A 144,179-nucleotide genomic window follows, 5' to 3' on the forward strand; every position below is an offset into this window, starting at 1 on the left:
GATGGTCTAGTGGTTAAGCGTTGGGCTTGAGACCACAGGATCCTCAGTTCAAATCCCAGCCTGACCGGAAAATCACTAAGGGCCCTTGGGCAAGGCCCTTAATCCCCTAGTTGCTCCCGGTGTGTAGTGACCATCTTGCATGCCAGCATTGATGTGTAAAGCACTTTGAGCGTCTGATGCAGATGGAAAAGCGCTATATAAATGCAGCCCATTTGAAGGGCCTTAATCAGGGATAAAGACGGGTATTGATAAGATTTTATCGATTTGGCTTATCGATCCAATTCCTTATCGATACCCCCTGTGAATTTTCTGTGTACTAAAAGTAGGCTTCACAGGTTTTCTATGTCAACATTTTATTGAGTCTTAAAGTAAATAAATATGAAATTGATCACTGGATCCTTGATCTGTGGACATAAATAGAAATCAACAAAATCTGTAGTTTTTAATCAAAAACATTTCCTTTCAGACATTAATGGCATGAAAGTCTCTCCATACATCTGAGCTGAACTCAGGCGCCTGTGGAAGTCTGCAGGTCTGCAGCCATACAGTCTTGGGCTGCTATACTTCAGCACAGGACATCTAATTTTCGGAGGAACAAAACATTTTTGAGGATCTGAAAATGGCTGTGCACTGACACTCCCCATCCAACCTGATGGAGATTGAAAGATGTTGTAAAGAGGAATGGACAAAACTGCTTGTATCATATTCAAGAAGACTTGAGGCTTTTGCTGCTAAAGGTGCATCAACAAAGTATTGAGCAAAGGGTACATTGTTTTTTAATTTTTAATAAATTTACAAAAATAATATGTTGTCATTATGGGGTGTTGTGAGTAGAATTTTGAGGGGGGGAAATGAATTTAGAATTTTGAGGGGGAAAAATGAATTTACTCCATTTTTTGTTAGGCTGTAACAACAAAATGTAGAAAAAGTGCTGTGAATACTTTCCAGATTCACAGCCCTTCACTTTTTCCAGTGACACACCTTAATAATCAGTCATGCAAATGATTCTTCTTGTGACTGCTCCTTTTAGACACGAAAGCAGATCAACCATCTCCATTTGTCACACCAATCACTTGCATGTCCTTCCTCGCCGCACCCAAAACAATTTGATCGTATGGTCAGACTGAATGGTTTTGCTTGGAAACATGGAAGTCCGGTGCTCAGATTTCTCCAACTTGACGTCATAACAACCTAAATCTTGGATTCAGTAACTGCTTAAAACACACCAACTCATTGGTTCACATAAAAGCACATTAATGAACAGCTGGCTATGAGTGCTATATTCCTTTTTGGCTCATCAATTTACTTAAGGAATTACTCCTTAAGTAAATTGACGTATTTTATTGATAAATTACAAACTAGATGATCAAATTTGAGGTGACAATATTTAAATCAATCTTGCAATCAGTTCATTTATTTCTTCTTCTTCTTCTGGACTGTGTTTGTTCTGAGTTTGGTTCAGTTCCATTACTTCCCTAATTATACAATAGTACGTTTTTAATGAACAAAACAGTCAAATAATTAACTTCACTGCAGTAAACACCATTAGCAATCATTTATTCAAACGCAATGAACACAATATAATACATTTTAATATAAAACCCATGTGTCAAACCAACATCCATAAGTCTATAAAAACCTAAAGGAACAAAACACAGAATTCAAGATAATAATTACAAAAGAAATATAACACTGCTCCAAATATATATAACATACAGTATAGAAATATTACCACTTGTGCAGGAAGACGTAACAAGCCCAAATGAATACAGAAGAAAAAACAACATAATTTCACATGCATCTTTGATTACAAATAATGACTGGTATAAATCAAACGCTCAATGAAAATACTTTGCATTAGTAATGGCATGTCAATGCTGCCACCTAATGGACAATGCTGAAATGGAAAAACCTGTTTTACAAACCAGTAATAATCGGAGACGTTAAAAAAAATTAGGTTTATGAGATGGTGGGAAAACGAGTGACTCAATTATGCAAACAAAAGCTCAACAACCCATTTTGGTACTTTTCCATTCAAGTGTTAACTAGTAATTACAAGTTGACTAACAAAATGTGATAACGTGTCGTATTTCACTCTAAGCTTTGATTCCATTTGTATTACTTTAGACACAATGAAACCTCCCTACACAAGTGTACACCCTTAAAAATAGGTTTTTAATTATTAAATGTCGTAAAGAGAGCATCGGGTGCTTTTCTCCTCGTGTCAGTTCGCAGACACTGACAGGCACGCGACTGACGCTGGAGCAGCCAAAACACAACGCTTCATCATGGTCTTTTTTACAGACGCTGAGCAAACGACGCCGTCAGCAAAGCTGCATCAAGAAGAAGGGAACGACTCTGCAGACAAAAAACATGGATTAGCAACTGCAAGGTCTCAACATGTGCACATTTTACTAGAGCCTGACCGATACATCGGGTGACTGATAGTATCAGCCGATATTGGGATCAATGATATTTTTCCCAATATGAAAAAATTTTATTTTAACGAACAAACAATGCAGAAAACACTGGCTGTTGGAAATGGTATCATTACATAGTTCATCCAACAGAGGGCATGCTACCAGCATAGGATCTCCCACCCCCCTCCAAATCACATTTGATCACATTAGCTATAAGAGACAGAGGCAAAGCGACCAGCTGCCACTCATTTTCTATCAGAATGGGTCACTAACTAGGCAGGGCCAAAATAGACCAGAAGTCCACTTTATACAAATGCTGAGTGATGCATCACACAGACATCAAATCCGAGTCAAGGCAGTGTAATGTACATTCTTTGTTTGGTTGTTACATTTATAATAAAAATTCATGTTTAAACTGAAAAAAACAAACAAACAAACAAACAAAAAAAAAAACACATTAAGCCTCCGTTACATTTCTTTTTCATAAGGGGTTGACAAAAAATGTGAGGAATCTGCCTTTTTTTTTTAGATTTATATACTGGTAGATATATTTGTATCGTAAATTTTTTACTCCTTTATATTAGTATCATTATATATCATATATCACTTTTTTTATTCGGCACACAAAATATTCAAATAGAAAAAATGAACAATTCCACAAACTCATAAACAAAACTAGTGAGTCTGAAAGGGTGTGGGCTGAAGCAAAGCTTATCAGCGCCCACCCCTGCTAGTACAAGTCCATCAATTCTAATCAGTCATATTTACATAAATACAAATTCACTACTACATGTCAACACACAGACATACACATCAATATACTATTCACTTATAATTATATTTATATAGTACCAGATCACAAGAAAGTCAACTCAAGGCACTTTACGCAAGTAAGGACTAACTTTACCAACCCCCAGAGCAAGCACTAGGCAACTGTGGTGAGGAAAAACTCTGTATAAGGAAGAAACCTTAAGCAGACCAGGCTCTTGGGGGTGACCCTCTGCTTGGGCCATGCCATATATACCTATATACATACATACTAAATATATACATACATATACACGGTCACTTATATACATATACACCTTACATACATATACACATATACATTAACACATACACACACATATACATACATACGCATGCACATACCCACACATTCAAATATACAATAAGTCCCACTTATAAATTGAACATTCCCTATAAATCAAATTATATTTGCTTCTTTATGATACCTAGAAACTACCTACCTTAGTTTCTTAAATCTTACTAAGGTACCACTCATTCTAACCTCTGTTGAACATTCGTTTCATTTCTTCACGCCAACCACAGACACACAAAAACCCTTTACATTTGTTCTTACTGGTGCTTTCATAAAAATTGCACAACCTCTTAAACTATAACTGGATTCCCTCAATCTGAACAGACTCTGGACATGTCTTGGTAAGGCTTGGTTTTTCGCTCGAAACAAAGTTTGAATTGTAATGTAATGTAATTACCCCCCCCCCCCCAAAAAAAAAAAAACAAAACAAAAAAAAAACAAACAAAACAAAATCAGTGCGGCTCTATATTTTAGTTTATTCAAAGAACTATATATTGCAGCACACTACCTCTTGCTGTAGGTGGCGCTCGAGGAGGTTTGAATGTACTTCCTTGTGCCAAAGTATCTACAATCCAGCTGAGAGCACTTGTGCAATACTCCATCTAAGAACAAGGACAAAAAGTTGTACCATTCACCAGCACATATACTGTACATTTATAAAAACCTTTTTCCCCCATGGGGGAACTGATCACATTCATACAAAAACAGTCTGTCTAGCAACTTTAAACATGATATTTCCACTAGTTTTCATCATATAGCTTTTTTGTATTAACGCTTCAGATAGTCTACCAAATACTGTGAGCGGTATAACGCAACATGACACTGGAAGTGAGAGAGAGAGAGAGAGAGAGAGAGAGAAAAAAAAAACACTGCAAAGACATAAATCTACAACTAAATGACCACAGTGGGACAGATAAACAGATTTGTCCTTTTTTTTTTGTATGTGTGCCATCAATCCCACATTTCCGTGAGGATGTCACCACATCCATCAAGACATTGGCAGGATGGAAAACCTGTGATGATTACGCGTTATTCATCCAATGTGGTACGACAGGACAGATTAATACAGCGGTGTCACATCACTTTCTGTGTATTTAATCACATGGTAATGCAAAAAGCTCCAGAAATCACCCAACACTATTTTCCGCAGTTGAGTCATGGTGTAAGAAAATAACCACGTGTGATATAAGGCTGCAAAGGGACAGAAACACGGTGCAACCTTTGTGCTTTTGTCAAAGAGAGCAGCATTTTTCCCCCCCACATACAAGTAATATCAGAATGGATCATCTCGAAAGCTTTCAGTACAAATCGGAAAGACGCTAAGCAGGGGTTGGATGAAACATAAATCTCCTCCCAAAGGTTTCTTTTGTCATAGTATTTATGAAATGAGAGATGATAAACAAAATATACTTGATCACAGCCAAAGACAAAGAGCATGTGGTTAGATGCTTTTGTTTTACCTCACTCTCCAAAGCCCTCAGCCTGTGCTCCAAGTCTTGGCCTTTGGTTACCTGTTTAAGGACACTGTCCACTCTGCCAAAGAAGACATTCATCTCAAAGTGTTAGCACATTTCCTTTCTTTGTACATTACAGCTGCATAAACGCCTTTGAAGGTCAGCTCACTTGACAGACATCCGTTTAAGCCTCTCAGAGTCGCTGCTTTTCTGGATCTTGTTCTGCATGGTCAGGAAGTCCTCCTTCTGAATGGTTTCCCACGTCATCAGCCTGTTAGCCGCTTTCCCTCTCAACTCCAACACTAACAAAGGGAAAAGGGTTTTGGAATTTGTTTCATGTAGCCATTACATTTTAATTTGTGGCTCGATTTGAGTCTTCATTTTCACAATTACATTTAGACAAAATGCACTGGACGCATATAGACAGACTTGGACATACTGACCAAAGTGGTGGATCTTTATAGAGGGCACCTTGCGGATGATCCTCTTGATGAAGAGGTTGATGTGAGACAGGATGATGAAAGGCGGGGCTAGGGACGGACGGGAGTGGTACTGAACAATCAGGTTGTAGCGCTGGAATTTCCAGTGGACATCGCTGTGTGCTTGCACTTCAGAGAAGGTGTAGCTGGACGAATATGAAAATCGATAAGTCATCGGACACTAGCATGACCCCCTCCACACACACACAGGATATGAAAACGTGCTGGAATCAACTTTACCTAAACATAGCAATGAGCAGATTGAAGAGCAGAATGTTGGTGACCAGCAGATAAATGACCATCAGAATTACAACCAGCCAGTTGCTGTACTGACTTCTGCAGGGCTCCTCACCGCCCTGAATCAGGGTCACATTTTCAGTGCACTCCTTGTCCCAATCCTCCCCCACTGGGATTGACAATACAGGAAAGTACTGATCATTTAGATGCAGTGAACTCCAATTTCTGAACAATACTGCAATTTTTAACCATTTTCAAAATATACTACGCATCAAACAATTTTACCATCTATCTCTTCGACGGGGATCTGTCCAAAGATGTGCAAGTACGGTCTGTAGAATACCCGGCGGAAGATTCGATCTGGGTGGGGATCATAGGAGTACAGCAAGGCTTGATTGGCTATGCCATATGCCATAAGCCACACCCCCAGGAAGAAGAGGAAGAAAAAGACATCCTTCACCTGCACGGGGTTAAACAATCATTTTATACTGCAGAGTACCAATGAGGTACCAATGCGGTACCAATGCCATCTTACAGCCATCGTTTCATTTATCGCACCATCTTCCCGACAATGATGATTTTTGGTCCCAGCTGTTTGTGAACAGCGAAGATGTGAATGAGCCGGAGGGTGAAGACCATGTAGTCCACGCACAGGACGGCTCGGCCAAACCCATACGACTGCTTAAACATCCTGACACACACACCAGAGCAAATAAGCCACACTTTAGAAACACTGCCACCTAGTGGTTAAGATGCAAGAGTAACTGCAGCATTTTTTAAGTAGGGGTGTTTCCAAGAATCCAAGTAATAAAGATTTGGAATCACTGGTGTAGGGTTTCCATTTTTAAGTCTTCCACATTAGTGTTGCTATGGAAAAAAAAAAAAAATCTAATTCCATCCTGTATTCATGTCTGGTTTAGTTGATTTTCTCTTAGGCTTTGGAGAACGCTACCATTCAAAGTCCAGTGTAGAACAAACAAGTGCTTCAAGGCCTTGAATTGGGTTAAAGTACTGTATGGCTTTATGTGCCTTCCAGGTTTGATGTATTCCAGCTTTCAGCTTTGGGAATTTAGGAAATCATTTTAGTCTGAACTCATGATTCATTTGGTGTTCATGTTCACCCTGTACCAAGGTGAAAGCCCAATCACAAACCAATACAACAGCATCAGTTAATAGTTCTGCTCCCAACATTCCAAGTTCCTCTCGGATTTGGACCGCAAACAGAGTTTGGGCTAAATACTGAAAGTACAGAATTGGCTGAATGTTGGCCGTAAGCACGGATATATCCTTCAAAGTGCACGACTTTAATACAAACACATCCAGCTGTCAAATAATCTGCATTTTGAATTGTCCATATTATCGTTATCATCATCTGGACCTGCAAATGAGCCCGATGATGAACAGGATGATGGCAGCGAGGTTACACTTGTTCCACACGTTCTGCATGTACACCCGCAATCTCTGATGCAAAGTCACTGACCCCACGAAGAACGTCTAGCAGGGAGGAAGGAAAAAATAAATAAACAGATGGGATACAATTCAAACTGTGCATCTACAAATACACAACATTGTGCACAGCACAGAGTAAAGGCAAGACCACGCTTGTCATCATAAATGGATGCATCTCGCACTGACCTCTCGGATCTCCTCGCACACGATGGTGAACACCCAAAAGTACATCACGTACTCCGTGAAGGCCGGACCATTGGGAGGCGGCGGCTTGAAATCCACCAACAGCACGTAGGCAAAAAGTAAAAGGAAGGTGAAATACATCAGCACATTGCCCAAAAATGACGTGACTGGTGCGAACCAGAACTGGCGCCATCGTGATACTATGAACGGTCGCTTGGGTGGTCTGGAAGGCTGGGATACGCCTGTGAGGGGAATATAAATAAATATATATAATCAATGGACCTGGATTAGAAAATTATCACAACAAGAATCTTTTCTCTGCAGCCTGATATGCAGATTATTTTAATAGCGATCACCTGTCAGAGTTGGTGTCCTGGGACTGATACGACCTTGTGCATCATCATCACTGTTCAATGGCATATGAGTTGATACACAATAAATTCAGGGAGTTGTTCAATAAATCACATAAAAACAATGTAACATGAAGCAAAAAATATTATCTTTCAAACTATCTGTGACTCGCATGTGTAGGAGTACTACGGTACATGTGCTTGATGTCTGAGAAGGAGAACACCGTGGTCCCGTAGAGGCTGTTCTTTCTGTCTGCTACATCAGTCTGCCCCTCCTCCTGCTCTTCTTCTTCTTTCCTGCGAGTTTGAAAATGTGTTGCAGTTCATCATACACCTTTTATACATCTTTCAACAGGCCACCACCCCTACTGTAGGCTTTGGAAATGACAGAAACATACAAAATGTCAAAATCAGGCAGTGTCTGCTTCAGTTACATTCACGCAAAATCCTTTCTGCAGGGTTGTGTGGATGTGCGACCATGATATTTGAGCTTTTGAATGTTACCACTGTGAAGCAATCAGCAAGTAATTGCTTACTTTGTTGATTTTGTACATTTTTCTGACGAAACTCATTGTGTGCTTAGCCTATAATGTAATATTCTCTGGATACATCTGCCACCTGCTGGATAAATTGTGGTATGATTGATTTGGCACAGGATTGGTTGTCACTGTTTTGGCAGATCTGATGCATCAAAGTTCACCAGATTTGAAAGCATTTATATGCCCTTTTAATTTGGTTATCGTGTTAACTCATAATAATGTTAGACATTATTTATAACAGATACAGAAATGAATGCAAATGTAAAACATATTAACAGGGATAATTGTTCATGATAATCGAGTGTTGTTTAAGTGAGAAAAGGACTGCAGTGGTTTAGTGGGGAATGAACACTAAGTAACACCCTTATTCCACAGGGTGTCATTCTGCTACAAAATGAAATGATAATTTATGTTTTTTCAACAACATACCACTGCTTATTTTTGATGCCTTTTTTCTAGATATCCTGTTTTTTTTATATTTGAAATAAACTAAAATTAAACTGGAGGTGATGTCTCATCCATTTGTTCACTTGATGCATTTTAGAAGGTGCACACCTATGTACAGCCCTACATAGACTCTATACATTTTACAATGGAACTGTAATTACCAAGAAGTCTGAAATCTAGAGCTTTTAAACACTTTTTAAATTAATTTAATAGGGAATAGAAACTGGAATAAAACAAGCAGTAATATGAAAAATATGTCCACTTCACCTGAAGGAGATGAAGTTGGTATAGCAGAGCACGGGGCAGAAGAAGGTGAGGATATGCTTCCACACCTCTGTGTTCCTCTTCATGTCACCCCACCAGATCTGAGACAACAGAGACTGGGGGAGAAGAGACTAAAGTTCAACAATGGTGTAACTTGTGGTTGCACACCTCCCAGGTTTTGTAGTTTCTGCTGCACATTGTTACAGCACACTGATGTCATTACAAAACTACATTTGAACAGTAAAAGTAGCTTTAATACATGATACACCAGATCAGCTTTTAACGTGATCAGCTGAGATAATTTACTTGTGGCGTTCTGATTTAACAGGGCAGAGTGGTGCTTACTATACTTATTATACCTGCACGTAACAGTCGCACATGCAAGGGTATTGAATATGAAGCCATATATGACCTCTCACTCATCACATGAGCTAAGACCATTTACCAGTTTGATTCCAATATGGGTTAATTTCAATTTCAATTTATTTCATTTATATAGCGCCAAATCACAACAATGTTGCCTCAAGGTGCTTCACACAAGTAAGGTCTAACCTTACCAACCCCCAGAGCAAGCACACAGGTGACAGTGGTAAGGAAAAACTCCCTCTGAGGAAGAAACCTCAAGCAGACCAGACTCAAAGGGGTGACCCTCTGCTTGGGCCATGCTATCGACACAATTTACACAACAATTCACAAAAGAAATATACAGAAAATGTTGCCGGAGCACAGGACAGGAGGGTTTCAGAAACAGACACCACACCCATCTCTGGACAGAGCCTCACCTCAAACAGAGAGAGAGAGAGAGAGAGAAAAAAAAAAAAAAAAAAACAGAATCAGGCATCAGAACAAATACAGTATAATTTATCAGCATTAAGCAACAATAAGAACAAAAGAAATACTAAAGTGATCACCGGCCAATAGCCCTAAGCTCCACTAAAAGACCCAGAATTTAGATAAAGTTGAGGTCGCGGCCTGCTCTCTTTACTAATAAATTAATTTAAAGAGTAAAAAGCATAGTAACATACTATGCCAGTACGCTAGCCATACGAAACGGAAAATAAGTGCATCTTAAGTCTGAACTTGACTTGAACTGTTTTACTGATGTAGGGCGATCATTCCACAGGACAGGGGCATGATAAGAGAAAGCTCTGTGACCCGCAGACTTTTTATTCATCCTAGGGACACAAAGTAGTCCTGCACCCTGAGAACACAAAGCCCGGGCCGGTACGTAAGGTTTAATTAGGTCAGGTAAGTAGGGAGGTGCCAATCCGTGAACAATTTTATAGGCTAGTAGCGGAACCTTAAAATCTGATCCCACAGGAACAGTAAGCCAGTGAAGAGATGCCAAAATGGATGTAATGTGGGTTAAACACGGCGAAAAGTTTGCGTGTTTATCGAGGCAACACAGAATCACCTTATACTCCTTATCAGATTCTCCCCAAGTAACCACTCGCTTGACAACCCAGAGATACCCAAGGATCCTCCAAATATAGTGCACAGTACCAGTGACATCCATTTGTTGTATTAGGTTGCTGGTGCCAATGGTGGGTCTAAGACAGGAGGATCTCATGTGCACAAGTTTGAGATGTAGCAACACAATATTAAAGTAAATTTAGGGGAAAACAAACCATCCCCAGCTGAGGTGATTCTGTTGTCTTAGAGCAGGGGTGGCCAAGTTTGGTCCTCGAGAGCCACCTTCCTGACATTCTTACTTGTCTCCCTGCTCCAACACACCTGAATCCATTGAAAGACTCGTTAGCAGACTTTTAATGAGCCTTTCATTGGATTCAGGTGTGTTAGAGCAGGGAGACAAGTAAGAATGTCAGGAAGGTGGCTCTCGAGGACCAAACTTGGCCACCCCTGTCTTAGAGCAATGTGGCATACCTGCACTCCATCATGGCTGAAGAAAAGCCTTGAATCAGCAGCCATGCCCATCTGCAGACAGGTGGTACCACCCCAAACTGGAGATTTTCTAATCAACAGGGTGAAAGATCGACTCTCGCTGCTCCGATAACAAGAACCAAACACACCTGGAAGGACAAGAAAATATTCACAGACATAAACAAGAGATTTAGCTTCTTTTTTTTAGTTGTTTATACTAAACCTTAGTGGACGATTGATTCAACACGTCACCATTTGCCAGGTCCTCAAATCTCTGGGCCAGCTCTTTCATAGAGAGTTTGGTCTCAGTCTCACCCTCCATCTTGGAAAGTTCCCTCAGTATTTTACAGCCACCAAGAGCACTCAACACTGACTCTCCTGCCTAAAACAGACAGAGGGGCTCTGGTTAGGAAATAAGATAAAACGGTATTTGGAAATAAACACAATTGTAAGAAAAACTTGAGAAATTGTGTCCCGCAAAGAAAACAGAACCAAAACAACTACTGTATTCATTTGTCTTCTGTGAATGTCTTGTACCATCTCCCAGAATAAGACGGCCATCTCGCTGCGGTTCTGTAGGACCGCCCAGATGAAGAGCGAAGCCCAGGGGAAGAGACAACGGCTTTCTCGGTACAAGCAGTCTCCACGTAACAGCTTACTGACCCGCTAGAGTGGAAAGAAAACGAAGCAGGGAGTGGGTATCAGGAAAAGATTGGGTAATGGGGCTTTGAAAGAATTTAGGATTTGAAGTAATAACTGACGTGGCATCATTACAGTTACTGACTTACTTGCAATCTATTTTACTTTGATTAACTGGGACTCTAAACTTTACTTCATTACTGTCTTTTTAACTATGCCTTCAATGTGGACTATTTTCATTTCATTCCATTTATATAGCACCAAATCACAACAAAGTCACCTCAAGGCGCTTCACACAAGTAAGGTCTAATCTTACCAACCACTAGAGCAAGCACACAGGCAACAGTGGTAAGGAAAAACTCCCTCCGATGACCTGAGAAAGAAACCTCAAACAGACCAGACTCAAAGGGGTGACCCTCTGCTTGGGCCATGCTACCGAAGCAATTGACAAAACGAATATACAGGAAATTTTGGGAGCCTATGCCAGTGCACAGGACAGGAGGCTTGCAGAAGACACCCACTCTGGTCTCTGGATGGAGCTGTACTTCAAACGGAGAGAAAAACTACATACGGTATCACTCTTAGCTGCAACATTTCTGCCAGTCTTGTGCTTTTTGTTGCATCTTGTTTGAAGGACCATAGCAGATGGTCACTCCGGTGAGCCTAGTCTACAAAAAATGCTGAGGGAGTTTTTTCCCCCCTTACTGCTTGCTCATGGGGGTAAGGTGTTGATTTTACTCATGTATAGCACCTAGATAAAGCTTGTGTAATGATTTGGCGCTGTATAAACAGACTGAACTCAGACTGTGAGGATGCAAAAGAATCAGGTCACGTGACTTATTCTTGTTAGCTAAAGCAGTCATTGGTAGCTTGAATACAGAATGCAAAAACGAGATTACCCTAAGAGCCCTTCTTTTAGATGTGATTTCTTGTAAGCCCAAAGCATCATAGTAGAACGGCTGGCATATGTCACCCATTAACAATTCCAGGACTCCTGACACCTGATATTGGGAGTAGACAAAACAAAAAGGGTGAACATAAATATTATTTACATATCAATATAAACGAGAGGCTTTCCATCATTCCTGTCGGTAAGACCCACTTCAAACAGGGTCAGATCTTTCGCTGGGCTGTATTCTGTGTTTCGCGCCATCACTTTGGAAGTTGAATCCTGCGCGTTACCAGAGGGCGAAGTTCCTAGACGTTCCACTAGGCATCGCTGTAGCAGCTGGTAGAGGAGCGTGCCATCAGCCACTGAGCGGTACAGGCTTTCCAACCTGCCATAGGTCAGATACTCAATGATGTTGAGGCCATTCTCGGTGAAGAGGCGAACAAACTGGGGCTTGTCATTGACGAGGGCATCCGTCAAGGAGTTCACCAAGTCTTCATACTAGTCAGACAAATCATTAGTAAGTACAGTAAAATACACTTTCACACTCCATCTTTGTTGCAATATCTCTCTTACTGGAATAGCCAAAGCCCCCCTGCTCCCAACCCACCCTCCACTGGATGTCTCCGTTAAAGAGTTCGCTCTTGGCGATGTCCACCCTGTTCCAAGTCACTGCTAGATTCAGCTCTTCATTGTAAGGGCTGGCATCAGTGGACACGCGCTGTTTACTTGCTGGGGAAAGGGGGGGGGGGGGGGGGGGAGAAGAGAATTTTGACACAAAGCAGAACAATAAGGACATGCTGCCACCTGACAAGTGCAAACTTTTCAAAAAGGTTTAGTGGTCTGTACCTCCCACTAAGGCTTTGAGCAAGACTGTATCAAAGTCATTTGGCCCCTCCTGCTCTCCATGATAAACCGTAACAAAGTCTCTGTTCTGGTAGATGCTTAGAGTCTAGACACCAGAAAAGAACAGAAATAAGAGATACAAAATTTTATAACACTGAAAAGTCATTTTATGCACAGACAACCTTATATTTGTAGTATTTTCCAGAGTATAAGCTTTTTGCTCTCTCTCTCTTTTTTTTATAAAACTAGTAAGGGAGGTCGGGCAGCACGGCGGTTTAGTGGTTACTAATAATTAAACAAACCTAAACAAAGAAGGCGTTTTGAATCAATCATGAGTTCAGCTGATGGTAAAACATATTATAAAAACGCAGGAAAAGCCCCATTATGGAGATCAAATATCTGTCCCATGATCTCAATCGCAAACAAAACTCAGCCAACTCTTCCTTGACCCACCTCTCGACCGAATTTCATTGAATTCCATTCATGTCCTTTCGCAATATCCTGCTTACCAACTAATGACCAAACTGATAAATAATAATGAAGACATAACATCCTCTGCAGAGGTAATTATGTGGACTTTCAAGCACTGATTGTGTTACCGTCCTAATGGACATTAAGATGACATGTGACAGACATTTTCTCCAAACTATATATATTATATATATATATATATATATATATATATATATATATATGAAAATAACATTCAGATATTTGTGGAAGAAGTTACTCGGGGGGAATCTGTCTGGTGTCACATTTTTAAAAGATGATTTTTTTTGTCAACCATAAATTGCAGAGAGTGAATGAATCCATGAGTCAATCCACTTCAGTCTGTTAACACAAAACAACCAGAGCACCACACTCAGAGCTCAAACCTCCGCCAACACTAGTTAACAATTCCCCAAAATTTTACCTTGCAAAAAAATTTTAAAGGTCAAAGTCCGTTAGAAATGGCTTTTTGTAAGCTAAATTACAATGTGATGAAATGTCAGGAGTATATATTTAGTTCATGCACTTGAATTGAAGTATTTGTGTGGTGTTGTCAGGTGTTTTTTTCCCAACTTTTTTCAGTTTCTGAATTCTTTTTCAGATTCATTTAAATGGCAACAAAATCTGTAATCTGGATCAGATCTGGATCAAACTTTGTCAGTCAATAAAGGGTACCATCCTACATAATACTCTAAAAAATAAAATAAAATAAAATCAAGCTTTTTTGACAGAGTTATGAATTTTCCAAGATTTTTCCTGACTTTGCCATTTGACCTTGAAAACTGAATCAGTTTTTGTCTATCGGGATATGAATCTTCCATAAAAATTTCATAATGTTATATGAAAAACTGTGGCCTCCAGGTTGTTCACAAACGGGGCGATAACATAAATAATAAACACCGTCATCTTTTATGCCTCCATATTAAAAGGGCACATCATGTAAAATGAGGGAAAAACTGATTAAAATTTTATTTTAAACAGACCCATTCAAAAATATATTTATGCCCTAAATATTTTCAGATTCTGGACTTTAACAAAACAAAACACATAGGTTGAACATCTCAACTAGACCTCTGCAAAATGGTAATAAGCACTTTGAACCATCTTCTGAGATTATCGAAACCAAGTCTTTACCACCAAAGTTTTGAAACCTAACGTCTACAGAGCGAGGGGGTTTCTACCCTCCTCTGTCTGTTTATAGCAGGGGTGGGCAAGAATGTGCCATGAAGCTGCCAAACCAGCTCAGGTTTTCCATTCTACCGATCACCTCAGCACATGGAGGAGCTCATCAGTAAAACCACCTGAAGACTCCAGAAAAACCTGTAATGTCTTCGCCATTGTTGTCCAACTCTGGCTTATAATCAGCCATGGCCAAGATTTTACTCACAAAAAAATAAAAATAAAATAACAAAACAGGGGGGCGGGGGCACTTCTCAAATTCGGACTTGAAAATGTTACTTTAAACCAGTGGGTGGCAGTAGAGGAAAGCCCACAGAAGCAACGTGAATGTACAAGAATGAATTCCAAGAGCCTTTCTTGCTCTATTCAGTTTGCAACAATTTCAAAAAAAATTTTTTTTTTTTTTTTTATAAAAGTCTTCACAACTGTCACAGCTAATGAAGAGTTTTGGGAGGAAAAAAGTGATGTCTGTGGCTTGTAAAAAGGTGCGTGACAAAGTTTAGGCACTACTGCAGGAGACAATAAGTGAACATCTGAACTGACCCTACTTGTGATTTACAACACCTGCTGCAATCGGTCAAATTGACAGGAAACGCCAGGTTCTATAGCGCGCGCAGTCTTGCTGTTCCAGTTTTCTGCCAGCACGCTTACCTGTTCAACTACTTTCTCTGTGTCCACTTCAGCAGGAAAGTACTTCCTAACCCGTTCTGCAACTTTGTCTTTCAGATCAACATTTGCACTCATGTCGGCGTCTCCCTCGGAGGGTTGGATGGGAACAGACGACACGTTCTCCAGGACGTCGCCCAAGAAGTCGGCCACGCCCCCTGAACCGGCCAGCACCAGCCAGGGCATGGAGTTTTTCAGCGAGAGATCCATTCTCTGACAAAAAAAAAAAAAGACAAAATGACAGCTCATTGTAGAATATCTGATCTTATCAAAACTCACCAACATGTTAACAGAAATCTGTACCTCCAGTATGGCTGCATTTCCTGATATCAGCATGCAAAGTACAGGAATATCAATGCTGCCGCTGCCTGCAAAAATAGCAGACATTTAATTAAAGTTATTCCCAGGGAACTTTTTTAATAACTTCATTTTTGACGCAGGCATTCCAGATTACTTGCAGACTCACAACTGTCTACATTCTTTTTATAAACACAGGCCCAGACACTCACGGACAAAACCTCTGCTTGACAAAACATGTTGCAAAGCCATGTGAAGGATTCCAGCAGTGGCATGCATTGGATGTGCACCAGCGGATACCGATGCACCGTCACATAGATTACCATGCAGTAACAAATATCCCCACAAGGTGATAAAATACCAAAGCACATGTTCATGGCTGGACATGTTTGTTGCATTGTTAAACATTGTTTTCTTGATGTTCTCTGAGTAGCTGCTTCTGCTGAATCCTGGAAGACGCACAGGTTCAGCAAACAAGACCTTATTGTGGTGAAACAGCACAGCTACGTTTGCTTTCTTAAGGGCCCCTCCAAACATAGTGCGAATCTGGTCGAAGTGCGCATGAAGCAGGAATCATATGCAAAACATGTAAATTCGTAGCTGCCTCGAAAGCCTCATACACCTGTTGCTACATTTATTTGCACACACCAGCGGCTAAAAGACAGAGTGTGCACTGTGTGAGCTCATCAAACCCTCTCGTGCAGAGGTGTCAAGTAACAAAGTACAAATACTTCGTTACTGTACTTAAGTACACTTTTTAGGTATCTATACTTTACTCCATTACTTATTTTTCTGCCTACTTCTGACTTCTACTGATTACATTTTCACACAAGTATCTGTACTCTCTAGTCCTTACATTTTTAAAACAGCATCGTTATTCTTGGCTTCAGCGCCGGTGGATGTGCGCTGCTGAGGTGTCAGCGCACATCCACCGGCCCGGCTCCACCTGAAGCCCGAGGCGCCACCGCAGTTCCACCAGCACGGCTTTACCGAGGTGCCAGCGCGGATTTATCTGACCATGGGTCCGAAGAAGGCACTGACGGCGGAGGAGGGAGATGATATCAAGAAGTCCCTGGACTTTTTGTCTGAGGAAATCTCTGTTGTTAAAATGCAGCAGAAATCCATTATGGAGCTGGTGGAAGAAGTGAAGGCTCTCCGGATCCAGAATGCTGAGAAAGACCGGCGTCTGGTGCACCTGGAGAACCGTGTTGCAGAGTTGGAACAGTACACAAGGATGAACGATGTTATTATTACAGGAATTCATATTAAACCTCGATCCTACACACGGGCGGTGTTAGAAGACAGCGGAGGGGAGGCCAGTGAACAGGAGGCCAGCTCAGTGGAACAACAGGTGGCTGACTTCCTGCAATCTAAAGGTATTCAAATGGACTGTAATAACATTGAAGCGTGCCACCCCCTGCCCAGGAGAGAGGATGGAGACAAGCGAGCAGTTATAATGAGGTTTGTCAACAGAAAACATAAAATGGCATTGTTAAAACAGACGGAAACTCAAAGGAACAAACGTATTCATCAATGAACATCTGACCAAAAGAAACACAGACATCGCCAGGAAAGCTTGTCTTTTAAAAAAGCAGGGAAAAATTCAACAGACATGGACATCCAACTGCAAAACATTCATCAAACTGAACGGAACACCAGAACAAGCGAAGGTTATGGTAATCAGGAACATCAAGGATCTGGACAAATACGACCAATAAGGTATGAGGACACAAACACATCACAACACCATGACACAGACCAGAGGAACCTATTCATCTACTACATCATCTACATCTGGAGACAAGAAGGATATAACTCAAATGATTGCTGATCATGGAAAACTAGAACTGAGAACATTTAAATACACAGACCACAATGTACTGGACTTGGAGCACGATATAGACCCGGGCAATAATTTCTTCTCAAATATCAATGACAGTTGTTGCTATTATACAGATGAACAGTTTAATCGGATCATTAAAACGGATAACAAATTATCAATAATCCATTTCAACAGCAGAAGTCTATATGCAAACTTTAACAACATTAAAGAATATTTAAGTCAATTTAAAAAATATTTAACATAATTGCTATATCAGAAACATGGATCAATGAAGATAAAGGAATGGATTTTGAACCAATCGAAGCAGTGGTTCGCAGATTGAAGCAATGCTTCGACCTATTGTTTCATTTATTCTTTCTTTCTTTCGCTTAATTTTCCCCCGCTAAAACCCTAAAGAGCATACTTCTGTGAGTATTATTTACCTTTTCTATGTTAAACTGACCTGTTATGGTCTTCTGAAACAGTTGATAGATGTATTTTATAACTTAAAAACGGGAGCGATGCTAACGTGTTAGCATGTCTATGGCATTTTCAATGTTAAAAGTTAGCATGAAGCAGTTCCAGCTGTCTTCACGTTCGGGTGCATTTGTTTTCAAATTGTAATATTTTTTTAATTTATTTTTGTTTATATGTTAATAATCTAATGATTATGATACAATTTCAGAGAAAGAGACAAAAAGAACCTGAATAGAAACACAACGGAAAATAAAATATAAAAGCAACTAACAATGAACATACATAAATAAATACATAAATAAATAAGTGTTTCCTGTGAACACTAGTGACTCTTACACCTCCATTTCATCCCTGTTTTATTTAAGTTTAATGACAGTTTGTTTCGGTCAAACCATATTGTCAATGTGTTAATTTCTTCAGTGATTTCCTCCAGAACTATCTGCCAAACTAGAAAACTGCTGCATCCTAGTAAGAGCAGAATACTACTGGAATGAATTTGAATAAGGAAAGTTGTTGTTGTTTTTTTTTCTCACTAAATGGATGCCGCACTCACTCCAGTTTATCGTCTGGAATAGTCCCAGATTGCATTTCAGAGCTTCTAGAATTGAAACATTTTCATGCAGGTGGTGTTGGGGGGTAATTTGGGGTTTCGGGTCTTGGGCCACATGTAGAATGAATCAGTTATTAAATTAAGCTTTCAATTCATATAGTGGCATCTATCTTTTTTTTTTTTTTTTTTTTTTTAAAGGTTACTTTATACTTTTATACTTTAAGTAGGTTTTGGAGCACATACTTTTTCACTTTTACTTGAGTAAAGAGGTCAAGTTGATACTTCAACTTTTACCAGAGTGTTTTTAAACTGCAGTATCTGTACTTCTACTTAAGTAACAAATGTGTGTACTTTTGACACCACTGCTCTCGTGGCAGGTGTTGGCCAAATTCCAGCTGACACACACAAACATCTAACACCGCTCATTTGGCACTTAGAAAATGTGTGGCCATTAGCACTGTCATCACGAAAACAGTTAGCAGAGGATTGCTGTCGAGCTGGATGTGAAATATGTCTAAGTGCCCCCACGACTGTGGAGTTTCCGAGTGCACATGAGACGTGCCAGAGTGTCAGTTCCCCCCACAACATGTGTGCGTGTGTTATGTGTTATGATTTTAACCATTTCATGCTCCTATTATGAGACAGCAATTGTGGCACAGAGGTAAAGTTTCTGTCTGGTAATCAGAGCATGTGGTTCAAATCCCGTGAGTGGCATTTTTTTTTTTTTATTTAACCACAGGGTTCTGTATTGCGTCCCCTTTTATGTATTATTTCTATCAACCCAGTGATATTCCCTAATTATACAGCTGGTTTTTATTTTATTTTCCTCTACATCAGCAGCGCGATGTGGTGCAGCTCATCCCACAATGCAAGCAGCTGCAGCAGCTCGCACTGTGTTCCTGCTCGAAAGACACCGTCGTGTGCATGAACCATCGCACAGGGATCGTGCACGCCTGCCCGTCAGCATGATGTTTTATTGTACGCTAATTTGAACTGTTTTGCACCGTTGCAATGTAATTATGTAATTCAACCAAATTCCCACTATGTGTGAAGGGGCCCCAAGCTTTGCCAAACTCTTCCCTCAGTCCTTTTGCACTTGCAGCTCATATGCTTACAGCAGCATTTTCTCATAAATCTGCAAAAGTGTATGCCGTCTCTTACCCCAGATTCCCGTGCGCTGGTGAGAGATGTAGTCCTCTAGTTTGGCCCTGAAGCCCTTCTCACCTCCTCTGCGGCCTACACTCCCGTCATCCACCAGCAGAAAGGCCTGGTAGTTGTTATCTAGGTAACATGTGTCCCCAGTGGTGTTATGGACGTGGTATTTGGCAGGAAAGCTGCCCTGTGTGGTGATACATTCAGGAATCATTTGTAACGGGGATCCTGGAATGTCGAAGACTACTGGTTTTGGTCAGTTGTCAAACACGCAAAAATGCTCTTCACAAAAATATGTGTGCCTGAAAGATGGAAAGTAAAAAGGCTGAAGCTGAACTAAGCCTGTATTACACATATCAACTGCAAAAGCATCATCACGTACATTAAAGCTACAGTGTGTAGGATTTAGATGTGTTTATTAGCATCAATGCAACACAGTGCTAATCTGCATTAGTGCATTAGTGTACAATTACCTCAATAACGAATCGATTTGTTTTCATAAGATCAAAATGAGCCCTTCATATCTGAGGGGCGATTGAGAAGCTTTGAGCCCAGCCCAGAAAAAGTAGGGCGTGGTTCTCCACATATTGTATTCTGCGAAAAAAACATTTCTCAACACTGCACCCAGTGAGTCAAAACTTCACAAATTCTCGAGAGATGTCGATTTCTCAAAATGCAAAAGGAGAACCACATCCTACACTGAAAAAACAGAACAGTTGAACCAACTAAAACCAGAATGAATTAAGTTGTTTGAACTTAAGTTTGTAAGTTACAAACTTAAGTTACCCAGCATGTACAAGATCTGGGAAGAGCTGGGCTTTGAATCAAAGACCTTTTTGATGTCATAAAAATCAGTGCTAACTACAGTACCGCCCATGCTACCCCAAGTCAGAAGAATAAACTATTTGTATTTAGCAATGATCACACAAGAAATGCAGCTCAACTCTTTTAGTCATTAGAACACTTATAAGTGACACCATTCAAATGATATGTTTCCAATTTTAGAAATTAGAAAAATAAACAAATTCTAATCCCCAACAGAGAAATAATTCCCTGAGCATTTTACATTATGAGTTAGATTGTTTAAATTTAGAAAGAATAAAAAGGATAAAATGATACAACAGTGATCAAAATTTTGAAGGAATTTCCAGATTTCCACTATAAGAACCGAACACAGTGATGAATCTCTTAAAGAAAATGCCTAAGTGGTCACGCCAGCTGCAGTTGACAAACCGCATTTAACACCAACCAAGGAATTTCCAATGTGCGTCGTGGTACATGCCATATTTGGAAACCCATCAATTCCCTGAAAACCTTCACCGACTGTGCTGGATATGAATTTTGGCATGACATGAGTGTAACAGAACAAGATGCGTACCAAAGAGTTTTCTTCATACTCAAGTGTATGTGTGCTTTTAATAACCTGAGGGTTGACCAGCTGCTCTCGGTTATACACCAGTCCCCACGGTGCTATACCCAGCGCCACCACTTTGTTGAGGGAAACCGCAGAAGCCGCAGTGGCGTGATCCCTCACCGCCTCTCCGACACACCTGCCGACACCCTCACGCAAGCCTGTCGTCAATATCCACGCACCTGATTGGGTGACCCCATGTGAAACAAACAGAGGTTGTGATGAAAACAGAAGATTTGTGTGAGCATTCAATGTCTGAGAATTAACAAGACTGTAAAACATCTCAGAGTGTTTTGACAAGTGCCAGTTCATAGTGATTATGCCTAAAAATTTACCTCAAACAACTTAGTGATTTCAAAAACTTCCATATCCATGTAATGGTTTTACTAGCTGAAGAAGTTCAGTTTAGGAGAAATTCTGCAGAAGCTCCCTGTGGTGTTTGTGTGAATCAGCGTGTGCGTGCAACTTATTGTTTTTGAGTTGGGGCCTCGGTTAGATGGCGTGACCCCAGGGTGCAGCAGATTTGTATGAGTATGCCACCTGGACTTGACACAGTAGCAAACAGGAAATGGCAATTGTGATCAAACTCGCATCAGACCCATAAGGAGTTACAAACTGTAACATAACAGTGTCAGACTACACATGAATCCACGAGGTGTTTCCCCACTATGACCACAAACAGTAGGTTTCAATTATTTCAAGAAACCAGTGATTCAACATTCATTACTTTGGAAGTGTTTGCCGTTATTGGTGGCAGGAGATTTCTTTTTAAACCTTCCTACACAACTGTCAAAAAAAACCCCACATACAACCCCAATTCACGTAAAAACAGAATACAGTGATTTACAAATCCTCTTCAACCTATATTCAATTGAATACACCACAAAGACAAGATATTTAATGTTCAAACTGATGGAGTTCACCTCTTTCCAAAATACAGAAATACAGTAATACAGAAAATAAACTACAATTGACTAAAATGTTTTTTCTTCCCTAAATGAGACGTGCTGCATTCTTTATGAATTAAACTGATGCTGATGTGCAGCACAGCTGGCTGCAGTGCTCAGCTCAGATGTATGGAAAGACATTCATGCCAATAAAGTCTGAAAGGAAATGATTTTGACAAAAACTACAGATTTTGTTTATTTCTATTTATCTCCAGAGATCAAGGAGCCACCATGTAGAGTTTAAGGATCCAGTGACCAATTTCATATTTATTTACTTTAAGACTCAATAAAATGTTGTTGACATAGAAAACCTGTAAAACCTACTTTTAGTACACAGAAAATTCACAAGTGCTATCAATAAGGGAATCGATAAGGAATCGGATCGATAAGCAGAATCAATAGATAAAATCTTATCAATACCCATCCCTATGCTCCCGCAGAATCTCGCACACATTTAAATGCATGTTGTGAATGCATGGAGCGTGCGTTCGGCCATTTCCGTCACCGATCTTCGGCAACGTTCATTATCATCTTTAAATGCGCGGGAAGCTGCAGGAAACGAAGACGAACAGGACGCAAATCTAACAGAACGCTTTGAAATTGGAATTGAAATATATTTAAACTACAACCACCCAAACCCAGACAACAACCACGAAAAGAGTTTTGCTAAAGGAATTGGCCAAAAGAGGAAGCTTAGTGATGTTGAGTTAAGGGAGAGAGACAGGCTATATGAAAGAAACAAGAGGAAGAGAGGTTTTGTCCTGACCTAGCCACAGAAATGGCCGTGGCTTGGTCACGACCAAGAGAAGAATGAGATTTCCTGCCAAATCTGCAGGGCCTGTCTGTCATATGCTGACAAGTAAGTAACGTATATGCTTGGTCCTTGCTGTACTGAAGCTAGTTTAAAAGTCTGACCAGCTTGCCTTTGTGGAAACCCCACGGTGACAACATTAGCAAAAGAGCCAAGCATATTTTTTTTTATTTTTAGATCGATAACTCCAATCCAGACAAGGCATACTTTTTAGTTTTTATATGGACCTACATCTGTATGTTACATTTCTGACTATGAGCTAACCAAATCTGAGGGTTGCTAAAAAATGCCCTCTAAATTTTATGGGAGTCACTTTATTTTTTTAACACTTGAGAATGCCCTCTGATAAATTCTTTTTTTTTTTTTTTAAACTTCATGGTCTGTAGACTATTTTATGTGCTATGTGCTTTGCTATGTGAAACCTGGCTTAAACCTACAGCTGTCCTCCCCTTAAATGAGGTCTGCCCACCAGCATATACATTTAGTCACGTCCCTCGTGATGCGAAGCAAGCCGGGGGTGTTACTTTTATTTATAAATCTAGGTTTAGCTTATTAGCTGTTGGGGGTTACAAATATAACTCGTTTCAGCATCTTATTCTCCGCTCTGCTCAGGATATTACACATTGCCAAGGTCAGAAGAATAAGAATAAAAATCAGACGTATTACTTTGTCACTGTATATAGGCCTCCTGGCCCATATTCTGAATTCTTAGATTAATTTGGTGCGTTCATCTCTAACTTGTCAACTAGTGCAGATAACATTTTGATCATTGGTGACTTTAACATTCATATAAATAAGCCTTCTGATCCCCTCTGCAAATCATTTATGGAAATTGTGGATGCATTAGGATTTCGGCAATGCATTCGGGATTCGATGCACATTAGTGGAAATACCCTGGATCTGGTTCTCGCACGTGGTATTGCTGTCATGAATACTGACATCATGCCTCTTACATCAGTGATATCTGATCACTCACTTATTAAGTTTACAGTTTCGCTGCCGTGTTTAGTGGAACAACAACCTTATATATCTTTACGGCGATGCATCAACTCCTCAACTAAGACTGAACTCGAAACTAGACTGCCTAGTGTCTTAGCTTCACATGTGACAAATACACAGTCAGTAGACAGACTTGTGGATAGTTTAAACTCGGTGCTCAAAACTACACTCGACATGATTTCACCACCTGTGTTAAAACCGCGCTCCCCCAAATCACAGTCACCTTGGTTCAATGGTTATCTGCGTGACCTTAAGCATAAAGCAAGAGGTCTAGAATGGAAATGGCGTCGTTCAAAATTAGAAGTATTTCACCTTGCGTGGCGTGATGCTATCTTAGACTATAAGCATGCATTACTGGCTACAAAGCGGACCTACTACTCTGATTTGATCAACAAAAACAAGCATAACTCAAAGTTCTTGTTTGACACGGTGGCAACACTTATGCATGGACAACCACCTGTAGTTCGCTCTCTTTTTACAGCACAGATTTCCTGAATTATTTTGGGAAGAAAATAGAGGACACGTTAAACATATCTTGGCATGCCTTAACCCAGCCACTACACCCTGCTATTGTGGTGGGCACCACTACTGAGGTATTACCTAGATTTACAGAATTTGATAGCATCTCACTAGGCATGCTGACAAAACTCGTAATGTCAACAAAAAGCACAACCGGTTTATTTGATCCTATACCAACAAAACTGTTTAAGGACCTGTGGCCCACTCTTGGGCCGACTGTGCTGGAAATGATTAATCTTTCTTTAACTTCTGGATCTGTTCCTAAATGTTTTAAATCTGCAGTGATTAAACCATTACTTAAGAAACGTAATCTTGACCCTAGTGTATTGAAAAACTATCAGCCGATATCAAATCTATCATTTTTCTCTAAAATTCTGGAAAAAGTGGTGTCACGGCATCTCGTAGACTATCTTACTGAGAATAATCTCTTTAAGCCACTGCAGTCTGCCCTTAGAAAATATCATTCCACAGAGACGGCTCTCACTAAAGTGGTGAACGATCTTCTGCTTACAATGGATTCAGACACCACTATGGTTCTGCTGCTGTTAGAGCTCAGTGCTGCATTTGATACAGTGGATCATCATATTCTACTTGACAGGCTGGAAAATCATTTTGGGATTACTGGGAGTGCCCTTGCACGGCTAACGTCATACTTAACCAGTCGTTCTCACTGTGTTTTGTACAGTAACACTACCTCTAACCTTAGTGACATGAAATTTGGGGTTCCACAGGGGTCTGGCTTAGGCCCCCTGCTTTTCTCCCTTTACACAGCACCCCTTGGGCACATATTGCGGCGTTTTGGGAATACCTTTCACTGCTATGCAGATGACACTCAGTTATACATGCCGATAACTGCTGGTAATCTCGTTCACATAAAATCCTTAGAAGATTGCCTTGCAGCAGTGAGGAGTTGGATGTCTAGAAACGTCCTACTTTTAAACTCTGATAAGACTGAAATGATGGTTCTTGGTCCAGTAAGACATCGGCATCAATTTGACCAGTTAACGCTCAGCATGGGCTCGTGTGTCATACATCACACTGACAAAGTGAGGAACCTTGGGGTAATTTTTGATCCTTCGTTGTCCTTTGGCCTCCACATTAGAAATATTACTAGGACTGCTTTCTTCCACCTGCGAAATATAGCGAAGATTCATCCCATCCTGTCTATGGCTGATGCCGAGACCTTGATCCATGCATTTATCTCTTCTAGATTGGACTACTGCAATGTTCTATTTTCTGGTTTACCGCAGTCTAGCATTAGGGGTCTCCAATTGGTTCAAAATGCTGCAGCCAGACTTTTGACACGAAGCAGAAAGTACAACCACATTACACCCATTTTGGCATCCCTTCACTGGCTTCCTGTCCCAGTGAGATCAGATTTTAAGGTTCTGCTACTAACCTATAAAATTATTCATGGACTGGCACCTCCCTACCTAGCTGACCTAATTAAACATTACGTACCGGCCCAGGCTTTACGTTCTCAGGGTGCAGGACTACTTTGTGTCCCTAAGGTGAATAAGAACTCTGTGGGTCACAGAGCTTTCTCTTATCGTGCCCCTGTTCTGTGGAATGATCTCCCTGCGTCAATAAAACAGTCAGATTCTGTGGAGATTTTCAAGTCCAGACTTAAGATGCACCTATTTTCCCTTTCATATGGCTAGCATACTGGTACAGTTTTGTTTTATGCTTTTTACTCTTTTAATTAATTTATTAGTAAGTGGAGCGGGCTGCGGCCTCAACTTTACCTAAATTCTGGGTCTTTTAGTGACGTTTAGGGCTAGTGGCCGACGATCACCTTAGTATTTCTTCTGTTTTTCTTGTTGTTTAATGCTGGCAAATTATACAGTATTTTTTGTCTTTCTGATGCCTGATTCTGTTTTTTCTCTCTGTTTAAGGTGCAGCTCCATCCAGAGATGGGAGTGGCATTTGTGTTGGCGACCCTCCTGTCCTGTGCGCCAATAGCATTTCTTGTATATTCATCCGTGAATTGTTCTGTAATTTATGTTTGTAGCATGGCCCAAGCAGAGGGTCACCCCTTTGAGTCTGGTCTGCTTGAGGTTTCTTCCTCAGAGGGAGTTTTTCCTTACCACTGTTGCTCTGGGGGTTGGTAAGGTTAGACCTTACCTGTGTGAAGCGCTTTGAGGCAACTCTGTTGTGATTTGGCGCTATATAAATGAAAATAAATTGATGTTTTTTTCTGGATTGGTTTATATTATATAGTCAGTTTTATTTGCAGGATTTCAGGGTGGAATATCATGAACTCTTGTGCGCAAAACCATGGGCCAGTGCTCGCACACTGTGGGCCACTAACTTCTAAATTCTACTGGCTCTGTGGGCCAGTGGGACAAATTGGTTCATGTCAAGCCCTGAGCAGATCTGTATCAGTATGCCACCCGGATGTAGCACAGTAGCAAACAGGAAATGGCAAATGTGATCAAACTCGCATTAGACCCATAAGGAGTTACAAACTGTAGCATAACAGTGTCAGACTACACATGTATCCATGAGGTGTTTCCCCACTATGACCACAAATGGTAGGTTTCAATTCTTTCAAAAAAACAGTGATTCAACATTCATTACTTTGGAAATGTTTGCCGTTATTGGTGGCAGTACATTTCTTTTTAAGCCTTCCTACACAACTGTCAAAAAAAAAAAAACACATACATGCACACACTGTATATTACTACCATCTAACCTAAGTATTAGTTTTTAAGTACCTTAATCTGTATCTGATTTGGTTCAAATACCAAATGTGAAGGATTTTTTGAACAGGAAAACCTATTTTTATTCTCTTTCTTATGGTTTTTCATTTTTATTTGTTTTATTCTTTTACTTCTGTTTTTATTTATGTATTTGAAATTTTTTATTCAATTTTAATTATTTATTAAATTTTATGTTGACGTCTTTTATGTAAGGTGCCTTGAGACGGCTTTTGCTGTGATTTGGTGCATTATAAGTTAATTAAATGAAATTAAACAGGCTTCATGGCAAACTGTAGCTTAAAATTCACATATTTTTGAGAAAATACTTCTCTGTTCCACTCCAACAACAAACTGTATAACTGGTAGGGGTGGAATGACACATTGCGTATTGTGATATCCACATCGAATGGTATCTTTTTTGTTGTTGTTTTTTTTTTTTTTTTTAATGGAGCATCATGATGCCATGAAAAGTCAACTACTGCATGGGAGAGATAATGAGTTCTTGTAGAAGAATCATAAATGATTTATAAGGCATACAAATCAAATCGCAGTAAGTGTATCTTTACAAATATGTTATTGTTCTGCCCCTAATAACTGGTGATGCTTGCTTGCCTCTACTGGTGGTTGGCTCTCACTGCGGTATTGTATCACTTCCTGTTCCGGAGCACAGCGGTGTTTTTCTGTATCTGTTAGCTGTTTAATCTGCACAGTTAGATTGATCTAGTTATCTAGATTACGATTTGTTTCCCAGTGTAATCTTTACGTGCCTTAACTAAAGCACTCCTTCTGCTGAATCACCTGTAAATTATTTACACATTATTCACTTTGCGTGTTTTTAGGAATCCGCTAGCTTAGCGTAGCTACTAGCTCTTAGCCGATTTAGCATGGCGGCTTCTCCTGTCTCTCCCGCACTTTTCTGCTCTGGGTGTGAAATGTTTAGTTATTCCTCGGCCTCCTTTAGCAGTAACGGTACTTGTAATAAGTGTAGCTTATTCGTAGCTTTGGAGGCCAGGCTGGGCGAATTGGAGACTCGGCTCCGCACCGTGGAAAATTCTACAGCTAGCCAGGCCCCTGTAGTCGGTGCGGACCAAGGTAGCTTAGCCGCCGTTAGTTACCCCCTGGCAGATCCCGAGCAGCCGGGAAAACAGGCTGACTGGGTGACTGTGAGGAGGAAGCGTAGCCCTAAACAGAAGCCCCGTGTACACCGCCAACCCGTTCACATCTCTAACCGTTTTTCCCCACTCGACGACACACCCGCCGAGGATCAAACTCTGGTTATTGGCGACTCTGTTTTGCGAAATGTGAAGTTAGCGACACCAGCAACCATAGTCAATTGTCTTCCGGGGGCCAGAGCAGGCGACACTGAAGGAAATTTGAAACTGCTGGCTAAGGCTAAGCGTAAATTTGGTAAGATTGTAATTCACGTCGGCAGTAATGACACCCGGTTACGCCAATCAGAGGTCACTAAAATTAACATTAAATCGGTGTGTAACTTTGCAAAAACAATGTCGGACTCTGTAGTTTTCTGTGGGCCCCTCCCCAATCAGACCGGGAGTGACATGTTTAGCCGCATGTTCTCCTTGAATTGCTGGCTGTCTGAGTGGTGTCCAAAAAATGAGGTGGGCTTCATAGATAATTGGCAAAGCTTCTGGGGGAAACCTGGTCTTGTTAGGAGAGACGGCATCCATCCCACTTTGGATGGCGCAGCTCTCATTTCTAGAAATCTGGCCAATTTTCTTAAATCCTCCAAACCGTGACTATCCAGGGTTGGGACCAGGAAGCAGAGTTGTAGTCTTACACACCTCTCTGCAGCTTCTCTCCCCCTGCCATCCCCTCATTACCCCATCCCCGTAGAAATGGTGCCTGCTCCCAGACCACCAATAACCAGCAAAAATCTATTTAAGCATAAAAATTCAAAAAGAAAAACTAATATAGCACCTTCAACTGCACCACAGACTAAAACAGTTAAATGTGGTCTATTAAACATTAGGTCTCTCTCTTCTAAGTCCCTGTTGGTAAATGATATAATAATTGATCAACATATTGATTTATTCTGCCTTACAGAAACCTGGTTACAGCAGGATGAATATGTTAGTTTAAATGAGTCAACACCCCCGAGTCACACTAACTGTCAGAATGCTCGTAGCACGGGCCGGGGCGGAGGATTAGCAGCAATCTTCCATTCCAGCTTATTAATTAATCAAAAACCCAGACAGAGCTTTAATTCATTTGAAAGCTTGACTCTTAGTCTGTCCATCCAAATTGGAAGTCCCAAAAACCAGTTTTATTTGTTATTATCTATCGTCCACCTGGTCGTTACTGTGAGTTTCTCTGTGAATTTTCAGACCTTTTGTCTGACTTAGTGCTTAGCTCAGATAAGATAATTATAGTGGGCGATTTTAACATCCACACAGATGCTGAGAATGACAGCCTCAACACTGCATTTAATCTATTATTAGACTCGATTGGCTTTGCTCAAAAAGTAAATGAGTCCACCCACCACTTTAATCATATCTTAGATCTTGTTCTGCCTTATGGTATGGAAATAGAAGACTTAACAGTATTCCCTGAAAACTCCCTTCTGTCTGATCATTTCTTAATAACATTTACATTTACTCTGATGGACTACCCAGCAGTGGGGAATAAGTTTCATTACACTAGAAGTCTTTCAGAAAGCGCTGTAACTAGGTTTAAGGATATGATTCCTTCTTTATGTTCTCTAATGCCATATACCAACACAGTGCAGAGTAGCTACCTAAACTCTGTAAGTGAGATAGAGTATCTCGTCAATAGTTTTACATCCTCATTGAAGACAACTTTGGATGCTGTAGCTCCTCTAAAAAAGAGAGCTTTAAATCAGAAGTGCCTGACTCCGTGGTATAACTCACAAACTCGTAGCTTAAAGCAGATAACCCGTAAGTTGGAGAGGAAATGGGGTCTCACTAATTTAGAAGATCTTCACTTAGCCTGGAAAAAGAGTCTGTTGCTCTATAAAAAAGCCCTCCGTAAAGCTAGGACATCTTTCTACTCATCACTAATTGAAGAAAATAAGAACAACCCCAGGTTTCTTTTCAGCACTGTAGCCAGGCTGACAAAGAGTCAGAGCTCTATTGAGCTGAGTATTCCATTAACTTTAACTAGTAATGACTTCATGACTTTCTTTGCTAACAAAATTTTAACTATTAGAGAACAAAATTACTCATAACCATCACAAAGACGTATCGTTATCTTTGGCTGCTTTCAGTGATGCCGGTATTTGGTTAGACTCTTTCTCTCCGATTGTTCTGAGTTATTTTCATTAGTTACTTCATCCAAACCATCAACATGTTTATTAGACCCCATTCCTACCAGGCTGCTCAAGGAAGCCCTACCATTATTTAATGCTTCGATCTTAAATATGATCAATCTATCTTTGTTAGTTGGCTATGTACCACAGGCTTTTAAGGTGGCAGTAATTAAACCATTACTTAAAAAGCCATCACTTGACCCAGCTATCTTAGCTAATTATAGGCCAATCTCCAACCTTCCTTTTCTCTCAAAAATTCTTGAAAGGGTAGTTGTAAAACAGCTAACTGATCATCTGCAGAGGAATGGTCTATTTGAAGAGTTTCAGTTAGGTTTTAGAATTCATCATAGTACAGAAACAGCATTAGTGAAGGTTACAAATGATCTTCTTATGGCCTCGGACAGTTGACTCATCTCTGTGCTTGTTCTGTTAGACCTCAGTGCTGCTTTTGATACTGTTGACCATAAAATTTTATTACAGAGATTAGAGCATGCCATAGGTATTAAAGGCACTGCGCTGCGGTGGTTTGAATCATATTTGTCTAATAGATTACAGTTTGTTCATGTAAATGGGGAATCTTCTTCACAGACTAAAGTTAATTATGGAGTTCCACAAGGTTCTGTGCTAGGACCAATTTTATTCACTTTATACATGCTTCCCTTAGGCAGTATTATTAGACGGTATTGCTTAAATTTTCATTGTTACGCAGATGATACCCAGCTTTATCTATCCATGAAGCCAGAGGACACACACCAATTAGCTAAACTGCAGGATTGTCTTACAGACATAAAGACATGGATGACCTCTAATTTCCTGCTTTTAAACTCAGATAAAACTGAAGTTATTGTACTTGGCCCCACAAATCTTAGAAACATGGTGTCTAACCAGATCCTTACTCTAGATGGCATTACCCTGACCTCTAGTAATACTGTGAGAAATCTTGGAGTCATTTTTGATCAGGATATGTCATTCAAAGCGCATATTAAACAAATATGTAGGACTGCTTTTTTGCATTTACGCAATATCTCTAAAATCAGAAAGGTCTTGTCTCAGAGTGATGCTGAAAAACTAATTCATGCATTTATTTCCTCTAGGCTGGACTATTGTAATTCATTATTATCAGGTTGTCCTAAAAGTTCCCTAAAAAGCCTTCAGTTAATTCAAAATGCTGCAGCTAGAGTACTGACTGGGGACTAGAAGGAGAGAGCATATCTCACCCATATTGGCCTCTCTTCATTGGCTTCCTGTTAATTCTAGAATAGAATTTAAAATTCTTCTTCTTACTTATAAGGTTTTGAATAATCAGGTCCCATCTTATCTTAGGGACCTCGTAGTCCCTAATAGAGCGCTTCGCTCTCAGACTGCAGGCTTACTTGTAGTTCCTAGGGTTTGTAAGAGTAGAATGGGAGGCAGAGCCTTCAGCTTTCAGGCTCCTCTCCTGTGGAACCAGCTCCCAATTCAGATCAGGGAGACAGACACCCTCTCTACTTTTAAGATTAGGCTTAAAACTTTCCTTTTTGCTAAAGCTTATAGTTAGGGCTGGATCAGGTGACCCTGAACCATCCCTTAGTTATGCTGCTATAGACGTAGACTGCTGGGGGGTTCCCATGATGCACTGTTTCTTTCTCTTTTTGCTCTGTATGCACCACTCTGCATTTAATCATTAGTGATTGATCTCTGCTCCCCTCCACAGCATGTCTTTTTCCTGGTTCTCTCCCTCAGCCCCAACCAGTCCCAGCAGAAGACTGCCCCTCCCTCAGCCTGGTTCTGCTGGAGGTTTCTTCCTGTTAAAAGGGAGTTTTTCCTTCCCACTGTAGCCAAGTGCTTGCTCACAGGGGGTCGTTTTGACCGTTGGGGTTTTACATAATTATTGTATGGCCTTGCCTTACAATATAAGGCGCCTTGGGGCAACTGTTTGTTGTGATTTGGCGCTATATAAAAAAATTGATTGATTGATTGATTGATTGATTGATTGATTGATTGATTGATGCAACAGAGAAAAAACTGCAAAATGCACTGATTATCCAGTCACAGCCACAGAAGCCTAGAAATACTTCACAGTTGTCTGGGTACCTTGGTGGCTTCCCTCACTTGTAAATGGAGGGACCATATAAAAAGGTCTATAATTCCTAAATGGCAAATATGATACTTTTGCCAAACCTCTTGAATTAAAGTGGAATTCCTACACTGCAAGCACATATTTATTCATTTCAACTCCATTGTGGTGGCAGACAGATGCAAAAACCAGAAACCGTGTATGTCCAAATACCTATGGACCTGACTTCAGCCAAAATACCAGCAAACAATGCATTTTAACCTATAAGAGTAATCCCAATATGAAAGCAAAGTGAACAAATTATTATGAGTAAATGTGAGCAAAACCAACACAGTGTACCCACAAAACATGAAAAACTACTTCAGTGGCATGCAAACTAACAACCTGCATTTGCATAACATTTGCAGTGATAATAATTGCTTTTAGGTATATTTACACTTTATGTCAAGCTCAGTAACTCCTCTATATCACCTTTAAAAAACACACACACACACACACACACACACACACACACACACACACACACACACACACACACACACACACACACACACACACACACACACACACACACACACACACACACACACACACACACACACACAAATCGAGCCAAGTTGGCCACATCCAGCACTCCTTCACAGTTGGGGACAACAGCCTGTTTGCTTGTGCCACACCCACCAGTGCTTTGTGACGCTTTCACCAGCCCCTGCCTCAGGACCTCCCGTACCCAGGTCTTGACCTTCGCCCTGCCTTCTCCGCCTACCACAGACACCACCAGGTTGGGCAAAGGCAGACCCCAGTGTGCAGTCATCAAGGTGTAGACCATGGGTGGGGGTGTGTCCCACGAAAGACGCAGGAACTACCAAAATAATATTAAAAAGTATGAAACATACAAATCAATCTAGTGTTAGACAAACTTCGGATTATTCCGTGGCACCCACATAGCTCTGCCTTTTACTGGATCCTGCGAACTGCAGCTCTCCAAAGGCATCAGTTGGGTATTCAGAGGAGTGCTGGGCAGTGTCCCAGTGGTTGACGATCGCTCTGCTGAAATAGTCGCCCAGAGCGATCGAGTCGTGGGCATCTCTCGCACCGCCACACTGGCACAACCTGGCATTACTGGAAGAAGAAGAAAAATAAAACATCAGACATCAATTGCTGTACCTCCCCCCATCTTTACATGAAAATTCAATAAGGTATGTCTTCTATAATACATTCCAATTCTAAGGTAGAACTCTACTAGTGTATACTAGGTATATCTAAAAAATGAAGAAGAGTAGAATAGAGTAGAGTAGAGCCACTTAGGTGCCTGGTCTTGAAAACCAGGGATGGTAGGTTGAAAAGCTTTTTTATCCAATGGGAACTCTCCCTACCCACCCAAGCGGCTCAAGGAAATTGGACAACATGCATATAAGTGATATTTACACAATAAGGGTAATAAACAACATATACAAGAAATATGTCTCACTACAAGAAAGAAACAAGTCAATAACCGAAATAAAGATCTACAGGTTTCAGTGTACCTGAAAGAATCTTCCACAAAGGTGGTGCACACTCTTTTATTGATGATTTTGGGGATCCAGCTCTGGAAAACACATTCGTCAGAGGTCAATGAACCTGATTTATATATAAGCGGCTTCAGCGCAATTTTATGCGTCTCAGTTAAAAGGTCTCATGTGGCTGCAGAATGCATGAAACCCTGATCAAATGCAAAATATTCACTTTAGTTCAGAGAAATAGCAAAATGATGGCCTGGTGAGAGGCTCTGTGCCGACAAAACACTTGACTGTGACTTCTGGCAGGGTGCTGTAGCTTCAGGTTGAGATTAGACATGTGACGGGAGAGACACAAGATTCACTACACCTCCAGCACCATAATCTTAGAAGGCCCTAAAGAAAGACAAAACTGACATAAAAGGGCCCTGGTTGCTTAAAATTTCAGCTGAAAGAATGTGGCGGCACCACCTTTTTTCGAAAACCATGATACCACTACAAGCGCGGGTGGTGTAACAGCAAAAAACACAATCGGTAATTTGCCTACGGTACAAAACATTAGCATGCTAACTTGTCTAATGCCGATCGTTATTACAGTGTAATAAAATGAGTGAAGGGTAATAAACTCCTTTCAGCATGTTACTTTTTATTTTAATATGAAAGAAACAAAAATAAATGACACTAATGTAATAATTATTACAACAGCAGACAAGAACACACAGCTGAATCAGCCACTATTGCAATAAATGTGAATCATGTCACTAATGACTCTATCCGTGAATGCATGAATGTGATTATAGATCCTTCATCAGATAATCACTTCCTTAATTATTACAATAGATGGCAAAATTGTCGGGAAACAGTCACAAGCGGGCATTGACCAGTGAGCCAGCAGATGCTTTAATCATCTTTATAAGTCATCGGAGCCAAAAGGGCCAGATCTGTGAAATGAACAGGATTTACCATTACTTCCTTTCACTGAAACCAACCACACTCACCACTCCATCGGGTGACAGTAACAAGCATGTTTGATCATCTTTCATCATTTTAGCATGTTTGATATAATTAGCAACAAGACCAATATTGTTATCCATAGATTAATTCCTTCAAAACCACTTTTTTTTGTTGTATTTTGTACACAGGTATACCAACCTACAAAGATGTACGGCAGACATTTCTGTTTGCACATGTCTCAGCATTCAACAATGTTTAATAGTAGCTGTATATTACAAATCTGATGTGCTGTTAGATGGAATACAGACTCAATAAGTATCGAACATACGTATCCAAATCATTTATATAAGAGTTGTTTGGTTGTTTGTTTATTGTAGTCAATAAATGTGTACAGGAATACGGTCTTGCCTAGAGATGGGTATCGAGAACCGGTTCCTTTCGGGTATCGTTAAGAAATGATTCGATCCACCGACATCAATAAGCTTTTTGCTTAACGATTCCGTTATCGGTCCTTTAGAGTGGCCGTTGTTTTTGGGGGTGTTTGTCAGGAAAATGATAATTTCTCTACATTCATTACAGACCTGCAGCAGGTCTGTAATCAACTTTTCTGCAGCGCGGCTTTGCTTTGAACCTTGAACCAATCAAAGCAGTGCTTCGCAGATTGAAGCAGTGCTTCGATCTATTGCTTCGTTTATTCATTTCTTTCCTTTCGCTTTATCTTAATTTTCCCCCGCTAAAACCCTAAAGAGCATGTGAGTACTATTTACCTTTTTTATGTTAAACCGACCTGTTATGGTCTTCTGAAACAGTTGACAGATGTATTTTATAACTTAAAAACGGGAGCGATGCTAACGCATTAGCATGTCTATGGCATTTTCAATGTTAAATGTTAGCATTAAGCAGTTGCAGCTGTCATCACGTTCGGGTGCATTTGTTTTCTGTATAATAAGCGTTTTTTGTCGTAAAAGAGTCAAATGTATTACAAATTGTAATATTTTTTAAATTTATTTTTGTTTATATATTAATAATCTAATGATTAGTTACTCGGGAGGAGCTTGGAGTCGAGCCGCTGGCTCGGGCATCTTTTCCAGATGCCCCCTGGACGCCTCGCTGGAGAGGTGTTCCGGGCACGTCCCATTGGGAGGAGGCCCCGGGAAAGACCCAGGACACGCTGGAGGGACTACATCTCTCGGCTGGCTTGGGAACGCCTTGGGGTTCCCCCGAAGGAGCTGGGGGAGGTGTGTGTGGATCGGAAGGTCTGTGCGGCTTTGCTTGAGCTGCTGCCCCCGCGACCCGACTCCGGATAAAGCGGAAGAAAATGGATGGATGATTAGTTATTATATACAATTTTAGAGAAAGAGACAAAAAGAACCTGAATAGAAACACAACAGAAAATATAAAACCAACTAACAATGAACATACATAAATAAATAAATACATACATACAGAAATAAATGTTTCCTGTGAACATCTAGTGACTCTCACACCTCCATTTCATCCCTGTCTTATTTAAGTTTAATGACAGTTTGTTTCGGTCAAACCATATTTTCAATGCGTTAATTTTTTCAGTGATTTCCTCCAGAACTATCTGCCAAGCTAGAAAACTGCTGCATCCTAGTCAGAGCAGAATACTACTGGAATGAATCTGAATAAGGAAAGTTGGGTTTTTTTTTCCCCTCACTAAATGGATGCTGCACTCACTGCAGTTTATTGTCTGGAATAGTTCCAGATTGCATTTCAGAGCTTCTAGAATTCAAACATTTTCGTGCAGGTGGTATTTGGGGGGGTAATTTTGGGTTTCAGCTTTTTTTTTGTTTTTCACCACTTTCATCCCTGAATATGTGAAATCGTGAGTCACTTTTGTGCGGATTAAAGTTACTAACTGGGCCTCCTGTCTTGTTGCGAGAAAGAAACAAGAATCGTCCTCCGTTCTGTTCACACAGCTCCAAACGCTGCGCGGCTCTCTGACGAGTCAAGTTAGAACGATAGAGTCCAGTCTGAATTAATAACTTCAAAGAGAAACACCATTTTGTTTATTTTTATTTATGTCAAGAGATCAAGGATACAGTGACCAATTTCATGTTTATTTACTTTAAGACTCAATGAAATACATAGAAAACCTGTAAAGCCTACTTTTAGTACAAAATTCACAAGAGGTATTGATAAGGGAATCGATAAGGAATCGATCGATAAGCAGAATCGATAAAATCTTATCAATACCCATCCCTAGTCTTGCCCCATGTGAAGGAGTTCAAGTACCTTGGGGTCTTGTTCACAAGTGAGGGGACGATGAAGCATGAGATTGGCCGGAGAATCGGCGCAGCAGGGGCGGTATTGCATTCGCTCTACCGTACTGTTGTGACGAAAAGGGAGCTGAGCCAAAAGGTGAAGCTCTCGATCTACTGGTCAATCTTCGTTCCTACTCTTACCTATAGTCATGAGGTTTGGGTCATGACCGAAAGAACTAGATTGCGGGTACAAGTGACCGAATTGGGCTTCCTCAGGAGGGTGGCTGGTGTCTAGGGTGAGAAGTTCAGTCATCCATGGGGAGCTCGGCATAGAGTCGCTGCTCCTTTGCGTTGAAAGGAGCCAGATGAGGTGGTTTGGGCATCTGGTAAGGATGCTTCCTGAGCGCCTGCCTAGGGAGGTGTTCCAGGCACATCCATCTGGGAGGAGACCCCGGGGAAGACCCAGGACTAGGTGGAGAGATTATATCTCCACACTGCCCTGGGAATGCCTTGGGATCCCCTAGTCAGAGGTAGTCAATGTGGCATGGGAAAGAGAAGTCTGGGGTCCCCTGCTGGAGCTGTTGCCCCCACAACCCGGTTGAAAAGCGGTTGCTGTTGAAGATAATAATAATAATAATAAGAAGAAGAAGTAGTCTATCTTTTCTTCGTTGTAAATGTTAGAACTATGTACAGTGACCTGAAAGAGACAGGAGCATGTAGTGTACACACTGCATTTGAAAATGAAAAGAATGCATTTTTTTTTGTTCATGGAAATATCAGTTTTTTTTAGTTTTGTTCAAAATAAAACCATTGAATCATTAAGCCCAACAATTGTTCTGTAAATAATACTATATATGCACATTTAAAAAAATGATTTCACTTTCTTTAATATCAATTTTTTATGACGTACTTATGTGTGATAACTAGACTTGCTGCTAATACGTCCCAATTTTAAGTACCCTCCAGTATCTAAAGTACTATAGAGGGGTTTCATGTGAGGTATTGGTCACGTCATTTTGTGTCCCGTGGCCATTCTGGATTACGATGCGGTGGCCGCTGTGATACGCTACGTGCATTTGGCGAACAATTGCAGAAGCTTCAACGTCGGTGTGAAGAAGTCTCATGGCACCGGCACGGGGAGGGGAGAGAGAGAGACAGACAGACAGGAGAGAGAGAGAGGGAGGGGAGAGAGAGAGAGGGGAGAGAGAGAGAGGGGAGAGAGGGGGGGGGGAGGAGAGAATTTTTTTGAATTTTAAAACAGCTTTATTCACAATTGAGTTACATCACTTCCATCGTAATTTTTTTTTTTTTTGACAGGCATCAGAAATGGAGCACCAAGCTCCAATTTTGCACAGACGAGAGAACATCATTTATGCACCATGTGTCTCTGAAGGTGTCCATGATATCAGTTAGAGCATAAAACTGGAAGTCCACTCTGATGCGGGTTGCCAGGAGTCCCTTCAGCATAAACTCAGGGTCCACTGACCCCTGAGCTAAAACACAGTTTTTCCGAGTCTTCCAGATGGCCAACTTGGCAAGTCCACAAAGCAGGTTAATTAACACATGCAACCGCCTGGAATGCAGTGCTGTGTTCAAAAGATCGATCCACGATCCGATATCGATTCACGCTCAAAAAATACGATATCGATCCAAAAATATGTGGATCGATCTTTTCCAGGTGGCTATAGGGACTATTTTCTTTGACGCGGAAGGAGCAAAATAAAAAGTGGGTGCCGGCTAAACGAAACCGAAACTTAAGAAAGCAAGATGGCCGAAGCTGCAGAGCTAAAATCACAGCCTGGAATGAAAGCTGATGTTTGGCAATACTTCGGATTCAAACGTTACGAGGACAAAGACGAACTAGACAGAACAAAAGCAGTGTGCAAACTGTGCCAAATAGAGGTAAAATATAGTGGCAATACCACCAATCTCCGCAACCACTTATCCAGGCACCACGCCGACACAGCTAAACCTGTCGCGAACCAAACAGCACTGGAAAAGGCATTTGGTGTTAAATTTCCCTCGAATTCTAAGCGTGCCTTGAGCATAACCGAGGGTCTCGGAATATTTATTAGTAAAGACCTACGACCCTACAGTGTGGTAGAAAATGCTGGATTCAAACTACTGATCAAGAGACTAGAACCATTCCTGTCTGGTGAGGCACGTGATGGTGTCTTCTTGAAATTGACCTCTGAAGCTGCTCATCTGAACCCATCAACTGATGTAAGTTTGCAGATTATATAGTGTGCACATTTGAATATATTTAGACTAGTTTTTTTAATTGGGCAGCAAAAGACTGAATTCAGGTTAATTTGTGTATTATTTTGTAATATTTTTCTGCATCAGGAAACTACACCAGAGCAAGAAGACACCTCCCATGGTTCAACTGATGTGGCTGTGCCTGCACCAACTCAACCAAAGAGGGAAAAAGACTCATCTGCTCTGATGGCTTTACTGGGGTCAGCCTACACACCACCAGAAACTCCACTACAAAGGAAAACTACTCCCACTGAAAGGGCTGAGGAAGAGGTCGCCACCTACAGGAAAGTACCATTTATTCCTCTTTCTCAAAATCCACTGACATGGTGGCAGGTGCATGCAGGGGATTTTCCTCTTCTGGCAGGCCTAGTAAAGCAGTACCTTTGCATACCCGGGACCAGTGTCCCATCTGAGCGAGTCTTCTCAACCGCTGGAGACATTGTTAGTGCTCAAAGGAGCTGCCTCACTCCACAGCACGCAGACCAGCTCCTTTTTCTCCAGAAAAATTATAGAATTCCTGAAGACTAGGACTCTTATCAGTCAATCATAATTTCTTACATAATTTGCTATTGTTGCTGAGCTACTGTTTTTTTTTTTTTTTTTTTTTTTTGTGGTCATGGTTGGTTAGTTCTGGTTATATTGTTTTACTCCTGCCATGGGTATGTTACTCAACCAAAAGAGGGCCACCAACTTTTATGGTTAGATTTGGAGACAGTCAAGCATCATTTCTTAAATAATTGACCTACTGAGCTACAGTTGCTGCTGAGCTACTGTTTTTTTTATTTATTTAAAATTTCTTTGTGGTCATTGTTGTTCTGGTCATTGTTTTAATCCTGCCATGGGTATGTTATTCAACCAAGAGATGGCCACCAAGTTGACAGTTGGTGGCACCAACTGTCAAGGTTACACTCTGACAGTTTCATTTCTTACACAATTGCTGTGGCTGCTGAACTACTTTTTTTTTCTTTGTGGTCAGAAACCCTGCCATGGGTATGTTATTCAACTAAAAGAGGGCCACCAAATGTCATGGTTTTGATTTAAATTTCAAATAAAACTTGGGTTTTTTTTCATTCCAAAATAATTACTTTAAATTCTTGACTCTTCTCTCTGTGTGTCCCTCTTACACTAAGCAGAGAGTACCAGGGGAGAAGATTGGTGAAAACCTGGCAAAACAAGGCCAGACAGCCTGGCTCTAAGGTGACACAAGAGTGGCTCAATGGCTAAAGAGTACAGCTGACCTGAGATGGAGCAGCCCTGTCTTATACCCCGTGTCACAGGGACTGGGCAGCTCAACCCTCCCCCAACCTTAACCAAACATGAAGCCCCATTATACAATACCCCAACAAATGAAATAAACCCCTCACCAAAGCCAAACGCCCTCAAAGTGGAAAACAAAAACCCATGATTAACCTGATCACATGCCTTCTCCTGATCAAGTGACACAAACCCGCAAACCAAATCCCCAGTATTGCACAGATCAAACAAATCCCTCATCAAAAAAAGATTGTCCATAATATTTCTATTTGGCACACAATAAGACTGGTCTTTATGAACAATAAAATCCAGGACATCCTTCAACCTGTTCACCAGCACCTTAGAAAAAAGTTTATAATCTGCATAGGTAAGTGCAACCGGTCTCCAGTTCTGCAACAGGGTAAGATCTCCTTTCTTAGGCAGGAGGGACAAAATAGCACGGCGACAAGACGTGGGCAAGCACCCAGCCGCAATGCTCTCCCGCAACATCTCCAGAAGATCAGCACCAAGAACGCCCCAGAAGTGTTTATAAAAATCCAACGGAAGTCCGCCGATCCCAGGAGCTTTCCCGGATGCCATCTGCCGCACCGCCATTGTCAGTTCATCCAGCGTGATGGGGGAGTTCAAGACCTCTCGCTCCGAGACCACCAGCTGGGGGAGATCTCTCAGATCACTCGTCACCCGTCCGTCAGGAAGGAGAAGACAGGTCATCACCTTCTGATGAGAGGTCTTCTTCTCCAGGTTGAACAAGAAGGAACTGGGTGCATCCATGTCCCTGATGTTCGCAAAGCAAGCCCTCACCATCGCCCCTTTCACCCTCTCATGCAACAGGGCACCCAGCTCCGCCCTCTTCCCCTGCAGCAGGCTGTGCTGGTCAGGAGCCCCAGCTGCATGTAGGTTAGCCTGAATGTTCATAATGTCCTTCTCCAGTGTTGCCATGGCTACCTTGACCCTAGCTGTGGAATAGGAAGTGTACTGTTGACACAAAACCCGAACCTGAGTTTTGCCAGCCTCCCACCACTGACTCACTGTCCCAAATGTCTCCTTCCGTCCCCTCCAGAAACCCCAAAAACATTCAAATAAACTACAAAACGCCCTGTCGTGCAAAAGTTTGGTGTTGAATTTCCAGTAAGTGTTGAACATCTGAGTGTGTGAATGGAAAATTTCTGTGGTGATGAAATGAAGATCTGAAAAACCAACTGACTGAATGAAACTCTTGCGTAAACTGTTCCGGAATGAGTGTGACATATAAAACCGGTCCAGCCTGGCTGCAGACACCACCCCATCTGAAACCCAAACCCATGTGTACTGTCTGTCCTGTGGGTGTGTGACCCTCCATGTGCTCAATAAATCCACTTCACGTAAAAAAACCAGCCAGTGAGGAAACCGACTGCAAATGTGGCTCCTCACCAACCCGATCCAGTGATATATCCACAGTACAGTTGAAGTCACCCCACAAGCACCAGTCACCAGGATCCTGCTGAACCAAAATGTCCCTCAACCGTTTGAACAACCCCACCCGCTCCGAGCCCTCATTGTGTGCGTAAATATTTGTAAACACCATGGTCAACCCCTCGACCTGAGAGGGAGGAGAGAGAGAGAGAGACAGACAGGAGAGAGAGAGAGACAGACTGGAGAGAGAGAGAGAGAGACAGGAGAGAGAGAGAGAGAGAGACAGACAGACAGACAGGAGAGAGAGGGAGGGAGAAGAGAGAGAGACAGACAGACAGGAGAGAGAGGGAGGGAGAAGAGAGAGAGACAGACAGGAGAGAGAGAGAGGGAGGAGAGAGAGGGAGAGAGGGAGGAGAGAGAGAGACAGACAGGAGAGAGAGGGAGAGAGGGAGGAGAGAGAGGGAGAGAGGGAGGAGGGAGAGAGAGAGAGAGAGAGGGAGACAGACAGACAGGAGAGAGAGAGAAGGAGAGACAGGAGAGGGAGAGAGGGAGGAGAGAGAGACAGACAGACAGGAGAGAAAGAGAGAGAGACAGAAGAGAGAGTGAGGGAGGGGAGAGAGAGACAGACAGGAGAGAGAGTGAGGGAGAGAGAGAGAGAGAGAGAGGAGAGAGAGAGAGAGAGAGTGAGGAGAGAGAGAGAGAGAGTGAGGAGAGAGTGAGAGAGAGAGTGAGGGAGAGAGAGAGGAGAGAGAGAGTGAGGAGAGGAGAGAGTGAGGAGAGAGTGAGAGAGAGCTGAGGGAGAGAAGAGAGAGAGAGAGAGAGAGAGAGTGAGGGAGAGAGAGAGAGACAGGGAGAGAAAGAGAGAGAGAGACAGACAGGAGAGAGAGTGAGGGAGGGGAGAGAGAGAGAGAGAGACAGGGGAGAGAAAGTGAGAGAGGGGAGAGAGAGAGACAGGAGAGAGAGGGAGAGAAAGTGAGAGAGGGGAGAGAGAGAGACAGGAGAGAGAGGGAGAGAAAGTGAGAGAGGGGAGAGAGAGAGACAGGAGAGAGAGGGAGAGAGGGAGGAGAGAGAGGGAGACAGGAGAGAGAGAGAGAGAGAGACAGGGGAGAGAGAGAGAGAGACAGGAGAGAGAGTGAGGGAGGGGAGAGAGAGACAGACAGGAGAGAGAGTGAGGGAGAGAGAGAGAGAGAGTGAGGAGAGAGTGAGAGAGAGTGAGGGAGAGAGAGAGAGACAGGAGAGAAAGACAGACAGGAGAGAGAGTGAGGGAGGGGAGAGAGAGAGAGAGAGACAGGGGAGAGAAAGTGAGAGAGGGGAGAGAGAGAGAGACAGGAGAGAGAGGGAGGAGAGAGAGAGAGAGAGGGAGAGAGAGAGACAGGGGAGAGAGAGAGAGAGAGACAGGGGAGAGAGAGAGACAGGAGAGAGAGAGAGACAGACAGGAGAGAGAGAGCGACAGGAGAGAGAGAGCGACAGGAGAGAGAGTGAGGAGGAGAGAGAGAGAGAGAGAGAGAGACAGATGCACTATGCACTAATGACACCAGATCAAATTACTTGTATGTGAGAACTTACTTGGCAATAAATTTCAAATTTATTAATTTATATAGGGCCAATTCACGATGAAATCATCTCAAGGCGCTTCACACAACATAAAACAACAAAAAAAAAACTGAATTAAAAATTTAAAACACAATAAGACGACAACCATAAAAGAATACAAGAATAAAAACACAAAACTAATGATAAAACAAGGAAAACAAATGAGTCTTTAAACGTGACTTAAAAGTCGCCACAGTATCAGACTGCCGAATGTGTGCCGGGAGATCGTTCCACAGAGCTGGGGCACGGTAGGAGAAAGCTCTGTGACCGGCAGACTTTTTATTCACCCTGGGAACACACAGAAGTCCTGCACCCTGAGAACGCAAGCCCAGAGCCGGTACATAGGGGCTTACCAGGTCAGCCAGATAGGGAGGTGCAAGTCCAGTTTAGTTTTATAAACTAATAACAGTACTTTAAAATCTGATCTTGCAGCAACTAGAAGCCAGTGCAGGGACGCCAAAACGGGCGTAATGTGGTCAAACTTTCTGCTTTGTGTCAAAAGTCTGGCAGCAGCGTTTTGAACCAGCTGAAGACCCCTAATCCTGGACTGCAGTAAGCCAGAAAATAGAGCATTACAATAGTCCAATCTAGAAGAGATGGGGCAGCCCTGTCTTATACCAGCAAAGTCTCAGCATCAGCCATAGACAGGATGGGACGAATCTTCACTATATTTCGCAAATGGAAGAAAGCAGTCCTCGTAATGTCTCTAATGTGGAGATCAAAGGACAACGTAGGATCAAAAATTACTCCAAGGTTCCTCACTTTATCCGTATGATGTATAACACACGAACCTAAGCTAAGTGCTAGCTGATCAAATTGATGCCGATACCACGCTGGACCAAGAACCATAACTTCAGTCTTATCAGAATTTAAAAGTAGGAAGTTACTAGACATCCAACTTCTTACTGATGCAAGGCAATCTTCCAAAGATTTTATGTGAATGAGATTACCAGCAGTTATTGGCATGTACAATTGAGTGTCATCAGCATAGCAATGATAGGGAATCCCAAAGCGCCACAGTATATTCCCAAGGGGTGCTACATAAAGGGGAGAAAGCAGTGGGCCTAAAATGGATCCCTGCGGAACCCCAAACTTCATGTCCCTACGATCAGAGGAGGTGCCATTACACAATACACAGTAAGAACGACTGGACAGGTATGACGTCAACCATGCAAGAGCAGTTCCAGTAATCCCAAAGTGATTCTCCAGCCTACTGAGTAAAATGTGATGATCCACAGTATCAAACGCAGCACTAAGATCCAACAGCACCAAGACTGTAGTGGTATCTGAGTCCATTGCTCGCAAAAGGTCATTAACTTCTTTAGTAAGTGCTGTCTCTGTGGAGTGATATTTTCTAAAAGCAGACTGCAGTGGCTCAAAAAGATTATTCTCAGTGAGGTAGTCCACGAGCTGTCACGAAACCACTTTTTCCCAGGATTTTAGAACAAAATGATAGATCTGATATCGGTCTATAATTTTTCAATACACTAGGGTCGAGATTGGATTTCTTAAGTAATGGTTTAATCACTGCAAATTTGATTCTGATTTGACAATCAAATCAGTCCAGATTTAGACAATTAGGGGTTATATAGTTTTTTTTTTAAAATAAGTATATAATTCCACTCAAAAATGTTGGGAAAAAAAAGCTAAACTGTCAACATGACAGAAAAAGCTCTTACTGGATTAAAGGTACAGTGTGTCATTTTTAAAGAGAGCAAATGTTATGTCCATCAAATAATGTGTTTTTTAACTTTTCAATGTCATTTATTTTCATAACAGACAGAAAAATACAAAAAAGAACTTTGACATTACAACATAAGTGTGTTTTTTTGTCTATTATTCTTGCTTTCAATGCATCTAAAACCAGTCAAAATGACTCGCAACACACGTCGTCTCGGGCGATAATTGCCAACAGCACCGCTATACTAAAAATTTCTGGGGAGAACCCTCTATCATGTGTGCACGAGACCACTGTATGGAGTGTGCGTTCGTAGCATCTTCTTGCAAGATGCTGTGGCGGGAAACATTAGATAACGAACATCACATCGATTAACACGCCTTTTGAAGAATATATTGAACAGAATGTCTTTTCTAAAACCTCAGATACCAGGGAAAACAGCTGTCAAACACAAAGCATCAACCCCTGCAAGTGTAGAACCTTCAAAAAAGAGGTATGAAGAGAAAGGAAGAGAGAGGAAGTTTGTGAGTAGCTGGACACAGGATTATCCGTGGCTGGGGCACAAGGAAGAGGACAACACAATATACTGCCATGTCTGTCGGGATTTTCCTTCAATTGCGGACCAGTAAGTCATTTTTAAATGTTGAAATAAAAGAATTTGATTTGCTTTATCAAAAAACATACTGACAAATGATCATGCATTGAACAGTGATGAATTCAGAAAACACAGGAGAGAAGGAGATGCATACTGGCATTTACCAATTATTTAAATTTTTTCCCCAATTATGAACAATCGCAGGAGAGAAACATTATGAGCTATGTCTTGGTTAACAGATTAAAAGGCCAGAGGCTATGCATGCAATATGTAAAAAAATTTATTTTTTGGAAATTCAATTTTACCACCCACACAGGAGAGAAGCAATTTATGAAAACGTATGATGTCAGTACTTCCATAGTAGCATGCCCCCAGACACCCCTAGGTGACACACGCCATTGGCGTATGTATCGCGTGCCTAACGCTTCACGCGACTCGCGCCTGTGGCGCTCGCTTGTTTGGACAACCAGCTTTTCCTATAGGAGAAGTAAACCGCCAGAGTTACTTGTCCTATGGACAAGTACACTAAAAAGCTTAATGTCAATGGCTGTACATCATTTTTCTACTCGTTCCAAAACCACACTTCCTGAAACTCTTCACAATAAAACTATATTACGTTTCTAGCAATGGAAAGGATTTTACTCTGAAGCCCACCAATGCTGTCGATGCCAGACAGACCTAACGAGCTACCAAACACTACACGTTTATGGTTCTACACTTCTGCTAATTGAGCCTTGGCTGAGATATGCACTCTCGCGTACTTTTCTAGGAAATTGCTCCTGCATTCGCCGGTGTCGTGCCAACGTGCGTATCCCCGTCAGAATTTGTATCCCCTGGCGCGGGAGCGCGCACTCACTCAGTGCAGCGCTTCCAGATTTTCTGCAGCTCTTTAAACGATCTCCCGTTGCTCCTAGACAAAAATAATAGCATGTTGGTTGTTCAATACATGACATTAAAAAATAAGTTTCATAATCTTTGACGACGTTTAATGCATGCGTGTCTTCACGTCGATTACACGCACAGACACAGAAACGTTGTCCAACATAAAAAAAAAATGCTGAAGACGTTTAAAAAAAAAGAAAACGCTGTAAGACGTTTATTTAAAAAAGAAAACGCTGTAACCCGTTTATATATGTAAAAACAAACAAACACGCTGTAAGACGTTTATGATCGCACCACCGTCAAGATAATTCAATGATTTTCACTCTTCAGTTCGTTCAATCAAGATTAAAATATGAACAGTTATAAACTGTACACTCTTGTACTTGTCTGTGACTTTTTGTTTTAAATAAAAGATAAGCAGACAAACGTGATGTCGGTGATGGTTGTTCTGGTTTACAAGAAATAAAATTCAGCTTTTACACTGTAAAAAAAAAAAAAAATTCAGTCGTTTTTACAGAAAAATTCTGGCAGCTGTGGTTGCCGCAGAGGAATTCTGTCAAAATTACAATGAATATGTAAATGGTTTTACACATACATATCTATGTAAATGTTACAGTTCAAACCTGTAATTAAAATATATTAATCTGTAATTTTGGCGGTCTTTTTCGTGTTGAACTGGCATGGCCATGCTGATATTACACTTTTTTTTTTTTTTGGAAAATTTACAAATATATTAAGTCCCTTTGGCTGCTCCCATGATTTTACTCAGGGTCACCACAGCAGATGCAAGGAGGGTCTGCATGTTCATTTGGCACAAGCTGTACACCAGATGCCCTTCCTGCTGCAACATCATGTTGCAGTGAAATGTGGCAGGGGTGGGGTTCGAACCAGGAACCTTTGTTACTGAAACCAAGTGCACTAAACACTTGGCCACCACCCTTGATATCTGTCTGTATCTTATAGATTAATAAGCACCCTAGCTTTGTGGTTAGCGCATGTTGCCTCAGAGCAAGTATCAGAATCACCTTTATTGTCATTGTAATTTGCACTGCAATGAGATTTGAGTGCAACTCCAAAAAGGTGCTTTCCATGGTGCGCGTGATTTTTAGCCAATATAAAAGATAGTGAAATTTAACGGTAATTTTTTCACAGTATATGTACAATTAATATAAACATAAGGTAAAATAAAATAAAATAAAATGTGGACCAAGTAAAATGTAAAACGAGAATTATATACAACTGTGGAATCATATTGCACGGGAAAATTGCACATGGTTTACAGATATTGCACAAGAAACTTGAAAGGTGCAGATTAGAGTGATTTGTTATTGTTCAGTGCAGTGATCGCTCTGGGGAGAAAGCTGTCCCTGAGTCTGTTTGTCCTAGTTTTGATTGACCTATACCGTCGGCCGGAGGGTAGTAGGTCAAACAGGTGGTTGCTGGGGTGGGATGTGTCTTTGCTGATGCTGGCAGCTCTGCTGAGGTAGCGAGAGCTGGCAATGTCTTCCAGGCTGGGCAGAGAGCAACCACTGATCCCCTGGGCTGTTTTGATCACCCTCTGCAGCGCTCTCCTGTCTGCTGCTGTGCATCCCCCATACCATGCTGTGATGCAGTACGCCAGGATGCTCTCGATGGTGGCTCTGCAGAACAACACCAGCAGCTTCTCCTCCAAATTGTTTCTCCTGAGCACCCTCAGGAAGTGGAGTCGCTGCTGGGCTTTCTTCACCACCACTGTGGTGTTGGCAGTCCAGGAGAGGCTGTCAGAGAGCTGCACTCCCAGGAACCTGATGGAGCTGACCCTTTCCACACAGTCCCCTTGGATGTAGAGCAGGGCTGGGTCAGCCCTGTTCTTCCTGAAGTCCAGGATTATTTCTTTTGTTTTTGTGGTGTTCAGCAGCAGGTTGTTAGCTGAACACCACGCTGTCAGTCGCCGTCAGTTGCTTCGATTCCCACCTGTGGCCTTTCTGTGTGGAGTTTGCATGTTCTCCCCATGTTTGTGTGGGTTTCCTCCGGGTGCTTCAATTTCCTCCCACATTTAAAGACATATAAGTTAGGTGAGTTGGAAACTTTATACATGTTCAGGTCTCCTCTGCAAAAGAGATCTTGATGTCAATGGGACTAACCTGGTTAAATTAAAATTACACCCTACCATCAGATATTTCAACTTCATATATACTTTAGCTCATCCACAGTTACTACAGTAAATTTGAGGAAGTTTTGTCTTTATTTAGTAGAGCTGCATAGGGGATACATTTTCTGTCAGCCACCATCTGTCAGCCTGCCAGAATTTGTATCCCCTATCTTTTTTTTTTCAAAACTTTATTTCAACAAATACAATAACAAACGAACAAAACACAAGGGCAAAGAGATATACAAGAAAAATAAAAATATTATATATTATATTAACGATAAACACACAAAGTACAAAGGTATGCCAGGGGTCAACGAAATAAAGAAAAACATAAAATAAATAAATATAAAAAGATAACCTGTCAGCACTTAAAATATTTTAGAGTATCAAGAGTCTTCACAGCTTTGGGGTTGAGACTTTGTAATGTTGTAATTCAAGCAAGTATAGTTTGAAGAATTTCCTGAAAGCAACATCATGTGATGACTGACTGCTCTCCTGTCACTCACAATTCCACGCCCCTCTCAATCGAAGCCACGCCCTCCCACATCAGAACGGGGCCAAAAGTTTGAAACTGAAAAAATAAGATCTGAAAGTGCAAAAAGATATATGAATGAAAATAAATTATTTGATCAAAAAAAAAAAAATACAGAGCTGAATCAAACATTTATTTAAACTGAAAAAATGTATATTTTACACTTTATTTTGATAATACTTTTTAAATTATTATAAAATTCAAGAACAAACATTGAATTTTAAGTTTCAGTTTCAAAAAAAAAATTTTTTCAATCTTTTTTATTTTCAGATTACAAAACTTTTGGCCTTGATTTAGCTCCATAGCACGACACCGGTAGCTCATGCGGCGCTTCCATTAGCGCGTCGTCGAATTTAACCTCCACGTAGCTTAAAGAATGCTTTTTTTCCCCTCTCAGTCTGTCATCAGCAGTGTGACAATACATTCTCGAACTTTGTTCAACCAGTGACAACACTGTGAGGGGGGGGAGGGGAGGGAAAGACAGCCGCCTTCGCTAAATGCGACACCGAGTTAGTGAGTTTGAATTACGTTGCGGGAATGAGTGAGTGAGAAAAAGCGCGCACACCACAGACACCGGGACGATTCGAATCCTCTGCTGATCACAAGGATGGCTGGATCAGGCGTTGAGCTTGTGTTCGTTCGTAGACAAAGCACCAGTCTTTCCACTGGTACCAAGTATTAGCTTATTCACGCCGATTATGAGAAACGGCGGCGCAAATACTACAGCAGTGATGCGGAACTGGGCAAGTGACTGTATCAGGAAGAAGACGGAGCCCAAAACATTGTTAGTCAAACAAAACTTATTGTGAATCAAGCAGTAACACCGTCTAACTGCAGAAGTTCCTGGTTCTGTCTTTTTTTTTTATGTTTATGCAACAGCAGGAACCGTCTGTGATGTGTGCATTTAGCTGGTACTCACCTGGTCCTTCTCAGATTTATAGATTTTACCGCTACCGTCTCCTTCGTCTCCCATCTTCTTTTTCCCTCCCTTATCGGACTTAAAAAGATCAGGAAGAAAACTTCAGCATGTTTCCTTTTGGTGGTTATTATCCAGTGCGGAGAAACATTGCAGGAACTCCATTTACTTGTAAGTATAGAAAAAGGTTGTGGGATGACGTTTCCAGCAAATAGAGAAACCACACAGGTGAGGGTGTGGTTTTTGTTGTTGTTTGTTTGTTTGTTTTTTTAATTCAAGAAGAGGCTTGAAAATCCTCCAAAAAAATAAAAATAAATAAATTAATTAAAAAGGGGGCGGGGCCATTCACAAACACAACCCTCTGGGAAAAAAATGTTCAAATATGTCAGTGAATGTTCCATTATTGATAATAAAACTGAATATTAAATATGTTTAGTGAATTAAATGGACACTTAATATAATAAAGTATTAACAGAAAATATTGTACTTTAATCTACACTATTTTAATGTTGCTGTGGGACAACTTACTTTTGTTAAATGTTCAAATATGTTGTCGTCGTCCACCCCACCCCTTTAATGAACTTTAAATTCAACTGTGTGTTAGATTATTTATAATAAAACTCAATATTAAATGTTTAATTAAATAAATGGACACTTAATAGAATCAATTATTAAAAGTAAACATTGTACACTAATCTACATTATTTTATTGTTGCCGTGGGACAATGTTGTGAGGCAACACCCATCAAATTTCATTTATTAGTCTAGATATTATCATTGCTATGTTTATAATAGTAGAACAATCAAACATAATACATATTTTACAACGTTTGACATTTATTGCACCTCAGCAGGCCACAACAGGCAATGAAAGAAATCTAAAAATTAATTTATGCTCGTTCACATGTACATTCTTGCTCGGTCGTTGGTGTGAGTGAACACGTGTGTGTGTGTGTGTGTGTGTGTGTTTGTATTTGTCCGTGAACTCCTGCCCACCGCTGCCTCTGGTTGTCTTACCATGACATTTTACCTCCCCTCTCACCACAGAAGAAGAAAAACAAAAAACTTTGCAGCTGAGAGAAGAAAACAGCTTAGTAACATGCTGCATTTCATTGTCAGTAACGATGATGGCGTTATAACGATGGAAACAGTAACGTTATTGCCATCAGTGATACTGACTTAATATTACCCTTTAATACACGTAATTCAGTCCTTGTCTGGTTGCTGTACTTTAACTCCACACATACTTTGTTCATTAAATATTTATTGAAAAATTAATTTAAATACTGACAATATTATATCCAGAAAAAGTGATAGTAGGCATAACACTGCATCCAAACACCCACAATCTATGTGGGTACAGAGCACAATTCACTGAGTACCAGTCAGCCAATATGCAGAAATATTAGGCATTAAATAAATGAAGAGATTGAGATCTTCCACCTCTTCAGTCCATATTAATTCCATTTGCTCTATCTGCCGAATCCCTGTGGGTCTCTGACATTCTGTGATTCTTCCTTTCCGCTGGTTTTGCTGATTTGATACAAAGTGTCGGCCAGGTTGTGAACCTGACACGTGCCGAGCTGGCATCCACGTCGCGGACGAGACTTCGCTGGCATCCTGCCCGCAGTAAAGAAGAGAGGGCGGGGTGCCAAATGAGTCTTGATCAAGCAGGTTTTATGATTAACCGTTATGAGTAAAATTGAAATAAACATTTCAACTATTTGCAACTAATGGCAGCACATTTACAGCCATCAAGTTATGATTTTTGACACTGTTTTGTACCTGTGTTTCAGTGCATCCATGTCAGGATATTTGCCTTCTGAAGTAAAAGGGATGATCTTCAGTCCTGGAACGTGTTGCTGCTGTATGTCTTCTGACCTTTTCACCCCGAACACCTGGACCTCTGCCCCTTTGGACAAAGCGTCTAACTCTGACCTATGGATCCAAACAGGACAAGGTGATTTTAATAGCTGTTTTTAAGCCACCTGGTGACCCCTATTAGCTTTAAATGGTCATTGCGTGTATACACACTGATTTTTATTTATTTATTTATGGTTTTTTTTTTTTTTTTACTGACCTGTGTGTTTGTTGAAGTGGCAAGGCAGCAGCCAGACATACACCCAGTAGAATCAGGATAGCTGTCTCCATGCTGCTCCGACCTACAGCAGAGAAAAAAACAACAGTGATGCAGATCATGAGACGTGTTACAAATAAACATATTAGCTGTAATTATAATAACAACAGCAGGTTTGAGAGTTCACGCATAAATGTTCAGTAGAGCATTAACATGAAACCAAGTTTAAATTTACCAGCAAGAAGAAAATAAATGCCGCTGTTCTTTCTTGAGTAAACCATCAATCCAGATTGTTGTGTCGGCCGCTTCGATTGCTGGTTGCTCAGCTCTATCATCCCTCTCCATCTCTCCTCCTTTATTTTATACAGTGGTGGGCAGGGTGAGGGGGCGTGTCTGTAACTCAGCCAATTCTCACAGTGGCAATTTACTTCCCTTTGGACAAAAGCCGCATTTAGCAGCCTTGACAACAATAGCCGAATTGCCAACACAACTTTGCCTTTAAACTCAATCTGACCTTGTACTTTGTATGATGTTTACAATGACCTTATGCTCAGATGAGTCTTTGTGCCACCAAACTCTCCCCCCCCCCCCCCAACGCTATCCCAACACAATCCACCTCACAACATCCTCGTCTGTCCCTATCCTCCTTCATTGCACTTGCTGTTGAGCAATTGTTCCACCACCTGCAGGAAACCCACCAAGACCAAAATAAACCCAATTCTGCTGCAAGGTTTTCTTTATCGCACCGCTTTTCCTGTGCCCTTCCGCTTTGAGTCACTCCAGCCGTCACCTTGTTTATTCCTGAGATGTCCTTCATTCACCCCCCCCCCCCCCCCCCCCCCCCCACCCACCCACCCTGCACATACACATTTAGATCAAAACAATTTTTCGGCTTTAAAGTGCATCGAATGTTATAGATAATATGTTTGAGTAACTTTGTCTCGTTTGTTATTCCACTTTTTACACACAAAAAAAATAATAAAGCACATTTTAACCATAACCTAGCATAATTTCAAGTTTTGCAGACAGCCTTATACTAACATCTCTTCAGGAAATTCTACCATCTATATTATAATAGCCAAGTGGCCTCTGTGTGCGTGTGTATGGCTTTGATCACGCAAAAACCAGGGAGACCTGACATTTGCCGTTTGGCATGCTTATGTATTTTGGGTTAAGGATGAATGTTACAAAACGGAAAGTTGATTGGACTAATTTTTTGGAGAAATTAGCAATTTTAACAAACCAATAAACAATGGATGTTGTGCTGCAATGCACCATGGGAGTTTGGGGTTTTAAATGTTGTTCTTGTGGTTTATGTTAGTTTAACAGTGTTGTTATTGTTATTGATTTATTGTGATTTTTAGGGCTGAAACAATTAGTCCAGTAACTCAAATAATTCGATTACAAAAAATATTTGAGGCAAATTCTGTGCCTCGAAGCTTCGTTTAACGTTGTAGTACATATGCCAGGCCCGTGTGTGGCGCTGTAACATCCCCAGAAAAAACAAAATGAAGAAGAGTAGAGCAAGCGCAAATGCTGTGAAAACGCTAATGAATTTAGTGCGAAAGGCTACAGCTTTCCAATGCGACACACAGTAAAATAAAACCTTTTAAGAGAAAGACAGTCTACACTGATCATCTGAAATAGCTTACTGCACATTTAAAGCATAGCAGTGTGTTTATCTGTTTTTAAAAAAACACACGGTCCGCTCTACGTGGAGAGTGACTATACACCTGGCGGCCAGCTGCTGTCTCTCTTTGCCCGGTGTGAGCAGCTTAGCACTCCCACTCACACCGGTCAAATCACAGCTCCATCCCCGGGCACACTGACAAACACTTTCTGAAAGAAAATCATCTCGGCAAAAGTCCACTCTTTCTTCTGTGTTTTGCTCAGACTCGCAAAGTGTTTTGCTTTTTAATTTTCGCTTTTTGGGCAACACAGAACGCTTCACAAACACTGTAACTTAAATAAAATAATAACCAAAAAAACTGACTTTGAGGCTTGCATGTTCAACCTCCAGCGGTTGAATCACAGAGAAAGAGAGCTTTAAAAAAATCATGCAAGAACCCAGTCCACCAACCTTAAAACAAAAAAAAACTTAAAAATGTTTAAAAGCAAAACAGAAAGGCACATCCCATTGCCATTTCAGCAAAATGTCAAGACTTTGGCTCAACGACATTGTGCCATTGCTTATGAAGCAGCAGGACCTTCGTGGCTGGGACAACGGTGGGGATTGAACCCACGCGACTTGCACAAAAGACCGTTCCTCTACCAGGTCAGCCAAAGGGGAACTCCCCGTTAGCCAAGCTAGCGGGAACGTCTTTTCAATTGGGACCCGGGACTTTCATCCCGCTACACATCTCTCCACCATTTTTGACTTCGTCCCGAAGTCACAGGTGCATGTTAGCATACTCTGTGACCCACATCCTATTCATGACGCCAGATTGAAGCAGCAGGACCTTCATGGCCGGGACGACGGTGGGGATCGAACCCACGCGGCTCGCACAAAAGACCGTTCCTCTACCAGGTCAGCCAAATCATCCCGCTGCACTTAGTAGGAAGAACCCTGGACTATTGATGATGTTTAAAAACGCAAAAGTACATTTTATTTTAATCACCAGAATAATTGATAGAATACTCGATTACTAAAATAATCGATAGCTGCAGCCCTAGTGATTTTGTAGTTCAGTTGGTTTAGTCAATTTAGTTAAGTTATGTTGCTGACACCATGAGTGACGTGTATTGTGTTTGATCTCCACCCTGTTTGTGTCTAAAATTAGAAGCACCTGCATGTGGTAAAGACAAACACCTGTGCATGCATGCATGTGTGCAACTTCGATCCAGGACAAGCAGAGCACAGCTGACATTTGTCGTTTAGTATGCTTATGTTTTTTGGGTCAAGGATGAACGCCACTAAAACGGAACGCTGATAGGACTAATAGTTTTGGAGAAGCTATGAGTATTAGCTAATGTTGCTAATTACATTTTGGACTCACACACCTTTCCAGCAGGGGGCAGTAAATCATTGTTATATTGAAAGCATGAGTGCGTGATTTTATTTCGTAAGTTCATTGTAAGTGCATATAATTGTAAGTATGTGAATACATGGATGACACAAGAAAATGAAAACACTTATTTCCAATGTGGTCCATTTAAAGATCAAAGGACAAAATAGAAGTAATTATATAAATTACAGAATCAACAGGAAATAAAAGGGTTGAGTTCCTCTTCTAAAATTTTCAAGGTCAAAGGTTCTAAAAACATTCTGGACTGACACGCCATTCCAACTCATTGCTTAATTTATTACCACCCTTGAAAAATGTCAGCTATCTATTTTATTAACACTACCCAATCTAGAGCCCGTGGATCCTCATGGGCAACATGCTAGTAGTATTTAATAGTTGGATAAGCCGCTGTCACGTTTTCCAGAAATGTTCTCACAGCATTTCTCCTGCTCTCTAAATCACCATTTCCTCTCTTAGAACTTCCTGTAATGAACATCCGGCCATCTCGTATTGTTACAAGTCATGACCGAGTCACTGTTTGTGATCAAGCATTAATGGTCCACGTAAAACAGTCTACTTCCAAACACCATTGAAAATATTCAAGTGTTCTGGGAAACACTTGGAAAAGATATATAACTCATATAGAGTCATGAATGACTGTTTGCTAAAGTAAGGCCTCGTTGTTAATTATTTCCTGTGCACCTGCAGCTTAGCCTCGGGTAAAATGATGACAGTATTAGGGATATTAAAAAACAGTAACACTAAAATTCCAGGTATAGTAAAGTTAAATTGAACAGAAACCGCAGATACTCTGCACAACATTGGTCAGATAGTATCCAACAACTCTCGACATTTGAGGTCATCTTGGTCATACGCTTTCTGCTCAAGCTGGCTCCAGATGTACCCCATTCTTTTTATGTCACCTTCAGGATATCGGTGCCATGTGTTACTCAGCCATCCTCTGTGCCTCTTGCCAAGGTTAGTCTAGATGAGCGTTTGTTTGGTAATGGTAGAGAATATCTTGCAAAGTGTGTGGTCAGTCCACCTTCAGCACCATCTCAGGTTCTAATCTTCTGCAGGAACCTGGTTGATTCTCTGCCAAAGGTTGTGGTTGTGGTGTTCAGCCAGTGCATATGGAGGATCCTCCACAGACTGGTGTTGGTGAAGGTTTGCACTTTCTTCATTGCTGTCTTCATGGTCCCCCAGATTTCTGCTCCATGTAGACAAACCGACTTTTTGTTTGGGGGGGTTTGGCAATGCTGATATCTTTGTCATCCTGATGCTTCCTGTTTTACTGTGTGGTTGTGAGACTTGGATGCTAATCAGTGACTTTTCGGCAACAATTCATTGTCTTTTGTACTCAGTGTCTTGGGTGAATCCTTGGGTACTGCTTGTGTCAAACAAGCTAGCAGTTACTTAGGGAGACTCAGATGGATCACTTGCACCACGAAGGACTGTCAGCCACAATATTTGTCATGTGGTGTGTTTCTCTGGGAGTGATCCAGCGTGCGGGTCCCTGAGTGTTGAGAACCCCAGTAGCTGGAAAAGGCCAAGTGGTCATCCACGTTTCATCTGGATGAAGCAGACAGATGACTACTTTCAAAAAGTGAATATGTCTAAAACTCAGATTGGTCTCACTATGTGGTGGATGCGGTGAATCATGCAATTATGCTTCCACACCTGATCTGGTGCGTATCTGTTTCTGTAGAAGTAATTATAAAATGCTGGTGCAATATATATGATATTTGAATGAGTGTGCGTTTAGCATGTTGCTTATTTGTTCATTTTGTCAGAGACAGAGTTGTGTAGTTAAGGCACCACAAACTTTGGACATGGGTGGCCATTGGCCAATAAATGAAATTTTTATTTGCTGGGCCTTTCCAGATGTTAAAAGGGATATTAAAGTGAAATACAACAGAAAATATGCAAATATAGTAAATATACGAGGTCTATTAGAAAACTAACCGCCAGTTTTATAAAAAAAAAAAAAACTATATGGATTTGAATTACGTGCGATTACACCAATCATGCTTGAACCCTCGTGCGCATGCGCGAGTTTTTTCACGCGTGTCGGTGACGTCATTCGCCTGTGGGCAGGCTTTGAGTGAGCACTGGTCCAGCCCTCTCGGCTGAAATCCTTTGTCTGAGACGCTGCTGGAGACGGCGCGCGTTGCTTTATCAAAATTTTTTCAGGACCTGTGAAGGATATCCGAGTGGACACTATTCGAGAAATTCAGCTGGTTCTCGGTGAAAAGTTTAACGGCTGATGAGAGATTGTGGAGTTTCTTTCGCTTTAAGGACAGCTCACAAAGCGGATCGGCACGGCGCGGTCGGAGGTGGTGTCCGTCTGGCTGTTTCGAGCTGAAAACATCCTAATTTAAGGCTCTGTTCACCCAGGACGTCGTCAGAGAACAGAGAAGCTTCAGAAGAAGTCGGCATGAGGAGTTTATGCGGACATTCCACTGTTAAAGGAGATTTTGTAATGAAAGAACGTGCGGTCAAATTCGCCGAGTCGTTTCCGTGACGACGACGCAAATCCTTCTGCGCCGCGACAGGAAAAACACAAGCCATTTGTAATATTCAGGCGGCTTTTGATGGCTTTCAACAAGTGAGTATCTGAGAAATTGTTTAACAGCTGGGCATGTTCCATCTTATCCGTTAAGATTTCCAACGGAGTTGTTTTTCCTGTCGCGACCCTCCGCGGTCGGGTCCGGCCCAACATGCGAATCTGCCCGCACGTTCTTTCATTACAAAATCTCCTTTAACAGTGGAATGTCCACATAAACTCCTCATGCCGACTTCTTCTGAAAGTTCTCTGTTCTCTGACGACAACCTGGGTCAACAGAGCCTGAAATGTGGAAGTTTTCAACTTGAAACGGTGAGACGCTGCCGCCTCGGAGCGCAGATCGCCGTCAGGCACCGTGGGCCGTCCTTAAAGCGACACTAACAGACCAAAATCTCTCATCAGCCATTAAAATTTTCACCGAAAACCAGCTGAATTTATCGAATGGTGTCCACTCAGTTGTGCCTTACAGTTTTTGAAAATTTTTTTATCAAACAAAGCAGCAGTCTCTGAGCCATTCCTAAACAATGAAAAAATCGACGAGAGGGTGGGCGACTCCTCACTCAAAGACTGCCCACAGGCGAATGACGTAACCGACAGGCGTGAAAAAACTCTCGCATGCCCACGAGGGTTCAAGCATGTCTGATGTAATCACACGTGATTCAAATCCATATGGTTTTTGAAAATAATAAGGTCGGTTACTTTTCTAACAGACCTCGTATTTAGTACAAAACCATCACATAAAGAAAAGCCCACCTCTTAAAAGTATACACAGACACACAAAAAAAGGACATTGAAATGTTGAGTGACACTAGGAAGATAGAGGGAATTCAGCATACCTCAAGTGTGATGGCATTGTGGTAATCTCCATCATTCCATCCATTCATCATTTAACCTAATGTGCATGTTTTTGGCTTGTTTGGGAACCAGAGGATCTGGAGAATCATGCAGTTCCATACAGAAAGACCTCAGAGTGGACTCAACCCAGAACCTTTTTGTTTGAGGTCATGTAAATCCACTGTGCAATGCATCCACACTGTTTGTTTTTTTTTTTTTTTTTTTTTTTTTTTTGTTGCTCCTGTTGGTTTAAGGTCATTTGCACTCCAAAATCTCTTGAAACTGTGACTTGTTGATGTGCTCTGTCTCAAGAGTCCATGTCTTGAATGATGCATTTACTAGAGAGGACTCTGTGAAGAGTCCGTTGACTTTTCTCACGCTATCATTGACATACTGCACATCCTGTTGTTGTAAGTTCTCTAGCCACCAGCCGACCACTTTAGGCCTCCCTGCTTCCTGTGCCCACAGGGCACAAGAGTGTGCATCCTGCACAGAAAGAGTGTCAGTCCCTCACATAAGTAAATAAATTACTTCAGCTTCTCCCGTTTTTCATTTGAGGGCTGCCACAGCAGATCCAAGATGGATGTGCATGTTGATTTTACGCCTGATGCCCTTCCTGTTGCAACGCCACATTATATGGGAAATGGGCCGAAAACAAGCACACTAAAGGCTTGCCCACTACTCTCATATATCATCTGCTCACATATTTCACCTTTCTACAATCCCAGGATAGACAACCTTAAGAATGGCTTTCAGGGCACAGACAAAAAGTGCAATAATTCTGTAAACACCTGTTTTGGTTGAGCAATACATTGATCATGAGACCTGATTGCTGTAAAAATAATGTAAACAATAGCTTTGTATACACACATGCATACACACACACATATATATATATATATTAGGGCCTAAAGAGAAATGGCACAACATTTTGTATACAGATTATATATGTGGACAGATTAAAGTCACAGTACACTGTGACAACAGTGAAGCACGGTGGCATAAACATCATGATATGGGGATATTTCTCATACTATGGTGTCGGGCCAATTTATTGCATACCAGGGATCATGGATCAGTTGGAATACATTAGAATACTTGAAGAGGTGATATTGCCTTATGCCAAAGAGGAAATGCCCTTGAAATGGGTGTTTCAACAAGACAACATCCCCAAACACACCAGCACATGAGCAGCATCTTGGTTCCAGACCAACAAGATTAGTTATGGAGTGGCCAGCCCAATCTTGGGACCTTAATCCAATAGAAACATGTTGGGTGAGATCAAAAATGTTGTTTCCAAGGCAAAACCGAGAAATTCCAGGGAATTGTGGACTGTAGTCCAGTCATCTTGGGCTGGAATACCTGTTCACAGTTGCCAGAAGTTGGTCAACTCCATGCAACACAGATGTGAAGCAGTTCTCAGAAACAGCGGTTATACAACTAAATATTACTCGTAGTTCAGTGATTCACAGGAAAGCATTTTTCAACATATAAAGTAAATGTTAAGTTTGTAAATAAAATTGCAGACAGCTATTTTTTTCTTTTTGAACAGCCCAATATTCCTTTTTCTTCACTTTCTGTAAATTAATAACATATTTGATACCTTTTTGTTTACATTTTGATTTGAACTAGAATGTACAGTGTTCCCAATACATTTGTGTGTATGGATATAAAAGCAATTGTAACAATTTTGGGCTTTATTCAGTTTTTAAACACACTAGGCTAACCAAAAATACCACTAATTCCCTCAAGCTTCAGTTCAGTTTAATTTCAATTTATTTCATTTGTACAGCGCCAAATCACAACAAAGCTGCCTCAAGGGTTTACACAAGTAAGATCTAACCATACCAACCCCTAGTGCAAGCTTCTACAACACTGAATTACTTTGGAACCACTTTGGAGCTATACAGCACCAAAGTGGTTCCCCTATGATTATGAGCCAAAGAGACACTTTTAGTGCTATTTAGTACCATCTTTGTTTTGTGTGTAGTCTGCAATGAAATAGAGTTCCAAGTAAATGTAAGAATTGTTGTTGTTTGGCTGTTTTTTGTTGTTGTTGTTGTTGTTGTTTTTCTGTTTTATGGATTTGCAATTCCATTGCAACTGTTTTGGAGGGTTGCAACAAAGTACAGTAGTTACTTAAAAATATTAAGTTTACTATAGCCAATCTGCAGCAACATTTTTCTTAACAGTAGCTTCATTGTCGTTATGCAGCTGAACAGCTGGTGATTTAAACCAACCCTTTGTGCTTACTCTGGTTAAAGGTATTAAAAGGGGTCATATTGTGCAAATTTTAAGGAAGCTAATAAATGTTGTCTTGTTTGCCTTAAGAACAATTTTTTTAAAGCTTTGGAAAAGTCTAGGCATGTACAATATGATGCAATGAGTTAAAGAGTTCGTCTCCACCAGTTTAACACAACTTAAAAACAGTGAATGTTATTATCTTTATACTAACAAATTAAAAGGACATATAATGAGAATTGAGAATGGACTCATTTAAGTTTGGTGAACTTTACTGCCACCTGCTGGACATGTGTATGCAGTTTCCCCAGGGATTAACAGAGTATTCAGATTTGAGCTTCATTTTCATTAATTTTCTATACCTGGTTATTCCAGTTACGCCTATCCTTGGACCCTGGCTACTCTAGGTTGGCAGTCTACAGCAGGACCACCTGTAATTGGTATTTTAGAGTTTGTAATCCACCTACCATGCATGTCTTTTGAAATGGATGGAAGCCCGGAGCATCCAAAATCAAGCCCATGTAAACACTGAGAGAACACGTCAACTCCACACAGAATGACCAGGTGGGAAGAGATCCCTTCTGGCCGTGATGCAGCAGTGCTAACCACTAAGCAGCAGTGTCACGTCTGAGCGTCACCAGTGATTCACGGATTATCACCTCGTTTCTGCTTAATACTGCACTCCAGTCATCATCTATATCAGCGACATATATCTTTTGTACAACAATCATTTCCACATAAATTCAGCATTATTTCATCATAAAAGACGGCGGACTGATCAGAGCACACAGCAGCTGCTGCAGCTCCTACGTCATTTCAGAGCGTCAGTAACGACTCACCAGTTATCACCTCTTTTCTGGTTAAAACAGCCTTGTTTCTGCTTAAAACTGACTTTAGAATGATTTAAGAGGTTTTACTTTGTCATCTGATGGTTAATAATCACATTAATCCATTTTATCGCTTTGGGTGTAGAGAGTTCGTCTCAGACGTGCTGATTTGGTCCCAAATGATTTAGGGGGGACCGTTCGGTCTGTGACACCAGCCTTAGATGAGGAAGTAACCTAAGCAGGGCTGAGGAGGTGTAGACTTTCAAAACTGCAGCCATCAATGTGCCTCAGGGCCCATATAGGTTTGATGGCCACCAAGGTCACTCCTACTTAAAGTTTTAGGCAAAAATGCCGCATAATTATCTTTCGGTGTCTCACAAACACAAAAATTGAAGGGAGTCCGATTATTAGTGATGGGGGACTGCATTTATATAGCACTTTTCCATCTGATCTGCATCAGACGCTCAAAGCACTTTACAATTATGCCTCACATTCACCCCGATGTCAGGGTGCTGCCATACAAGGTGCTCACTACACACCGGGAGCAATAGGGGATTAAAGGCCTTGCCCAAGGGCCCTTAGTGATTTTCCAGTCAGTTGGGGATTTGAACCGGCAGTTGTGTTGAAATTGTTCAGTGTTTCGAAGCATCTGACACAATTAAATATGGCGACATCTGCTGGCCAATCTTCAACACAGCACTTGCAGGGAACAATAAAGGGCAAGGTGTCATGAAACAGTCAGGCCCTGTTATGCATGTTACACATCTTGAAATTTTTGACTATATTTTTGTTTAAAGACATTAATAATGTACTTGTGTTATAGTGTGATTGCGCCATCATAAAATACTGTATGCAATAGAGATATGAATTGAGAAATGCTTGTGCAACTAAGGACTGTTATGACCATAGTTGTACAAAATGAAGGGGATTTGGACGCTTCAAGTGTTTTTATTTAAAAACTTGGGCTTGAGTCTGTTCTTCTTCTTTGTTACTACCTCTCCAGTTTTGGAGACAGACTCTCTCACACGGCACAGAAGTTGCCGGCATATAAGATTGGCAGCTTGTAAGGAGTTGGATAAGCAGCTGCCTCCGTCCTTCCTATCTCTCCTTTCCACTCACTTTACACTTATCCACTAACTAACCTATTAATCTTTCTCTGTGTGTGTGCTTAATATGTGTAAGTGTGTAAATCAGTGTGTATACTGTCTGAATGTCTGTGTGCCAATGTGAGTGTATAAATGCATGATGGTTTATCTAACCGAAATCTCTCTCTCTCTGGTTATCAATCAATGAACCTATGGTATTAATGCTTGCAAAAAAACTCTCCTCCTCTAAAAACACCCACTATGTATAGAGGGATTGTGTCTGTTTATAAGCACTACGAGAGTTTGATAACTCCCGTCCTTAATTTGAATCGTTATGACACGTCGCCGATACGCATGCGATGTAATGAAGCTACACGCGGGGAGTCACGTCATTTTTCGTAGGGTGAAGCGAGGCATCGAAACATCTTGCAGAGACACTTCAGCATTGAAAGATCGATACTGTATCAAGCCGTCTGCTTTGAGCAAGACATCACTACCGATTGTTGCTTTCGAACAATACGCAAGTCGCCGTTCTGAGAGATAAGTTGCAGAACTCTAAAATGAGCTGTTCCAGGCCTAAAATTGTAAAGAAAGAGTTCCTACATAGTCCATGGGCCAAGCAGGTTTTCTGTACCACTGAAGGTGACCACACAACACTTAGAATCCATCCTTAATGTACCATGGCCTACACAAAAATGTATGATAACCATCCCAGGGTGGTGGCTGTAGCCTGGTAGGGGTCAGTGAAGAATTACACAGAAGTTAAAATCTAAAAATGCTCCAGTCATGTTGAAAACTATACCACATTATTTGTCTGATCATAGCGATTCCAAAAAGGTATAGTTTGGACTATCTGTGTCTGAATGTTCTGAAGTTATGGGTTAAAACAGCAAAAAATGGCGACAAAGGTCAGTTTCAGTTTGTACAGGGGTCAAAAGTTAAAGTTGCTCCAATTTCAGTAAAAAACTATTCAAATTATTGTTTGGGTTGATAGTGTTTTAATAAGCAGTGTTGCCACAATTACTTTGAAAAAGTAATCCAATTACTGATTACTCCTTGAAAAAGTAACTTAGTTACTTTACTGATTACTCAATTGTAAAAGTAACTAAGTTAGATTACTAGTTACTTTCCCCAGCTGTCGACAACAACCCTCTGCCACCACAACATGATAATGATACGTTTTGCCAAAACTCGCTTTATAGTCACCCTTTCTTGACTTCAATGAAAATAAATACTTGTTTTATAAAAAGTAAAATAAAGACCTCTTTCTTGACCTCATATTTAACTGTTGACAGCACTGTAACAGTAAAACTTGCAATTTCTAGCCTACATTGTTTATAAATGTAACTATTAAATTCTTTCTAACATTTTTCTAACATTTAAATTCTCTCTAAACATTTTACTTGTCGAAATTATTATTATTTTAAGTAGTATTAGTAGTTGTAGTAAAAAAAGGCTTCAAAACTGGACCTTTAATCTAGGGGTGTTGTGGGGGGGCACATCCCTGCCCCACGCCCCTATTCCATCTGGATTCGCCCCTGCTTTGGTGGTTGAGCACAAAGAATGGATAACATTTATTTATGCAGAAAACAGGACCAGATTTACAGGTAAGAAAGTTTTATTGCGTTTTCACATCATGTGGTCCTCAGAAAGAGAGTTTAGGTGCATTTGAGTGGAAAATAGTGTTAGTTGTTGACGCGTCGCGGAGGATCAGCTGTTTTTAACGAGCAGATACGGAGTGGCTCAGCCCAGAATTCTAAATAAAGGAGGAAAAAAGTATAAAAATGTCTTTGTAAAGCTCAGTGCAGGTGTGCTGTTGTCACCGTGCTTTAAGAAGTGAGGACGAGCTGCTGCAGAAAACCGCGGATGAAAAGCTCACAGCTCGCTGAAAGTGGGCAGTTCAGTCGAACACCGACCCCCTGCCCACAGACCAAGTTTAATGCTGCTATTGACCCACAATGCAAAAATAATAGTAACGCACAGTGACATGGAGAAGTAACTTTAATCTGATTACTGATTTGGAAAGATTAACGCGTTAGATTACTCGTTACTAAAAAAAAAGTGGTCAGATTAGAGTACTAACGCGTTACCGGCATCACTGGTAATAAGGAATAGTTTGCACCATCTGTCATGCTTAGTTATCACATTACAGGGTAACATATACCACCTGTCATTGAATTCAATGGATGTCGACCTTGTTTGACCTTTACTTTGGAGACCAAACATTCAACACAGTCAAAACTATTCCATTTATTAATCCTTTTATTTCAACCAATAATTTGCATCATTTTTTAATGAAATTCGAGCAACTTTAACTTTTGACCCCTGTACAAACTGAAACTGACCTTTGTCACCATTTTTGCTGTTTTTACCCCATAACTCCAGAACATTCCATCACAGATAGTCCAAACTATACCTTTTTGGATTCATTATGATTAGACAAATAATGTGATATAGTTTTCAACATGATTGAAGCATTTTTACATTTTGACCTCTGTGTCATTTTTTTAGTTTAGTTTAAAATCCAGCATCAGTGTATCATACCTAGGCCATGATACACTGAGGCTGGATTCTAAGTGTGGTTTTGTCACCTACAGTGGTACCAATCAGGTCAAAATTGATGACTGGCTCCTGGACTAACATGCACAGGCTCAGATTTTCTAAACTTTTAAAATATGTAATAAGAAAAACCCCACCTATATTTAAGTGTAAGCGGCAGATAAAAACACATGTTGCAAAACAGGGCCTTTTTAAGAGATTTTAATAAAGAGTGAGACAGAAAGCTATGCAGTGTAAGTCTGGAAACCCTGTAAAAGGTTAGAGGGTCACCACTGAGCGATATAATCTTGGAGTCCATTAGTGGATTATAATCATAACAACTCTCCCGCATCACTGCTGGATTAGAGAGAGAGAGAGAGAGAGAAAGAACGTGGGAGAGACCATCAGTAGAGAGGTGCCGAACACACGTCACTGATTTGGACAAATTCAGAAGGCGAGTGAGTGTGCATACCTGGACAAAGAAAGTATAAGAAGCCCAGCTGGAAGAGCGACAGATTAAGTCAATAGAATTAAAGTGACTGTGGCTGATAAAGCGAGCTGCACCAGGTAAGAGTAAACCTAACGCTGTGTACAGAGCATGAGCGAGTGTGCACACAGTTCCTATCTGTTTGCCGTCTTGTCATGCCAGTAGCGCCCACTGTGTGGGATTAGAACTGCATTTCATTAAAACGTGCAGCTCAGACGTGCAGTTTTCTCCTGTTTTATCAGGCATTTAATCCGTTTGATCAAAGTGACTTAAAATTGCAAAGATGCTGCTTTAGCTGCACATTTAAAGAGGAAATCTTTCCCAGTTTGTTGGATGACTTTACTTGTGTTCATGTGGGAATGTTTCCCTGCCTTTGTGTGTTCATTGAAGCATGGAGATGAACGTGGAAGGGATTATCCAGTGCATCATTCAGGGCGATGAAAGCGGCGTGCAGACGCAGCTGCAGGAGTTCAACAAAGAGGTGATATCACGCCTAAACGTGCACCTCTTCATGCCTGTTTCCTCACACTTATGTAACATGTTTGCATAGTATGTTTTTTTTTTTTGTTTTTTTTTGCATTTTCTCCTCTGCAGTATGCACAGTGCTTCTTCTTTGATGCAGAGGAGAGGGACAGACGAAAAGTAAGTTGGTTTCTGTTAGTACAGTCACTTATTTCTGGCATTCTCGCTTTCTCTCGTCTTTATCTCCTGGCTCTCGTCCCTCCACCCCCTCCCAGCCTGACTCCACAGGCTGGCTGTGATTAGTGCCGTAATTCTGCTGTATCAGTTGTCCCTGATCCCCTCTGCATTTATGCTCAGGCAGATTGAGCCTATAGGCGAAGCAGTTGAATAACGCGCATGCTAATCTTTTCAGGACTCTCAGCTCTGTCATTTTCTGTCACCAAGCACCTTTGCAGGGCGTTATGCCATCATGTTTGCAGCACTTCATACCCACATCACTGGTATCTCCTGCAGAATAGATGAGCTGGTATAAGGAGTGTGTGTGCGCGTGTATTTTCATATGACTGAAATGTATCTGATTTTTCTTGTGAACACAGTCACACAGAATACATGGTAGACACTTCATACCTACACCTTTGGTACTTCCTGCAGAATAGATGAGCTGATATAAGGGGTTTGTGTGTGCGTGTGTGTGTGTGTATATTTTCATATGACTGAAATGTACCTGATTTTTCTTTTGAACACAGTCACACATAAAATGGTATGACACTTCATACAACTGCAGATACTTCATACTTACACCATTGGTACTTCCTGCAGAATAGATGAGCTGATATAAAGGGCGTGTGTGTGTGTACACATGATTTTTCTTGTGAACACAGTCACACATAATACATGGTAGACACTTCATACCTACACCATTGGTACTCCCTGAAGAATAGATGAGCTGATTATATTTTAGGGTTGTTTGTGTATTTGCAGAGGGGTGGTGGCCAAGTGGTTAATGCACTTGGTTTCAGTGCAGAAGGTTCCGGGTTCAAATCCCACCCCTGCCACATTTCTCCATGTAATGTGGAGTTGCATCACGAAGGGCATCCAGCGTAAAACCTGTGCCAATTCAACATGCAGATCCACCTTGGATTTGCTGTGGTGACCCCGAATGCAAACAAGGGAGCAGCCAAAGGGACTTACTTTTGTGTAGTGGCAGATTAATGAGGATGAAGTGATTTCATTCTGGTAAACACAAGAATTGAGTAAAAATAGACATTGAAAACTTGAAACTTACACCATCAGTACGCTCTGTGGAGAAGGTGAGCTGAGTACATTTTGGGGTTGTTCAGTGGATGTATTTGCATATTATTAGGGAGGAAGTGATCCCCCTCCTCGACCCACCCCTCCCCTGACATCACAGTGTTGATTGCGAAACAGCACATTGGGACATGAAGCTGTTAGAGTACGTGTTGATTGGTTGTGTTTTACTTGTAGGTATATTCTCATAATGTTTTCTCTCTCTTTACTGCTCACTGAAAATGAATCTCCACCTTCTGTAGAAAAGGAGGCTTGAAGAGGTACAGAGTTGATGCATCTTAAAACGTACAAACAGTGATTGGATTACACACGAGGATGATGTACACTAAACAAATCCATAATCTTTCTTAAAGGGTGAAGGGTTGTGGTCTGAGTCTTTGTGTTTGTGTACCAGTTTAGGAAGAATAAAGTGAGGGAGTGCACGGATTCTGACTCGGACTACGACCAGTACAGCAAAGAGGATCGCAGCATCCTCCTCAGACAGGTAACTGTCCGTAGATGGTAAATTAAAGTTCAAACACGTTCTCGGTGGGCAGAAACGTGGGATTCAGTCTGTGTGATTTGTCTTTCTGCTTCTCTCTTCAGAACTTAGCTGTTGTTCTCGTGAGGTTCATAAGAACGGTATCCAAATGTCGTCTGTTGAGAGTATGTCTGCGCACTTTACGGATCCTCTCCAGGGACAAAAAGGTCCTGGGCCCCTTGGTGACCGACAGCGCCCTCCTAACTCTGGCCAAACTGGCAGGGCTGACCACAAGCGACTCCAGCGAAGACACCAGCGACCCCGACTCCGACTTCTATGACAGCATCATCACCTCCCTCGTCAAGACCAAAGTGTTGCACTGCGCCAACGAGGACGAAGGTGACAGTGACGCCCGTTACCAAGATGACGAAGGCTCCGCGTTCGATGACGACAGCATCAGCAACACCACCAGCGCCGATCTGGACAGCATCAGCGGGTTAGGGAGCCACAGGACCAGCATCAACGAAATGCACCGAGGTGGCATCCACCACAAGGTGCTGGAGCGAGGGCGGAAAGACCGCCGTGAGAGCAAGCTGGATGGTGAGGAGGAGGAGGAGGAGGGAGAGCTGGGAGAGGAGGCCCAGAGAAAAGAGGCCATGAAGGTGTTGTGTAATGTGGTGTATAACAGCACCTGGGCACAGGAGAGGTTCAGTGCTCTCAGGTGGGCTCCTCAGAGACACACACACACACAAAATTCTCTTTGTTATGATCGAACACTGGCGTTGCCTCTGTGGCGGCATTGTTGTAATGGAAGCTGGAGGCATAAATCTCTCCAAGAGCAAGAACTGCTTTAAGGATTTTGAAAGCAAAGTCAAATTCCTTGTATTCTGTGGATACTTGGCAAATAAAAAGCTATTCTGATCCCGATTCTTTAATTTCTGCAGCAACTTTCACGTGAATCTCACTAGAAAACTTGTGCACCACAATCTTAGAGCGCTAATCTCCGCCAACGCTAGTTTTCATAATAAATTTTAATATTTACCTTGGAAAAAATTTTCAAGGTCAAAGTCTAGTTAGAAGTGGCTTTTCATAAGTTAAAATATAATACAAAATATAGATCAAAAGGGCTTTTCATTGTGAAAATCAAATATCCGTTAAATCCGCAATACAGATCAGATGCGGATCAAACTTAGTCTATTCATTCAGAGTGCAAGTTTGCACCTCATTGTCACAAATGAGAGTGATTGAGGCACTTTTGATTGAGATATAATGCAAAATGTACAACAAATGGGCTTTTCGATATTAAATTCAAATGTCCACAAAATCTACAATCTGGATCAGATCCGGATCAAACTTTGTCAGGTGATAGTGAGTGGCAGTCTGCACCTCATTTTTAAATATGAGAGTGACTGGGGCACATTTGATTTAGATATAATGTAGGAGGTGGTGGGGGGAGGTGATGGTCTAGTGGTTAAGGTGTTGGGCTTGAGACCAGAAGATCCTCGGTTCAAGTCCCCGCCTGACTGGAAAATCACTAAGGGCCCTTGGGCAAGGTCCTTAATCCCCTATTGCTCTCGGTGTGTAGCGAGCGCCTGACATCGGGGTGAATGTGAAGCATAATTGTAAAGCACTTTGAGCATCTGATGCAGATGGAAAAGCACTATATAAATGCAGTCCATTTATGTAAAAAAAAATCATTAAAAGGGGTTTTCCATGTTAAAATTAAATGGTTACAAAATCTGTCATCTGGATCAGATCTGGATCAAACTGTCAGTGGATAAAGGATGCCATCCTGCATAACGCTCCCAAATATGAAAGAAATTTGATCTTTTTTGAATTATGAATTTTTGAACATTCGTTCAATGTTAAAGACAGGGATTTTTCCTGACCTTTGACTTATGATCTTGAAAAATGAATCAGATTTTGTCTATCGGGATATGACTCTTTGGTAAAAATGTCATAACTATATATGAAAAATTGTGGGTTACAGACTGTTCACAAGCAAACTAATAAATGGGTGAAAACAATTAAAAAAATAAAATTAAAATAAAAAAACATTGAAGTATTTAGTTACCTGACTAAATGCATGCCAATAAAAACAATTTTTGTTTGAAATCAACATGTTAATACTTGTTCTTTGGGGGTTTTATGAAGCTCATTGTTTTGTTGATGCTATTATTTATACTGTGAATTTTTATACAGTGATGTGTGTAAATACTTGGACAGTGTTCATTTTCATCTTTAATTCAAAGTGTTCAACAAAAATATTGCATTAAACATTAGGATTTACAGCAATTTTTATACACACTCTGTTCATTTTTAGAGGCTGTAAGTAATTGGACAAACTAAATATGAGGATTATTGTTCATACAAATCACTTTTCCAGCCAGTTTTCCTTAAACAGTTTTCCTTAGACAAGCGAATATGTCTTGAGCAATAATCCTTATATTTAGTTTGTCCAATTCACTTTGGCCTTTGAAAATAGCAGGACTATATATGGAAATGTGGCTATAATTCCAAAGTGGTTAGTGTGATATTCTTGTTTAAACACCTTGAATTAAAGGCGAAAGTCAGCACACAAAATTACTAAATAAATAAATAAATTTCACTCTCCAAATATGTGTGTGCCTGACTGTAATTTTGGCAAAAAAAAAAAAAAAATTGCATAAATCATTGTTTCGCTTGATGCTAATCCTCTTGTTATTTTTCCGTCAGGCTCATGTGTGGTCTGATCCAGCGTCTTTCTTCAAGCCTTAGCTGCTCGTCTCCCTCCAGTGTTCAGTTCTACGAACTACGTCTCATGTTCCTCATTACCGCGCTTCGCCCAGAGCTCAGCGCTCAGCTTCTGCAGGTAAAGCTAACCCTAACCCAAAAAAGGGTGACAAAAACACTAAATCTGAGGGAAATTATCTTGCTGCAAGGACAGATAATTTCACTTGACAAGATGTCTTGAATTAAGATTGTTAAATCTACAAAAAAGCATGATAAATGAATTAACACTTCTAAATCTGAAGTTGTTTTTTGTTGTTGTTGTTGTTCTTACCGTGATAAAAAAAAAAAATAGATTAACCCTCTAATGATGCTCTTTCATCCTGGTCAACTTTTCATCATATTTATATTAATAGATCATATCTTTACACAGTGTTGTAGACAAATGTTTGTTTCACATTCAGAAAGCTGAGATTTCCCTGAACATTTTGATATGCAACACATGGGCAGTTTATTCAAAGAACTACCTGAAAAGGGGAATATCTTAAGGTATGGTAAAAATGGAAGAAATACCCTTAACCACAGCTCCATCAACAATTACATGCCAATTTGTAAACTTTTCTGTACAGGTTTATTGAAAAAACATTGGTTGATATTACATATTAGGAATTATTTTTAAAAATATAGATTTATTTATGTTATTTATTTATTTATTCATGTTCTTGTAAAGACACTGATGTGCTGCCTTGTTTGAAATGGACCAGAATGTTAAATAAAACATTCATTATGATGAGATGGCACGCAGCGTGATCTCCTTTCTTCTCCCCTTCCAGGAGGGAGGTGTGTCCCTCCTCACTTCGGCTCTGGAAGGGTGTCTGGACATTCAGTGGAAGGAGCAGTATCAGTGTGTGTTTGACCCCACAGCGTTACCCATCTCTCTGGACGCCTCTCAGCGCATCGTGGAGATTCTGAAGATCCTCTTCAACATCACCTACAGCAGCCACAGGCAGGAGCCGAGTGAGGTCAGTGGAGATCGAGCAGAGCACAGTGCACTAAAACTAACGGGACGTGTCCACAAAGCACCGTATGCCAGTTAATGAATCATTTGTCTTCAGATTCACATTTTAAATTGTGACCTCTGCCCAGTGGAGCTCTTTACTTTTATATTTGGGCTTCTCCCTCAGGATGATGCAGCTCTTTACCGACACCTGGTGGCCATCTTACGTCTCTGCCTGATGAGGAAGTGTCTGCTGGTTGATGATACCGATGAGCTGCAGGGGTAAGAATAAATACAAGCAAACAAACAAAACCCTTCTCTCTTATTTTTAACTTTAGTTTTTAACTTGTCCCTTCTGTCAGCTCAGGTTTCAATAAGCTGTACTGAAAAATCTGCTGCAAGTCTAACACAACATCAGTGTTATATCCAAGTTAACTTCAGTAATAGAGGGATGCAGAATTTCCAGCAGTAACTCCGTAAATTTATTTACTACATACTCACCTTTGGGATTCTGTCAATCAAGGCGAGGACCAATGAACCTTCTATTTTGCTGGAATCTTATAATATTATTAGTTATTCTTTTATCTATTTGTTTAAATATGAATGTTAGGACGTGTCTGAGTTTGCCCATGCAGGCACATGTGAAGAAGGCCTTTTGTTTGCATGCGTTTTATGAAGCCACTTTGTTAATCACAGAAGTACATGACGACAATGCACAAAATTCCCAAATTAATGAGCTGATAATACAAAAAAAAGGCTGCCACTTATGCTCCGGTGCGACATATATAGGGGTATTTCCTCTTCAAGAGGCATTTTTTTAACATGTGCGATTTATACTCCGGTGCAGTTTAGCATGGAAATATTGCAAAAGTTGAAAATTGTAAACTTTTGACAACACGTGCTGTCATGGTGCGAGGTTCATGCACGCAACCAGAGGTGGTGAAATGTTTTTGTTAACCTTTCATGCTGCGAGCTAGCATGTGAACGCATCGTAACAGCTCTCCATGTAGGAAAAGACAGATGTGGATTCTCTTTAGACCTATTTCTTCAGAGGCATATTTTGTCATTAAAGATGATTTTTGGGTGCATTTGTGGAAAGTCATTGCTGTATTTGCTAGTCCTGGTAACCTCCTGTGCTTCCCAGAATGCACCACAGCACCAGCAGAGTTCCAGCGTTTCAAAACCATGTAAACAATGGCTAGCGAGGATATGGATGGCATCCATTCAGAAAGTTCACAAGTCATTTTGATGATGACACGTTCTGTCAAGTTGAGAAGGTTCTCTAGAAGAATTTAAACATTAGATCTCTCTCTTCTAAGTCCCTGTTAGTAAATGATATAATAATGGATCAACATATTGATTTATTCTGCCTTACAGAAACCTGGTTACAGCAGGATGAATATGTTAGTTTAAATGAGTCAACACCCCCAAGTCACACTAACTGCCAGAATGCTCGTAGCGCGGGCCGAGGCGGAGGATTAGCAGCAATCTTCCACTCCAGCTTATTAATTAATCAAAAACCCAGACAGAGCTTTAATTCATTTGAAAGCTTGTCTCTTAGTCTTGTCCATCCAAATTGGAAGTCCCAAAAACCAGTTTTATTTGTTGTTATCTATCGTCCTCCTGGTCGTTACTGAGAGTTTCTCTGTGAATTTTCGGACCTTTTGTCTGACTTAGTGCTTAGCTCAGATAAGATAATTATAGTGGGCGATTTTAACATCCACACAGATGCTGAGAATGACAGCCTCAACACTGCATTTAATCTATTATTAGACTCGATTGGCTTTGCTCAAAATGTAAATGAGTCCACCCACCACTTTAATCATACCTTAGATCTTGTTCTGACTTATGGTATGGAAATTGAAGACTTACCAGTATTCCCTGAAAACCCCCTTCTGTCTGATCATTTCTTAATAACATTTACATTTACTCTGATGGACTACCCAGTAGTGGGGAATAAGTTTCATTACAGTAGAAGTCTTTCAGAAAGCGCTGTAACTAGGTTTAAGGATATGATTCCTTCTTTATGTTCTCCAATGCCATATACCAACACAGGGCAGAGTAGCTACCTAAACTCTGTGAGTGAGATAGATTATCTCGTCAATAGTTTTATATCCTCATTGAGGACAACTTTGGATGCTGTAGCTCCTCTGAAAAAGAGAGCCTTAAATCAGAAGTGCCTGACTCCGTGGTATAACTCACAAACTCGCAGCTTAAAGCAGATAACCCGTACGTTGGAGAGGAAATGGCGTCTCACTTCACTTAGCCTGGAAAAAGAGTCTGTTGCTCTATAAAAAAGCCCTCCGTAAAGCTAGGACATCTTACTACTCATCACTAATTGAAGAAAATAAGAACAACCCCAGGTTTCTTTTCAGCACTGTAGCCAGGCTGACAAAGAGTCAGAGTTCTATTGAGCCGAGTATTCCTTTAACTTTAACTAGTAATGACTTCATGACATTCTTTGCTAATAAAATTTTAACTATTAGAGAAAAAAATTACTCATAACCATCCCAAAGACATATCGTTCTCTTTGGCTGCTTTCAGTGATGCCGGTATTTGGTTAGACTCTTTCTCTCCGATTGTTCTGTCTGAGTTATTTTCATTAGTTACTTCCTCCAAACCATCAACATGTCTATTAGACCCCATTCCTACCAGGCTGCTCAAGGAAGCCCTACCATTATTTAATGCTTCGATCTTAAATATGATCAATCTGTCTTTATTAGTTGGCTATGTACCACAGGCTTTTAAGGTGGCAGTAATTAAACCATTACTTAAAAAGCCATCACTTGACCCAGCTATCTTAGCTAATTATAGGCCAATCTCCAACCTTCCTTTTCTCTCAAAAATTCTTGAAAGGGTAATTGTAAAACAGCTAACTGATCATCTGCAGAGGAATGGTCTATTTGAAGAGTTTCAGTCAGGTTTTAGAATTCATCATAGTACAGAAACAGCATTAGTGAAGGTTACAAATGATCATCTTATGGCCTCAGACAGTGGACTCATCTCTGTGCTTGTTCTGTTAGACCTCAGTGCTGCTTTTGATACTGTTGACCATAAATTTTCATTTAAGTTTCATTGTTACACAGATGATACCCAGCTTTATCTATCCATGAAGCCAGAGGACACACACCAATTAGCTAAATTGCAGGATTGTCTTACAGACATAAAGACATGGATGACCTCTAATTTCCTGCTTTTAAACTCAGATAAAACTGAAGTTATTGCACTTGGCCCCACAAATCTTAGAAACATGGTGTCTAACCAGATCCTTACTCTGGATGGCATTACCCTGACCTCTAGTAATACTGTGAGAAATCTTGGAGTCATTTTTGATCAGGATATGTCATTCAATGCACATATTAAACAAATATGTAGGACTGTTTTTTTTTGCATTTGCGCAATATCTCTAAAATTAGAAAGGTCTTGTCTCAGAGTGATGCTGAAAAACTAATTCATGCATTTATTTCCTCTAGGCTGGACTATTGTAATTCATTATTATCAGGTTGTCCTAAAAGTTCCCTGAAAAGCCTTCAGTTAATTCAAAATGCTGCAGCTAGAGTACTGACGGGGACTAGAAGGAGAGAGCATATCTCACCCATATTGGCCTCTCTTCATTGGCTTCCTGTTAATTCTAGAATAGAATTTAAAATTCTTCTTCTTACTTATAAGGTTTTGAATAATCAGGTCCCATCTTATCTTAGGGACCTCATAGTACCATATCACCCCAATAGAGCGCTTCGCTCTCAGACTGCAGGCTTACTTGTAGTTCCTAGGGTTTGTAAGAGTAGAATGGGAGGCAGAGCCTTCAGCTTTCAGGCTCCTCTCCTCTGGAACCAGCTCCCAATTCGGATCAGGGAGACAGACACCCTCTCTACTTTTAAGATTAGGCTTAAAACTTTCCTTTTTGCTAAAGCTTGTAGTCAGGGCTGGATCAGGTGACCCTGAACCATCCCTTAGTTATGCTGCTATAGACTTAGACTGGTGGGGGGTTCCCATGATGCACTGAGTGTTTCTTTCTCTTTTTGCTCTGTATGCACCACTCTGCATTTAATCATTAGTGATTGATCTCTGCTCCCCTCCACAGCATGTCTTTTTCCTGGTTCTCTCCCTCAGCCCCAACCAGTCCCAGCAGAAGACTGCCCCTCCCTGAGCCCGGTTCTGCTGGAGGTTTCTTCCTGTTAAAAGGGAGTTTTTCCTTCCCACTGTCGCCAAGTGCTTGCTCACAGGGGGTCGTTTTGACAGTTGGGGTTTTTCTGTAATTATTGTATGGCTTTGCCTTGCAATATAAAGCGCCTTGGGGCAACTGTTTGTTGTGATTTGGCGCTATATAAATGAAATTGATTTGATTTGATTTGATTTAGAAGAGGTGCAGCATCTGTGACGGACTTCTGCCGTGCCCCGATGTTGTCTTGTTGTCCGTACTTCATGAGGTGTGTTTACATTGTGCCCTAAACTGGAACGCTGCTGAAACCGACCTCTCATGTAAGTCACGGACCGCAAGACAGTGAGAGATTCACAACTGCGAAACAGCGAATGGAAAAAATTAAATGGATATGCTTTGAGTAAAAGCTACTGCTGTCTCTTTATAAACGTGAGAAAGGGCAACAGTTTCACAGGGCGGGACTCATATGCACTAAATGTGCATGTGCAGTCACACCAAGAATTTAAATGAGACAAAAGCACAAAGCACAGAGGGAGTGTTGTTCCGTTTCATACATACATATATATATATATATATATATATATATATATGGGTGATTCTTAGACTACGGGCACTTATGTGCTTTGATCATATTGTATGAAAACCAGAAAAAAGGGGAAATTTCACACTTTTATAGTTATCTTTACAATGAAAGTGTGTTAAGAAATTTGTTCTAGTAGTCTATGATGACTTTTTCACCTTTTTTCAGCATCATTATATGCAAATATTGCCGTTTTGTGCTTGTCCCACACCCAGACTTTTGATCTTCAATGATAAAAATGAATGGTAAAGAAACGTTTTTTTCTAATGTTTTAAAACATCTTTGAATAAAATATCAGTAAAATAATCAAAACATAATTGGGGTATTCAGTGTCATACAACTGTTGTGATTTTTTTAAACAAAATGTAGTTGTCCCACACTATTGCCGTAATTTCCACCACAACACTGTAATGTCCCTTTAAACAGTTTGTATGAAAGATTGTTTGGGTAGTTTCTATGGAGATAAACAGTGACATCAGAGCACATGTATATAGCACCAAATCACAACAAACAGTTGCCCCAAGGCGCTTTACATTGTAAGGCAATGGTGTGGTGGAAATTACATTTACAAGGCCAATAGTGCCCATAGTTAAAGAATCACCCATATATACAGAGTTGGGTAGGATTACTTTGAAGGAATACATGTGGATTACATGTATGCATGTACATACATTTGGATTTCTTGTAATCTGATTACTTTTGGATTACATTTCAAAGTAATCCTACCCAACCTTGTGTATATACACACACACACACAGTAAGATGCTAAATATTTGCATAGAACAGGGGTCTCCAACCCAGTTCCCAGAGAGCACCTGCCCTGCATGTTTTCCACGTCTACCTTCTCAAGTCATACCTGACTTTTTTAAATTGGTGTTTTCCAGCTCTTCACTGGCTAAGCATAACAGATAGAGTTAATTACCTGGAAGTGGAACAGAGAGAGACAGAAATCATGCAGGGCTAAGGGGGCCTGACACGCAGACTCTTCTTTTTATTTGTTTGTATTTTGATTTTGTTTTGTTGTCTTTTTGCGCTCCTCAGTTTTGGGGAGGATGTTTTTGTGCATAAGTGGAAAATGAAATTAAAATTTTTAAAACAAAAAGAAAACATGCAGGGCAGGCACTCCCCAGGAAGACAGCTGGCATAGAAAATAGTTGTTGGCTCTTATATTAATGGAAAAAATGCAGTTCACAGCACCTTTAAGGATTTTTATGGTTTTTATATGTGTGATGTTCTATTTTTATGTTCTTTCATTATTCAAATTGATTTTAATTTACAAGTAAAAAGCAATCATTCGATGAAGCAGTCCATCATTCTTTAACTTCATCTTGTTTATATATGTGTGTGTGTGTGTGTGTGTGTGTATATACAACCCCAATTCCAATGAAGTTGGGATGTTGTGTGAAATGTAAATTAAAAACAGAATACAATGATTTGCAAATCCTCTTCAACCTATATTCAGTTGAATACACCACAAAGACAAGATATTTAATGTTCAAACTGATAAGACTTTTTGTACAAATATTTGCTCATTTTGAAATGAATGCTTGTTTGGAACATTCCACAGGTGAACAGGTTAACTGGAAACAGGTGAATGTCATGATTGGATATAAAAGGAGCATCCCCAAAAGACTCAGTCGTTCACAAGAAAAGATGGGGCAAGGATCACCACTTTGTGAACAACTGTGTGAAAAAAAATAGTCCAGTAGTTTAAGAGCAATGTTTCTCAATGTTCGATTGCAAGGAATTTAGGGATTCCATCATCTACAGTCCATAATATAATCAGTAGATTCAGAGAATCTGCAGAACTTTATACACTTAAGCGGCAAGGCCGAAAACCAACATTGAATGCCCGTGACCTTCGATCCCTCAGGCAGCACTGCATTAAAAACCAACATCATTGTGTTAAGGATCTTACCACGTGGGCTCAGGAACACTTCAGAAAACCATTGTCAGTTAACACAGTTCGTCGCTACATCTACAAGTCCAAGTTAAAACTCTACCATGCAAAGCGAAAGCCATACATCAACAACATCCAGAAACACCGCCTTCTCTTCTCTTGGCCCAAGCTCATTTGAAATGGACAGACACAAAGTGGGAAAAGTGTGCTGTGGTCTGATGAATCCACATTTCAAATTGTTTTTGGAAATCATGGACGCCGTGTCCTCCGGACAGAAGAGGAAAAAGACCATCCAGATTGTTACCAGCACAAAGTTCAAAGTTCAGCCAGCATCTGTGATGGTATGGGGTGTGTTAGTGCCCATGGCATGGGGAGCTTACACATCTGTGATGGCACCATCAATGCTGAAAGGTACATCCAGGTTTTGGAGCAACACATGCTGCCATCCAAGCAGCGTCTTTTTCAGGGGCATCCCTGCTTATTTCAGCAAGACAATGCCAAGACACATTCTGCACGTGTTACAACAGCATGGCTTCATAGTAAAAGAGTGCCGGTACTAGACTGGCCTGCCTGTAATCCAGACCTGTCGCCCATTGAAAATGCGTGGCGCATTATGAAGTGCAAAATACGACAACAGAGGCCCCGGACTGGGAAAGAATTCCACCTACAAAGCTTCAACAATTAGTGTCCTCAGTTCCCAAACGCTTATTGAGTGTTGTTAGAAGGAAAGGTGATAACACAGTGGTAAACATACCACTGTCCCAGCTTTTTTGAAACATGTTGCAGTCATCCATTTCAAAATGAGAAATATTTTTCCACATTCTAAGCTGAAACATTTAATGTTTTTTCCTCCATACACTTTAATGACTGTGTGTCTGTAACCCACCAGTCACACAGTCAACCTGCTGTCAGCGCTGCCTCTCCAGTGTCTGGATGTGCTGCTGGTGGGGCCCCTGGAATCAGGCTCTAAGGAGTGCCAAGGGGTCAACATGGACTGTGTCCACACCTTACTGCTGTTCATGGAGAAACGCCTGGAACTGGTGAGTTAGAAAGGACAGACGTGTACAAAACGCCAGCAGCTGACTTTTTGTTTCGAGGCAGATATAAGGTTTCCACTCAACAACAGAACGCACCTTCCGGCGAATGCTGAAATAAGTCATGTGTCCCTTATCTGCTTCTCAGGGTGATAAGGTCAAAGAAAAACTAACACCAGTCCTCAATCTGCTGACAGAGAGCTGCCGAGCCCACCGAGAAACACGGCAGTACATCAGGAATCACGTAACGTCCTTTAAAACAGCTGTCATTAGACTGTTATTGGCATACTGACATCTAATCAAATGCTAACCTGTATTTACCATTAGATCCTGCCCCCACTAAGAGACGTGTCACAGAGGCCAGAGGAAGGCACCACAGTGAAAAGTCGCCTGATCCGCCTCATGACCCATGTGGACACGGACCTCAAGCACTGTGCCGCTGACCTCATCTTTGTCCTCTGCAAAGAAAACGGTAAAATGAATAGCCGGCTCGGGATTTTTTTCCTTCCCCAGCTACCCACGGTTGCTCCTGTGGATCCATTTCTGCATTTAGAACAGACGGTCCCAAACGGTCTCCAAGCCAAATCCTACTCAGGACCTATTCTAAAATCTCTGAGATCTGATGGGATCGGGTGTGCACAGATCAGCATGGCTGCACCCATCTATGCATTTATTAATGTTGGTTTACTAAAATTCTAACTAAAATTGACATTGCATGTCAGAAAGTCATAGACTCGCATCCGCTTCATACTACAGTATCCGAGGATAAGCACCGGCCCGATGGGCCTTGAGGCTTATATAGGCCTGACTTACTTCATCCTCTCAACACTGGCCTCAGTGTAACTCATGCTTCATCTTGCTCCTCTCTCCAGTCAGACGTTTCGTCAAGTACACGGGGTACGGAAATGCAGCCGGCCTGCTGGCCACCAGAGGTTTACTGGGCGGCCAGCGATCCAGGATGTCAAGTTCTGACACTCAGTACTCCACCGACTCTGACTCAGACACCGAGGAGTACCGGCAAGTCAAAGACCGCATCAACCCGGTGACGGGGCGGGTGGAGGCAGAGCAGCCTGACCCCATGGAGGGAATGACCGAGGAGGAGAAAGAGGAAGAAGCCAGGAGGCTGATCATGCTCTTCAACAAGCTGTCCAGGTCAGTAGTCTGTCCCAAGCTACATTAGCATTCCACTCACATATTAACAGACTGTTAGTCTGGATTTTGTGCTACTGTTTTACAGAGGAAACATTATCCAACCGATGGGAGTTAATACAGAGGGGAAGCTGGTTCCAATGACCGGACTGAGGGATAATTCCCTCATTGAAGAAGGGAGGATGGAATCTGAAAAGGACGGAGACTCTGATGAAATAGAGGACTGAAACACATGAATTCAGTAACTTCTATTTATTCAGTAATTTTATTGTAAATATTCCATTTCTAAAAGTTTCCAGAGTAAACATGCTGTTTGTTCAAATGAAAAAAGCCAACATAGCTGTCAATCCGCCACAGCAAGCTGTTTTCAACCCAAGTCCACACAAGAAAAGATAGAACAACCCCCCCCCCTCCCCACCCCCCTTCTAATTCTGCTTTGGATTTAGAATAATGATGCAGAGCAGCACTAATGTTACAGTGGTGGCAAGAATTAAAATGAACAGAGAACAGAAAATGGTACAAATGTGAAAGTATGTGAACATATTTTAATAAAGTCATGAAATTTTACTTTGTACATTTGCACTTTATTGTATAATTTAAACAAATTACAGCATTGTATTATATGTAGATAAATCCCTATAAACCCGCCCATACACTACACGATGATGACGAGACTCATCTCAAGGCTCTGCATGATTGGCAACCTGGCACAGCGCAGATACTTATGTGTGGCCAAATTAATGAAACCTTAAACAAAATAATTATTTTGTGTGCACACCGTAGCATATTGAGTGCTAAGCGAAACGTCCTCGCGTCAAGCAACCTAGTCCAGTTGAAGATTCAAGCTTCTCTACTATGGAAACCACCTGGACAACTGAGAGCCTTCACAGAAACATATTGAGTGCTGGAAAAAAAACCATTATGTCCTTACATATTTGTTTCTTAATATGGAGTTCTGCATTGATCACATATGGGACCTGTGCAGCGCTGTGTGGATAGAGGCGCCAATTCTGCCGCATGCTCCTGCATTATGCTGATAAGGCGCCATCACATCGTTTCATCATGTAGCGTGTGGCCGGCTTAATAGCTTGCAAATACTCAGACAAAAGTACACAAAAATACAGTGTAAGAGGATAAAATAAACCTGGTGTGGTGCGACACATTGCAGGGCATTGTGTGTTGGAACTTTTAAGCTTGAAACTGTCTTGTTGGACAACATGATCTGTTATTATGCCGTCAACTTTTTGTCCTTTTTTATGTAAAGATTCTATGTGTAATTTGTCATTCATAATGACAGTGTAACATCTGGAACACTGGCATTATTATCTGAACAAGTAAGGCCACCTGCTCTTTAAGGACATCAGTATTACTCCAGCATTGAAAACTAAATGTGGGATAAATATAAAAGTAGTTGCAGTTTAACTGTCTTTATTTGTTGTAACAAGACATTTGGACGCATGTGCAAGTTGTTTGATGCGAGACGTTCGGAGCTACAGTCGAATGATGTCAAACATCTGGTCGACTTTTCCTAACAGTGAGAAAACTGGTATCACTGGTAATGTAGCATATTCAGAAAGGTGAAATTAGAGCCTGTTGTGAAGGTGTAAAAAAACTATATAATTGGAATTTTGTGCTAAATAAATATCCTCAGTCCCACAGTTTATCTTTGTATGTAAAAAAATGTCTCCACTCTAACCAAGAGTTTGTCTTCAAACATCTCTTTTTAAACATCTGTAATACAAGAAACTTGCATGCAAGTGCACATACACACCCTGGACTGACTAGCCTTTAAATATGAAATTCATATTTTGATATGGATGCATTAATAGTTTTTGAGTTATTGCTTACAAACCTCCAGCCATTTATTTACATTTTTCTGCACAGGTTCTACGTTGTTACCACTGCAGGGAAAATGTCACTGGCCTCTAAGCGGGGTAGTTTTAGCTACACACTTTAATATCTGGTGGTCATTATTAATACTGGTAAACATTAGTTTAGTAAACATGAGCCCTTTAAGCAGAGCAATGTCAGTACATCTCCATCATCTCCTCAAGGGACATCTGCAGTTCTACAGACTGCAGGGAGGAGGCGCCACCTCCAACAGCCAGACTCTTAACTAACTCCATGGACGTTAGCACGACCTGAGACGGAACATTAAAAAAAATAAAAAGAGTAAAAGTCAACAACATACAGCAGGCAATGGTCATCTTCATTACTGTAGTGCTGCAAAGCAACATGTTAGCAGCGCCTCCCCTCAAAAATTTGCTAAAATGGTGTAGTGGTCTCACCTCCACTGTGATGAGTTTCTTCTCCCAAGACCGGCCTTCTGGATCAGGCCACTTCTCCCCGAGACATAAGAACAGGGAGCAGGGAGGACACTCCTTCCCGTCAATAAATCCCAATATTCCTGCAGGGACATGATCATATATCGATCTTCAATACAAACATACATGCAACAGAAACCCCAAAGGATCGTCATATCCCTCACCTCGCACAAAATCCTTGAACATGTAGAGCACATCAGGCTTCAGTTTTGAAACCTCTTTGGGCTGTCTGCTCTGGTCAAATTTGGAGAAGCTCCAGAAAGCTTTGATTTCACCCCGTCGCTGCCCATACACCAAATGGCCCGACACCCCCACATCCAGACCTTCACCCATCTTCTCTAGGATGCGCCCAGTCAGACTGGCCTGGGTCTGGTCCACCATGGCTCCTGGACTTGGCAGGGACACGAGGGACAGGCCTGACTCGTGATCAAAAACAGGCCCGTTGAGTTCAGGCCTAAAGTGTAGACAACATGTTCAATAGAAGGTCATATGAAAGGCAGGACACTGACTATTTCAAACTGCATGTCATGAGCCGCCCACACCAGATCAGCAGTGCTTAGCACTCTTGCCTTCCACCAAGGAGGTCCCAAGTCCAAAGCCTACTGTTTTTTGTTTTACCGTCTAACGCCACTAGGAGGCACTGTCACTGTTCTCTTATGAAGAACGATAACGATGGTGGATAGTATGGGGCTAAGATTTTGGCACAGGTTTTACACCAAATGCCCTTCCTGATGCAATTACACATATACACAAAGGATAAGAGGATAAGAACCTCCTGTTTTGGAGGCACACACACTAAGTGCTTACACTGCTCTTCGTACCCCAACCAACATATTAAAGGAGACTTCAGCATTTCTCAACCTACGCTCTATTTTTAGTTGCTTTGGGGGAACCACCACAGGCCGACCGGCTAATTAAGACCCAGCCCCTCATTGGCAATTGACTTGTAATGCCTGAGCAGCGGCAGCCAGCAGCTTAGATGCTAATATAAGTGGACAACTGTATAATCTGCCGTCTTATAAAGTCTATTTACATTTAGTGAAGTGAGCATGCACACATTTTCCTCTGCATGGAAACTGGGTACAACCAGACACTTCTAATGCTGTTTTCACTTGTTCAGTAGCACCAAGATGCGGTTTACTCTATGTTCTTATCGCTCTGTCCGGTAACATTAATTATCAGTGTGGATCCTGCAATTCCAACTAGCAAAACCTTTCCTACAAATCACTACTGAGTCTTACCCTCTCAGTGTTTAGAGAGGTGCAGATTCTTGCTTTGTATTCGGTAGCATTAGGCCTATCTATTTGTGCACCGAGCAAGTGGATCCTGTACCTCTTTCACCCTCCCAAATGGTGACATCAGCACAGAAATTTGCAAAACATCCACAGACGGGGTGAACTATTACAGAACGTTAAGTTTATTTACTTATGCACAACTTTTGGGGTGACTGTCACAGCGGTGGCGGAGCTAATGAGGAAGATTTACCTGAAGACTAGACGAATTCCACCTTCATTCTCAATCAGCTGCTCAGAAACCTTCACCCCTCTGTAGTACACAGAAATCCGAAACTGGGTCTCTAACAGAGGGAAAAAGGAGTCAGAGAAACATTTCATATTTACTATGTCTGGCCTTATTAAAAATAATAATTTTATTCTGCAAAGGATTTACTGTATTCACTTTTTATTTTTGGTTGTAATCCATATTGAATTCAGTCACATTCCTCAACTTACTAAAGTGATTTTCATCTTTGGCCTTGGACATAGTCTGCAGGAATTGGTCTACCAACTGTGCATCACAGGCCCCTCCCACCACTCCATCCATCGGATGTGCCGGTTGCTCTGGCAACCCAGCTCCACCGACTGCATCCTCAAATGCTACTGGATACTGCTGTTGCTCGGGCAACGCTTGTCCACCAATCACAACGTGATTCTGAAGCTGTTGCTGCTCAGGAAAATGCTCAAAGCCTGTGATGCCCTCTGTGGAAAAGTTGGAGAAGCAGACAAAACAATTTCAAAGAATTTTTTACCTTGGTTACTCTCACGTTCTGCTCAACCTGCAGAAAATCAGAAGAGATGCTGGCAAATCTACCTGTTTCAGGGTTAATGTTCAGGCCTTTGAGGCATTTCTGAAGAATATCCTGGTCAGGAGTGGATTCTGTTGGCACAAACCAGTCGATTTATCGCGTGCAGAAATACCAAGAAAACAATGAAGGCGTGCTGCCTATCTTTAATAGTCTGATAACATTAAAGGGGCTGTGTTGTGCTGTGTTTGTTGTTAATTTCTTAGTTAAATATGAATGTGGCATTATGATGAATATGGGTGATTCTTAGACTACGGGCACTTATTATGTCCTTTGATCATATTGTATGAAAAACAGAAAAAAGGGGAGATTTCACACTTTTATAGTTATCTTTACAATGAAAGTGTGTTGAGAAATTTGTTCTAGTAGTCTATGATGACTTTTTCACCTTTTTTCAGCATCATTATATGCAAATATTGCCGTTTTGTGCTTGTCCCACACCCAGACTTTTGATCTTCAATGATAAAAATGAATGGTAAAGAAATGTTTTTTCTAATGTTTTAAAATATCTCTGAATAAAATATCAGTAAAATAATCAAAACATAATTGGGGTATTCAATGTCATACAACTGTTGTGATTTTTTTTAAACAAAATGTAGTTGTACCACACTATTGCCGTAATTTCCACCACAACACTGTAATGTCCCTAAACAGTTCGTATGAAAGATTGTTTGGGTAGTTTCTATGGAGATAAACAGTGACATCAGAGCACATGTATATAGCGCCAAATCACAACAAACAGTTGCCCCAAGGCGCTTTATATTGTAAGGCAATGGTGTGGTGGAAATTACATTTACAAGGCCAATAGTGCCCGTAGTTAAAGAATCACCCATATAAACAATCCAGAATTCTCTCTGTTCATGTAGAAATCCCCTCCTATAAATCAACCGTAGGCTTCAAAGAGCTTGTTTTAGACTTTGGGACATATGTCGCGCATGTTCATATCTAAGCTACTTGTTTAATGAGACACGCCCACATGGTAACCTGCTTTAGTTTGAAAAGTTGTATAATAAAAGCCCTTTAAAGGTTACAGAGTGGATCCATTACCTGCAAAAATGGTGTCTTCTGAGAGACACATGTCCTCAAAGCACTGGGCAGCCTGGCTCTGTGATGTCACACAGTCACAGCTAAGTGAGTTTTATGAACCCATTTTAACATTTCTATTACACATTGTGAATTTCCTGACAAACTTACATCTTGTGCAGAAAAGGAACAACCCTCAAACAAATCAGGATCCATGCTGGTTTGGGATCCAGAAGAAGGGTGAGCTTTGGGCACTGAAAGCAAGACAGCTCAGTTAATATCTTCGAACTATTATCACTTTATTAATTCAAATTTTTATTTTAAACACGCCCATTTTCTAACCTTTAAGGCTGCTGCTACCCACACTTATTAAATGTGCTTTGAAAAAACACACCTATTGTTATTTTTCATACTTATGCCTGACTGAAGAGTTTCAGTCAGGTTTTAGAATTCATCATAGTACAGAAATAGCATTAGTGAAGGTTACAAATGATCTTCTTATGGCCTCAGACAGTGGACTCATCTCTGTGCTTGTTCTGTTAGACCTCAGTGCTGCTTTTGATACTGTTGACCATAAAATTTTATTACAGAGATTAGAGCATGCCATAGGTATTAAAGGCACTGCGCTGCGGTGGTTTGAATCATATTTATCTAATAGATTACACTTTGTTCATGTAAATGGGGAATCTTCTTCACAGACTAAGGTTAATTATGGAGTTCCACAAGGTTCTGTGCTAGGACCAATTTTATTCACTTTATACATGTTTCCCTTAGGCAGATTTCACACTTTTATAGTTATCTTTACAATGAAAGTGTGTTGAGAAATTTGTTCTAGTAGTCTATGATGACTTTTTCACCTTTTTTCAGCATCATTAGACGGCATTGCTTAAATTTTCATTGTTACTTAAATTTTCATTTAAGTTTCATTGTTACGCAGATGATACCCAGCTTTATCTATCCATGAAGCCAGAGGACACACACCAATTAGCTAAACTGCAGGATTGTCTTACAGACATAAAGACATGGATGACCTCTAATTTCCTGCTTTTAAACTCAGATAAAACTGAAGTTATTGCACTTGGCCCCACAAATCTTAGAAACATGGTGTCTAACCAGATCCTTACTCTGGATGGCATTACCCTGACCTCTAGTAATACTGTGAGAAATCTTGGAGTCATTTTTGATCAGGATATGTCATTCAATGCACATATTAAACAAATATGTAGGACTGCTTTTTTTGCATTTGCGCAATATCTCTAAAATTAGAAAGGTCTTGTCTCAGAGTGATGCTGAAAAACTAATTCATGCATTTATTTCCTCTAGGCTGGACTATTGTAATTCATTATTATCAGGTTGTCCTAAAAGTTCCCTGAAAAGCCTTCAGTTAATTCAAAATGCTGCAGCTAGAGTGCTAACAGGGACTAGAAGGAGAGAGCATATCTCACCCATATTGGCCTCTCTTCATTAGCTTCCTGTTAATTCTAGAATAGAATTTAAAATCCTTCTTCTTACTTATAAGGTTTTGAATAATCAGGTCCCATCTTATCTTAGGGACCTCATAGTACCATATCACCCCAATAGAGCGCTTCGCTCTCAGACTGCAGGCTTACTTGTAGTTCCTAGGGTTTGTAAGAGTAGAATGGGAGGCAGAGCCTTCAGCTTTCAGGCTCCTCTCCTGTGGAACCAGCTCCCAATTCAGATCAGGGAGACAGACACCCTCTCTACTTTTAAGATTAGGCTTAAAACTTTCCTTTTTGCTAAATCTTATAGTTAGGGCTGGATCAGGTGACCCTGAACCATCCCTTAGTTATGCTGCTATAGACTTAGACTGCTGGGGGGTTCCCATGATGCACTGAGTGTTTCTTTCTCTTTTTGCTCTGTATGCACCACTCTGCATTTAATCATTAGTGATTGATCTCTGCTCCCCTCCACAGCATGTCTTTTTCCTGGTTCTCTCCCTCAGCCCCAACCAGTCCCAGCAGAAGACTGCCCCCCCTGAGCCTGGTTCTGCTGGAGGTTTCTTCCTGTTAAAAGGGAGTTTTTCCTTCCCACTGTCGCCAAGTGCTTGCTCACAGGGGGTCGTTTTGACCGATGGGGTTTTTCCGTAATTATTGTATGGCCTTGCCTTACAATATAAGGCGCCTTGGGGCAACTGTTTGTTGTGATTTGGCGCTATATAAATAAAATTGATTTGATTTGATTTGATACTTATTCTGTTGATTCCACCCAAACTTTGACCATATACCCAAATGCTTCACTGAAACCGTGCAACTTTTGTTGGCAAATGCTTTTTCCCCTGCTTGGGTAATAATATAGGGCGTGTACAACAAAAAAAATCCTCCCAGCCAGCTTATGCAAAGAATAACTACAAAGAAATAAACGCAATCATCTTGTACGTCTCCAACTTAAAAGGGCATACAATGAGGACAAATTAAAATTAAAGTTACAATTCAAATTCGGTGAACTTTAAAGCACCAGTTCAACTAAAAAAAAAAAAAAATCTACTTTGTTTACCCTATGTAATATCCCATAGACGTGTCTGTCGCCTGCTGGTTGTGGCATCCATATTCACGTTGCTAACAAGCTAGCAAATGCAGGGAGAAACATGGTGCTCACTACATTGCCAAATACAGAGTGAGATATATATTCTCAAGGTTGGTCATCCGGGCATTTAACATCTAGGGGCAGGTTTTGTCGGTGAAAACATTGCAGAACTCAATCCAAATGCATGTAATTTGGTCACTTTTCAAGGGGGTCAGACTCGTCAATAAAGTCAATTTAATGTACAATGGTTCATTTAAGGTCAACTTGGTGTATAAATCTCAACGGTTCAGGCAATGATAGCTGTTAGCTGGCAAGTTAGAGACAAAAGCAATGTAACAGCATACAGCCCGATGCCAGTCACGGAGGTACAACTTCTCACGTTCAGATTGGCCACTTTGCCGAAGTGACATGGCGCCGACCTCAAGAACATAACATAAAAAAACAATACGGGAACTAAACTGGGCACAATTTCTGAATTTGAGTGATGCCAAAATTTTTCTTTAGAATTGCAAAATGCTCATGGTAAAGTGTTTTAAAAAAACATTCTGCATGAAAAGAAAGGCATCATGTCCTGTACTGCCACCTGCTGAACCCTGGGAGCTGCTGGAGTGTGCACCCAAATCATATAAATTCCAAATTTAAAGGTACTGTGACTGTAAATTCAATAACATGTACGTTATTTGTCTTTTTTCTCACTTTTTTTAACACCACAAATATCTACCACATACATCATACAGGAAATATTTCCTGGAAATATATACCACCATCTTTAAAAAATGACAAAGCAAAGAATTGTTTTTTGTTTTTGTTTTTTTTTAGTACGTATTTGTTATTTTCCCCCGGCTCTTTCTGTAACACTGTCCCTACATAGTACAAACTCGAATTATTCCGCACTTTAAATTTATTCGAAGTCACCGTGAAAAATCAGGCCTGGATTCTGAAGAACTTCTCTGACGAGATCCGCTGTTTCAGAACCCCGAACAATGGACAAAAAGTTTTTATACAGGACAACCTAGGCGTGACAAAGGTGAACCTTATTTCACAAAATCCTTCCCTTACTGGTCCCTGTGGGCAATCGAGAGAGGTCCCACCCCCTGCCCGTGACCCATGCAATAACGGGACATGTATGATTTATAATGTAATCTGAAACTCTTTGGCCTAAGTGGTAAAACGGGTTAAATCCAGTTCGACATGCACATTCCAGCAGAGGCACATTCCAAAAGGGAACAGATAAAAATATATAAAACTAAGGATACAATCCTAGGTAAAATAACTACTTTAATACCAGAACAAATAAAGAAAACAAATAATTAAACAACTATATCTAACATTTGAAAACAATTTAAACACTGACTGTAGTACAGTGTCCTTCAGAGTGAAAAAAAAACAAACCATAATGCTGACTCGTGCTGTGTTGCTAACTGTTCTCTACTTCAAGCTAGCAACAGTCTTGTAGGCTAACAGGAGGCAGCAATTTTACCTCTAAATGTTCACACAGTGTAGTATAACAAAAAGTAATTTATTTGTTGAATGTGTAACAATACTATCCCACCCCCCCACCCCCCCACACACACACACACATACACACATACATACACATTTTTAATCCCTGAAACATCCAGTTGCACTCAGTGCTATTAATCCTCTACACTGTGTGTTTGGTTTACCCAACACCTTTGTGGCTATAAGGTCCGCAATGCATTGTGGGAGGATGACTTCCAGAAAATCTGACCATGAGAAAGCATGTTTCTTAAAATGTTTTGCGACTGCACATCTACAGGAACAAGACATCTGTGCAGCGGCTCTCTGACACTGAGCAACTATGACAAATACCAGAGGATTAGTAATGAACTGCAGTATTACTACTACTGCTACTAAAGTAAGGCCCTTCAGCTGCTCACTTGTTTTCAGTCTGGGTCGACACAGCAGATCCAAGGTGGAGCTGCATGTTGATTTGGCACACGTTTTATGCCGGATTCTATTCCTGATGCAACTCCATGGAGAAATGTGTGAGGGACCGGAAACCTTCCGCACTGAAACCAAGTGTACTACTACTACTACTACTACTAAAGTAGCATCCTGTGGTGATTATCCATACTGTATCTGCATTTTTACTATGAGACGTGTGTCCCAAGTTGTTGTAGCTACAAGCATGAGAAATTTCTACACAGTAGCTCTTTGACACCGAGCAACTATAACAGATACCAGTAGTATTCCCAATGAATTGCAGTATTACTACCACTACTACTACTAAAGTAGCATCCTGTGGTGATTATCCATACTGTATCTGCATTTTTACTATGAGACGTGTGTCCCAAGTTGTTGTAGCTACAAGCATGAGAAATTTCTACACAGTAGCTCTTTGACACCGAGCAACTATAACAGATACCAGTAGTATTCCCAATGAATTGCAGTATTACTACCACTACTACTACTAAAGTAGCACCCTGTGGTGATTATCCACACTGTATCTATGTTTTGACTATCAGACGCGCATCCCAAGTCATTGCGGCTGCAGGTATGAGACATTTCCGCGTAGTGGCACTTAATGTATGAACAATGTATAGCAGTACCACTACTACTACTAACCCAGTGTAACACCTGGTGGAGATTCTCCGTACTGTATCGTGTTACCGTCTGTGGCTAGGACACTTTGGATTTTGTGAGATTTCAGTCACAATTAAAAATTGCAACACAAGTTCCACAAAAACAAAAATAATTTTACATTATTATTGATTTGATAGATATGGTGGATTCTCACCTCCAAACGTAGACTCATCTGGCCATTGGAACACTTTGTGGGGATTAGCTGGGTCGTTTTTGTTGTCAGATAGCAGTTTGAAGCCTTTGGCTCGGAGAGCGCTCCGGAAGTTCCTCTTCCAAACTGAAGCGTCTCCATTAACTTTCCCATTACCACTGACCTCTGCCCAGGCCTACAATATTACAATACAGAAACAGCTTGGAACACCAGAAATAAAAGTTACAACTTGCATATGCAATGTAGTTTCTAGTATTTTTTGCTGATTGTGTGGCGTTTAACATACTCTGAAGATGAGCACATCAGCGCTGGAAAAATCCTGCCTCAGTGCATTTTTCCACGGGATGGAGAATGTTGTTTGCTCTGGGTTGGTCCAGGTGACTCCAGGATACTTCTTACTGTTAATCTGGGAGCGTAACCACGGGATCAGCAGGGGTTTAGAGTGTGACATCTTGCACTGGGCATGACAAGGTAAAAATTAATGAATATTAATGTAGTGTATAAAATGAATGGATTTGTAATATTGTTTCACTGCATAATTTTGCTATTAAACACTCCTGAAGTGCCCCCTTTCACTCAACAAGCACATGCTTCTCTGTTCAGTACCTACTTATACATTTTGTAATGCTGAATAAAGTAATCGCATTATATTTTCCAACTAAATATCAATATATACTGTACATATATATTCAGATTGCAGGCTTGCTTTTACAGCTGTGCACAATGCAATGACTGCAACAATAGAAACAAATAGAAAGGAGGATGTGAAAATACCAGTAGGTGAGAACAGTCACAGGATGACAGTCAGTTTTAAAAATTTAACATCCAACAAGACTGAAGCCTGCTCTGTTTTCATTATCTTACTAATATTACTTCATAACTTAGCTTTACTCCCTGTTGCACATTTTCTGCAATCTTTTGATCATTTGCCTGATTTGCCATCTATCTTTGTGAAACTTTACAAAAATTAAGTCTGGAAACGGAAACTATTTTAAAAGATACTGCGGTGAGATGTGCAGTAGAATTAACTAACAAGTTCGAGGTGGAATTGCGTTATGTACCAGCTCTGAGCCCTTTCATTTTTTGCAATGATGAGGAACAGGTTGACAGACAAGATCAGACAGACATCTCCATGGACTGTGATGTTCACAGATGACTCTGTGATCTGCAATGAGAGTAGGGAAGAAACAAGCCTGGGAAAGGTGAAGGTATGCTCTGGAAAGACAGAGAATGAAAGTGAGTAGGCATAGCTGTGGGAAGTGGGGGTGCTGAGAAAAGTACCCCCTTGCAAATGACGAAAATATAACAGTAAAATAAATCAATAAACATATTAAAACTTTTAAAATTTCTTTCCTGGTATAATTTTCACAAAAATTTCATGTTTGATGTAGTTTTTGAGAATAATGAAAAACGGTGATAAGATCAGATGTAACACCTTTTGTTAAGCATCTATTTGTTGATGCTGATACTATGCATGTGTGTGTATGTGAGAAAACTCAATATCTGTGCCCTCACAGAGTAGGGGTTTTAAATGAAATGTAGTCAATTTTCTGCCATTTAACAGTACCGCCAATCCAAATCCTCTTTCCACAGCCACATCAGTGAGAGGCACTGTGGTGGATGGTCTGGTTACAAGAAGGTAATGGTAGCAAAGGTAGATATTTGGGGGGGTCAACTGACTGATTACAGAATAGAAAATGTGGTAGAAAGGTTAAGAAAAGTGTGCAGACTGGATGGTGCGGGTGGAGATGAGTGGCAGGAGTGACTGGTGACAGAAGCCTAACTGTAAGCGTGATAGGAAAAGATTTTAAGATGTAATGACACCAGTTCTGTCATATGATTTAGAGGCATGGTGCTGTCAAAAAGACAGGGAGCCGAACTGCCAGAGTTGAAGCTGTTGCAATTATTGGAGAGATTAGAAAAGACAGTATTAGAAATAAGCGTGATACATGCAGATAGTACTGCTTGGAGAGACCATTAAGGGCCCCTTCACATATAGTGCAAAGTTTTGTCGATGTCTGGTCGATTACGGCGAAACAGTGCAAAACAGTTAGAAATTAGCGCACCATGAAACATCGCGCTGACGGGCAAGCATGCATGAACCTGGTGCAAGAGTTCATGTACGCGCTGATGTCTTTCAAGCAGAAACAGTGCGAGGTGCAGCACATGGTGCCGCTTATGTGGAAAAACTGAGAAATAAAACCATCTGGTACGTGTGGAACCACATCGCGCTGCTTATGTGGAATAAAAAAAAAAATAAAAACAGCCGGTGCCTGTGGAACCCCATTGCACTGCTTATGTGGAAGAAATAAAAAAGAAAAAGAAAAAACCAGAAACACCACCCCCCAACGCGAACTCGCACCTTTTAAAAGCTCTGATTGCCAGTCAAAGACTTTACCACTGAGCTACGGAGTTGTTCTTTGAAAGCTGTGGGAATCTGCCTCATATCAGGAAGGACATGGAAGTATTACAACAACAACAAAAAATAAAAATCACACACCATAAAAAACACATTTATCAAGTGAGCAATACAGATATCATCTGTCTGTTTCTCTGTAAATAACCCATGGTCACAGACATACAGTCATGAAATGACATGAAGCATGAATGACAAGCGGTTTACTCATCTCATTCATGTCCACATCTGCTGGATGATGAATGGATGATGAATGGCGTCATCCACATCTTGTGGATGACGCGCCGCAGGACACCGCGTCATGTGGAACAGAGCTCACATGGGTGACGTGATCGCCTGCTGCGTTTTCTGAGCTGACAGTCCGTTTCAACCTGAGAGCAGCCTGTCCTTGTGTGTGCCACAGTGATATTTTTTTTATGTCCACTTGATAACAGCAAACAGACACATGTGCGTCACACTGGGCAGTTGTTTGTCCATGTCCGTCCAAACAAAGTATGTGGTGTCCAACTGGGATGTCCAGATCCACAGAATTCCACAGCCGCTTCAGTGGGAGGACACACCCCTATCATCTCAGCGCACAGCCCAAAGCCACACTCCTGTGGGACTTAAATTTCTCTGCGAGTATGAAGGTGATCTTCTGTAATCTGTTATTGTGCCAAGAGTGCAACTGGCCACACATTTTCTAAGTGCCATGCGAGCAGTGTTAGATGTTTGTGCGTGTCACCTGGAATTTGGCCGACACTTGCCACGACAGGGTGCGATGGGTTCCCACAGCACACACTTTGTCTTTCAGGTGCTTGTGTGCGCAAATAGTTGTAGCAACAGGTGTACAAGGCGTTGGAGGCAGGGAACGACATTACATGGTTTGCACATGATTCCTGCGTCATGTGCACTAAGTGTGCACTTCGTCCAAACTTCGCACTATGTGTGAAGGGGTCCCAACAGTGGTGAGATTGAGATAGTTTGGACATGTGTAACCTGCGTCGCTGCATCCATTACTGTGCTTAAACTCACAATCTCCAGGATGGAAGGCAGGCGTTCTGACCACGAGGCTAAAACCCAAGGCTTCTAGTGTCTGTTGTTAGAATCTCTTTTGGCTTTGGAAAGTAAGATGTACTTCACTGCACAACACAACCTGCTGGCTGCTGTTGCACATGTTCAAAGGAAGGAAATAGGCTATATAGAGAGAAGGATGCTGAAGATGGGGCCACCAGCCGGAGAAGAGTAATTATAGATGTGGTGAGGGAGGATATATAGGCCACTGGTGTAGGACAGGGTGAAATGGAGACAACTGATCTGCTGTGATGACCCCTAACTGTAGCAGCCAGCGAAAAAATAAATTATTTACATGAGCAACAGTGGCCTCAAGGATCCTGCTGTTAACAACAAGGCTTCAGAAGTAATCCGACTGGCCTGTATGTGTCTATTTCATTTTGTATGTTAAAAGACGCCAAGATGCCCCAAACTAGAGCACCACACTCATAGAGCACAAACCTCTACCAACACTAGCTTCCAACGCCACAAATTTTTACCTTGGAAAGAAATTTTCAAGGTCAAAGTCCTGTTACAAGTGGCTTTTCATAAAGTAAAATATAACACAAAATATAGATCAAAGGGGCTTTTCAATGTTAAAATCAAATATTGGCTAAATCCACAATATGGATCAGATGCGGCTCAAACTTAGTCTATTCATTAAGAATGTCAGGTTGCACCTCTTTGTCACAAAGGAGAGTGATTGGGGCACTTTTGATTGAGATAAAATTCAAAATGTACACAAAATGGGCGTTTCAATATTAAATTCCAATGTCCACAAAATTCACAATCCGGAACAGATCCAGATCAAACTTTGTCAGGTGACAGTGAGTGCCAGTCTGCACCTCACTTTCAAATATGAGAGTGATTGGGGCATGTTTGATTAAGATATAATGTAAAATATACATTAAATGGGGTTTTAAATATGAAATTCCAATGTCCACAAAATACACAATCCAGATCAGATCCGGACCAAACTTTGTCAGGCGATAAAGGATACCATCCTACATTCTTTCAAATATGAAAAATATTTTTTTATACCTTTGTGAATTTTTTTAAATATTCCTTTGATGTTAAAGGTAGGAATTTTTACAGTTTTCCACGACTTTTCCTGACTTTGCCCTTTGACCTTGAAAATTGAATCAGTTCTTGCCTATCGGGATATGAATCTTCAAAAAAAAATCATAAGTATATGAAAGATTGTGGGCTCTAGGTTTTTCACAAACAGACAGACAAACGGGCGAAAACATAACCTCATATGACACCTGTATCTATTGAAACACAAAATTTCAAAGCGTAATATACTGTTTTTAGGTTGTACACACTCATTTGATTTTTGTTAGAAAGCTTAAAATTTCTAATTGAATTTTATGTGTATTTTAGGTGGAGGGAATAGTATTTGCGAAACGCTTTATGGAATATATTTAAACAAATAGTAATTCAATATACATTCTGCAGATGCTAGCAGAGAGCAGACAGTTAACCAAACGGCATGGAGGTTACCACGTGACGGCAAACAGCCAATCAGTGCCAAATAACTAATCGTTGTACAGCTAATAGTGTTTATTTTACAGCGTTTTTGGCTTGTGCTTGTAAAATTTCAGTTTTATACTTACATTAAAAAAAGGTTTTGACAAATACCACAATTCCTGTTTAGAAAGTTACATTTTAACCAGTCACAAAAACTGATTTTGTGCACGCTAAAGGCTCAAAATTGGCTTTAACTCCTTGAATATTTAGTTCTCCATCAGCGTTTTTTTGCCCCTGAATGTTTAAGAAAACATTAATGAAATACACGGTTTCACACCCCACCCCCTTTATATATATATTCCTACCTGAAGCTACGATCCTCGACAGATGAGTTCAAGCGTGGTCGCGGATCGGAAATAAGACACGGTGGCGGGTTTACGTCGCTGTTGTCCGATATGAAGCAGTCACACAAACCGTAAATAAACCCTCGAGTGTGTCTCCTTTAATACCGACGGATAACAGTAGCGGCTTTCTCGGGAAACTCCGAGTCCTGTTTCGTTTTCTCCTCCTCTGACGTCACGCATTGGGAGGGGCACTCTAGCTGTGTCTCACAGAGGATATAAAAAAAAAAAAAAAACTGGAAACCGAAAACATTTGTTCTTTGCAGATTTTATTTGTTTCTCAAATACAGGAGAGTTAATGTACAGAAGGACAAAGAATTTCATCAAGAACTATACAATATTTACATGCCTTTTTTCCTTTTTTTATGGAAAATTAGATTGTTTTCAAAATAAGTCATAGTATGCACAAACATCAAAATGATAAAAATGAAATGACCATTTCCTCTTTAAATATTATTTATACTCCATCCTCCCTTATGGGAAGTGGCTACTTATTTTTCTTTGCACCTGCATGACTGATGATTGAACTGAAGCACAACAATGTTAAGTTTCAAATAGATACCACATTTTTTTTCTTCTTTTTTTTTTAACCATTTCTACACCCACTGTATTTGATACAATATTCCTGTCTCGAAGTCTGTTCTTTTGTAGAGAGGGGAAGACAGCTTGGATATGTGGGTTAAGGATTGTATACTGAACCTGTGGTAAATAAAAACCCATTTAAAATGCACGGGCAGCCACCCGGCACCTGTGAGAGTTTAAGTTAAAAACCTCCTCATATAAATAATAAAAATGTGTTTATATATTATAACAGCTGACTAGTGCTGCCCTCCGCGTAGCGCGGGATGAGAAAGAGCATCTCTTAACATGTTTCATGTTTCTCCTCGTGGATGAGCTCACAGCACACACAGACTAAAAAGCATTCTCACCATCTCCCACTCTTCAAAAGCCAACAGCCAATGTTAGTCTTTTCAAAAAATAATTTATGTAAAAACTAAGCAGTAATAGCTTTTTTTTTCACCTCCTTTCAATTACTGTCTTTGTGAAGCGGTTAACAACATGTCAATGGCTCCTCCTTTGACTTGGGGTTACAGCTCCTCCGCTTTGTCTTTTGCACAACACCTTTCTCCCTTTTCGGCAACGATCAGGTCCATCTTGACCGTGTGTGACCCCTGATCCATGGGGTATTCCTTCTCACAAAGTAAGACATTTCTTGAGTCATTTATCAACAAAGGGGGTTAGACGAGGCCAGAGTCTGAGGTCGTGTGAACAAGCCTCCTTTTGTTCATCAACGGGCTAAAAATTCCATCCTCAGATCATAGGCAGGGCTGAGGGACTGTACAGTAGGGTCCATCTGTTTTTTTTCCAAACTCTCCATTCATTCTGTGTGCAGGTGACTCAGGCTTTGGTGCCGAGTGTGAGCAGCTCGATGAAGGAGCCGAAGAGCGTCTCGAGCCAGCTCTGGTTTGCCATGCACTGCTGCACCACTTCTTCTTGGCCTGGGTCCTCAGCCGCCTGTTCAATGGTGTTAGTCTGAAAAGGATACAGGGACACTGTTTAATGCACAGACTCCCCCAAAGAAAAGAAAAAAAACAAAAAAACAAACAAACACATGGCCACTGTGTAACACAGAGACCCAAAGCAACAAGCACAGAGCAACACACACCCAAAATAAGGAAAAACCAACAGTGAAACACACATTCAAGTAGATTGCATCCCCGCATAAATAAACAGACATGGTGACTCTATGCTAGTTTTGGGAAATAAAGACACTGTTCAGTTTATAAAAAAGATGAGGTATATATGTAAGATGAGGTATGTGCCATTATGAAATTATAAAAATAATGGTGCCAATTACCCATTTTACCTAGAAAGTGAAAAGGAATATTTTAGTTCCTGCAATTAAACCCATAGTCACGTAACTCTTGACTAGGACAGACAGGTGCAAAAGTTTCAGACAACTCAGAATATTGATGAACTCCAAGGGATTTTAATTAGTCATCTCAGTCAGAAGGTCAACAGCCCTACCCAAAAAGAACACTGTCTAAAATTAAAACTTTTGAACAATACTAGAGTTTTATCACGCTTGATGTCAATATTGACGCACACATGTGAACTCACACAGTTGCTATTCACCAGGCAACCACATATGTGTATTATTTCACCATTCCTCATCTACTTCAAGTGACACACACATATAATGTTAATTTCCATGTTATTCAACTTCAACATGATATGACCATAATCTACATTAGCCTAAGAAGCAGTTTAATTGCAGGGGGTTTATAACCGTGACCAGAACAGCACAAAGAAAACATTTGTTGGTTGGAACAACAACAACAACAACATGAAAATGTCAGAAAGTCAAAGAAACCTATGATGACATCATGCAGTGGCTCTGTGACAAAGATATTCAGCAGCACTGACAGAAGATATTCTGCTGTCAGCCAGACGTGAACCTGTGCAAAGCTGCTTCACAGTGGATGAATATTTTAGTTCATCTTCACACAAAGCACCTCAAATATCAGTGATTACACTTGTGTAGTTTTCATGCAAGCAGTGTAGGGAAACTGAAGCATGTTCCAGTGTAAATAACGCATAATATATATTGCAAGATGTACATGTGACAATAGTAGTAGAATATATGGCAGAATTACTTTGTGTAGCAAATAAGACAAACATTGGTAATCCCCACACATGGAGACAGAATGAAGATGTCTGCTTCAGCTGCATTCATACAAAATCCTTTCTGCAGGATCATGTGGATGCATGACCATTTATTTGAGTTTTAGAATGCAACACTGTGAAACAGTTGAGACAATTATGTGCAGAAACTGCCTGTTTTCCTCACCGACTACCACACCTACTCCTAATCCACCATAAATCCAGCATTCTGTAGTCTTCCAGCAGGTGGCAGACATGTCTATGGGGAATTATATAAGCAAAAAACAAAGATGCTTTCTGGACTGATCCAGATTTGAATGAGTCTGCCCTTGTTATATTTCCTTTTCATTTAATGAGTTACAAAATAAAAGCATTTATTATTTTTCAGTTACTGTGTTAACAACCTGGAGGAGATGGGTTCGATTATCTATTCAGTCGCTGTATTTGACAGAGTACATGCCTAGGCTTTTCCCCAAAGATAACTGGAGTAAAATAAAAACAGATGGGATTACATTTTAAAGACTGAAGAATGAGTAGGTTCAGAATGAACACACACCAAAAATCAGACCCGCCATTTCATTTGACATTGTTGGCAGATGTATGAGCATGCTTACCTCTTTCTTGCACTGTAAGAAGGTGTGGTATTTATAATGATGTAAGGAGTGGTACAGGCTGTAAATCTGGTACGACTCAGATGACAGTTTAAGGTCCTGAAAAAAAGTATAATCGCATTTAGATTAGCAACACTGTACCAGCAGAGATGAAATGCAAAACCGCTGAAGCTACAGCTGTCATAGACCTTTCAAATTGAAACTGGTGTGATTTTGGAATTTTTCAGCAGCTGTTCTTTGATTTCAGTCTAGTTATACTCCTGCTTGTGGTGTAACGCCCAGGATTTCCCATTAACTACCTCAAGTCTGGCAGCCTCTAGTGTGGCATGCAAAACTTTCATTATCATCCAAAAATACTTGTACAGTTCTCACATTAACAGCAAAGCAGCATGAGCACTTTCAATATACCAGCACATTTTGAATACAAGTGTTTTGTGTAACATGAACAAATATTATGTAACCACTAGTAATTTTTTTTCTATCATCATTAATGCACAACAAACGGTAATGTCACTACAGAAGTTAGCACTGACAAGTAACATCAGCTGCTTCTTGTACATTATAATGGTGGCTGGAAAACTTTGTGCATTACAGCCAACAACTGAACAGCAGCACATACTAGAACTAACAATGCAAAAAAAAACAAAAAAAAACAAAAAAAACGTTGGAACCATTTTCAAACTCCAAATTCGTAGTACTCAGTTACTTCCAAAGTTTTTGACCATAACATAAAATATTTATGCTATAAAGCTGTACAAGGGAATGACAATGTGGCTTCCTCGTCAATCTATAATGTTTTAATTTGTAAAAAAATAAACTTGTACGCTCTATTCAATTTAATCTTTTCACCATTTATGAACAGCATCAAACTCCATCCCATTTATCATGATTCATGGGTGTGAGAAACACTGAATGTTAACATTTTATATGGCTGGTACTAGCCTCATTTGACCCTATTTATGGGCCTGTCACACCTTGACGATTTAACCAACATATGACAACTTGTGAAAAATTTGGCAAATATACTGGCTACGTCGAATGAGCTATGCAGCTGTCACACCACAACAATTTCACCTGCATATGCCAACAGCCCTGTTTCCACAGAGCGTTCCAGGTCAGAACCGTTAAGTGTGACTTTGCTTGCATTCCCACCACCAGCAGAACCCTTCTGTCTGGTAGGTGGAGCATGTAGATGTTGACATGCTCATCACAGAGTACGGATGCTTTCACTGGGCTTCACTCCATCCACATGGATGCCAAACAGAGTAATTTAACATTTAAAAAAAAAAAAAAAAAAAAAATTTTGTCTTGGTGGTTCACGAGATTTATTTTCAACACATGCAGAATCGAATGATGCCTGTGGTAAATACTGATGTGAATGCATGAGGCGCTGTGACTATTTCAACTTTTAAAATAAGTTAATTTTCTTGTTGCCAGTGTTCTCTCATTCAGGCTGAGAAACGCACCGGGAGCAGACAAACACAGAGGAACTGCTTTTAAAACGCTATGTTTCTTCAGCCACAACAATGAAATAAAGTATTTTCAGACATAATTTTCTAAAATCAGGATGCTTTATGTGGATACATTTTTGTCAGGCTGTGATGATGAATCCGACCGACAGAACGTAACGGGTCAGATTAAGATTTTATATTTACGCAGTGTGTGAACTGGCTTTAATATTTGAAACTGTATGAACTGTTCGCTTGAGGACTGCAGCTTTTGTTGAGCCAATCAATGGACAGTATCAATGGACATATTTTGACTTGTGATTAACATGTGTTAACCATCACATAACTTATCTACAGTACAACTTATGGCCCGCGTATGTGAGACGTATGAGCCATACGCCGCCATGCACAGAAAATATTGCGCATGCTCAAACGTTTGACAAACTCACAGTAGTACGACACATGCCAGAGTGCTTCAACATGCTCTTAACTTATACAAACTTACCCATAACTTATTAGATGCATGAGTGCAAGCAACTTAAAATTTCTGACTAAACATTTCGCATAAGTGGACGGGTGAGCACCGAAGGAACGAGGTCCCTTAGCAGGGTCTGGGGGCATGCTCTCCTGGGAAATTTTTGTGTGTGTGTGTGGGGGGTGTGGGGGGGAGGTGCATTCTGAGAGCACTTTGGTCAGCTTTTCTTGGTTTAAAACAGTAGTATTTGACTCTTATACTGGAACTAAATTGGCTGAAGTCTTGACTTCATTAAAATTTATTTAGTATCTTGTATATATTGCCTGTAATAAGTTTCAACAAATGGACTGCTTTCATGGTTTTCATTCTACATTCATCAAATTCTAAGTGTGTCTTATAAAACAAATCAATAATTACACTCTTTCTGCTTTAAGTAAATAATACACTTAAAGACATAACTGTTGCCAATTAAATGCTTTTTGCCACTTGTAAGCCATTTAAAACTGATGCAATAGTTAAAAAAAAAAAAAGACCACCACCACATCAACACCAGATAATGGCAAATACCACCACCACACCAACTGAATTCTAAAGTGTTATGAAATGCCATCACCAGAATGCAGCACTTTCAAATGCCACCAGTTGTAATATAAACAATAAAAATCATAACCGATGAATATACCTTCAAAGTATTTAGCAGAGTGCTTTATTTTTACCTCATAATATATCACATCATTTTGAATGGCTTATCTATAAAAAGTAAAAACAGTATTAAAATAAATTGTAAGGCCTGAAAGAAGTTTCTGTAGGAAGTATTCTAGCCATAAGGTCAAGTGAGAGGGGGAACTGTTGGCTTTTTAAATACTTTAAAGACAATGGACTCAAGAGGATTTAGTACTGCTATAACGGACTGATGCAGAAGGTGGCAGCAATGCAACAATAAGGATGCCGTCTGCCATTAAACATCACAGAAGAACAGAAGGGTGTGCTTGATTTACTGCACAGGGACAATTTTTGAGAGGAGCATATTTTGTGTCAAAATAAAGCCATAATATATATTTTAAGTTAGTGGTTTTATATGGCGATATAAGCGGAAACATATTTTGATGGAAATCTGTATACAAACAGAGGTTTTGCAGCCATGTACACGTACGCTCGCGCCTTTGGCGTATTTTTAACACAACAGTATATGCTGGCTAAATCGTCAAGGTGTGACAGGCCCATTACATTGTTACAATCGCCTGGGTACAGGTTACTAAACTATCTGATGACATCACAGAGGAGTCATACCTCTCTCTAATTTATGAGGATAACATAATGCAAAATCTAACGATCCAAATTACATCTGAGATTGATTGATTTACTGCTATTCCCAATGAGCCCTGCCTACCTGTGGTTTAGGAAGGGTTTTCTTGACTCTGTTGAGGGTCTTGCGATTGTAAGCATCCCCGCTGAGCCGCAGCCTCACCACTCCCGAGTCCAGGGGGTCTACAATGATTTGGGGGTAAGCATGCAGGGCCTCCTGCCGAGGTGAAACAAGCATCAGGGCATAATCATGTTACAGAAACACGCATGAAGATTATTGTATGGCTGGCACAAATCATCTATTTGTTTTCTAGACGACCCCCCCCCCCCCCAAAAAAAAATAAAAAAACAAGATGGTAAATTATGCAAAGCATCTGAGTAGGAAAATAGACATTTCTAGGTTCAGGGCACATTACCTGGTGCTGAGAGCTCATGCTGACTCTCCTCAGCAACCTCCTCTTCTGTTCGCTGAGGATGCTGTCAATCTTCCTCATCGGAGGGAGGTACAGCTCATCTGGTGGCCAATTGAGGTAAATGGGGTTGCATCAGTCATCATTTATGCATCTGTCAGTCATTTTAACATCAAGGGCACGTTCAAGCAGCTCTATCTGGCTGCTGATCGATCAGCATTCCCGGGGCTTTCCTTCAACCTGCTGTGCCTCGTTTTCAATAAAAAGATTCATCTGCATATGCAGATCAGAATCCCTCCCTCAAGCAGGATGACTGTAAATTTGTTTATTTAGCTGAATGACTAAAACCTAGCGAATGCTACAAGCAATATCATCTGGACCACATACAGGCACCTGAAACATAGGTTGTTTTGTTTGTTTTCTTTTTTTAAATAGCAGCCTTAATATCACGAGCTTCATCCAGATTCCTTAAGTACAAAATGTAACAACTTTGTTGCAGGAGACGACTGTGTGTGTCTGCGTGTGTGCTGAGCCCTGCTCTCACCGTCTGTGTCCTCCAGGGCTTGGATCATGTCAGGATCCAGAGCTGTGCTGACGAGCATCTCCACATAGCTCCTGAACATCTCTCTCATGGCACGGTTGTTCATGCCACCTTTCACTGGCACTGGGAGGTGACGGATGTTAAGACAAAACAAAAGAGACCTTCTGTTATATATGAGCCAGGCAGAAAGACAATCCACGGAGTAATCTGGTACAAATGGGTTATTGAAGTATTGTAATTTTTCCATCCGTCACGCTTGTGCTGTTCCAAGATAGCACCCTGAACAGCAATATGTAAACGCCCTGTAAATCTCAGTGGATGTAAAGATAAATTGAGGTAAAATGTGAACACAAAGAATCAGAATGGCATCTCACTTTCATTCTCGCTAGTGGCTTCATCAGACGAGTCTGACTCTGACGATGAAGGTACTTCCTTTAGCCACTTCTTCCTCTTCTTGGGCGGTGGCTCCGCCTTCACCTTAGCCACTTTGGACTTCGGTGGGCGCTCAACCTTTTCCTTCCTTTCCACTGCTTTCTTCTCCTCCTTCACCTTTCCTCGTTCTGCGGTGCGTTTCTCCGGTTTCTCCTGGTGTGGCTGAACACGCTTCTCCTTCTCAAGCTCCTTCTCTTTGGCCTTTGGGAGAGCAGCTGGGACCTCTTTCTTTTCCCGTTCTTTTGCCGCTGTTGTGGTTGCTGCTCTCGACTTCTCTCTCTGTTCACGTTGGATGGGCGGAGCAACCCGTTCCTCTTTCTCAACTACTCTTGCTGGCATCTGAGCAGCAGGAGGGGAAGCCATTCTTGGGATTGTCTGGCGTCTGTTACATAGGAGGGAATTTTTTTGTATGAAAGAAAAAACACTGTAGGGTCAAACATGAGGGCAATGTACGTAGTAAGTTAAACTGATTCACTTAATGTAATTTAGGACAAAAGGGGAGGAAAAAAAAAGAAGAAAGGAGCTCAGCCTCAAAATTCTGCTCCCACTGAAGATGTTGTCATTCACACTCCATTTAACCTTTACAATCAAACACCACATTTTTTTAAACTGACAGTTCATTTATGTATCTTAGTGTTTGGGTCTGTCACCACAGTCAACACAGACTGCTTGTCTTAATAATGCAAAACTAATATGAGGGTTCTAAAATTTAGGATTCTTTAGGTCCTAATACTGCTTGTGTCAGTATTAGATCAGCTAATAACCTTCGGCCTCCAGAGTGTATTAATCTGAGGGTGAGGATTTAATGCTCAATTACCACATTTTAAAGGGTCAATATAATAACCAACATAATTCACTAGATTGCAGGTACCTGAGAGCAGGTGCCGCTCTGCGCCAGGGTCTTCGAGAACAAACTCGAACATAGTCTTTCTTGTTCACGTTCTCCAGAAATTTGACGTAGATCCGCTGGTAACGCTTCTTAGCATCTCCAAAGTAGCCAAGATACTGAATCAAAAAAAAAAAAAAAAAAAAAAAAAAAAACTCAGTTGCACAGTAACAACTCTTCAAGTGCCACCTTAAGAAATATAATAATGTGCCAATGCATCTATTGTACAATGCTTTAATGAATCCACAGCACACACACCATCACATAGTTGTGAAACCACCAATTTCAAGACATTTTAGATTTGGAAGAGAAACCAGATTAACTGATGACACGTTGGCTGCCATCATGCAGCTGTTCTCCAATAGGAATTGCACGTGTTCTACGTGACATCCCGCCACCACCCAGGTGTTTTTAAATTTGTGTGAATGTATGTTTGGAAATATTCATTTCAAATATTCATTATCATTCATATTCATCCTTCAAAAAATAATAATTTAAACCCTACAAAACACTGGCCAGACATTTGAGAAGAACATTAAAATACACAACAATTTCTCTTTGGCTGTTCCATTTGTCTACTGTATTAAAATGCTCTTATCTAGTGCCACAATATATAAAGTCACCGCAATATTCCATAACCCACAAACAGTGTCGCTGTCAAGTATAAATTATTTAACTTTGGATTGTTCTGGTCCATGTTTTCCTCCTATCCAGAGTCAAAGAGTATTGATCATTTAAAATATTTAATGTTTTTTTATTTATTTATTTTGCATTTAACAACACTGTGCTGCAATGTTCACTAAGATGGCATTACAACTATTTAAAAGATGTCTGAACACTCAAAACTTCTAACAAAAATATAGCAGTTTGTATATATCATTTGTAATGGTTTCATACAGCAGTGACAGGATTAGCTGTTAACTGCAGTCAAAGAAAACTTGCAGATTCTGCTGCTGCAAGAGCTGCAGGTTTTGTTTTTACTTCAGTCAGAGCTTCAGTTGTGGTCAGACATTTACATACACTCATCATGGTCACGAATGTTGTGGCAATATTGGGCTTTCGGTAACTTCTTTGAACTGTTGCTTTCTGGGGCAGAATGATAATACAACATAAATCTTAAAAGAATATAAATGGTGCACCAATTGTAATTTATTCAGGGTCTTCAAAGAGTACCTGCAGCAGCCATCAACAACCTTCTGGCAGAATTCAGGTCTGATATTTAGTCACATCTTGGCAGACCAAGTCAAGTTCAATTACAGTTTTTGGTTTTCTTGCATAGACCCAACTTTTAAGCACAGTTCAGACATTTTCCATGAGGTTGAGGTCAGGGCTTTAGGAAAAACAATTCCAAAAACACCCACAAAACTTAACATTAGCCTGTTTTATCTATTTCTCGATCGACCTTGATGCGTGTTTGGGGTCATTCTGCTATAGAAGCACCCAATGTGAGGACTTTCAACCATGTAGGTGATGGCTTGAAGGCTTGCTCAGCTTTTTTGAGACAGCCCTTCTCCATCATTCTGTCCACTTTGTGCAAAGCTCCAGTTCCATTAGCAGCAAACTCACACCAGAGCATGATCTACCACCAACACGCTTTACAGCTGGGACAGTGTTCTTTAAATTGAATGGCTCACCTTTACTCAAAACGTATCTCCGGTCACTAAAGCCAAACAATTCAATCTTTGTCTCAATCTGATCATGTTGGCACAGAGGAGCAACCAGCTTTTGTCAATCATTATCATTAACAGAAAGTCGAGAGGCCCTGACAAGTTAAAACACATTTCAGACTGCAGAACCACTGAATTAATAATTTGGGTATATGCATATTTTAGAGCTTGTATGTTTAATTTTGATTCTGCATTGATTTTAGAAAATCCAAAATAATCTTACATGTTGTGTAATCATTTCAAGCCAGAAAAGACCAGATCAAAGACATCACTGAATGCCCAATATTGCCATAACATTCATGCCCATGATGAGTGCATGTAAACTTCTGACCATAACTATACCTGCCTGCACTGTCATGTTCTAAACACCTCACCTCAACACTTAAGTACAGCAACACTGCAGACATTTGGAGAAAGACAAATTATTATGAAATGACACTAAAATTTGATCTCAGCAGTAATGATTGGACATGGCCAGTGCAGGACACCACTATGTCACACATCAACTCTGTCATGGTGCCACAGAGACAATCTGCCATTTATAACAATAGAAATGGCAAATAACGAATTATTAGAGAACTGGAGTGCACTAAAATATCTGACCCGGAACAGACAGTGACGTGAGTGTTGTAAACAGATAAAATTCACAGTTTACAGATGTGTCAACGGTTTCCAGCAAAGTCCTTCAGATAACTTGTGCAGATAAACATAAAAAATGACAAACTCATTTACAGATGTATTTAGAGGATTTAAAAAGTTGGCATGAACTCACATTGCTTGTGGCACAAAACTGCCTCTGCCCATCTTTGATCTCTGGACTGAACTTCTGCAGGAGGGCTTTTTGCACCCTCCAGATGGGTGGAGGCTCGCGGCCCGTCTGCAAAGCCAGCTGTAAAAAACATATTTTAGATCGGCAAACAGAAAACATCTCGAGGCGACTTTATGAACATATACACTTTCACACAGATATACCTTCAGAGTCCGAATGTCTTCCACCCGAACTACAAACTCATCCCTTTCTCTGAAGATACCTTCCCCACCACTCTCGCTTTCATCCTCTTCACTCTCTCCTACAATGGCAGCGTCTTCCTGCTTCTGGGCTAGGTGCAGGGAGGTGATCTTAGGAGCTGGAGGCTCTTCGGGAGAAGCGGGAGTTTCTGGAGAGGGCACAGGAGACTCTTTCTGTACTGAAGATGGAGGAGGAGGTGAGGACAGAGGTGAGGATGGAGTAGGAGTAGAAGGCTGAGGAAGAGAAGCAATGGGTGGCGGTGGTGGAGAGGGAGACGAGGGAGGCACGGGGCTTTCAGTCTGCAAATTCTCCTGTTGTTCTTCCTCTGGAGGAGGTATAGGTGAGGGGAGGGAAAGGGGAGGGAGAGGGGAGTGAGAGGGCGTGGACGATGAGGCCGGAGATGGGGGAACAGAAGGAGGCTCCGGGGATACTGATGCCAGAGGAACCTCAGGGAGAGATGCTGTAATGCAAGAAGAGAAAGACTGAAGTTAGTCATGCAGATCACTTTCCATCAGATCAAAACTGATAAAAATAAATCAATTTGTCTGAAAACACAGCAACACTTCAATCTGACAAAGTATGAAATTTTATGAAGGTGAGCTATAGAAAGAAAGAAAGAAAAAAAAAAAAAAAAAAAAAAAAAAGATCATCCAGCAAGTAAATGTTTATAAGATTAACTTCACTACAGACCTTCCAGCTTTGGAGCACCCAGGGTTTCCAGCTGTGGTTCTCTGTCTTCTGTCATATCACTCTCTTCTTCTCCTCCCATGCTCCTCTCCATCTCATTCTCTTCTTCCTTGTCCTCATCCATGTCTCCATCTTCTGGCTGAAGGATGTCAGGTTCATTGGACTGGGGCTGGGTATGGGAGGTGTGCATGGTGGTCTGTGGGCTAAGTGTGGGGGGTTGCATTGTGGGGGTAAGGGGCCCCTGTGTAGACTGTGGCTGGGGAGGCGGAGGAGGTAATGTGGGCTGGAGGGTCGAGGCCAACTGAGGAGTATCATACAAAGCAGAAATGGCAGACGAAATGCTCTTCTGAAGATCCTGGTTCTTTCCGACCGAGTCCTCCTCATCAGAGGAGAAGGAAGGCAAGGTCTCCAGGTTCCTCTTCAGCTCATCTTCCAAGCGCTTAGGGCTGGGACAGGTGCCCAGGGCCAGTGCCCCATTCCCTTCACTGTCACCAAAAGGAGGTGGCGGCGGAGGTGGAGGAGGTGCAGGAGATAAAGGGCGCAGACCCCCAGATTTACAAGGGGACGTTTCACCGTTGTCGGGTTCTATTCCTGGTGAAATGTCCAAGCCTGGAGGCCTTTTCCCTGTCTTGAGGAAATCCAAGAATGAAGCCACAAAGCCTGCCTTGGACTCAGAGTCCTTCTCATCACCCTGAGAGAACATAAAAGACAAAAGAAGCCATATTTACAAACTCCACCACCTGGACTCCATCGAGCAATTCCCTTTATGAACTCAACCTATTTTTTTTCCTGCATAAGTTACCATCAAACATAATACTGTTCTTCTTACCCTTTCCTCCAAGCCTTCTTCATCCACTCCTTCAATCATCATCTGGCTTTTCTGCTTGTTCTTTTCCTGACTTCTGGTGCTGTCAGTGCTACATGGAGGCCCAGGACTCAAACCAAGTGAGGGGGCTGAACCCACCGAGCCATCCGACAAAGCAGGGTCTGTGCCAGACAGAGAGTCTGTCCTCAGCAAGGAATCCGACGAGGACAGGCTACCAATTGGTAACTTTATCTGAAACAAAAGAAACCATGAACTATAATGCCTCCGTGTACAGACATACCTGCGAAGTCAAGAATTTATTATTATTAACCTTTAAGTGAGTGCATGTATAATGATGCTATAAGAAAAAAGTTAAGAGTCTGTCCAAAGTTAAACAGCATTAACCTTTGTTTAATCAAGTTAATTAGAAATAACATGCCTTTACTAGTCATAAACTCACTAACCTTCAGGGGTGGAATTGGCTCATGTTGCTGCTGAGGTTGGTGATGGAGCTGTTGTTGCTGATGGAGGTGATGGTGGTGCATCTGTTCTTGCTCCTTTCCACTCATTTCCATGAACATATCCTCCCTCCTTCCTCCTCTTCCTCTGCTTCCACGACCTCTGCCCCTTCCTCTCCCCTCCACACTAAATCCCCCTACACTGCCGAGGTTTGCTCCACCCATTTCCCCCATCATTCCTCGTGGTGTGTAAGGTTCTGGCATCGGGCGAATACGAGGCCGTCCTCTTGGCCTTGGTGGGCCCTCTCTCTTGGGCCTCGTGGGCTTCCTCCCTCTTTTCTTGGGGCCATCTTGAGGCAGAAGAGAGTGTGATCCAATAGATGAGTAGCCAGATGAGTGGTAGAAGTCAATGTCACCCATTAAAGGGCTGAGTGATCCACTTCCACTTCCTCCACCTCCCTTTCTGCAGCTGGATACCAGGTCTGGCAATAGGTCAGGGAGCCTTCGGCTGTTCAACCGAATGTCAGCTGGTTGGTCTGCTTTATCCTCGTCATCTTCAAATTCATATTCTTGAGCATAGCTTTTCTTAGGAAGTGTGTTTGGGTCCCGGCGCTCCTTTAGCAGGTGGAAAGAACTGGACTTGAGAAGCTTCTTAGGACGGGAAGAGCAGAAAATAGGAGACTGCAGACCTCCAGAGCCTGTTCCTGTGCCAGTTCCTCCCGGTCCAGTGGGTAGTTTAGCTCCTGGATTGTTGGGCCCAGTATTATTTGCGCTCATACCCATAGCAGGAGCCTGGGACTGAATCAACCCAAGCTGTTCAGTGTTGACAGTTGACGGGAGCTCATGAGTTTTAAGAGAATCTAGGTCCAGAGTCATTGTGTTGTTAGTGGGTTCTTCTAGACCATGACAATATGATTCATAGCCCTGATCTCCACCATGGTGGCCCATAATATCATAAGTAGGTCCACCACTTCCTCCTGCTCCACCTCCACTTTGCCCAGTTTTCAAGGAATCCATTCCTTCTTGACCTGGGTGGCTATCATTAATTTCCTCCTGCCCTGGTCCTGCACCTCCAGCGCAGCTTGACTTATAGTCTTCAGCACAAAACATGTCTTCCATTCCTGGAAAAAAAGAGCGATCCTCATCCTGAAGAAGGGAGTCTGGGAAGCAGATGGAAGTCAAGGGTACAAAGCGGTTACTTTGTTGATTTTGGTCTGCCTTCTCCACTGGACTGACGGTGTCAAACTGGTGCTGATCCGAGCGTTGTTGGTCCAACTGCCCTTGCTGAGCCGCGAGTTGTGACGAGAGTGGCTGCTGTGGGTCAGACTGAGGCTGGGAGTGGGCTGAGGCAGGAGGAGGCGGTATATGGTGAGGATGAGGAGGCTGTGGCTGAGAGTGAGGGTGGTGAGAATGAGGCTGTTGGTGTTGTGAGCTGGAGTGCTGCTGGGGGTGGTGCTGTGAGAGATGGTGCATGTGAGATGGGGTAGACAAGCCAATGTCAGGCTCAGAAAGGAACGAATGCAGTTCAGAGGCAGAATGCTGCTGTGAGTGATGCGTTTGCTGTGGTTGGTGATGGGATGGATGCTGCCTCTGTTGCTGCTCCTGTTGTCTGTGGCGGTCACTAGTACTTCCGCTCCTGCCTCCGTTGCCTCCTGCGCCTCGTCTCTCCTCTGCCACAGCTACATCTGTGCTGGAGGTCTGAGAGAGTGAACGCTCCAGCATGTCCAAGGAAGAGACTACCGAGCTTGGTTTAACCTGGCTCTGCTCATGCTGATGCGGAGGTGGACCGTGGTTGTAGTGTGCGGCTGCCACTTCCAAAGCCTGTGACTGAAGCTGAAGTTGGAGTTGAGTGGATTGAGATTGAGCCTGATGTTTACTTGAGCCAAGTCTGCCACTTGTACTTTCCATGACTGCTTGCTGTTGGCTAATAGAGTGCTGTTGAGGTGGGGGATGAGAGTCCATCTTATGGTGCTGTTGATGTTGAGGATGAGAATCAATTTTGTGGTGCTGCTGATGCTGAGGATGGGAGTCCATTTTTGGGTGCTGCTGATGGGGTTGGTGCGAATCCATTTTGTGATGCTGTGGATGTTGCCTATGAGACTCCATTTTATGATGCTGTTGTGGATGTTGTTGGTGAGAGTCCATTTTGTGGTGCTGCGGTTGATGTTGGTGAGAATCCATTTTATGGTGCTGTTGGTGAGGTTCCAGTTTGTTACGCGTGGTGTGCGATAGTACAGACTGAAGCAGATGTTGCGGCTGACGGGACTGATCGGTGGGGGAATCCATGAGGGTGGCAGCACTTTGAGACTGGGAATGCTGTTGTTGGATTTCAGGTGTTTTCCGAGGGTAAGCAATATCTGAACGCTCTTGGGACTTCTTCTGGAGCTCCATTTGAGTATGAGATGGCATCTGTGAGTGTGATGACACATGCTGACTATGCGATGCGTGTTGGGGAGCAAGGGAGTGTTGGGTGTACGGGTCACCCCGGCCATAGTGTACTACAGAGCCAAGGTTATCATGGTGATGGAGGTGGGAATGGACTTGTTCAGCGCTGCCTCTCCCTCCACTGCTTCTACTGCTTCCAACAGACCTCTCATTTCTTTGTTGCTGATGGTGGTGTTGTTGGTGCTGTTGCTGTTTCTTTAGTGAAATTTCCAACTGGTTGTCCAGGCCTGAGATGGTCCCTCCAGATCCTGCATTAGCAACTCCAGCAGTGGCTGTGGCACTATGAGTGCGTATGACACTCTGGGGGTGGTACCGCTCTTCAGAAGTCTTACTCATGTCATATGACAGGCCTTTACCTGAATCAGTGGTTGGAGGCACTGATTGGGGTTGAGGCTGTGTTTGTTGGGAACCCTGTTGTGGCTGTTGTTGGGGGTGGTGATGGGAAGCTTGGGGTGCAGGGCTAGCTTGCGCTTGCAAAAGGTGCTGAATCAGAAACTCTTCATCATCATCTACTTCGTCTTGGGATCTCTGAGAGCCCACTCCAAGCATGGAAGTGTCCGTCTTTGTTTTGGAGGAGGTGGAATGGTAAGACTGAGGCTGTGAGCTTGGGCCTCTAGTATCAGGGTAGCCCTGCGGGGATGCTAAAAAGGTGGGAGAAAGAACTGAAGACATGTATTTATTCGAGCCAGCACCTCCTGGAGACTGTGTTGGGCAGGCAGGTACTGGTGAGTGCAACCCTGGACGAATGATGCCAGAGTTGCCAGAAGGGGAAGGACTAGAATCTGGAATATGATAAGATCCTCCCCCGCTTCCCTCATTTGTCATACTGCTTCCTGTCGCGCCTCCTGACCCAGAGTTCCCATTTCCAGTGCCATTACTGCTTCCGCCAGATGCTCCACTACCTGCTGAGCCACTTGAACGTAAAAGGGCTGGGGAGTGGCCTGGAGCACCATAGCCCAGTGAAGGGCTTCCAGCACCACCTAGAGAAGATGGAAGTGGTCCATAAGCAGAGTCAGTGCCATATATGTCTGTAGGATATGACTGACTTCTCCCTCCTAAACTTCCATAACCTTTCCCACCAGCACCAGAACTGAGATCTTGGGCTTGTGGGGAGCTGAATCCTCCAAAGGACTGGGCCAGGTGGGTAGTAGGAGGATGATTGGGGGAGTATGACTGTGTCTGCTGCTGCTGGGGTGGAGTCTGACCAGTAAGAGCAGTGGTGGGGGTCTTCACTGGAGGCACAGGAGAACCATAGCCTGAGAGGCAGGATTTGGGGAGAGACTGGGCAGCAGAGGTGGAAGTGGGAGGGGGCTGCTGTTGCTGAGGGGTGGGTGGAGGAGGAGCTGACTGAGGGGGTGGCTGCTGCCTGGAAGGAGCTGCACTAGAGCTGGATGTGGGGATTGAATTGGAGGGATGAGCCCCAGAATTGGCAGAAGAAGAAGAGGAAGAAGAGGAGGTGGAAGAGGCAGAAGGAGGTGTGTGAGGAGTTCTTGAGGATGACGCCGAGCTGGCTGAAGAATATCCACTACTAGAGCTGCTTTTGGTACCTTTTCCAGCTGAAGAAGAAGAAGAAGAGGAGGAGGAGGAATAGGGAGGCTGAATGATTGGCCGATATTGCTCAGTGCGAGTGGTTGGCTTGTGATCAGACGATGGACTCTGATCACCCAAAGGGCTGCAAGAAAGACCAGTGTGTCTGTGGTGAGTGGCAATCTGCTGGTACCCTGCCCCTCCACAGCTGAGGTAGTGCTGGAGGGTATGGGCAGCAGAGGACGAGAGCTGTGACTGAGCTGGCGAGGGCCGCTGGTAATGCTTGATGACACTGTCCTGCCGGGGTACAGCCCGCTCCTGAGCCGAATTTGACTGCGTCTGTGACTGAGTCTGGGGCTGAGCAGAGGAGAAAACTGAGGCATTGTACAGCTGGGAGGACTGATCCTGCAGTTGTGATGATAGCAGGTTGAACTGGTGTGACTGCAAGTGCCTGGCAGAGGACGCCTGGGCAGATGTGGCACCCGTGGGATCCTGGCTGCCCCTATAGGCAGCTGCAGCAGCACCCTGTGAGGACAGGAGTCTATCAAAACCCAGGCTGGACTGGGAAGGAGCCTTTATATGCAGCAGAGGGTCATGTGAAGAGAGTAAACCATTGGAAGTGGGACTAAATGTGGGTGTGTCCTGAAGGGAAAGGGGGGTGGCAGGGAAAGAGCGGCTAGAGAAGGATGCTGGGTGCTGGTAGGCTGAGAGAGCTGAAGAGGAGGGGAAGGAACCAGAGCCAGGAAGGGCTCCGGAGATGAACAGTTCAGGAGGAGCAGGCGTGTGCATCGCTGTTTGGAAAAGAAAGATGAATGGTCCAATTACTGCACATCCATCAAGCTATGCAATTAACGTAAGGCTAATGACAAATTTGTGGTAATTTGTTAATAGCTCTTCCTGCACTTTCATATTAAGGATCAAAATTATGAACACGTACCATAAACCTTTAAAATTTCTTTAAAATGCATTAATGATCACACTGCACAATTAGCAACACCAGCAGAATGACAACACAGGTTATTTATTTTAAATGTCATTAACTCTGGGGCAGTTTGAAGCTCAACACATGAACAGAGATCTAACAGCGCCCCACCTGTCTGCCAGGATGGCGTGCGGAACTGAGAAAGCAGGGAGGAGGCAGAGGGAGGAGGCTGGGGACCCCGGGACTCCAATGCTGAGATCAAATTCATGACAGAGGCGTCAGGGCCAGAGGGGCTAGCATGGTGCAGGCCAGTGTCAAACAGCCCCGACAGACCTTTGAATAACAACCAGAATCACAATCAATTTATTCACCAAGTACAAGGGCACAAGTTGTTTTGTAGGTTCCAAGAATCGCACATAAATATCTATATGGAATAAATATAACAAATGAAATTGTGTTGCAAAATAGATACAAACTGGTCAAAATATAACATATGTATGTGGACTCAAACAGCAGTAACAAACAGAATCTGTCAGTCTGTGTGTTTATACACAGACATTAAATAACAGACATACAGTAGTTGAAACTGGCATGTAGATGTGCATAAATTAGTAATCTGTAATGACAGTGATTTATGTTATTCCCATACATACGTAACGGGTTAGTGATATGATCCTTACGCCATAGTACAGTCCAATATCATACACTGATGTTGGCCTGATATGTCAATGTTACAAGTGACAATGAGTCTTGAAATCCTTTGGAAAATGCAAATATAAGCAGTTACTTATACTGATGGAATGAGAGACTTGTCATACAATCAGAAAATTTATTATCCTTTCACTTGATATTTTAATCTCAGATTAAGAATGACAGTTTATTTACAAGTTTCCATCATTAAAGGTGTAGTACACTTCAACTGTCCATAAAATTAACAAAAAATTACTTTATGTTGAACTCTGTTATAAAAATATGCTTATTTTTGTGGTTATCACAAAACTACAGCTAGTTTTACAGCTGGTTAAGTATTTATTTAAAAAAAATTCCAAGGAAAATATAATGAGTTTAGGCTATAAGAGCTTGTATAAAAACAAAGGAGGACATTTACACTACATCAATAGGAACGTGGAATTTCTAACTTTCAATAGGGCACCGCAGCTCATTTGAACCACTTATAGGGACTTGCGTTCCGTTGTGCAATATATACGCATCATAACTTCACACGAATAAATGGTGTATTGTATTGTTTTGTTTTCGGGTGTAATCACATAAGCAGTCACGAAAAGTAATTTCTCCCAGTGGAGAAGAAAAGGCGAGGCAGATGGGAGACGTCGTGTTGGTTAAGCGTTAGCCTACACAGCTAGCCAGACCGTTCTCTTGCCTGCAAAACCGCCTCGACACGTTTGTGCTCCGGGTCATAAACAAACTGCAACAAATGTCCACTTTCCCATCGCATCGTCACTTTTTCTTTGCATTTTCACTTTGTTTGCATGTAATTTGCTCAAAAACCCATTGAAAATACCATGGTCGGTCCCCCGGAAGTAGAGAAATTACGTCATATTTTACCTGTTTAGCGCCCGCCCTCAAACGAGATTGTGGTGCCCAATTAGGCAAAGTACCTATTAGAGTCTAATACAGCCATGATAAAACAGTAGGCTCCCCACTGACTAACTTTGGTAAATCAAATAAAAACAAAATGAACCTTAGCATTGACAACTGACACAGCTGACCTGCGTAAGTGTTGTCTTTACTGTCCAGTAGATATCCAATAAAACTTGTTTAATATGTCCAGATCTGATCCTGAATTCTTACAAACACAATCTCTAGTGACCTACGTTTACGCAGAGCATCCATCATCCCCCACCCTTTTTATTTTTTGCCACATTTGCCCTTAACCTCTATGATCATAACTCAAGATCTACTTGGCTCCGTGATGTTGACTAGTGTTGCCAGATCTTAAGAAATTTAAGTGCAGCATCAAAACAAGCTCAACATTAGTAAAGCCTATGAAAGCCTCAATGTTAAAATGTTAACAACATATTCAAGAGAAACCACAGAGTTAGTGGCAGAGTGAATGACACTACAGCACTGATATTATGAAGCTGAAACTGAGCAGACGATGTCAGCCAACGCACTGGGGAAAATAACAACTGTGCATATACAAAGAAGTTGCCAGTCAGATTTCCCTATCAGGCAACCACAAAAAAAAACAAGCCCTCCCCACTCCAAAACCCCATCATAACGTGTGTGATCTCTGTCGAGAGTTAAAAATAAATAAACAAATATTTTTTTAAAAGCAAAAACTCACTATTATAAGTAGACCAGGCAACTTGATGCTGATCAAGTTTGCCATTCATGGATCCGAAATGCCGCCACTTCATTTATACTGTCATCACTAACTCGTCATAGTGTCTTGTTATAGTGTTTTATCCCACATGGATCAAAATCCTGTTTCCAGACAAATAAAATTTGATTACATTAAAAAAAGAAGAAGAAAGAAAGGATAAACTTAGATCACAAAAAGGATTCTTTGTAGCACCACTATAATTTTGTTACATACACATATATACACACATACATACACATATATACACACATACACACACATACATACACACATACATACACATATATACACACATACATACATACATATACATACATATATATATAATGTCAAAATCAGGACCAAAAGTCTTCCAGTTCTGGAATCTCTGACTTTAATACGATGGAACAAAATTATAGTGGTGCTAAGAAGAATCCTTTTTATGACTTTAATGATTAAAAAGAAAGAAGACGACTACCATACCAACTTAATTTATAAAGCACCTTAGAACAGCCAGCGCTGACACAAGGCGATGTACACTACAAACATAAGCCCCGTTGGTGTCACAAGCCAAGGAAAAAAGATGAGTTTTTAAACGAACTTTAAAAATAACCAAAGAAGGTGCCTCCCTAACATCCAGAGGCAAGTTGTTCCACAGTTTAGGAGCAAGAACAGAAAAAGCCCTGTCCCCCCTGGGCTTTCTTTTTTGACCTTGGCACTTGCAGGAGCAGCTACACCTTAGATCTGGTTGAAACCACATCTAAAGTCATTTGCAATTTGTTTCATTGAAATCAAGTAGTCAAAACTGAGAACTTGCCATCAACACAACTGCAGCACACACATGTTTAATTAAGTAACAGCAATCTACCAGAGTCTGATAATTCATAACCAGGGCCCCTTATGGTGATGACATGGAAAGTATGACATTTATCTCACCCAAACTTCGTCCAGCTGCTCCCCAAGCCCCGCCTTGGCCAGAGCTCCCTGGGTGGTGATTGGTGGCATAGCCCTGCAGAGGGTGTGGGGTGGCGTAGGCTTGTCGGTGAAGGAGCTCAGAGTCAGGGTGGGATGATCTGGAACTCCCATATACAAGACTAGAAAGGTGCAGGAGGGAATGAGGAATTGTAGAGCGTCATTAGTCAATTAATTTCGATTAACAAACAAAATGTGCCTTTGTAAAACTAGTCCACAGAAAAATATTTGAGTGGCTCTCATACAATGAATCAGATAAATCAAAAGCATCCACTACTATCCAGGATGATGACCACGTTTTTGCCCCAGTGAAATGAGTAATTCATTAAGGATTGTGTTGACTTTGTTTCATATATATATATATATATATATATATCAGAAGGACTGATATTCAAGTTTATTACTCAGACAATCTGCCAGTTCAAAGATAATTAAGTACTTGCACTTATTTAAAATTTCCCTTAACCAAGATTTGTGCAAATTAAAAAAAAAAAATCAGTAACTGAGATTTAAGTTTGAAACTCGGCAATCTGTAAAGCTGTGATTTATTTATTTTGTTTTTAAGGAAAGGGGGAGAATGCGTGGCTGCTTGCAGAGATAATGTTCTTAGCATTGGGCTAGCACCGCCTAGCAGCCAAAGCACATCAGCTACATGTACAGGTACTAGGCCCAAATTACAGTGCTCTCATTTTACGCGCAAACGAAGAATAAACATGCGACTAATAAATGGGTCGACAAAACACACATTTTGTCGTGTACTGCGTGTCGTGCAGTCCGAACATTTTGAGGTAAAGTGTCGACATGCACCGATGATGTTGATTTAAGCTAGTTAACAGCTGGACGGTGCAACTCGACGCAAATGTGCACGCTGATAAAAATCGCACTGCAAATACGTTTGCTTGCCAACTATCGCCTCTCTGAACTCATTCATCTCCTATAAAGCAGCTATTTCCTAGTCATTCTATCTTCAACAGCAACCTAAGAGACAAAGATGCTTGTGTGCACACTGCACAGGCCTCGACTGGTTTCGGCTGCAGGCTAACGTAAAGCTGAAGCTAACATCATTTGTATTAGGCAATTTCAGAATAAGCAGCACAAATTTTCACATTCGCGTTTATCTTTTTTGTTGTTGTTGCAAGACACGAGTGTACAATCTACATTCGAAGGGTCACATCTTCATTATGCAAATGATCACTAATTAATCAAAAGATCACTATTATATCTTGCACGAGAGGGAAATGTATTGGAAAATGTCACGGCTGCAGCGTTTGCCTCACGATTTTTTTAATGTGCACATTTTTGTGTTTAATATCCATCACTGCTTGTTGATGTCTGTCAGGGGGGTTTACTGCGTCTGCACTCTTTATCAGTCCTATGAATTTACCCATCAGGGTCTGTGTGCAGGCCTGCTGCACGCAAGGAACAATAATTCCTATGGAGGATCCAGACAACTCCCCCCGCCCCCCAACCCGCCAGATCTACCTAAAAAACCCACGTCTGTCAATCACATTCACATATCCCCAACCTTGCCTTCCTCCACCCCGCCCACCCCCACGACACGCACACTGTTCCTACGTTCCCGTTGTTAATATTATTACTATGCAACTGTTTGGGATGACAATGCACTAAACATTACTGGCATGGCACGATCCCTGAAACCAGTGGCGACAATTTGTTTACGGGGGGGGGGGGGGGGGGGGTCAGTCACACCGTGCCCTGCTAAAGTAAGCAGCAGCAGTGGTGATGCATGCACATTGTCTTGGGAGAGTCAATGCATTTACCTTGCTTTTGCCGATCTCTCGTAACTCCATCCTGCTCCTGCGCCCAAATCTCCAAATCCGGTTCCTGGGTAATTTCTATCCATCTATGTGCTGAACAATGTGTGCAAAGCAAACGAGAACGACGCAGATCAGATATCGAAAAAAACAGAGAATCCAGTCTTTCCCGATTTTCCTTTTTTTCCCAGACTATTTCATAAGCAAGTCGTCCGGAGTGGAAAACAGCATATTGAAAGAGAAATGGAGGGGAGGAGGAGAAAGCTGGATGAAAAAAAGAGGGGGGTCTACGGGGCTATAATCCTAACCACCTCCAAAAAAACAGTCTTTCTCCTTTTCCTAGTCCTTTCCCATGTATCATTTCCACGAATGCAGATTTCCTCCGAAATCACTCACGGTCATGATGAGGATGCCGCCGTTTTCGCCGGCGATGGATGAATTGCTGATAAACATTTGATTTGAATGCGTCCTTTTTTTTTTTCGCCGTCGCTCTCCTCCCCTTTTCTTTAGCCTGGTTATGCTATACGGCTAGCGCGAAAAAGATCGTCGGGCCACGTTAGTACCAATCATTTCCCCACAGGTAGTCGAAGATAATCCACGAAAAAAAAAAAAATCGGGGGAGGAAAATCTCTTCTTTTTTTCCTCCCCACTTTCACGCACAATCGTTCCCACACACCCCCTCCTCCTCCTCCTGCTGCTGCTGCTGGAGCGGAGCTGTAGGCTAGCAGATGCTAGCTGTCAGCGACGACGCATCAAAATAAAACAGAGTTGCTTTTATTCCACGCTCCTCGTATCGATAACCTCTGCGGGCACTGCAAGTAAAAGCGACGACGTGCTTAACCGCATGTGGGTGACAGTAAAAGAACACAAATACAAAACCCCAGTGAGAAAGCGCGAAGGAGCAGGCCGCGTTTTAATATTTTTTCTCATTTTCCTCCGGAGACGCCATTTTTGAAGGCGGCTGGTGGCTGTCCGTCCTCCTTCTCCCTCTCTCCCCCTCACTGCCGAGGTGCACTCAGCGTCTGTGGATGACCTCCACTCACCGCCGGGTCCTCACTCTGGAACGCAAACCCCGCATACTTTTCTACGTTTTTCCACCTCGTAATAAAAAGTACATATTCGTTTTATGCGAGCAGGCGTCAGCTGCCTGTAACGGCCGATGTGATTGGCTGAGGCGCCAAGTGCGTTAGCAACAATAGCCAGATTTATAGAAACCTAAAATAAAATGTAAAACAAAAAAACGTTACGTTTCATCAAGCGCATAAATGTACAGTTTGCTTAATTACTTCTATATGATTTCAAGGCTGGTATTTTCACTTTCAGGATTGTTCAAAAATGTTTGAGGTTAAATTGTACCAGTAGGTGGCGTACTTTCGTGATCCTACAGGGGCGTAGCCGCAATTTATTGAAAGACAGTCCAACATGAGGCACCACAAAAATAAGAAAAAGTTGTAGTTCATTGTCAGCTTGGGGCTGGCTCCAGAAAGGAGAAGGTTCCCATCGAAGCCCATGTTAAAATGACCAACTTCAGAACAGACATAAACATGTTTATAGATACAGTAAGTCCCTTCGGCTGCTCCCTTGTTTGCACTCGGGGGTCACCACAGCAAATCCAAGGTGGATGTTGAATTGGCACAGGTTTTACATCGGATGCCCTTCCTGACGCAACTCCACATTACATGGAGAAATGTGGCAGGGGTGGGATTTGAACCCGGAACCTTCTGAACCGAAACCAAGTGCATTAACCACTTGGCCACCACCCCTACCTATGTTTACAGATACAGACTGGTACAAAAAATCAGTTTTGGTCTCTATTGATGCCTTTACGGTGTCAAATCTCGCGCATAATCACGTTCTCGCTGGGGAGGCCGAGATGTCGTTGTCAGTGTAAACAAGCGTTTGCGGCAACTTGTTTGCAACATTGCGTCGTTATGGAGGTGAGTTTAACCAAAATATGTATTTAGGTGCTTAACTAAGATAATCGTGTCTTTAACCTGAGTTTTATTAAAATAAAATCATGTTGCTGTTAGGGTTGTGTGTCAGGAACCGGTTCTTTTCAGGTATCCTTAAGAAATTATTCGATCCATCAACATCAATAGGCTTTTAACGATTAACGATTCCCTTATTGGTCCTTCAGAGTGGCTGTTTTGGGGGGTGTTTGTCAGGAAAATGATAATTTCTCTACATTGATTACAGACCCTGCAGCCGGTCTGTATAGTCAACCGTTTCTGCAGTGCAGCTTTGCTTTGAACCTTGAACCAATGAAGCAGTGCTTTGATCTTCAATCTGCTGCTTCGTTGGTTCATTGTTTTATTTCGCTTTATCTTAATTTTTCCCCGCTAAAACCCTAAAGAGCATATGTCTGTGAGTAATATTTAGCTTTTTTAGCAGGGGTGGTAGCCAAGTGGTTAATGCGCTTGGTTTCAATGCAGAAGGTTCCGGGTTCAAATCCCACCCCTGCCACATTTCTCCATGTAATGTGGAGTTGCGAGTGCAAACAAGGGAGCAGCCGAAGGGACTTACTTACTATGTTAAACCGACCTGTTATGGGCTTCTGAAACAGTTGATAGATGTATTTTATAACTTAAAAACAGGACAGATGCTAACGTGTTAGCATGTCTATGGCATGTTCAATGTTAAAGTTAGCATTAAGCTGAGCCATTATCAAGTCTCCCTCCCCAGCACGCAAAGGATTCTGGGATACTCTAAAACCGTGAATAGGTGGTTTCTCTCTCCATGGCAACTGTATTGGGTGGTGATTTTTTTTTTTCTAACTCTTTAAAATGTTTTAAACTTCAAAGTTATGCATAATTAGGCGGTGGCCACTTTTTAATGACAGCAGCTATCGGTTGTTGGGAACCATGTCTGTCCTTTCTGAGCATTTTATTACAAATATCTAATAATATGGTGTGTTGTGCAAGTAACTGTCTTATCTAAGAGCTGTGTGTCCCAGGATTTCCTCTGAGTAAAATGTTCAGGTTCTTCAATTTTGTATGCTAAAAGTGTTAGCACTTTTGGCAGCTATTGACAGTTTGATGAGTTTGGGTCTGGTTAATCCATGATTACTGAGGAAATAAGATGGTCATAATTTTTAAGGCCCACACCAAAGCAAACTGCTATGAAAACCATACCTCATCCCTAAAATTCTGTTTTATTTAACACCCGAGCCAAGGTTGGCCTGTTAGCTTAGCTTGTTCGGTAACTCTAAGACAAGGGAGTGTTTGGGCTTCATTCATATAACGTATCTTCATAACTTAACGAGGATTCGTCCCATCTTGTCTATAGCTGAGGCAAAGACTCTGATTCATTCTAGACCTGATTACTGCAACATCCTCTTCTCTGTCTTACCACAGTCCAGCATGAGAGGTCTCCAGCTGGTTCAAAATACTGCTGCTAGAACTTTGATTAATAAGTTTGATCACATTACATGATTCTGGCTTCCCTTTGTTGGCTTCCTATCTCTGTGAAGTCTGATTTTAAGGTTTTGTTAATAACTTGTAAAATTATTCACTGACTAGCACCTCCCTACCTAGCCAACGTAATTAAACCCTACATACCGGCCTGTGCTCTGCATTCTCAGAAGGCAGGACTACTTTGTGTCCCGAAGGTTATAAGAAAGTCCGCAAGCCACAGAGTCTTATCTTATCATGCGCCTGTCCTGTAGAATGATCTCCCTGCAGAGATAAATCAGTCAGATTCTGCAGAGTCATTCAAATTCAGACTAGAGACTCATCTATTTGCCCTAGTCTATGGCTAGCATACTGGTGTAGCATGGAATTATGTTTCCTCTCCTTTTAAATCATTTTAATAGTCACAGAACAGGTCTCAGCCTCACGATATCTAAATTCTGGGTCTGTTAATGAAGCACAGGACTAGCTGCCAGCAACCACTTTAGTAATCTATCTGCTTCCCTATTGATTTACTGCTGATGAACTAAAGCCTTAGGCGCTGTTATCTCCGGTCAACTGTTTCTGCTATTTTCCTCGAGGTGCAGCGGTGCTCCCAGACAAAACTGGCATTGGCATTTGACATCTGCTGTCAGAAGTATCAAGATCTGAAACGAGATACTCTGCACCAAGATAGACCATTTATGCTTTAATAAGTGACTCTTTGTTTTTTTCCTCATCTTTTGTGAAAACCTTGTAACTGTTAGAATGGCCCAAGCAGTGGGTCACTTCTGTCTGGTCTGCGTGAGGTTTCTTCCTGAAAAAGGACAGATGGAGCTTTTCCTTATCACTGTCACCTGTGTGCTTGCCCTGGAGATTGGTAAGGTTAAACCTTACCCGTGTGAAGCGCATTGAGGCTACATTGTTGTGATTTGATGCTTTATTTAAAAAAAAAAACATGAATTGAATTCATGCCACACAGGTCACACAGGGTTTTGTCCACATTCCAACTCTTTTTCCATTTATGGGTTCATTGTGAGGTAGGCAGTAAGCACTGCCACCATGGAAACATGTAGAACAACAATTTCTGGGCTTCAAAATGACTCTTCCAGGTCTCTATAGAAAACCTATGGGTGACATCATGCAAGGTTTCTCCAGTGTATATACAGGTTATGTTTTTTTTTTAACACCCACACTCACGTCCCATTATGTGAGCCAATCCACACCACCCGACCAGCAAAATATCTGCTGATTAATGACACAAATCCAACCCAACCCGCGGGAGGAAAAATGGGTCTCTGTTGCGATGGAATACACGCGATTTATGTTTTAAAAAAGGATAGACACTGGTATCCATCCATCCATCCATCCATTTTCTTCCGCTTTATCCGGAGTCGGGTCGCGGGGGCAGCAGCTCAAGCAAAGCCGCCCAGACCTCCCGATCCACACACACCTCCTCCAGCTCCTCCAGGGGAACCCCAAGGCGTTCCCAAGCCAGCCGAGAGATGTAGTCCCTCCAGCATGTCCTGGGTCTTCCCCGGGGCCTCCTCCCAGTGGGACATGCCCGGCACACCTCTCCAGCGAGGCGTCCAGGGGGCATCTGGAAAAGATGCCCGAGCCACCTCAACTGACTCCTTTCGATGTGGAGGAGCAGCGGCTCAACTCCGAGCTCCTCCCGAGTGACCAAGCTCCTCACCCTATCTCTAAGGGAGCGCCCAGCCACCCTGCGGAGGAAACTCATCTCGGCCGCTTGTACTCGCAATCTCGTTCTTTCGGTCATGAGCCAAATCTCATGACCATAGGTGAGGATCGGAACGTAGATCGATCGGTAAATCGATCGAAATCGAAAGCTCTCCCTCTAGCTGCCACCTTATCATGGTGGGGGAGTTTGCGTACCCGGATGATCGTAGGAGCTATGTTGTCAGGGGCTTTGTGCTCCCTGTAGGGTCTCCCAAGGCAAACAGGTCCTAGGTGACGGGTCAGACTAAGGGCAGTTCAGAACCTCCATGACCAGTAAAAGATCAAGGACCGTGATGTCGCCCAGTATGGCGGAGCCGGGGTCCCACCCTGGAGCCAGGCCTGGGGTTGGGGCTCGCGCGCGAGCGCCTGGTGGTTGGGCCTTAGCCCATGGGGCCCGGCCGGGCTCAGCCCGAAAGAGTGACGTGGGCCCGCCCTCCTGTGGGTTCACCACCTGCAGAGGGGGCCATGGGGGTCGGGTGCAGAGAGGATTGGGTGGCGGTCGAGGGCGGGTGGCCCGGCGGCCCGGTCCATGCTCACAGCTTCATGGGAGTTTGCCCAACCAGTCCACATGTGTTTTGTGGATCTGGAGAAGGCATTCGACCGTGTCCCTCGGTGCACCCTGTGGGGAGTGCTTCCGGGAGTACGGGGTCCGTGGTCCTTTGCTAAGGGCTATCCGGTCCCTGTACAACCGCAGCAGGAGCTTGGTTTGCATTGCCGGTAGTAAGTCAAACCTGTTTCCAGTGCACGTTGGCCTCCGCCAGGGCTGCCCTTTGTCACCGGTTCTGTTCATTTTTTTATGGACAGAATTTCTAGGCGCAGCCAGGGTGTAGAGGGGGTCTTGTTTGGGAACCACAGAATCTCGTCTCTGCTGTTTGCGGACGATGTGGTTCTGTTGGCTTCGTCAAATCAGGACCTTCAGCGTGCACTGGGGTGGTTTGCAGCCGAGTGTGAAGCGTCCGGGATGAAAATCAGCACCTCCAAATCCGAGGCCATGGTTCTCGACCGGAAAAAGGTGCTTTGCCCTCTTCAGGTCGGTGGAGTGTCCTTGCCTCAAGTGGAGGGGTTTAAGTATCTCGGGGTCTTGTTCACGAGTGAGGGACGGATGGAGCGTGAGATCGATAGACGGATCGGTGCAACATCTGCAGTGATGCGGTCGCTGTATCGGACCGTCGTGGTGAAGAGAGAGCTGAGTAGACACTGGTACAAACAAGGAATTGCACCATGAGTATAGGTTACACTAATTATGCTGCCTTCATATGTTGGTTGTGTTGTTTTATCTTGAGGAAAGATGGACAGTAGGAGATGAATTTTTAAGTGGTCATCTTTTTTTAATGAGATAAACATAAATAATTTGTGTGATCTTTCAGAGATTAGCTAATCTACTCTCACAAAAAAAAATTACCATTTTAAGTTCCCATCATAGCCAGGGCATCCTGTTTTAACATAACACTATACAAAACACTATCTTTCAATGAAGTAAGTTATTGTTTGTGTCATTAGCACTGAAAAATGACCACACATCACATCATTACATACAGTCTGCTACTGGAGATGAGAGAAATTCTGCTCTGATGCTCAGTATGTTGGTTTTTCTGCTGCCGACATGAAAGCAGCATGAAGGCAGACAATATCAAGCAGCACAGAACGCATCCTCTTGTGTGTGTGTGTGTGTGTGTGTGTGTGTGTGTGTGTGTGTGTGTGTGTGTGTGTGTGTGTGTGTGTGTGTGTGTGTGTGTGTGTGTGTGTGTGTGTGTGTGTGTGTGTGTGTGTAAGAGGAAGAGGGGAAGAAACAATGGAAGTAGTCACATCTTAGCCTGTTGAATGCCATTTAGAGAAACTGTAATATATCTGTAAAGTATTTATTATTGAGTGGGAACTCTGCTTTGTCACTTTTTGACCCGCCCTGCCTGCACCTGTAATATTTTTTGACCAAGCTTTACATATTCGTGGGTGTTGGCAGATTACAGATTGACCTGCACATCACTACTACCCACACACATGGATACTTTGAAAAACAGCTTTTTCCCTCTATTTTGGCCTTTCATCTACATAAAAAACTGTGTTTTGGATCACTGAAAACTGAACTTTTGCAAAACTTCCATGGTGAAGATTTTCAGAATTCATTTATTTATTTATTTTGTCTTCAAACATCAGATGCCTAGTAGGGGAAACCAGGGCATGGCGAACCATAGGGCACAGTGAATCAGTAGCTATATCTGCAAAACTACATATACTGTATATTTGCAGCAGTTATGCCATATTTTTATGCATAAAGACATCCCTTATAAATTAGTGTTTTGTTTTTAGATAAGTGGCAAGTGAAGTCAATTTTTTTCCTATCAAAAGTAAATTTTGTGGATGTCAGTGTCTTTGTATTTATTTCTCACAACAGAGGAAAGGTGGCTCAAAAATTGTTATTAGTTAGAAGATTATCCCCTCCAACTGCTGAGCATGTGTTATGTCTTCTTCAGACTATTGCTAACATGACTCGTGTGTCACATGCACTCGGGGCACAGTGAATCAGTCTAGAAAGTGATTTTACTAAGCCCCAGTATCAAGTGGATGAGAAATATTACTTGTTGAAGCTTCTAATTTATTTTTTCATGAATTATTTCTATGATTTGTGTATATAAACAACTGTTTTCACATTTGAACAGAAATGATAACAGTTGTATTTATAATAGTTTCTAAAGGACTTATATCACTATATAAGACACTCACACATTACATAGATGGTTTGCTGGATTATAGTTTGTATATGCATCAGCATATATTTAATAATTTTGAATAAATCTTTATAATTATGCGTTTTTTTTTTTTTATCATATTCTAAGTTGATTCACTGCACCCCGTGAATTAGTATCCGGGGCACAGTGAATCAAAAATTTTAAAATCAATTTTAAACTCCTGTAAATTACACTTGAGGGACATAAATAACACAGCCTTATAAAAATAACTTTTAGAATAACCTAAACCTGTGCATAAAGTGTTTATGCTGCCACAAAACAACAATTCTGATCAACTGTGCCCCAGTTTCCTCTGCACACAAACATAGGTGTTTTGTAAAACATGACTTTCTCTATGCATTTTGCCTTTCATTCACATGAAAATTCCATTTTTGGTCACTGCAAATGGGAATCGGAGTTTTAAAACTATGGGAAAACTCCAGTTTCAATGTTTGCCTGTAGACAAGGAAAACAGAGCGTTTGCTTTTTCCCCACACTTCTGGTTGGCCAACATGGCTCTACAGTAATGCTGCTTTCACTTTTAGACCATAGAAAAACTGCCATGCCAGTTGTCATGGATGGCGTGAGGCATGTCCATTTTTCATTGTTAACAACACAGACAACAAGATTCATCAATGAAAGATATAATGGAGATTTAGCATTTTGTATAGTGTTGTATTAAAACAGTAAGCCCTGGCTGTGATGGTAGCTTAAAAAGTTACTTTTTGTGAGGTTATCGATTAATTTCTCATTGTAATATCACACAAATTGTTCACGTTTATTTGACTGAAATGGGTGACTCTCTGCACTTAAATAATCTATCTCTTGCTGTCATCTTATTCCCTGCGACAAATGGTAAAAGTTAAAAATTTTGAACTTTGATGGCAATTGTCATTGCAATGTATGGTTGCTGTGCTCACAGCCACAGCTGGTGGAATTTTTCCATCAACATTTAACTGAAAACAGTGGAACATTTGATTTACCGTCTACTGCTTACAGCCGACATGTTAATGCAGCATCGTCACCTGTTGCTTTGGCATGCTTTTGACAATGCTTTACAATATGTATTGCATTTTAATGTGGAAGGAGATATTTTTTTAAATGGAAGTGGGGGGAAAACCCACCTTTCAAGAATATACGTATATATAAGTGGGGGCTTCACCTGAGATTCTGAGGAGTTTTTGAGAGTTGTGTTCACAATAACCACCTCTTCTATCCAAGTTCAAGTCAAAGTTTTTGCAAAAAGCTAAATATTGATCAGCAAACAGTTATTTTTTTTCAAGTTCAGTATATACATGTATACTTGAAACATAAAAAAATAGACAAGTTTTTTACTATAAAGGCAGCTACATTCGTTGACTGAGCAAGTTCATAGAGCATGAGCACTGCCTATGAATCTGGACTGACAATCAAATCAGTCCAGATTTAGACAATTAGGGGTTATATTGGTTTTTTTTTTAAATAAGTATGCAATTCCACTCAAAAATGTTGGGAAAAAAAAGCTAAACTGTCAACATATATATATATATATAATTCATTGTGCCAAGCACAGACACAGAAAAAGATAATTTGTTAGAAATTTAAATAAATAAAAGCACATTGCAATATGTTAATTTTACAAGTAAATATACCTCATTATTACGCTTTTACATTTCAGTCCAGCCAAAAATAAATAAAACATAAATAACGTTAAACCATGTCCTGTACATGAGCAGTTATTGCCATCTGGTGGAAAAGTTAAAAACTGTAAAAAGCCTGGATCAGACACTTTCCTATCTGAAGAGTGATAGAGGAAAACTTCACTCAAATATCACAGCCTAAAATCCTCCGAATTTTGGTTTAATTTCATGTTATAGTTCTGTACTGACTATATACAGTGCCAAGGTAATGGCAATATCAGTGCAATTGTCTTTAGAAAAAGTCTGAAAATCTGTAAATATTTCCCTTAACATTTGTAAACATTTAGGTTACATATTGAAAATTGAAATGAGATACCTAAGTTAAAATGTATACTTTTTTCCAAGTAAATAGTCCATAAAAGGTTTAGGTTCACATTTTTGTTCACATTTTTGAAATTGGTATATGTAATATTCATAAAAAATACACATTATGATTTGCCCAATTTAATAACAATAACAACAACAACAACAACAACAATAATTATTATTATTATCATTATTATTAATACAGATTACTACAAATTTTAATATAAACTATGATTTTCTGCAACTTGTTTTCAAATAATTGACACAAATAATAAAATTTGCGTCAGTGTGCAATCATAGTTCAACAAATTGGATTCCATTTTATGAAAAAAAATGAAACAGTGCATATACAGACAAAGTAATGCAACTCTATAAATTTTAAAGTATAGCAAGCACAGTACATATGTCATTAATCAATCTAGTAATTGATTCCATTTGTTTCCTGCAAAATGTGTATGAAATGCATAACCAAAATAAAGAAGATGTGCTCCAGTTTTAGTGTTGTTTTTATATCTGCTTCTGTTTGACATTTACAATGAACAACATGTTATTTTTTTCATCTTTCTGATTGTATGGAATATTATTTCTAATGCCATATTCAATTATAATTTGTAAATTTCACTTGTTAAATCAGTGCTGCAGGACTGCAGTCCAACGTGGCACTGCAAAGCAAAATCAGACTCACTGGTGTCTTGTCAAGAAAAAGGTTTTTCTCTCCCCTGTCATGGCTCTCAGGCCTTCTCTATCATGATGCCAGTCCCCCCCCCACGCCCCCCTCTCTCTCTCTCTTGCTCTCTCTCTGCATTTCTCTTCTCTTTCCCTCCATCTCAGCTTTCTTCACCACTTGGATGCAGCTCGTGCAGCAGCTCACTTCTACAAACTACAGCTGCTCTGTCAAAATGCCAGACTGTGTAGAAGCCGTGCCCGCGCCGTGCCAGGTTATCAACGGGGATGTAGACAGGTGGTAAGTTCTGAGAGGGTCACAGATGCTGAAAATGCAAATACTCCAAGCGACCTCCCATCAGGCCTCTTTTTGGGTGGTTCTTAGTTCTTCAAGTTTCAATCAAGTTTTATTTCTATAGCACTTTACAACAGTTTTCACTGAACCAAAGTGCTTTCCAATAGCACCAGCTAGAGATAAAATAAAAAGAAAAGTACGAAAAACACAATAAAAGCATCCAAAATAGAATAAAAATAGACAAAAAAGTGTCAAAGCAATTATGTGCAAAAGTTCTTACTTACTTAGTTCTTACTGTGCACTTGTGTCAAATGTTTTCATCTGATCTTAGTTCATAAGGAGATGCTTAATTTTTTTTTGTACTTGCCGCTGTGTGTAATGACATTTATGAAGCCCCCTTGCTGTCACTTGTATGCATAGAGGAGTATAAATGGAGCTGGAGTTTTAAATAGACAGTCACATGCAGCATCTATTGCAGAGGGTAATGGTTCACATTACGGGCATATAAGAGACTGTCTGTGTGCGCGTTCACGTGCAGTGGCGATTACTGTTAGTGGAGCTTCTGCACAGATTATCCACTGGAGGATTTAGATAAAACATTATTTTTAGATATAGTCTCTTTATCACTTTGATGCATACACCATATTATGCAAAAGTTTTAGGCACCCTCTATGTGTTTTGCTTGCTCATTTCAATGTAAATGTTTTTATGCAGTTTTAACAAATGCTCTTATTAGTGGAGCAGCTTAACTAAAATTTCCATAACATTTGTGCATTTTGTGAAAAAAGCATTGAATTTGGCGCACAAATTCTAAATTAACTAATGTTTATTTTCAGCTATAGGGCCATCCTGGAGCTGACCTCTAATGAGCTACAGGGGTCAATAAAGAATTACATGGGATCAAAATTTTAAAATGCTCCAGTCATGTTGAAAAATATACCACATTATTTGTCTGATCATAACAATTCCAGAAAGGTATTGTTTGGACTATCTATGACTGAATGTTCTGGAGTTATGGGGTAAAAACAGCAAAAATGGTGACGAAGGTCAGTTTCAGTTTGTACAGGGGTCAAAACTTAAAGTTGCTCCAATTTTGGTAAAAAAAATTATGCAAATTATTGGTTGAGTTAATAGCATTTTAAAAAGGAATAGTTTGCACTGTCTGTCATGCTTAGTTATCATGTTACAGGGTAACAAATGTCACATGTCATAGAATCCAATGGAGGTCAAACTTGTTTGACCTTTACTTTGGAGACCAAGCATTCAACACCATAAAAACTATTCCATTTTTTAATCCTTTTATTTCAACCAATAATTTGCATCACCTTTTACCAAAATTGGAGCAACTTTAACTTTTGACCCCTGTACAAACTGAAACTGACCTTTGTCACAGTTGGTGCTGTTTTTACCCCATAACTCCAGAACATTCAGTCATAGATAGTCCAAACTATACCTTTTTGGAATTGCTATGATGAGACAAATAATGTGGTATAGTTTTCACCTTGATTGGAGCATTTTAAAATTTTGAGTCCTGTGTAATTCTTTATTGACCCCTGTAGCTCATTAGAGGTCAGCTCCAGGATGCTTTTATCACAAAATGCAAAATGCAAAATTGTTTTGCTATGCCGCCCCACTATATATGGAGTGGAGCGCATGTCATCCTGTGCTTGCATTAAAAATGTGGATCTTGTGCAAATTTGGAAATCTGACTTTGCATTTCAGTATCAGAATAAAGGGAGTGGACAGCTGTAAGGATCTCATGGATGCCTTCCAGGTCTGTGTAAAGACTCTGTCTGAGGGATCGTGATACGGTAAAAGAAATAAATTTATGTTCTTCAATCTAAGTTAGTTATATATCAAAATTGTTCATTAAATGTTGATGGTAATTCGGATTTGCTTACGTATTATTCCCTTCATCTCGTTCTTTGTATTTACAGGTTTTCAAAAACATTCTTACCTTATGACATCATAAAGAGCACACTTCTTGGTTTGTGTTTATAAACAGAAGTGTCATCCTGTCACTTGTTATAAACAAATATCTGTAAACTTTAATAAACAATGCTTTGTTTTGAGCAATTATCAGTTGAGAAAGTTATTTGTTACGTGATAAAGTGTAACACCCACTGTTTGAAACAGAATCACATGAACGAATTCTAGTTTAGTGATACCGTAATATATACTCCTGAGACCCAGTCCATTCATTAAGTCCTCTGTAGTGCACACAAAAATAAATAAATTGGAAGATACTTTTTCCTCTGTTCTGAAGAGGATAAGATTCTGTGTGGTCTTGAGATTTGATCTCTGTCTAAAATGGAACCACTTTATCTTCAGCTAACACACATGTCCACTTAGTGTAATCCATATTGACTACACACCACTGGGCTTTTGATGTTGACCTGTGACCTTGACTTTTAACTGATTTTTCTCAAAGTCAAATCACTTTGTCCTTGGCTGATTTTCAATCATTCCACCAAGTTCGGTCCAAATTCAATTAAAACTCTTTGAGGTATTTTGTCCAAACATAGGCAGGCAGAACTGAAAACAATGCACTACTGCTGCACAGGGGTGTAACTATTATCAGTTAGTAAAAATGCAAAGCAACACTTTTATCATTCATGTGGCCTCACCTCAGACTTGTTATGGTTAAACGAAAGAATTAATGGAGTTGATTCATTAAATTAATACATTTTTTGGTTTTGTTTTTGTATTCAGTCTCGTAACTCTTCCCATCTTTCATTTTCTCACTACAGTTTCAGCTCCATCTTTCCGGGATTTTTTTCCCCCCTGCACACTGCATTGAAAAACTACAGTGTATCTGATGACAACTATAGTGTGTACCATTTTTTTTCTATATAAATATTACATTATGTATGTACAATGTGAATTTTTGGGAACCCAATTTTATATATTTTGCAATAAAAGTAAACATTTGAACCAGTTACGGTGTGCATTGTCATTTTAATTTTAATGAAACATGACAAATCAGAAGCTTACTACTTCACAACTTCCATATAGCCGTCACTGGAGGTTCTAAACTGACCATGAGGTGTCTACGCATTAATAGAATTAAAAAGAGCCTGTTAATCTCTGCTTAATACTCACATTACTTTCTGAATTGAGTAGTCTAATGTCACTTTTCCAGCCAGAGTGTGAAGATTGTGGGAATGTACAGAGATTATGCAGGAGAAAGGATTTGGGAAGAAAATGAAACTCCCAGTGCTGTCAAACACGGCTAAAAGAGAGGTTTGTATGCTTCAGTTCATAACTCAGCCACAAGGGGTGTGCAGCCTGTACGTTCTGAGTGCCAATCCCCGGCCCGGATAAATGATGAGGAGGCAGGGCATTAACCTTAAAGTTTGTCAAAGGCCTGGGTCAAGTTCAAGACTCAGGTTAACAATGACCGCCACCGGTGCCGTTGCCCAACAGGGTGCCAACGGAAATTTGGCTACTGCTGAGCGAAGATGAAGAAGAGGAGGGGAACAGTGAGAGAAGAGGAAAACTAGACAGGTCGAAGTGAGAGTCAAGAGCTGGCTGATGTGATGGACAGGAGAAAGGTAGACATATTGTGTGAGGGAGCCACCAGGCAGGAGGAGAAGAGGGAGGCCAAAGAGGAGGTTTATGGATGTGGTGAGGGAGGACATGCAGGTTGTTGGTGGGACACATGAAGATACAGAGGACAGGGTGATACGGAAACGATTGATCTCCTGTGGTGCCCCCTAATGGGAGCATTTTACATTTCATTCATTCATTCATCTTCTACCGCTTAGACCAATTAAGGGTCGCGGGGGGCTGGAGCCTATCCCAGCAGCCATAGAGCGCGAGGCGGGGTACACCCAGGACAGGACGCCAGTCTGTTGCAGGGCCACAAACAGACAAACAAACACAGACACACCCACGGACAATTTAAAGAGTCCAATTCACCTAACCCACATGTCTGTGGATGTGGGAGGAAACCCACGCAAACACAGGGAGAACATTCAAACTCCACACAGAAAGGCCATGGGAATTGAACCCACGACCTTCTCGCTGTGAGGCAACAGTGCTAACCACTAAGTCACCGTGCTGCCCCATTTTACATTTAAACTCAAAATAAATTTTTATTCCTGTTTTGTTGCAAATCAAAGGGAAGTACACCTTTATCTTTCAATCTGACCTTATTTGCTTCTAGGATGACTTGATCCTTTACATGTCTGTAACAAATCCAATTCATTAATAAAATAACCTACGCACTGATTGCAACATCTAGTATGTCTAGTCATTTGTGCTTAACTGGCGGTTATGCTATAGCTCAGAAACTGTTGGTCTTGCAATCTTAATTATAGTGTGAAAGTATCTCAGTAACCACTGGGAGCAGTTTTACAACTTAAATGACTGAAGAGCACCCAAGTTTCCATTCCTTCAAGATTCAAGATTCAAGAAATTCAAGATTCAAGGTTAGTTTATTTGCCATTTGTAGTTAAAAAAAACACACACATAGGAAATGATTGTGCAAAAAGCTCAGTGCATCACACACAAAGAAAACAACATTAGACAGACATGGAACAAATAATCACATAAAGACACATTGACACTGTGAAATACGAAGTACAGAGATCAAATTAAAAGTTAAGATCAGATAAATAAGTAAGATAAGGTGCTGTAGTCAGGCTTAAAGTGCACTGTGTTATGTGGGCCGCCCGAAGAGGAGGTACTGCTGGCCAACGCCAGAGGGCGCCCTGCCTGTAGTCGGGTTTCAGGCACCAGAGGGCGCAGTCACCACCCAGGAGCCAGGACTACCAGCTGTCAGAAATCATCTCATCACCATCCCATATAAGACTGGAGGAGACACCACATCTCTGTCGAGATATCAGTTTACCACTCAGGTAAAACTCTCAGCCGTGTCTGTGCTGAACGCACGTATTGTCTTTTGAAAACCTTTGCAGGAGTACCAGTTATCTTCAGTCATCTGGGAGCTGGGTTTTGGACATAGAAGAGTGACGGACGTCACTCCTCTTTCCAAACCAGAGAAGTAACAGTTGGTCTCTACACGTTTCTGTGTTTTTGTGTCTGAGGTGGAGATTCTCCCACAAAAGGAACTGAACTGAATTGCTGATTGTTCTGCTGGGTGTGCACACACCCACCGTTAACCTGTCTTCTGTTCCTGCCAGCAGTACCGGATCTGACAGCTGAAGTAGAGGCCACCTGCGGACTCGGGACTTGGTGGCTTCGGTTTGCTGCAGGTCTTCGTTGGTGGCGGAACCTTGTGGGCCCCGGCTCTTCTCTGGATAAGCGTCTCCTACTCTCGGACCTGCCCACACGTCACCTGCTGACTTTTGTAATTGACTGTCTAAAAATAGTATTCGACCTGTTGTGCACATTTGCCACAATAAATTGTATTTATTGACTACCTATTGACCGTTCATTTGCGCCCCCTGTTGTGGGTCCGTGTCATTACACTTCCCCAACACTGTTTTCAGGCTGATCACAGCTTGTGGGAAGAAGCTCCTTGCATAAGGAGAGGTCTTACACCTAATAGAGCGGTACCTTCTTCCAGAGGGAAGAAGCTCGAACGTGTCTCTTCCAGGGTGGCCAGAAGGATCATTTATGATCTCAAAAGCTCGGTTTAAGAGTCTACTTTTGTACAGAGCCTCCAGCACAGGCAGGTCACAGTTCAGTTTTTTTTGCCGAGCAGACCACCTTATATAGCGCTCTCTTGTCTTTGGCAGTAATGTTTCCAAACCAGACAGTGATGGAGCTAACAAGAAGACTTTCAATAGTGCACCGATTAAAAATTTGCAAGGATTTTAGAGTTCATGGTGAATTCTCTAAGTTTCCGCAAGAAGAAGAGACGCTGACGAGCCTTTTTAACAATATTTGTGGTGTTTTTGTTCCAACTGAGATCATTAGACAACGTCAGCCCAAGAAATTTACATTCTTCCACAATTTCAACTTTAGAGTCCTCAATAACAAGAGGTGACTGGCTGTTATTTCGACCGAAGTCAACAAGTTCACAAGTTTTAGAAGTGTTCAGGAGCAGATTATTCTCTTTGCTCCAATCCACAACTTTCTGTACCTCTGCTCTGTAGCAAGAATCATTTGCACTGATCAACCCAATGATAGTTGTGTCATCAGCGTATTTAACTATGTGATTACTGTCATGGGAAGCCACACAGTCGTGAGTGTACAGTGTAAAAAGGATGGGACTAAGGATACATCCTTGAGGGGAACCAGTGCTCACAAACATTTCATCAGAAAGACGGCCATTCATTTTCACTCTCTGAGATCTGTTGGTTAAAAAACTAAAAATCCACTTACAAATGGCATCACCCAAACCAAGAGTCTTAAGTTTTTGAACAAGTCTGGATGGAACAAGAGAGTTAAAAGCCGAACTGTAATCAATGAACAACATTCTAGCATAAGTATTACTAGAGTCCAGGTGGCTATAAATACAGTTCAAGGCAAAGGAGATTGCGTCCTCAACGCTCCTGTTCTGTCTGTATGCAAACTGGAGCGGATCCACAGACACTGGGATCTGGCCTTTAATAAAATCCAGCACCAGACGTTCAAAGCATTTCATTAAAACAGAAGTGAGTGCCACTGGCATATAATCATTCAAACATGTCACAGGTGTTTTCTTTGGCACTGGAATGATGATAGATTTCTTAAAACTTTCTGGGACAGTACAGTTCCTGAGTGACATTAAAAAGATCCGTAAGAACAGGAGCCAATTGCTCCGAGCATAGTTTGAGGACACATAGAACCACAGAATCTCGTCTTTGCTGTTTGTGGATGATGTGGTTCTGTTGGCGTCGTCAAATCAGGACCTTCAGCGTGCGAAGCGTCCGGGATGAAAATCAGCACCTCCAAATCTGAGGCCATGGTTCTCGACTGGAAAAAGGTGCTTTGCTCTCTTCAGGTCGGTGGAGTGTCCTTGCCTCAAGTGGAGGAGTTTAAGTATCTTGGGGTCTTGTTCACGAGTGAGGGACGGATGGAGCGTGAGATCGACAGACGGATCGGTGCAGCATCTGCAGTGATGCGGTCGCTGTATCGGACCGTCGCGGTGAAGAGAGAGCTGAGTAGGGGGGCAAAGCTTTCGATTTACCGATCGATCTACATTCCGATCCTCACCTATGGTCATGAGATTTGGCTCATGACCGAAAGAACGAGATCGTGAGTACAAGCGGCCAAAATGAATTTCCTCCGCAGGGTGGCTGGGCGCTCTCTTAGAGATAGGGTGAGGAGCTCGGCCACTCGGGAGGACGTCGGAGTCGAGCTGCTGCTCCTCCAGGTCGAAAGGAGTCAGTTGAGGTGGCTCGGGCATCTTTTCCGGATGCCCCCTGGACGCCTCGCTGGAGAGGTGTTCTGGGCACGTCCCATTGGGAGGAGGTCCCGGGGAAGACCCAGGACACGCTGGAGGGACTACATCTCTCGGCTGGCTTGGGAATGCCTTGGGGTTCCCCCGGAGGAGCTGGGGGAGGTGTGTGTGGATCGGGAGGTCTGGGTGGCTTTGCTTGAGCTGCTGCCCCTGTGACCCAACTCCGGATAAAGCGGTAGAAAATGGTTGGATGGATAGTTTGAGGACACGAGGAGGGACATTATCAGGGCCAGGGGCCTTACGAACCTTGGTCCTAGATAGGGCACGCTGCACATCCTCCTGCCTCACAGTCAAACTACTGTAGTCCAAGCTTTCAGGGAAAACAACAGGCTCAAGATCAGGAGACTCGAAACGACAATAAAAATTAATCAGATCATTAGGCAAGGCCCGATCAGTGGATACTATGTTCCCTGCTTTAGGTTTCCATGAAGTGATGGAATTGAGTCCTTTCCACATCAGCCAGGGGGTTATCCTCTTTAAAGTAGTCTTCCATCCTTTCTCCATATGACCATTTGGCCACTTTAATTGACCGCTCAAGAGAATATCTGGATTGTCTGTAAGCAGTAATGTCCCCAGATTTAAATGCTGAATTTCGTTCCTTCATCTTCATTCTAACATCTGAATTGAACCATGGGTTCTGACAGTTGTATACTTTAATGACCTTCTTTGGGATACAACAGTCAATGCAAAAGTTTATGTAATCAGTCACTGACTCACAGTATTCATTCAGATGATCAGACTGAAAAACAGACCAGTCTGTAGCCTCAAAGCAGCCCTGTAGTTGTAGACTGCCCTCTTGTGACCGGCATTGTACAGTGCGTGCTGTAGGTTTGCACTGTGTAAGAGGGGAGCAAGAGGACTGAAGAGTGGTCTGATTTCCCAAAAGCAGGTCTAAGACTTGATTTATATGCTGCCTTTAAGCTACTGTAACAGTGGTCAAGAGTTTGAGCTCCCCTTGTGTGCTGTTTTACATACTGGTGGTAATTAGGAAGGACAGATTTAAGATTACATTTATTGCAGTCTCCAGCCGCTATAACTACAGCAATGGAATATTCAGATGAACTGTTTTCCTTAAAATGTATCTTTTGACCATTGACCATCATTAAATGGTCCATTTACTACATATATCACCATGGACAGTAGCTGAAATTGCCCAGTGACCCCAAGTTTGAACACTTTTTTGTCTTTCCAGAAAATAAACATCAATGCCTTTTAATTACACCTTGTTGTATCTCAGTAACCACTGAGGCTCGAATGGAGACCCTGAGGTCATATTAGTTAGGGACCCCAAGTGTGTTCGTTCCATTTTAACCCCCCCATGAAAGTCCCGTTTCGACATTTAACCCTATGATTCCTTACTGTATCTCAGTATCACTGTTAAACCAAACACGCCATTTTAATACAATAATTATGTTAATGTAACTCAAACTTTGAAAAAAAGTTATAGTCACTCATCTCCATTAATTAAACTAACTCAAAAATGAATTGTTGTCATAACAACTCAGTTCCTTTAAGTGCATTTAAAATTTTAAGGGCATGTAAGTGTTGGTGATGTATTTCCACTGCATTCCATTCACTCATTTAATTCAGTTTATACAATTATGAAGCACTGCAAGTTGTGTTCATGGGCTGCTATTTAGCATTTTTCATTCTGTCACCCTTTTATTTTTTTTAAGAAAGCAGATTACTGTCAACAAGCAAACCAAAGAATGCATCCAAAAATTTAATCCAAAATACAATGCAAAGTTTTTAGGCAGAAATGTATTTGTCACTTTTTAATTGATAAACATAAACTAGATTTACGTAAGTTGAATTAACTAGAAATTGTTAAGGTACTAAAACTTTAACAATGAAATTTTTGAAAATTATTTCATTCAAGTTGGCAAACTCAAATGGTTGAAGGCAATTGGTTTCCTCAAATGGTTTAGTTCAACTAACTCATTGGGTTTTACAATGTAACAGATCAGCAAAATTGTTCCATTGAAGAAATAACCAATGGTAAAGAAATGCAGAATTGAAATTATGCTATATGCTGTGAATAATGTCATCCAAAATAAATAAAAAAATACAAAATACAACCAGTCCAAAATATACCTCAGTTACATTACACAAATCACATTATTATGCTCATTTATGCTGGTTTAAAGAAAATTAAGCAAGTTCATTTAACTTAAAATGCCAATTTCATTTAGCTGCAATCAAAAGATATATGTAACAATAAATTCAAATATTTGAGCTCTGTAATATTATTTTTGAGTACATGAACTTTAAATATTTGAGATAGACATTTCTATTAATTAGTTTGAGTTCTGACATCGTGTTCATGTTTACGGTGTTTTCATCTGTCACTTACACTCTACATAGACCTAATTATTATTTTGACTGCTATCACGTGTTTGGATCTCGAGAGATGGAGTCAGCTGTGTCATAGGATGGTAGTGATTTCCACCATTTTTCTACTCTATGGTTGGAGAAAAATCCTCTTAGCGACATTCAAATCAAACAGCTCAACACAGATCAGGATGAATTTTGGGGAATTAACAGCCCACATACATAAATTTCAAAGAGTGATTTTACACATGTTTAAAACCACTTTATGGATGATAAATTTAAATGTCCTACTTAGCCGCGCTCGTATATAATGGTCACCTCTGATTCACGTCAGTCAGTATGAAGCACTTGTCAGTCTCTCATTTGGAGCAAACGTTAATATAAGAAAAATATTGTTTATTCAATCATTCATTTTCTTTACCCGCTTACTCCAATCAAGGGTCATGGAGGGGCCTGAAGTCCTTTCCACACAGAAAGAACCAGATGGAATCGATCCCACAACCTTCTTGTTGTGAGGCAACAGTGCTAACCACTAACTCACTAAGCCACCCAAATTTTGTTTGGTGTACACTCTAAACGCGAATGTTCAAATTAATTAGAAAGATTAAGTAGTGTAAACTCAAAGTTTAAGAAAATGTTTGACTTACTTAAATATTTCAAGTTTGTGTAACATGGTGTTGGGAAAGTGTAAGTACACGGACCCACAACAGGGGGCGCAAATGAACGGACAATGGAATAGGTCAAATAACAACACTTTACTGTTGCGAACGTGCACAACAAACACAACAGATCACACAATAGATCAAAGGTCAAATTACAAGGTGTCGTGTGGGCAGGCTCGAGGATAGGAGACGCCTGTCCAAAGCAGAACCGGAACCACACGATTTCCTCCGCCACCAGACCCCGGGAATACTGGAGCCGCCAAGTCCCGAACTCCCAGGTGGCCACTGCCTCCGCGTGTCGGACCTGGTACTGCTGGCGAGGAACAAAAACACAGTTAAACGTGGGTGCGTCTGCACCCAGCAATCTGCACGGCAGGGAAGCTACCTCCACCTCTCGTTGGAGAAAAAGTCTGTTATCACTCACAAAAATCACAAAAAGGGCTTTCTATCAAGCAGTCAGGCTGAGGATATTACCTTTCAGGTAGAACGATATCTCGGCAATGAGGTGGAGATGCCGTCTTGCTGATATACCACTGTAGATCTGATGATTGATGACAGCTGTCGTCGGTGATAAGTGACAGCTGTCACCCCGGCTGCTCCTGTGAGGCGGCAGCGCCCTCTGGTGCCTGGAGCCCGCACTCCAGGCAGGGCGCCCTCTGGTGGTGGTGGGCCAGCAGTACCTCCTCTTCAGCGGCCCACACAACAGGACCCCCCCCTCAACGGGCGCCTCCTGGCGCCCGACCGGGCTTGTCCGGGTGGCGGCGGTAGAAGTCGGCCAGGAGGGCCGGGTCCAGGATGAAGCTCTTCTTCACCCAGGAGCGTTCTTCGGGGCTGTACCCCTCCCAGTCCACCAAATACTGGAAGCCCCGGCCCATCCGTCGGACATCCAAAAGCCGGCGCACTGTCCAAGCCGGCTCGCCATCGATGATCCGGGCAGGAGGTGGTGTCGGACCCGGAGTGCAGAGGGGTGAGGTGTGATGCGGTTTAATCCTGGACACGTGGAACACGGGATGGATCTGCAGTGAGGCCGGCAGCTGAAGCCTCACTGCGGCGGGACTGATGACCTTGAGAATCTTAAATGGACCTATGTACCGTTCCTGTAATTTTGGGGAGGCCACTTGCAGTGGAATGTCCTTGGTTGACAACCACACTTCCTGCCCAGGACGATACGTAGGAGCCGGGGTCCGCCGCCGGTCTGCATGGGCCTTTGTCCTCATCTGGGCCCTCAGCAAAGCAGAACGGGCGGCACGCCACACCCGACGGCACTTCCGCAGGTGGGCCTGGACCGAGGGCACACCGACCTCTCCCTCAACCACCGGGAACAACGGGGGCTGATACCCCAGACACACCTCAAAAGGGGAGAGGCCGGTGGCGGACGACACTTGGCTGTTGTGGGCATACTCGATCCAGGCCAGATGGGTACTCCAGGCCACCGGGTGCGCGGCTGTCACGCAACGCAGGGTCTGCTCCATCTCTTGATTGGCCCGTTCTGCTTGCCCGTTGGTTTGGGGATGATACCCGGATGAGAGACTGACCGTGGCCCCCAGTTCCCGGCAGAAGCTCCTCCAGACGTGCGAGGAGAACTGGGGACCGCGATCAGAGACGATGTTTGTTGGGATCCCATGCAGCCGGACGAGGTGGTGGACCAGGAGGTCCGCTGTCTCCTGGGCCGTTGGGAGCTTCGGGAGGGCCACGAAGTGGGCCGCCTTGGAGAATCGGTCCACTATCGTGAGGATGGTGGTGTTGCCCTGGGACGGCGGGAGGCCCGTGACAAAATGCAGGCCGATGTGGGACCAGGGGCGATGAGGCACGGGCAGCGGCTGTAGCAATCCCGAAGCCTTGCGATGGTCGGCCTTGCCCCTGGCGCAGGTGGTACAGGCCTGGATATAATCCCGGACGTCGGCCTCTAGGGACGCCCACCAGAAGCGCTGCCGGACAACTGCCACGGTTCTTCGCACCCCTGGATGACAGGAGAGCTTAGAGCCGTGACAGAAGTCCAGGACTGCAGCCCTGGCTTCTGGTGGGACGTAAAGTCTATTCTTCGGCCCAGTTCCGGGGTCCGGGCTTCGTGCCAGGGCCTCCCGGATGGTTCTCTCTACGTTCCAGGTGAGGGTGGCCACGATAGCGGACTTTGGGATGATGGGTTCCGGTGGATCCGACAACTCCGTTTTGACTTCATCTTCATGTACCCGGGACAAGGCATCCGATCTCTGGTTTTTGGTCCCGGGACGGTAGGTGATCCGGAAGTCAAAATGGCCGAAGAACAGTGACCAGCGGGCTTGCCTGGGATTCAGCCGCTTGGCGGTCCTGATATACTCCAGGTTCCGGTGGTCAGTGAAAACCGTGAATGGCACGGATGTTCCCTCCAACAGATGTCTCCACTCCTCAAGAGCCTCTTTCACCGCAAGGAGTTCTCGATTGCCGACGTCATAGTTCCGTTCGGCCGGGGTCAACCTGCGGGAAAAATAGGCACACGGGTGAAGGACCTTATCGGTCTTCCCGCTCTGGGACAGCACAGCTCCTATCCCTGAGTCCGAGGCGTCCACTTCAACTACTAACTGGCGACTAGGATCGGGCTGCACCAGAACGGGTGCAGACGAGAAGCGCCGTTTCAACTCCTTGAACGCGGCATTGCAACGATCCGACCAGGTGAAGGGGACTTTTGGTGAGGTCAGGGCTGTCAGGGGGCTAACCACCTGACTGTAGCCCTTAATGAACCTCCTGTAGAAATTGGCAAAGCCGAGGAACTGT

The 144,179-nt window shown here is 41.7% G+C and overlaps 4 protein-coding genes across 11 annotated transcripts; 1 reads left to right on the forward strand and 3 right to left on the reverse strand.

Annotated features, from left to right (window-relative positions):
- Nucleotides 1-1,534: 1,534 nt before the first annotated feature.
- LOC117530211 (transient receptor potential cation channel subfamily M member 4-like) lies at nucleotides 1,535-50,590 on the reverse strand. 2 transcript variants are annotated; one of them, XM_034193132.1, is made up of 28 exons: nucleotides 50,456-50,590; nucleotides 34,069-34,130; nucleotides 33,487-33,664; nucleotides 33,224-33,404; nucleotides 21,235-21,404; nucleotides 19,821-19,998; nucleotides 15,817-15,881; nucleotides 15,499-15,726; nucleotides 13,183-13,285; nucleotides 12,944-13,065; nucleotides 12,547-12,834; nucleotides 12,344-12,445; nucleotides 11,343-11,471; nucleotides 11,058-11,187; nucleotides 10,809-10,954; nucleotides 8,928-9,040; nucleotides 7,870-7,971; nucleotides 7,681-7,730; nucleotides 7,328-7,566; nucleotides 7,071-7,186; nucleotides 6,251-6,383; nucleotides 5,978-6,152; nucleotides 5,696-5,861; nucleotides 5,420-5,601; nucleotides 5,146-5,278; nucleotides 4,983-5,055; nucleotides 4,031-4,124; nucleotides 1,535-2,358 (listed from the first exon to the last, which is right to left on the reverse strand). In XM_034193132.1, the coding sequence occupies exons 1-28, from the start codon at nucleotides 50,507-50,509 to the stop codon at nucleotides 2,339-2,341; spliced, it is 3,732 nt and encodes a 1,243-aa protein (XP_034049023.1). In that variant the 5' UTR covers nucleotides 50,510-50,590; the 3' UTR covers nucleotides 1,535-2,338. The 2 variants fall into 2 exon arrangements, with proteins under 2 accessions (XP_034049023.1, XP_034049024.1); XM_034193133.1 differs by lacking the exons at nucleotides 19,821-19,998; nucleotides 21,235-21,404.
- A 1,685-nt stretch (nucleotides 50,591-52,275) lies between these two features.
- On the forward strand, nucleotides 52,276-81,446 carry LOC117530212 (synembryn-A). 4 transcript variants are annotated; one of them, XM_034193134.1, is made up of 14 exons: nucleotides 52,276-52,412; nucleotides 66,503-66,593; nucleotides 66,707-66,754; nucleotides 68,125-68,142; nucleotides 68,277-68,366; nucleotides 68,468-69,063; nucleotides 71,058-71,193; nucleotides 71,885-72,073; nucleotides 72,236-72,330; nucleotides 79,580-79,730; nucleotides 79,873-79,968; nucleotides 80,052-80,196; nucleotides 80,597-80,876; nucleotides 80,962-81,440. In XM_034193134.1, the coding sequence occupies exons 1-14, from the start codon at nucleotides 52,393-52,395 to the stop codon at nucleotides 81,098-81,100; spliced, it is 2,094 nt and encodes a 697-aa protein (XP_034049025.1). In that variant the 5' UTR covers nucleotides 52,276-52,392; the 3' UTR covers nucleotides 81,101-81,440. The 4 variants fall into 4 exon arrangements, with proteins under 4 accessions (XP_034049025.1, XP_034049027.1, XP_034049026.1 ...); XM_034193135.1 differs by lacking the exon at nucleotides 52,276-52,412 and adding an exon at nucleotides 57,109-57,140 and having other exon boundaries at nucleotides 80,962-81,446; XM_034193137.1 differs by lacking the exon at nucleotides 52,276-52,412 and adding an exon at nucleotides 65,808-66,192 and having other exon boundaries at nucleotides 80,962-81,446.
- Nucleotides 81,447-81,593: 147 nt separating this feature from the next.
- On the reverse strand, nucleotides 81,594-97,051 carry irf3 (interferon regulatory factor 3). 2 transcript variants are annotated; one of them, XM_034193139.1, is made up of 12 exons: nucleotides 96,886-97,051; nucleotides 91,889-92,059; nucleotides 91,606-91,777; nucleotides 86,472-86,554; nucleotides 86,325-86,382; nucleotides 85,286-85,351; nucleotides 84,928-85,173; nucleotides 84,683-84,773; nucleotides 83,362-83,651; nucleotides 83,162-83,280; nucleotides 82,841-83,014; nucleotides 81,594-82,685 (listed from the first exon to the last, which is right to left on the reverse strand). In XM_034193139.1, the coding sequence occupies exons 2-11, from the start codon at nucleotides 92,051-92,053 to the stop codon at nucleotides 82,901-82,903; spliced, it is 1,404 nt and encodes a 467-aa protein (XP_034049030.1). In that variant the 5' UTR covers nucleotides 92,054-92,059; nucleotides 96,886-97,051; the 3' UTR covers nucleotides 81,594-82,685; nucleotides 82,841-82,900. The 2 variants fall into 2 exon arrangements, with proteins under 2 accessions (XP_034049030.1, XP_034049029.1); XM_034193138.1 differs by lacking the exon at nucleotides 81,594-82,685 and adding an exon at nucleotides 96,776-96,777 and having other exon boundaries at nucleotides 82,692-83,014; nucleotides 91,889-92,053.
- Nucleotides 97,052-97,359: 308 nt separating this feature from the next.
- Nucleotides 97,360-121,298, reverse strand: prr12a (proline rich 12a). 3 transcript variants are annotated; one of them, XM_034193131.1, is made up of 16 exons: nucleotides 120,293-121,298; nucleotides 118,476-118,633; nucleotides 115,385-115,546; nucleotides 112,414-115,082; nucleotides 110,326-112,338; nucleotides 109,886-110,113; nucleotides 109,060-109,747; nucleotides 108,333-108,829; nucleotides 108,133-108,249; nucleotides 105,679-105,812; nucleotides 104,750-105,189; nucleotides 104,379-104,498; nucleotides 103,841-103,938; nucleotides 103,510-103,641; nucleotides 100,200-100,295; nucleotides 97,360-98,454 (listed from the first exon to the last, which is right to left on the reverse strand). In XM_034193131.1, the coding sequence occupies exons 1-16, from the start codon at nucleotides 120,373-120,375 to the stop codon at nucleotides 98,320-98,322; spliced, it is 7,770 nt and encodes a 2,589-aa protein (XP_034049022.1). In that variant the 5' UTR covers nucleotides 120,376-121,298; the 3' UTR covers nucleotides 97,360-98,319. The 3 variants fall into 3 exon arrangements, with proteins under 3 accessions (XP_034049022.1, XP_034049020.1, XP_034049019.1); XM_034193129.1 differs by having other exon boundaries at nucleotides 110,326-112,298; nucleotides 112,335-115,082; XM_034193128.1 differs by having other exon boundaries at nucleotides 110,326-115,082.
- Between the last annotated feature and the right edge of the window lie 22,881 nt (nucleotides 121,299-144,179).

This window comes from Thalassophryne amazonica, chromosome 18 (assembly GCF_902500255.1).
Source record: "Thalassophryne amazonica chromosome 18, fThaAma1.1, whole genome shotgun sequence".
Lineage (NCBI taxonomy): Eukaryota > Metazoa > Chordata > Actinopteri > Batrachoidiformes > Batrachoididae > Thalassophryne > Thalassophryne amazonica.

What these genes read in the sequence shown, in the direction of transcription:
- LOC117530211 (XM_034193132.1), bottom strand. Translation starts at nt 50,509, where the DNA reads ATGGGAGACGAAGGAGACGGTAGCGGTAAAATCTATAAATCTGAGAAG. An exon ending in GCTCAAAGCCTTAGTGGGAG is followed by an intron (nt 13,066 to 13,182) that starts GTACAGACCACT and finishes CCCTTTCCCCAG; the next exon opens with CAAGTAAACAGCGCGTGTCC. An exon ending in TGAGGGCTTTGGAGAGTGAG is followed by an intron (nt 4,125 to 4,982) that starts GTAAAACAAAAG and finishes CCTTGTTCTTAG; the next exon opens with ATGGAGTATTGCACAAGTGC.
- LOC117530212 (XM_034193134.1), top strand. Translation starts at nt 52,393, where the DNA reads ATGGATCCAAACAGGACAAG. An exon ending in GAGAGGTTCAGTGCTCTCAG is followed by an intron (nt 69,064 to 71,057) that starts GTGGGCTCCTCA and finishes TTTTTCCGTCAG; the next exon opens with GCTCATGTGTGGTCTGATCC. An exon ending in TCAGCGCTCAGCTTCTGCAG is followed by an intron (nt 71,194 to 71,884) that starts GTAAAGCTAACC and finishes CTCCCCTTCCAG; the next exon opens with GAGGGAGGTGTGTCCCTCCT.
- irf3 (XM_034193139.1), bottom strand. Translation starts at nt 92,053, where the DNA reads ATGTCACACTCTAAACCCCTGCTGATCCCGTGGTTACGCTCCCAGATT. An exon ending in AGATGAGTCTACGTTTGGAG is followed by an intron (nt 86,555 to 91,605) that starts GTGAGAATCCAC and finishes TCTTGCTTTCAG; the next exon opens with TGCCCAAAGCTCACCCTTCT. An exon ending in GTTCAAGGATTTTGTGCGAG is followed by an intron (nt 83,281 to 83,361) that starts GTGAGGGATATG and finishes ATGTCCCTGCAG; the next exon opens with GAATATTGGGATTTATTGAC.
- prr12a (XM_034193128.1), bottom strand. Translation starts at nt 120,375, where the DNA reads ATGGATAGAAATTACCCAGGAACCGGATTTGGAGATTTGGGCGCAGGA. An exon ending in AGTTTTGTGCCACAAGCAAT is followed by an intron (nt 105,813 to 108,132) that starts GTGAGTTCATGC and finishes TTTTTGATTCAG; the next exon opens with TATCTTGGCTACTTTGGAGA. An exon ending in AGCCCTGGAGGACACAGACG is followed by an intron (nt 103,939 to 104,378) that starts GTGAGAGCAGGG and finishes ATTGGCCACCAG; the next exon opens with ATGAGCTGTACCTCCCTCCG.